Source organism: Ischnura elegans, chromosome 12 (genome assembly GCF_921293095.1).
Source record: "Ischnura elegans chromosome 12, ioIscEleg1.1, whole genome shotgun sequence".
Taxonomy (NCBI): Eukaryota; Metazoa; Arthropoda; class Insecta; order Odonata; family Coenagrionidae; genus Ischnura; species Ischnura elegans.
This window is the reverse complement of record NC_060257.1, coordinates 30688693-30810588: the sequence shown is the minus strand read 5'-3', so window position 1 is coordinate 30810588 and position 121896 is coordinate 30688693. Positions and strand designations below refer to the sequence as shown.

The 121896-nt window shown below is 36.5% G+C and overlaps 3 protein-coding genes across 8 annotated transcripts; 1 reads left to right on the top strand and 2 right to left on the bottom strand.

Annotated features, from left to right (window-relative positions):
- Nucleotides 1–753: 753 nt before the first annotated feature.
- Nucleotides 754–18229, bottom strand: LOC124168771 (WW domain-binding protein 2). Its single transcript, XM_046547062.1, has 7 exons — nt 18113–18229; nt 17586–17760; nt 15183–15342; nt 12191–12343; nt 8958–9092; nt 3470–3555; nt 754–1906 (listed from the first exon to the last, which is right to left on the bottom strand). The coding sequence occupies exons 1-7, from the start codon at nt 18166–18168 to the stop codon at nt 1862–1864; spliced, it is 810 nt and encodes a 269-aa protein (XP_046403018.1). The 5' UTR covers nt 18169–18229; the 3' UTR covers nt 754–1861.
- A 61-nt stretch (nt 18230–18290) lies between these two features.
- LOC124168770 (equilibrative nucleoside transporter 4) lies at nt 18291–92841 on the top strand. Of its 4 annotated transcripts, XR_006866981.1 has the most exons (13): nt 18291–18998; nt 23961–24115; nt 26338–26466; nt 29400–29474; nt 29770–29900; nt 32027–32227; nt 35960–36254; nt 36791–36978; nt 39300–39540; nt 52280–52484; nt 61599–61689; nt 73969–74117; nt 92756–92841. XR_006866981.1 is itself a non-coding variant. In XM_046547060.1 (11 exons), the coding sequence occupies exons 2-11, from the start codon at nt 18829–18831 to the stop codon at nt 40575–40577; spliced, it is 1998 nt and encodes a 665-aa protein (XP_046403016.1). In that variant the 5' UTR covers nt 18291–18579; nt 18803–18828; the 3' UTR covers nt 40578–42005. The 4 variants fall into 4 exon arrangements, 2 of the variants coding, with proteins under 2 accessions (XP_046403016.1, XP_046403017.1); XR_006866980.1 differs by lacking the exons at nt 73969–74117; nt 92756–92841 and having other exon boundaries at nt 61599–63322; XM_046547060.1 differs by lacking the exons at nt 52280–52484; nt 61599–61689; nt 73969–74117; nt 92756–92841 and adding an exon at nt 40165–42005 and having other exon boundaries at nt 18291–18579; nt 18803–18998.
- LOC124168769 (ecto-NOX disulfide-thiol exchanger 2) lies at nt 62417–102118 on the bottom strand. 3 transcript variants are annotated; one of them, XM_046547056.1, is made up of 13 exons: nt 101777–102118; nt 101615–101677; nt 97838–98146; nt 94978–95429; nt 92737–93016; nt 91003–91128; nt 89666–89935; nt 87985–88197; nt 78865–78971; nt 70312–70467; nt 69076–69216; nt 67946–68159; nt 62417–65574 (listed from the first exon to the last, which is right to left on the bottom strand). In XM_046547056.1, the coding sequence occupies exons 1-13, from the start codon at nt 101862–101864 to the stop codon at nt 65288–65290; spliced, it is 2706 nt and encodes a 901-aa protein (XP_046403012.1). In that variant the 5' UTR covers nt 101865–102118; the 3' UTR covers nt 62417–65287. The 3 variants fall into 3 exon arrangements, with proteins under 3 accessions (XP_046403012.1, XP_046403013.1, XP_046403014.1); XM_046547057.1 differs by lacking the exon at nt 101615–101677; XM_046547058.1 differs by lacking the exons at nt 101615–101677; nt 101777–102118 and adding an exon at nt 101211–101557.
- Between the last annotated feature and the right edge of the window lie 19778 nt (nt 102119–121896).

Genomic DNA, 121896 nt, shown 5'->3' with positions numbered 1-121896 from the left:
CAAAAGAAGATTTTTCGATTATGATAAGTGTTAACATTAGTTTCGAACCCTCTACTTAGTACCCTGTTTTCAAAAAATTTCCCCCCTGGTGTTGGATCCCCCCTCCGCCCCCAAACGCCACTGGAGATGGCATTGTTCGATCTACATCTTCGTGCAAAACTGGATGTTTACTACTGTATCACCATGTGCACAAAGTCAACTTGGATTAATGAATGCAAATTATAGGGTATATACAATATTGTATAAAATATATTAGAGATTGATGCTTGACCAATTCAAAGAGTAGAAAATAAAATACTTAATTTGAAATGTGCACTCATAAGAATTCTCATCACTCAGAAAAATAGGTCTACCAAGTGGGAAGAAGGAAAATATTTCAGTTTTGGGCATGATGCTAAATTTTCTGCAGCCTGTTTTGGGTGGGTTACAATGGGAAGGATCCCTTTTATTGTAATGAGAAACTTAACCATCTGTCATAAAAATTGGTTTCCTCATGAAATGGAGAAAATCTAACGAATAAAATGTGAATAGTGCAAACATCAATGACTGAAAACATTCCACAGCAAGAACAACAAAGAAATGATGGGCATATTATTAAGAATCTGATGTAGGTGATTTTCAAATGGGATTGCCTCAAGAAGCAGCCAATTTGTTCTCCACCTCTTAATTATCCACTTAAAAAAAAAACTTGAAGGCCACCATCATAATTCAGTACATTAATCACAACTGATACATTTCATTAAAATCAGCAAGGAAGTTGAGAACATATGTATTATAATCAATTTCTACAGTAAAAGAGATAACAATTGATATCATAAATCCTATGGCAAGCACATTTCATAAGTCACTTAAAAACCCACCAATAAATGTTGAACAATCAGCAAGGCTCAAAAGGCTAAAAAAATATACATGCATTTGTTTTATGTGACAATAATTAGGAAACAGAAATGCACAGGTTCAATTGGAATCATTAAATGATTGGTCCATGAGAAAAATATGAAAATACTACAGTAAAGACAGTTATTTTATGCGAAAAAAATGCATAGGCTTCACATGAAAATAAAACAACATTTATGAATTAAACATTGACATAAATTTAGCTGCACAAAATCTAAATATTCATAATCAAATGTAGCCTTAATGCCTGATGATACACTTCAGTTGTTAAGCCACATGATTAAGCCTACAATAATAGCATACTGTAGTTATTAATTAATCAGTTAAAATTTCATTGAGGTACAAGATGAATAACAAAGTCTAAAAAAATCTATATCTTTCCAAAATTCTCAACAACCACGGGCCAGTTTTTATTACAGAATAACGTTACATGTACACTTTACATTTACAGGCATCTTGAACATTATTAAAACCTTTGACTAAAACAAGCAATAAATTTAATACAACCAATTTTTTTAACTTCCAACCACCACAATGTACAATTCAAATGGAAAATAATGCAAAATATTTTAGATTTCTTTTTAAAAATACAGTATTATTACAATATGATAAAATATAATTCTATTATCTTATCATACAAAATTGATTGCAATATGCAAAACACTCTCATTATCTCCATGATAGGTGCAACATAATCCTTTCAGACTATTAATTGTACACACATGCTGTTGCAACAGGTACGAAGGCCAAGTAATAGAGTTCCGTACATAAATTTTGATAACACAGTGCAAAAATGACAACATCAGAGAGGTTATTTCATCAGTAGCTGATAAATATTTTTAAAACATAGAAGGCTGTACTTCAATCTCAAGCAGAGTTGCTGCTGTATTATAAATCTTCCAGGTAATGACGAAGGAAGCAATGGTTATAGGTGAGAAATATATGTGGTAACACTGCCAACTTCTCATTGCTGCTTTTTAGTGGCGTCTTCGTAAGTAGGTGGGGCTTCCTTCAATAGAAAAAAAATGCACTCATTAATATTTTAAGTTACTGCAGCTGGTGATTAATAACAATTTCTTTAACATGTTGTGTACGGATGGCGAGAATTCTCGTCATTTTTTTCCCGAACCATCCGGACGGATGACGAAGATTCCAGTCATTTAGGCGCGTCATCCTAAACAATTTTAAAGCGTACAATACGTATTCATTCGTATGTTTTCAGTTGTTTTCTTTATTCATAACGAATTGATGCATCATAACGTTTGATTGGGTAAAGTTATATTCTAAACATTAGCTTTTTAACTAAGTTTAAACCAAAGGCATTACGCCCTAATAGGCACATATTTCTAATTTCAACTCCTCCACCCAGAATCAGCGTTCCTAGGAATTTAAATACCCCAGTACGCAACGTATTAATAGAGAAATGGATGCCTGGGCCACTTTTAAATCAATCCGGCATTTGCTTTGCCGTGGAAGGCATGGTCAACTTGAAGTGGCTTGGAGCTTATTTACTTTTTTTTTATAGAGCAAACAGTACAGTACCATACCAAATGAAAATGAGTGCCATGATTTCCATGGCACGGTTCAAAGCATCAAAAATAACCCATACGAGCACATTATTTTTTCAAGTCAAAATACCATGCCATCAATGGTAGATGATGTACTTTCAAAACCCCCTCTCCCTAATATGTAGAAAATCTTTTTGAGGGCCTAACTATGGAATACCTTAGTAGAGTCACAAAAAATAGCATACACTGTGCATGAATTCTACAGAAAAAAATTACTCACACGATATTGTAGAATTATTTCATTACAAAGCATCATTAGGTCACAACAGCAGTTTAAAAAATTTTAAATGTATGCTGAAAAACCATGAACCTCTAGAGCAGGGGTGTCAAACTCATTCACCTTGGCGGGCCACATTACCCAACTCATATAGCTCGAGGGCCGCATATGTATTTCAGGACCAATAACAAGAGAATTATATAAAATACTACCACAACTATATTATAATTATTATTATTTAAAAAGGCAACTGAAAGAGAAGAAAGAGTTTATTTACTTTAATCCCTGGTACTAATACTCCCAGATACTTGACACCTCTTTGCCTGTACAAGTGCATGAAGAAATGCATGTGGGTAATATGGATGAAGTGCCAGTAAGTTTCGATCATCCAACTGCAAGAGCTGTAAATCTTAAAGGAGCAAAGGAATTCCCGTTTGCGATTGAAGAAGTCATGGTGCCGCGGGCCGCAGATTGTAAGGGAGCGGACCACATGCGGCCTGCGTGTTTGAACCCCTGCTCTAGAGGTTACTTCATATGTAAGAGAGAAGATTATTTCTCGACACAGTCATTGACAAAAACACAAAGTTATCGATACCCTTCACAAACACTACTATGTCACTTGAAAACATATTACTCCAGAAAAAAGCAAAACTGATCAATTAATGAGAGTTATTAAAATTAACAGAAAATAAAAAAATTAAAATAATTTTTTAAGTGGATTATTTAAGATAAGTGAAAGGGCGTTGAGTATGGTAATATTAAAGAGCTAGTGGGTTATAACACTTACATAATATGCAGGAGGTGGCACATAGGCACACTGAGGTCGACTGGGGTCAAAGTATGCACTCTGAGCTGCCTCCGCTGCTTTGGCATCTGAAGAATTAATCACCAAAATCACGAAAATAAGACAATGCATAACATAAATTCAAATGTCTATCAGTGGAGACATTAATTCTGAAACACATTGCAAATTGCTGATGTGGGTAAAGGCCAGTTTATAATAAAATTACTTTAAATGAGCATTTAATGAAAAATATGGATTCGCATTTAAAGAAAAAAATTAGTGAGGCTAGGATGCCACCTGTCATTCTTTTGAAGAACTAACTGTAAACTGCTGCACACACAACAGGAGTTTCATCTACATAATACCCTGCGAGCCACCTCTAGGGTGTTTGGCAGGGGGTGAAAAATCACCAACATCCAGCATGCAAGAGGACCACCACATGCACACCACACGGTCATAGAAATATTACGCACAAAAGGAGTTTCAGGAGGAATCTGCAATACTTCAGGAGGTGGTAAGGGAGACAATTTTAAGTATTTTTTGTTCATAAACATGGGGTCGCAACTCCTTAGGGCCGTATGCTCAGTCGACCCTGAAGGGCCAACCGACCCTTGATATGCCATCAGCCCCTACATAAACAGATCTTGCCCAACATATGCCACATCAAGCCCTACATATGGCCGTTTTTGTAACTAAACGGACCATACTCAAAGGTACCTGAACCAGCCCTACACCCTACAAAAACATGGCGCCCAAATTTCCTCCACTGATCACTTCAATTAAAGAATCTACATTGTAAAAGATATTAAGGGAGAAGAGCTCACACGAACCATTTTAAAATGTACAAAGACACAGCAGAAAGGTAATAATACTACCACATTATACCAATCAAGCAAAATAAATAATACAATTGGCTGAAGTATAATACATATAATATAGTTGTATACATACACCTTGTTTTTGAGAACATGTATTAATATTTTTCACGTTTGGCACTTGGTAGGCTTATGAGAAACTAATACTTCGTTTACGTGAAACCATAAAAAACATATTTTCATGCCACTATTTGCCACATAATAAACTTAACTATGGAACGTAAAAGCAAATGACGAACCTTGATGGTGCAACGTAAGTTCCCACATCAATGACCATATTTGCCCGTACATATCACTATCTTGTACAGACCACTGTTGAAGTAATTTAAAGACAATATGGTTCTACTTTTGGCTCGATATGAGAGTATTTCTAGTGATAATTTATGTACCAACACGACCTGGCAGATGACGCTGATTGTTTATTTACCTGAGCCGTTGCCCTAGCAATACGCCCGACAATTATTGGACGTCTTTACTTAGTTTCATAGTTAGGTCCCATTACACAACTAGAGTGAAAAATCGGCACTGCGCCATCGTTTACATCATGACATATGTCATCCGAGAGAACTTGACGATGGAATTACCCCCCACCACTTATGTAAGACCGACGGGGAATAAGGCCCTTAGTTACTGAGCTATTGCAACGCAAACATTCTTTTGGATGCGATTTGTAGTTACCATGACAAAGGTTCTTTTTGGGTATCAAGAATTTTCAAAATTTTATTTAATATTCTCAATTTATAAGGACATTAAATAATTAAAGTGGACAAAAATGCTTGATTATAATTGCCTGAAATAATTTATCTTTGAGCTTCATTAAACGAGAGCTTTGAGCGAGTACCAATAATATGATTAATGAAACACTGACTTGCAATTTTCCACAAAAATAAAATTTAATTCGACTCGAGTTAAATTTTATTTTTGTGGAAAATTGCAAGTCAGTGTTTCATTATGAATCAATTCCACTCCATCTCGCTTGATTCCTCGAATTTTATACAATAATATGATTGTGCAATCTCACCCATTTTGAGATTAATTTTTTCAGACAATTAGAATTGCACTCTTTTGTCCAACCTTAATTACTTAATGTCTTTAAAATTCCAGGGTATTAGATAAATGTAGATCTTGCGCAGTTTGCAGTTGTTTATACACTTGTAAGATATTCCTTTCTTCAATGATCGATTCTTCCTGAACAAGTAAACAAAACTGGATATCTAATATCATCACTAACTAATGAGAAGTGGGTAGTAACATTTAAGCAAGTATTTTGTATTTTGAAGTGTTGAGAGAATGGGTCATGGCTGAATGCAGGCACATATCCAGGGGGAGGGCTTTGGAGGCATAACTCCTCCCCCCCCCAAACTTTTTTCCAAGTGGCAACTAACCACTATACAGGCGGTCCCCGACTTTCGTACACAATGCGTTCCCGAAAACTTGTACGAAAGTCGAACCATTGACTTCCATACTAATTAGGGGTTACGCTCCAAAAGAGCGGAATATACGCACTAAAACCTTTTTTTCGTGGATTTTATTTCAATTGACTTACTTTTGATGATATGTCAATAAAACTCCTCAAATCGTCTAATCTCATTCGAAAATACGCTGAAAATGCTAATAAAAGTTTAAAAAACAAGAACTCCGATGGCTATCGAGTGAAACTTCCCCTTGGCGTTTAAGTTGACATTCCACTTATTACGTCCACTATAAACAAAAAGACGTATCAAGAAGCATAACAAAAGTAGTTGTTGAACCCGCACTCTGGATACCTTTTAATTTTTGCACCTTTTAATGACATTCGGCAGGTGACATTCGTGATCACGTATATTTCAAATGATATTCAAAAAAGACAAACGGAATTTGGGTGATATTTCGCTCGATATTGTTGCTGAAGGTGCACATGAATTAAACAGCACTCAAACGAAAAAACACAATTAGAAAGAAGATCTTACTAGTTTTATTCAAAGCTATTTGCGATGATGTCTAGTCAACTTCTTTTGAAAAATATCTTCAATGAAGGCTTTCTTCTTCTCTTGATAAAGGAGCCTATAGCAGGCAGTCTCTCTCCCAAATATATCAACTAGATTAGAGTCAACTACCAACAATTCCCTTCATTATATACGTTCGTGTTGTTCGCATATACTGCCATTTGAAACAACTGAATGTTGGGATGCGCAATAAACATCGCGGGAATTTTAAAAAAAATTGCAGACCAACGTCCGAATTTAGCGTACGAAAGTCAAGTAAAAGGTGTCAATTTTGAACGTACGAAAGTGCGAATTGTGCGAAAGTCGAGTGTACGAAAGTCGAGGACCGCCTGTATACCAGCTGAGAAGACCTATCCTATGGGTACCTTCTTACCTCTGACAATTCATGTTTTGATATAAAGGCGGTCCTCGACTTTTGTACACTCAATTTTCGTACTATTCACACTTTCGTATATTCCAAATTCACACCTGTAACTTGACTTTCGTACGCTAAATTCAGACTTTCGAACATTTGTCTGTAATTTTTTTAAATTCCCATGAAATTTACTGCGCATCCCAACATTAAACTGTTTCATATAGCAGCGCATGCGGACCATACGAACGTATACGATTGTAGTGTTGACTTTAATCAAGGTGATTTTTTGAGAGAGACACAGCTTGCTATAGGCTCCTTTATCAAAAGAAGAGGAAAGCTGTATTTCAGCCTTCATTGGAGAGATTTTTCAAAAAAGTTGACTAGACGTCATCATACAGCTTTCAATGAAATTAACAAATAAAAGTGCTTCTTTCTAATACTGTTTTTCCTTTTGAGTGCTGTTTAATTCATGTATGACATTTAAACGATATTGCACGAAATACCCCAATCCCATATGTCTTTTGTCTTTTTTTGAATAACTTGCGAAATATGCGCGACCACAAGATATAGGCTGTGACGATCGATGTCACCCGCCGAGGAAAACGAGGTGTAAAAATTTAAAGGTATCAGGAGTGAGGATTCAAAAATTGCATTTTGGAATGCTTCTTGATATTTCTTTTTATTTATAATGGATATTATAAGTGGAATGTCAACTAAAATACCGAGAGGAAGTTTCACTTGGTACCTGTAATAAATTAAAATTTTTAAAACTTTTATTTACATTTTCTGCATATTTTCGAATATGTTATGAAGAATGATGTTATATAATGAGAGGAATTTTATTATTATATTAAACTTTAGTTTATTAAAATAAAATCTGTGCAGAAAATAAGGTTTTAATATGTACGTATATTTTGATCTTTTGGAACGTAACCCCTAAATAGTATGGAACTCAATGGTTCGACTTTCGTACATTCAACTTTCGTACACGTTTCCAGGAACGCATTGAACGCGATGAAAAATGAAAGTCGGGGACCGCCTGTAGTTACATTTCATAATTTCTGCCAATAACAAACCATGTATTTAACATATAGCATTATGCAGACAAAATATATGGCTGACTCATTAAATGTATGGCTTTTCTATGGACGTAAATTGAACGCAAACTATTAGTATAGGCAACCTGCATACCTGCCGTGTGCTCCCCAAGCTAATTTCTGAATAAGCACCAGGCTGAACAAGGAATATTTTGATTTAGTAGTCACTTACCTTTCCCATCCAACAACTGATTTGTTTTAATGAAATAAGAATGCAGTTCCGAATGAAAAACCCCACTCTGAAACTAACCATAGTTTTTTTTGTCTTACCCCTTATAGTTATGAACAACAGACTTAACATTGTTTTCCTAAATACATACAAAGCATTTTTTATTTCCTTTGCTATCAGACGATACTAAACTTCCTACTTGTGGCTTTTGCAGTGCTGGATTGCAGTTCTCTTCACTGTTTTCGGGTTACCTGCTTCGAAGTTGATCTCAGATGACATTTCATAGCCTATGATGGCCACATCTTCATATCAGGTCTGAGTGATCTATTCTGATCCGACTCAGACCTGATCTGAAAATGTGGACCACAAAATGTCATCTCGAGAAAAAATTCCATGCTACAAACCAGACAACCATGGAGAGAAATATTACACTTCCATCACAAAATATTTGTGAATAGAGAGTACAAAAAGTGAACTGAGTAAGATAAAAGCATTTTTGTATCTGATGTGAACACAAACTCAAGTAAAGAAAATAAGTTTCTTAAAAAATTCCAATACATTGTTGTAAAGAAAAATAAAGCTTTTTTGTGCTTATTAAATTTACTGAATCTAAGCATTCATTGAGACTGTACATGAACAACACCAAAAGTAAAATATTCAGAGATAAAATTGCCAAAAAACCAACAGGATCACATTGTAATTTAAAGTAAATTTGTTGTTAAACAGAGTTAACTTCATTGACATCTTAAATACTAATTTTTATCAGACATTTACAATCATTACTACCACAAGTAATTTTATACTCAACATGAATATGTTCTTTAAGCTTGAAAAAAGATCAGCTAATTTCCATAAAATAAAATATGGCAATTTCTGGAGGTGGAAATTTTTCTAAGTGTGGCATCAGTGACATTAACCTTCCAAGGTAAGAAAATATGGGCATGCAATAGATTTTTGGTAGAGCAATTGATGCTTCACATCTTCTTTCATCTAACTTTCTCTTTATTTACCATTTGCGGCCATTGGTGCCTGTGTAAAGCCCATGGCTCCAGGAGGTGCACTAGGTGCAGTTGCATTGGCGTATCCGGTGTAGCCATTGATGCCTGGGTAGGGTGGCGGCATATCAGTCATGTACACACTGTTGGCTGCGGGATGAAAAGTGAAAGTATTCTCATTAATCAAAAGAGATGTTACACAAGTAAAACTTAATTCTGGGTTAAGCTTGATGGACAAGGTTCCATTGTTACAAAAAGCGTGAGATAATGAATTGTAAGCGCGGTTTCATTAAGATTATTAAAAAAACGGAAAGTGTGTCATAAAAAAATGGAAAGTGTTTCAGAAATGCTCAGAGTTCTAAGGTGGGAGAGCTTACAAGAGAGGAGGAAAAGAAGCAGGCTATGTGGCATGTTTAGAATAATGAGTGGGGAAAAAGGATGGAAAGAATTTGAGAAGGACATATTAAAACCCAGCTTTGTTGGAAAAAATGATCACCAGTTCAAGATAAAGTGCCGATCACAAAGGACAAATGCGAAGCAGTTCTCCTTCTTGAATAGGACCATATGGGACTGGAACGATCTACCAGCAAAACTATTTGAGTCCTTCCCGAAAAATTTACATAGTTTTAAAAAGCGGTTGAAGAAGTAGCGACCAAGGGCTTTTCATAATGTTTTCTATTGTTTTTTCAAATGTTTTCTATTGTTTTTACAATGTTTTCTATGGTTTTCTTTCATCATATGTACATGTTACCACCAGGCCAATGGCCTACTTGTAACAATTTTAATAATAATAATAATAATAAAAGCTGCGAGATGACGGGGAGCCGCCTCGAACGGACTTCATTTGAAACCCAGCCATTAAGCACGTTCCTGCTGTCATCGGAAGAGTTGCTTGAGAAACGATCTCTCTCGGTGACTCCAGGGACGTGGGCTGACGGCGGCTAGGGGAGGCAGCTGTGGTTGGGCAGTGGGATAGAGTGTAAGGCTTGGGCTGAATAAAGTGAAGTTGCTTTGTGTGAGAATTTGGACTTGTTCCCTGCTTTGTTTCCCCCGAACCCCTTTCCTGTCGGCGAAGACGACTTACAGAATGAACATTTATTTATGCTCTGGGTTTCCTCATAAGAGCAAAAACAAAATAATTGCAACAATTTTTGCACAAAAAAAACAAAAATAATTAAATTTATATCATAAAAATATAACTGACACTATAAAACTAAATTCACCCAGCACATTCCCATCTGCAACATAAAGCAAAAAAATAACCTCAGGTAAACAACGAGAAAAAACAGAATCGAACAAGAGGAAGAGAAAAATCAGAAAAAAAACTTTAGATCACTTATGATTGCACACTATAGAAATAAATATAAATTATTGATATAGAATATAATTTACACCCTACGAATATAATTGACGCCATAAAAAAATACATATAACTTACCAAAGTAGGTTCTCTCTGAGGTAATAAATAAAAAGCTTTTCTACAAAAATGGATAGAGAAGAGGCTTACTATATATCTACGAGGGAGGTGGACCTATGAGGTTGATCTATGATAACCTTATTCAAATTTTGTCTAGTTTTTAAGCATCTGGGGGGGGGGGCTGCCCCTCCTCAAAATCCGACTATGAATGCATTGACGAAATTTGAACAGGTTCAATTTTCTGTCCATGCCTTCACACAAGTTGGGTGAATACACGGTGCATTTTCGTGTTCATAAATTAAGACATTAACTCGCACGGGTTAATGTACTATGTAAACAGGCCTTTAGATGACACCATTTGCAGGGACATTTAATGATCTTGCACCTAAAAACTACTCTTTTAGAATTCATTCTATTTCTTCTTGCCTGGAATTCTTCACATATATTCTCATTTTTGATAAATTTCCGCACTGTTTCGCATGTTTTACAATGGCATCGCGATTTTTTACCACGGTATTGAATGTTGAGACTGGCAATCCAATCCAATGCGATTGGATTGCCAGTCTCAACATTCAAGTTGCTTTGCCAGCGTTTGAATCGATGCGGGTTCTGGTGTGGGTATCAACTAGCTCTAAAATTTTCATTTTCTCATCAATTAAAGATGTCCATTTTTCACCTCGAATTTCCATTTTCAAGCAGGATAAATTCTATTTCCCGTACTAATTGAGGGTAACTTGGCAATATACGAGTATCTGAACTACTCCTCGGCGATCAAGTAGTACAAACTGTCGTGCGACTTCATAATTTATGAAAGTTACAATAGTTTGCGATACACTGAGACTTGAATGGGATAATTCAAGTTTAAATAAGTTTTTTAAAGCATTTAATTAACCCATAATTGCTACGCAACTGCTGAATGAAGTCAGCGCAAATGATCCCAGTTGTCGGTCAAGTTTTATAGTTCCGGCATTTATCACGTTTCATCACGTATGGTTTCCTTTCAAACTCTTGTATCAATTTAAAGACTACATGATTATTTCCAAAATTCCTTCAGGAGTTCTTACATTATAATTATTAAATAGCTCGATTGCTCAAAACAACTACTTTCATATCGTGAATCTTTTTGCTGACAGAAAACGAGATGACGTAGTTCAACTTTCCGACGCTAGTGGCGTCGTGTCCCGCGACATTCAAATTCTTCCCGAAAATACTTCTCATTACGTCTCTCTCTCTTGAATTTTTAAATACAAATGTGCAAAAGGAAGAAAAAAGGACAGTTTTTATGGGCTGATATGCACGATTTATTGTTTTAATAGGCAAATAATTTTTTTTAGTCGGCACGTCGTGATGCACTTGGCGGGAAAACGAAAAAAACACGGCGTAAATACAGGGTTCTGTTTACATTGGAGAGATAGGAAATATGACGGGACCCAGAAAAAAAACTTGCAATTTGCGGGAAAACGTAAATTCGGATAACACAAATATGGGGTTCTACTGTATTAATAATGGAGTTATTCAGATATCTTAGCCTAAAAAGTCTATGTGCAGTTATATTCAAGAAGTAAGACCCAGAGAAAAACAGCATAAAAGAAGAAGAGATGATCGGAAGAAAGATATTTAGAAATATGTACATGGTTCTACCAACAATGAGTTCTCTGACGTTTCACTGATTTTCAGCCAATTTACACAATTTTCAGAAGGATAAAATAGTGTCAAATGATATTAAAAATTTTCTTTTACGTAATTGCTTTAATATATTATAAATACAAAACCAACACTTTAACTACAACACCAACCTGATCCCTGATAGAATAAAAAAATGGATTCTTACCAGGTGGGTGTTCAGGAAAAGCGTGAACTGGAGGAGACCATCCGTAGTAACCAGTTGGTGGTGGTGCATAGGCTGGGGGTGGTGCAGCATACCAAGTGCCTGCTGGTGGAGAATATGGAGGTGGTGCATCCCTCGGAGGCCCATTTCTGGATGCTGTAGGTGAAACAAAAGAATAAATGACTTTCAAGCACATTCAGCCAAAGGTTTATCTTATCTTCACACAACCATGCACATAGGGCATTTTCAAAAGTGCCAATAATAATTGTTACTTTGAATTTGAGTTAACTTAATGACAAAAGACAACAGTCTCATATGACAGCAATGAACTTCCTCCTAAGGCTGCATTAATGACTGCGGTATGATGGGTACTCAGAAATTCAATGCTCATTTTTTTAAGGTGTTGACCGCTAGATGCCTCCTCTGTTGGAGGCAGTTTGTAAGCGGTCATATCAGATTGTTTTCTCTCATCATCAAGTGAATATGAACACAGGTAAGCTTGATTTTTTCTGCTTCCTAACATAGCCTCAGCAATGAAAAACTACAGTGGAACCTCGTTAAAGCGAGTACGGGCTATTGCGAGACCCCCACCATTACAAGAGATAGCCAAACCACCGTCAATGGACCCTATGATTAACATGAAAAAAAATTTGTTTTTACGAGGCCCTATTGTTGTTGACACTCGCTATAATGAGAGTCTCCATCACCGGAAAACCTTCACCATGAGTCCCTAATCTCCGCAATTGCTGGCGATATGTTAGAAATGAAGTTAACATGGAGTTCTTAGTCTAAAATTCATGTGGTAAACTGTTGTTCGATATGTAAGCAGTTCATTTTGGTGCAAATATTGTGGCATTAACATTCTCGAAAGCTCGATTTTCTTTTGTTCCTTGGGTGGCAGAAAGCAGTCGATAGAATACCAGCACGTCCGTGAGTTGCGTAAACAAAAGAGCATTTGAAGGTAGACACCATAGCCAAAAATGCAAAACATGTCAAAGCGAGAAAATGAAAATAATAGAACAATACGAGAGTGGCGTTATTAATTTATCTACCTATTCGCTCTTCACAATTTAAGAAATCAATGAGAAGATTAGGTCTGCCGTGGTTTGGGAGGGCAAACCTTCACAGCAACAGCACTTAAGGAAAGCAGAAAATTAAAAATTAAAACCATACGATTAGCGTAGCTTTGTCCGTGTGGTTTTGCCAACTTCAGTCTGTGGGAACTATATGTATGCTGAGAAAGAGGCTATAGTGGAGTATTTCAGTGATAGATTGAGAATCAAGAACTTAAAGTATTTGAAAGGTTGGTTATACTAATTAAAAGCACATAAGCGTTATCTCCCTTCATAATAGCTGGTGATTCCTGCAGTGTAAATCCGAAGCCGTGGAAGAAAGGTCTCGAATTTTAGTGGAATATCTTAAGAAGTATTCCCCACGCGATACAACGCATACAAAATGGAACTCTTTTAAAACCTACTCCCCGACTAAACCTTTGCAGTACAGGGTGTTTCTTACAATGATGCTTCTAGAGGCAGGTAAGGCGCTGTTAGAGATGACATACGTGAGAAACTGATGCTGCGCTTTTCGTTTATTTATACCCTTTTTCTGAACTGTTGGCGGCTGGGGGGTAGAGAGCTAGTAGCCAATTAGAAGCCCTACCTCTTCCACCTCACCATTCCCCTTCATCTGGCCGACCAGCATTGCCAGTTCGTGGAAATAACTGAACGTGAGGCAGTACAAGCACGATCTCCACAGATTAAGTTTGGCAACACTGCGAGCTGGAGAGCGATGTTCACAGCACGGTAGTCGGAGAGACTATGGCCCTGCGGCCTACTACACACTTTCACCTGCCACTCTTCTGTGGTTGGCTAGAAGAGTGGGTGGGCCTTGAGCGCTCAAGGTCAGCCGCCACCAGTTTGCAAAAAGGGTGTTTAAAAAATTGTGAATTCTTTTCCATGTTTTGCAGTCATTACTGAGAATATTAAATCAATAAATTCATACTTTTAAGTTTTGTTGGCCTTAGGGTCCATCAGATGGGTATGCTTTTTCATTTCTCTGTTGCATACATTACCCGTGCGTGTTAAATTATTCAGTTTCTTGCAGCTTGCTTTTGTTTTACTTACATGAAATCAGCATAATATTTTCAATCAGTTCAGTGCTTATTTATTGAATGGATAGTTTTTTATTAAGGTAAGGAAATTTATTGATGCAAAAAATATCACCTTCCGCCTGGATTAATGCTAAAGTTTACCAGATAGAAATGTCTCTGTCACCACACCAATCCTGTTCCAATATAAGTGTTGACGAAAGATTTATTGGCTATTATTTGCTCCACCTCCAGTAAATTGAAAATTCGCTATAGCAAGTGTTTATTTGAGCACCATGGGGTCTCATTTAATCAAGGTTGTACTGTAATACAGGACATAAGACACAAACCAACAACCTAGACTTCACACTTGGGCTTAAACAAGACCACCACTGTTATAATTTAAGTCTTTGATGAATGTTAAGAAACAAAGTTACATAAAAATATTGTTTGAAATCAGTTTATGAGTAATATTTAATTGGGTGTAGACTTTAATGTACCATGTTTGTAAATTATTTTTTAAGTAGCAATTTATTGTTCAGTGATAGAATGACCCATTTGCCTGAAACTTTTGCATGAATATTATTAAAAGAAAATAAAAAATGGGAGTTATTCATTATTTTTAAGGATTAAGGTAAAGGAGAACTTTAAAAATATACATCTCCAAGGTAACTCTAACAGTAATAAAGAATTTCTAAGTAATAATTTTAAAAAAACTGACCACGATATAGAAGATTCATAGTTTGTGGGTTATTTCATCTATCTCTCAGGCCATGACAGGTTATTTTGAGCTGTAGCCATGCCAAATAATATGCACTCAACAGTATATTTCAACACAAAATAAGCCTCCCAGGCAGTGGATTCAAACCTGTTATGGATTTCCCGACACAACTGAAATTCACAACTTACCCATCTGAGCTAGCTTCAGCATAGCCTGACCAAAATCAATGGCTCCACCTGCCTTGAATAACAGTTTGAACTTGGCTTCACCAACCCAATTCCCATTAGGCTGAGCTCTCACTTTTCCCTTGATAAAATTTGCTCCAAATACTGGTTGCTCCAATTCCACCTGGATATAAAGACAAGAGGAAAAGGTGACATATGGTAGAGATAGGTTAGTTTGGTTCCTTGTTTCACAGGCTCTTGAACTTAGAACTAGAATTGGAACTGAAGCCAAAAAGAATCCACTCCAAAAAAATTTGCTCAAAAGTCAATTTGAAAACTTTGCATTAACTGAAAATGAAGACATTGGATTCAAACCTGGAAAATATGCTATTTATTCCATGTATACAAAATATTATATTCTTCTATTGACCTCTATCCTATGAATTCATATCGAAATAATGAGTATAGGTCAGTATATTCATAAATTATCCTTCGCCAATGTTCTGGATTTTAACCCTTTTGAGGCGGTTGAGTTCTCTCTTTAGCATGACTGCTGTACTAAGCCCAGAGAAACTCTTCCGTCCCCTCTGTATGGAGCATTTTTGCAGGGCATTCGTTAAGAAGGGTCTCACGGATAATCACACACTCTCAACCAAGGGCGGATCCACGATTTTTTTCTGAGTGGGTACCAGGGTCTGACAAGCAAACGGTCTTTTCATATTTGGGGTTAAAACACAATATGCAACAGTTACTCTATGAAATATACTCTTAACTTTAATATAACAGTTATTAATAAGTATGTACTTATAACCTTTAGATTAAAATGTAAAATTATTTAATATTTGTATTAAAAATCTTGTCTAGCTTTTGAGCGTCTGGGGGGGGGACACACACGTGCCCCCCCCCCGGCCTATGCTCTCAACACCAACCTATTTCGACCCTTCCTCGCGGAGACTCCGTATTATCTCGGACTCCGAGGGCAGTTGGGCTCCCTTCTTTCGGGGTTTATAACCCTACCAGCGGCATTGGTTCGCAGTCATGCTGCGTTTATACTAATTAGCTACACGGATAATTGTTGCTTGCACGTAAATTACAGACTTTGAATTGAATTCTTCGTTTTATTCTGAGAATCGTCAATTTTGAATGAAGCTCCACCATCAATATTAATGCAGCAACAATTTCCATGTTGATGCTTATACTGAAATCGAGATATAAGTTAATATTTATCGTAGAATTTCGCTTAAAAATTGTAAACGCTGCTCAAAAGACAAAGAATTCAATTCTTAGTTTATATTTTTTGAGATAGGAACAAATATTTATTTCAAAAAGTATCTGAATGAACAATTGAATGACTGCAGTCCCTAAATGCAGGCTCTGGGTACCTGCTCCCAGATTTCGTGAATCATCTAAGTTATCAAGACCCATGGCAGACAAATTCTATATCATACCCAGCTAACAGAGTGCTTGGACATGGATACCTTTCCATATATATCAAATGCCTAATATAACTGTTATATGGCTAGTTATATCCATATTTTCACATTATAAAGATATCAGGAGAAATTACATTTTAACTCACTCAGCTGATTTCATATATGTCACCCTAAAGTATAAAAAAATTCACAATAAATGAGGACCACAAATTTTACACAGCAAAACAATGGATGAGGACCATAGATAAGACTCAGGACTGAAAATGTTGGGCAATTAGGAATCACAGAAAACAACTACGTTAAACTGACACATTCTTAATAGCAAGTAAACTTCTCACTCCGTGCACAAAATAAAATCTAAACTCAATAAAAGAAACATTAGTACTCGGCAGGGAAGTTCTCATATAAAGCAAGGTGAAAGGAATTTGTAGTAACTAAAATTTGCACACCTTTGGTAGATAAAGAAAAGTCTACACAAAATCTTAGGTGTCAGAAAGAGGAGTATTCTTAAGAGCAGGTCATTAATGACTATAAAAGTAATTATTTTTCTTTTATATCAACAAATTTTTTTCAATTTTCACATTTTGAATTTATTTTAATTGAAAATAAATAACCAAACCATTAAAAATATCACAATCACACTGTTATTGGCAAAGAGTATCAGGCCATCTATCCTAGGTGTACCTAAACATTGTATCCTCTACTGCAAACAGCTCATGATTACGACATTCATTCCACTGATCATTGAAATAAAAACGAATACTAATAATAGGTACGATTACGACTTACATACTTCAAATTAATAGGATTTGTATATTTCATTAACAAAGGAAACAGTTTCTTATAAATGACTTATTGAAGGAATACAGTATGGCAAAGCAAAACCTTAATCGTTCTATATGTCAAAGTTACATGGATCATTTTCACTTCAGAACATCTTTGACTGTCAAATTATTTACTATTTTAGGAAATAATACAATTATTTGACACTAACCTCACTAATAGTTACAAATGGAAAACTAAATGACTGAAGTTGATCCCGGGAGTCTTTATGATTGAAAATCATCCTGTGGGTTGTGAGGTACATACGCCCTTGTTTAGTACCCTTGAAAGCCGGATGCTCATTTCCGTGGAACTCAACCGATACATTGTTGCTGAAAAGGACGATCCTGAAAGAGGAAGTCAATATGGAAGAGATAAAACGGTGATAGAGAGCAATGACGCACTTGAATTAAAGGTGCTCCTCAATATTACCAAAATGACGTTTTTGATCAACTAAGGACTTAACTGTCCGATTGAACATTAAATGACAAACGGTATTATGTAAAATATTGATTATAATTCATTTAAAATGACTTAATAGAGCAACAAGGCCAATTAATAGGCAGTTCTAGATCATTCGCTACATGAACCAGATGATTGAGACGAGAGGGCCTCCAAGACAAAACAGGAGCACAATTATTAAACCAACAAATAAAATGAATTGAAACTATTTTAATCACTCTAAAAAATCCAAATTACCCTTCTCCTGCGTGAATTAAAACGCCTCCATTTGCATGCGCAGTATTTAAGGACATTTTCGTTGATAAACACCGACAACTCTCTCACCACTTGTTTTCGACACTCAATTGTCAGTCATGAGAAAATGAGAAACAGGAGAAACTTGCGTAATTATTACGTCATCACGTCCTACTTTCGTCAAGAAAATGGTAAAATATCTTTATTATTGCATATTTATTTACTGAAGTGCAAATTCAATGCGTAAATTATTTAAATAGGTTTCATTAGTTAATGGTAACACTCAGTGCGCTCTAGGTAATTAGTTCCCTTTAACCTGCTCTACCTGTGATTATGTTCATGGCGGAAAAATCAATGCTGACTTTCGGTCAAGACATGCGCACGGAGGGAAATAAAATACCTCTCCAATCTTCAACTGTCGTATAGGATTTCCGAAAGGAGCCGGTTAATTATTTAGGATGTTATTACAGGTGTGAATTGTTATTGCGATTTGTAAATAGTGTTTTGTGTGGGATCTGCGTATGAGGTTATACATGCGACGAAGTAGCTATTGATCACTGTACTTCGCCATCAAAATATGCCTCAAAATGATATATTTACGATCATCATTGAATTTAAGTAGTGCGAATGACGAGGTAAGGCCATTCTATCGGTAAAATTCCACTTCTGCGTGGACATAACATTTGTTATCAGGCAGACACCCCATAAATAGAACAAAGATGGATGAAAATTTAAGCAGAGGCTACATACAACTGGGTAAATCTCGACCATCAGCTGCTAGGTTTACTCATGGCAACCACCAGCACATCTCGCCTCCTGTTGACAAGTGCAACTGCATATATTTGGCCCTAGTTCTTGCTGGAGTTGGATTTCTTCTACCTTATAACAGGTAATTTTAAGTTTCTTTTTCAATTAATGGGAGTGGCTCTTTGCATTTTTCCTTTGACGCTCGCTTGTTCTTATGTCCTTCATGTAAATAAATGGTATATCACTTTATATTCTCTGTACAAATGCTCTTTCAGTATTTATAGCTCATGTAAATTAATATTTTGGTTCTTTTAAGCTTACTAAGGATTAATATTTCATTTTCATAATTATTAGTCTTCATTTTGGATTTTTATTGTAATTGTTTTGAAAATTTGTAATTTATTTGCCTGTGAATCAGTATTATTTCATCCACCCAGTCAGCACAATTGTGGTAATACATTTGTAGTACAATCGTATTACTAAGGTTTTTCAAAACTGAGTACCTATATGTTGTATCACAATTGTATTATATTGGTAATACATTGTCAGCTGTCCTCGAAAAAATATATTATTATTTTTGTACAAAGTTGAATTACAAATGTATTAAAAATTGTATTTCTTTATTTGTAATATAATTGTATTACAGTTGCAAATACAAGTCTCATCAGGTGTTACCTCCAGTGCCATAGTGAACAGTCACCCATTAAATGGGCAATTGCTTACTATATGGTCCTGGAATTAACATTGCCAAGGTATTAATTTTTCCATTCAATGCCGCGAAGTAATTTGCAGAGTAATTGCCTCTCGATTCGTATCTTGGCTTGGTATGAAACATATGTGCACGCAGAGGTATCAATGAAACTTTATAATGAAGTTACTTCACCATTTCCTTTTGGTTTAGAGTGGCTGCAGAGCTACCAATCGCACTTCTTATTTGTCTCGAGTCAGATCTCAGAAGAACTTAAAAATCTTTGAACTAAAGTATGTAATTTCTACCTAACTTCTACTTACGCGTGCATTAGAACTTGATGATCTAACTCATGGCAAAAGTGGTGCAGTGCTAATTGTTAAAAACATAATTACGATCATATTTCTCTTGTTTTACAAAGGAAAGAGATGGGAAATACACTGGGTTTAAAAATTGCATTTTGCTCCTATTTTTGTTCTATATTACAATCGTATTACAATTGATTTGTTTGGAGGTTTTGGAATACAGCAGTAATACAATGGTTTTATAAACATTAATACAATTTTAACTGAGATTTACATTTTGTATACAAGCAATTGTGCTGTCTGGGCAGAGTATAATTATTTTATTTGGTTTATTAACTGATTTCAATGATTTGGAACATTTTTCGTCATTGTCTGTGATTCATTGTGAAGATTGGTTCGGGCAAGTAGCTCAACCCAGGGTCTCCTGGAGATGTATAAATTTCACCAATTCGCAGAAGGGGTCAGCTCCTATCTCTCGCCCACGTAATTCTTTGAGTTGGGGTGTTCCTAAGAACACCTAAGCCTAATTAGGCTTCACCCAGGATTTGAACTCAGAACCCTCTTGTCAGTATACTTGGCGGGTGGGTATTACGCTTACACTTACTACACTTACACCTGGTGGGTATTACACTTGGGTATAGCAGCGGTCTTTACAGCCACTTGCCTGAGCACTCATTGCTGATTGGGGAGCTCAAATATTTATTTATTAACTTACAGATGAGTTACACCATTTCAAAAATACTTTATATTGATTGCTGAGCGAACATGATCAAGATGACTAAAGCAAATTGACAAGTCAGTGCAGGCTATTACTATAATTGAGAAAAATTTGCAACAAAACAGGCATTGGAGATAGTGATGATAATATATTTCAACTAATTATAATTTAACGACCCAAAATATGACTTTTGTCTCAATGTTAGCATAATTATTAATACATGAGGGGTATGTACACAGTAAGGAATGTTTTTGAATTAAAAAAATTAAGTTCAGAGAAAATTTTTTATAATAAGTATACATCTGAAATGGTTACTAAAATACTTATTTTCTACAAAGTCAATAAACAAATTGAGAATGTAGCTTCGAAATTCCTTCATCATAGAATTTTGCTGCCTGCAATCTCAGCCATTCAGTTATGCTCACCCAGAGCTTGTCGTTGATGTCAAAGTGCTGTTGACATTCTTGGAAACATGTAAAAGTCACTTGGTTTATAGAGTGGAAGAGGGAAAACCTCCCATTTGAATAAATGAAGGAGTTCTTGGGTGTGGTTTGCCTTCTGAGGTCGGGCATTGTAACTGACCATACCTCACAACTGGCAGGATTTTCAACTGTGGGGCACATTTTCAATTTTAATTGTATAAAAAAATGGGCAGTATGGAGATGTTCCCTTTGCCATGGCTGAACACCACCTGAGGTGCCAAGCTCACGGACACCAAGATATACACGACTGGCACTCGCCAAGTGGCAGCAGTCAGAAGCATTTCTTACATTGTGAATAGCCTTTGCATAAACCAAACTAAGATAGGTAGCAACAACATAACAAAACGATGAATGTTAGAACGCAGGTTTCCGTGGCGATGGTCTGACGCGGAAGGAAACCCGGAAGAAATGCAGAGATCAAAACGATGAATATTAGCTCTTGCTGGCAAGTGGTGTGTTGCTAGATGATTCAAAAGCCTTAGTGCTCTTTTAACTGTTCCATCCAAAGAGAATGAGAATATGCTACATAGTGGTCCACTCCTATGCTCAGTGAAAGCTCTGAGCCCTCACCATCCTGAATGTCCCCAATGAAGTAACTGAACAGAATGCTGCTCTCAATTTTTTAATTACCGAACATTATTGATGTATTATATTTAATTATCTATATAGAAATAAAAGAGAATGTCTGTTTGTATGTCTGCCATGTGTTTCCATATGGCTGCATAGACTGTGACTAAAGTTAGTGCATAGTGCATCTCATGCTCCCAAACCCTGTAGTGCTACTTTCAGTTGTGTCCGACGTGTCCTTAGTGTTGTTTCCTCAATATCGTTACGTCAATATTACTTCGGCAGTTGGACATCCTGCCGGTTAGGCACACCTCTTGACACCCTCTAAGGGAAAACATATCTCAAAAGATACTTCACTTAACTATTAATCCTCTTGGTGCTAACCGGGGATCGGGTTGGTGTGGTGGCTAGAGTGTTGGCTTCCCACTCGGTGGGCTCGGGTTCAAATCCCGGCGGTGGCAGAGAATTTTCAGAGATTGCCCGATCCCTGCTTGAATGTTGTGTGGAGGACATTTCAAGCGCAACAATCCATCCGTCGGATGGGACGTTAAGCCGTGGTCCCCTTGGTGCCTTTCGCTAAGAGCAGGCTAATGCAGACGCCGGGTTTCTCTCCACCCTACCAAACCCTTCCCTCATGGCTCAAATGACCTCAGCTGTCGGTCGCCTCCTCCAAAAACCATAACCAACCTTCTTGGTGCTAACCCTTTTGCTAGATTATACATTCACATGATGTTTGTGGTCTAAGCACATACGGACATACACAATGGTTAATGTTTACTAGCAGATAGGTCAACCGCAGGCTATGGATATTGTTTTTTCCATTGTTTCCTGTTCAGCGCCTTCCGCTCACTGTCTTATTTCAATTTTGAGCCAACCGTGAGGATACATTAGGGGGGGGCCATCACCATACCTCCTTTGTTCCTTTACCTAAAAATCCTGCCATGTGACCATGAATTTCAAGTTTCCCACTCTCATGTGTACTATCCTTCCCAAGCAACACCGGGTAACCAGCTAGTTTCATATATATGTTGTATTTGTCCAGGATAAATAAACCCTCAGCAAAGGGTTTTTTATCCTAATCTATTACTAAATCGAAGAGTTAATCAGGTAATTGATATTGGGAGAAGCAGTTCACGACTGTGTTTTAGCTTTCCCTGATCAGTTTGAATGACATGAGCATAAAATTGTTAAAATGCTAAAGAAAACTTGTTTGAGTATAGGGGAAAGGGTGGCATTGTGAAAAATGAAATTAAGTGCATTCTGAGAGGTGAATTTTTTTTTATCATAAGTCTGCCGACCCAAATGTACAGAATATCAATGCCAAGAAGGGGCATTTTTTGGGAGTGGCCGAGTGCTTAATTTGATTTTCTCACAGTAGCTTCTGATAAAATATACCTTGTATGAAGAGAAAAACTAATTATTGGAAAATATCTGTGAGGTGACCTGTAGGCTATGATAGTTAAAGGCTACCTGTTAATGAAGCAAACATCCCAAGCAGCAATAAATATCCCAGCAACATCCAAATAACATTGTCGGCATTAACTAATAATATCCGTGCAATATCCATGTTATCCAACAGTGGACATAGATGTCCATATTATAACATCTCTCAGATAACTTCACAACATCTAGCTAATGAGTAGATTATGGGTGTGCTTATTATGGTTTTTAGTAATCCCCAGACGTACAAACAAAACATTTGTGCTCTTCAATTCTATGCTGAACATATGCTACCTACAGATACTGTTTGGAATTGCAATTTTTTAATATTACAGATATTACATCTTAGATATCTATTTAACTTTATTTTAACAACCCTGTCGTGGATGTTACAAACAGGATATCTATGTAATGTTGTCAAAATATTCATCGTGTAATAACAGCGTGTTAAGGATATATCAGCCTCATTTAGATATCCAATGGTATCGTCCGCTGCATGGAATGTTAAGGGAGATACTACAGGCTAGGCAACATGCTTTACGCAAAACTGATCGTTTAGCATGTTTTAAACCTCTGGTTTTATTTTCTATGAGATCATTATTTTGTACTGGTACTCCTTCATTGGGTCCAACTTTAGATATAATTTTAGCCCTTTGTTGAACTTTATCTAACTTGGTTTATCATATGAATGTTATCTGGTGACTGTGTTTTAAGGGAAATACTTGTTTCATCCGAGAATAAATATGATCTGGGAGGGTATATATAAATGATAAAATAGATGAGTTGTAAATGGTTAAGAGCTGATGACATATGTTACGGCTTAGCTAAGTACAATGCATATCAGATAAAGCGAATGTTTTTTAATTGTCTGGGTAAAGTAATTTGGGTTTTTACTGTTTTGCAGTTTCATCATAGCAGTAGATTATTTTCAAGCAAGGTTTCCAGCTTCAACCATCGTGTTTGATCTCTCTCTCGTCTATGTGCTAGTAGCCTTCATAGCTGTCCTTGGCAACAACCTGTTGGTTGAAACTCTCTCTCTGAACACAAGGATCACCTTCGGTACGTATTCCACAATATCCAGTTGCTAATTCTAACAAAGTTTTGTGCTCACCTTGAATTAGAGCATTTACTAATGGACTCAATAGCAATAGAATGATGGTATTACTTCTCCTAGGAGAGGCAAGAAATGGGGTCTAACACCAATTTTTTAAAAATTTTCATTCTAATGGAGATTAAATGATTAAGAGATATGTATGTATTTTATGTATCTTATGTATTTTTCCAAATTCTTGATCTGTCACACTGGCACTATTGGCTCTAGGGGATGCTTGGATGATATGCAGGTTGCCTATACTGGTATTTTGTTGTCAATTTGCACACATCAGAAAACCAATTGTATTATTTGGTTTGCGTAATGCTGAACATTTAATTCCTCTCTAGTTGTTGGCAGTGGTGGATCCAGAGAAGGGCTATCCAACTTGCGCTAGATAAAATGGTAATTTTGTTCAGACCCCTACTACTGCTGGGAGATTATCCCTCAGGCCCACCACCTATCCCCTACTTGTCCCTATTTGGGTTTTGGTGCTGTATGTTGGCAAGCATCATTAAATGTAACTGTTTCGAAAATTGGAGAGTCAGAGTATAGAAACTGCTATGGTCAGCATCTCCTCAGCAGATGTATTGCGGGTAGTCTCCTCAAAGGATAATATTTTGGGGATGGTGGAAGCCTCCAAAACCCCTCCCTGGCTTCATGCCTGCTGTCACATATTTCTCAAGCTATTTGGAGTAAAATATTAAAAGCTGTAACTAGGGATGGACGGATCCAGGATTTTTTTTCGGATCCTGATTCAGATCGGATCCGGATTGAATTTCGGAGCCGGATCTTTCGGATCGGATATTTTCAGATCCCAATGCATTTTCAAATTCCTGCTATTAAACGAAGTAATTATTCAAGTTTATTCTGGGTACATACAATCAAAGGAATGCTTTTTAGATTTTCATACACATTTTAATACCGTGAAACCTCGATTTTACATTCCCCCATTATACATTTTGCCTGATTTTGCACAGTTTTTATCAGGTCCCAAACAATACCGCCTTTAAACAATGATACTCTATTTTACAATTTCCTCAATTTTGCACTTTTTGTAAGTGGTCCATTCAAAAGTGTAAAATAGAGGTTTCACTGTATTTTTAAAAATTAAAAATAATTTTTATAGGCTTTCAAGTTGTTTTTAAAAACATGTTTATATGCTCAGGACCTAAAATGTTACGCTTGGGTTTGGAAATGAAAATAGGAAAAATCTTCAGATAAACCACTGACCAGTGGCGTAGCGAGAGGGGGAAGTCGGGGGGGTCCGGACCCCCCAAAATATAAAAAACTCAATTACTTTCCTTCATAAAAGGAAACATAATATTGAAAAATCATGAATTTACAATAGATTTATTTGAAATATAAAGTTTTTTTTTTTAATATGAAGGGTGTTAAAATTAGTTTGAAACCCTCTACTTGGTACCCTGTTGTTTAAAATTTTTTCCCCATGGTTTTGGACCCCCCCCCAACAAAATTCCTTGCTACCCCACTGCCATCGACTGAATTAAAAACTACAGTTTTGAAATCAGCATGCCCATTCTACGCTAAAGCAGCTTAAAAAATTGAAGTCAACAGAGAAAAAGGTTAAAAGTGGTCCCTAGCCCTTTTGCTGCCAGCCCATTTCAGGTGGGATGTACGAAGACTGCCAAGGCTATTTTTGAAAAGGCCTCAATCACGAAAACAAGTGAAATAAGTCTGGCTGATAAAACAGCCCCTGGCAGTTTTCGCTCAACCAGTGAGGGCCGATATATCAGCCCGGTGGCAGTTAAAGGGTTAATATTATTGAAAATCATGAATGATAATTATTTTAAAAAACACCGCTTATGCTATAAGTTGACCATGGACTTGAAGGATTGAGTTCAGTCGCCGGGGTAATGGCCGGGTGCCCTATTGAGTTGGGTTGCAAATCGGACAGACATGAATAACTGGGCAACTCCTACCCAAAAATGAGCTCCTTAAAGAAAGGTTTAAAAGAATCTCTGCTACTCATAACACGGAAAACATTTTCCTATTGTTGGTGCCAGCAGGAAAGAGTTTAAGTACAAGGGGTCGGTTTGGAAGTCCAGGACTGGCTTCAGCATGACTTCCTCTGATAGCACATGTGGTGTGAAGCAGCCAGCATTCAATCGTTTTGAGTTCATTGGTGTAGGCAGTGCAAGTAAATGTATTTTTTTTTCTTTTTCTTCAGGATATGTGGTGTCGTTCATCACCCTCCTAATTGTTGCTTGTGGTGAGGTATGGTGGGAAGCATTTGGCCAAGCAACATCATACACCATCAATTTGGTCGCTGTTGCTGTTGTTTCTCTGGGATGCACTGGTAAGAAAAGTTTAAAACTCTTTTCCCTTCATTTCATGCAACACTGATGGTCTATATGTGCTTTCACATATCTCAATGCAGTTCCAGAATTATGGATGGATTTTTACCAAGCTTCATAAACTTCTACTAATTCTTGCAGTACACTTTCTCATTCAGGGTGTTCAGTGACCAGGATAGTCAGGTTGTCAGTAGTGAATTTTTAGTCCCATGAATTATTCATGAATTTGTGGTCCAATCTGGAATTTCAAAGTCTTTTATTTAAAATTCATTTCACATAAAATTTTGCCAGTTCAGCACCCATTTTCTGGCGTAAAATTTATTTGTCGTAATTTTGAGGGCAGTAGATTAGTAGAATTGTTACAGCCGCATCGAAACGTGTATTGTCAGACAAGACAACAGAATCGATATTCCTAGCACTCTTGACTTATAAGATTAAAAAAATATGAAGAATAGATTTTTTTACTAAGGGCAATTTTATGTAAATGTCCTCATCATCATCACTGGTCAACAATCCTAGGATTGGTTTGACGCAGCTCTCCTCTCAATTCTCCTATCTGCTAATCTTTTCACACCTACGTAATTCTTCTCTTTCACATCTTTCTTTACTTGTTCCGTATATTTTGTTCGAGGTCTTCCTTTTCCGTTCTTGCCTTCCGCTTGTCCTTCGACGATTGTCTTCATCAGGCCATCATGTCTCAAGATGTGGCCTATAAGGTTTTTCCATCTTCCGTATGTACATGTATGATTTACAATGCATTGGTTACAATTTAAATTGTGCTGTATAAAACATATGTGTATTATTCTATATAACTCTTTAAATAATGACTCGTATCTTGAGGTGCTGAGTAAGACATCCATGAATTAACTGTAAGATTTCTAATACTATGTATAGATATTTAATTTAGGAACGTAAAATAATACATAAATGTAATACTATTTCAAAGTATTGAAGTAATTTTGGGTGTCTTAAAATTCTTATTTATCGCAGGATTAACGTGAGATCAACCCGTGCAATGTTTTAAATTTTCCTTGGAAAACCTGGAATTATGCATGAATTTTTCTGCTTTGGCTGGCTGGCCACCCAGTTACTGATTCCACCCAAAGGTTGCTTTGGTTAGGTGGGGGCAGAACTCCCTCAGACGAAACAGCAGAATTTCACATATTTTGGGTAGGAGGACCTGATATTTCCCCTGGGCCATCTCACTCTTCAAGGATTTTGGTTTGGGGGTGTTCAAAGATGTTTTACCTGATGCTCCATTAACTAATTGGAGATCCATTACTCTGAAACCAAATACCCTTTTAACCTATTTGCAATGAATTTAATTGTGCCTAGAAAATGATGACTGCCATGAAAGTTTAGCAATACAGAAGTGATGTGTGGGTTGCATTGTTGTAGGATCATAGGTATAATTTGATCTTCATCAAATTTCAGCATATAAGTCAGATATTTAACTGAAATCACGTGTTTTCAACGGGCTAAATTGAGTGAAAACACAGCAGCGACAGTATCACTGAAAATTTAACAGTAGTTAAATTAAGATGAAAACCTCTCATATGTAGTACATTTTGTATGATTTGATCTTTTCACATTCTGAAAGTATTTGATTTCATATCAGTAATGCTTACTTTTATATTATTCAAGTTGCTTAGGCATTCATCAGAAGAAAGTATTTGCCTTTTTATGTAATTACAGCAGACTCCCGATTATCTGGCTGCGGTTTATCCAGGTTGCGGATGATCTGTGCATGATTTTCACTCTCTCTCAATTTTTTCTGCGATCTTTATAAAAAATAGAATCAGACGCAAAATCATCGGAATTACTGCATTAATGCCAGGATACACCGGACTTATTATTTCCGTAAGAATCGCCTTCGTAAAACTGAAGCAATGATGTGCTAGCTGCATTCAGGGGAGCATCGTGTTCCTGTTTTCCAAGCCTTGCAGTGCGCTACTGCGCTCCTTGATCACGGATATACGTCGCGCAGCAGTTGCAACCGGGGCAACTTGTGCGAGACACGACTACTTGGCATGGTGACTGACAGTGTAGTTTACGATGTCGAGCAGTGGTTTTGAAGCATTTGTGCAAACCACTTTCCTGTATCCGGGATCATTTAGCCATGGATGTGTGGTTTACGATACGAGGCCTTACATGGAGCATTAATAATTATATTATATTATATTATAATTATATAAATTATGTTATAATACGAGTACAACCATGTTATCGCCGCTATAAAGATCGCGAACTGGCAAAGAGAGCCCTCAATGAGTCCGGGAAGCACTCTTAAACAGAACAACTGCATCAATAATAATAAATTGTTTGTTTTATGTAAATCATGAATATTACAAGACATTTAAGTGAAAGTTTGGATTATTTGTGTTTCGCGATTATTGTCTCTCCCCATCATTAGCCCGGATAATCGGGAGTGTACTTTATATATGTATATTTATTTTCATCTTCATTAAGTTTTCAAAATACTTAAAATAGGTACATACTTGGAGACTCGGAGGCTGCACGCTAGGCTTAGATTGCTTGAACAATTGAGAATGGATATCTTTAAGAGCGACACACAGAACATAATATTAGAGCCACACTATATTTCCAGGTCCGATAGAAGCGATAAATTAAGAGAGATGTTTTGCCAAACGGATAGATATGGGAATTCGTTTTTCCCCCGAACCATAAAGGACTTTAATAAACGCTAGTACCAACCTCGTTAGAGCACTTTATTTTTTTTTTAGCTGTAAACGGCTGGTGTCCTAACACCCCCTGCCACACGCCTTTTAGGCAGCTTGCGGGGTATTATATAGATGTAGATGTAGATACTTGTATTGGTGTGACAATGTCTAGAATTTTCATGTACAATTATTGGTTTTTCAACAATTTCCATTACTTAATCAGCAATAAAAATGTTCTCTTTTCCCCACCATAGTTCAGCAATCAAGCTTCTATGGATACACAAGTATGCTACCAAGTCGATACACACAAGCAGTCATGACTGGTGAAAGTGAGTATTCCATTTTGTTTTTAATTACTTTATTCCTATTATGTAGTTTGATTTTTCCCATGCATTTGCATAGGTGAATATTGTGGGTATGAAAGTATTACCTTTGATTATGGGAGATGAAGTGCTGATGTCTATGCTTAGTTGAGTTTGATAGGAGAAAAAAGAACTTTATTTAAGAGGATGATAAGAAAAACAGTCATGTAACAGACAGCAGAATTTCAGTTCCCCATTTTCTATGCCCTTTGCAGATTTGTATATTTTTATTAAATGTTTTTATATGGTGTTTGTTTCACAGGTGCAGCAGGATTGCTTGTGTCATCCAACAGAGTTCTGACAAAGCTCCTTCTTCGAGATGAAAGAGCAAGCACCGCCATATTCTTTGGTACTTCGGTTGCATTTCTTGGTGCTTGTGCTATACTCCATCAGGTACTCATTAGCTTTGTTATTTTGCTACCTCTAAATTTATTGTATGGCACCAATATTTTTTCACCATGTTTCAGCTCCAACCATTCATAAAAACTGAAATGATCCATTAATAGAGATGCAAAAAAGTTAGCTTTATTTACATGACCAAAATGGTGTTGATTTTTGCATTAATGTGTTATTTTGACGACTACATAATGGATACTAATTCAGTGCTATGCTTTTAGTTTATCTGCCTATTAGATATTTCCACTACGGTAAATTTGAGAAAAAGAATTTGAATGAGGGGTAAGTCCCTACTTATACGCACCACGTTTAGTTAAAAATTTGAAAATAATACTCTTCCTCATTTTAACAAAAAACATCACTTACATATGCTTTCATAAAACTTATTAACAACAGCATGAACTAAAAAGTGATAAATAATGAAAAATGCTCATAAACTGTTCAAATTCGAGAGAAAAATGAATTAGTATATTTGCAGAAACTGCTGAATTCACATTAAAATTTGCATTACTGCATTTTTTAATTTTGCATTTCCCTATCTGTTAAAATTTTTATACTTCCTCCCGGCTTAAGTATTAACCGATAATCCCTTAATTGCCTCAGCACACTCTTCCCCCCGTCCCCCTTTGGACCCTACCTCCCCACTATTTCCCCTTCCCTCAGCTATTTTTCATCCTTTACCTACAGTCTCCTACCTAACTCTGAGGAAGGTGGTAATGTGCCACCGAAAATTTAGTACTGTGAGTGTTTTTTTATCTTTTTTTGTGTCCTGTGATTCTGCCCAACCTGGGGTATTTTTATGCAATTTATATACTTTTACATATTGGGCAAGTTTAGTGCAGGAGTTGGATACAATTAGTTCATGCTCTCCCTGCTGATGTGATTGACGATGAATGGAATTCATTGCAAAGATCCATGTTCCCTGCCCATTATGTAGGGCAACCAAGTGATTTCATTGGTTGATGTGGGAAGGGGGTACATTTTTGGGGTGTTCACTGGGATGGGGAATGCTTCAGTCAATATCTGCCAAGAATTTCTGCTCCCCCACATGCTGCTGACTTGCCTTGGATAGATTTGAAATATTTCATATCCGATGTTGCTATTTCTCTCCAGTCCTTACTTTTGTGCCTGTTGTGCCTGGAGACCTTGTGATCTTTACTACAACTAAAGGCAATCCTGATGACTGAGAATGTTTTTTTGATGCTAATTTATCCTATAATTATTCTATGGTTCATTCTGTTGTTGTGTGCTTGACTTTGTGATGCTGAAATAATTAGAATAACTTAGTTTTTCCTCACGTATTTCCAAAATTTCAACGCCTCCTTGGTTTTGAAGATGTTCATCGCCATCCAGATTCTGAAGATCTGGGTTGATGATGAAGATCTTCATCAAAGCCTAGATCACATTGAAATTTTGTAATAAATATAGATGGAAAAACTTTATTTAAAAGTTATTCTTAACTAATCAATGGTTTGCTAGTTAACTTAGTGTAATGGTGTCATGATAGATTTAATCATAAACATTTGTAATATATATAGTATTTGATTGTTTGAGGCATAACTTGGTGAAAGCGATTCATTATTAAAATTAAAACGAAGAACTTTATGCTTTCACATTAATTTTATTCACAAATTTACGACCATGGTTTCAACGCTAGACGTCATCATCAGGTGAACTCTTCAGAGGTCCATCACATCCTTTTAAACCAGGCTAGGAGGGGGAGGGAGGAAAGTAACTAGACCAATCCGTTCAACCTAGTTACTTTCCTCCCTCCCCCTCCTAGCCTGGAATAAAAGGATGTGATGGACCTCTGAAGAGTTCACCTGATGATGACGTCTAACGTTGAAACCATGGTCGTAAATTTGTGAATAAATATTAATGTGAAAGCACAAAGTTCTTCTTTTTAATTTTAATGCATAGTATTTGTTAAAAACTCTTCCGTTTTCAACTTTTCTGGACATATTAGGAGATAAAAGAAAGCTTTATTTTACCACTTGATAATGACCTGAAAAGGTCAAAACCGGTAAGAGTTTTTTTTCTAATAAATACTGTGTGGAATATAACGAAGTTTAATTTCGAATCTAAGTTATTGTCACTATTTCAAACTATGACTTACATTACAGGCTGTGAGACGGACTCACTTTGTGCGATTCTACTTGACTCTCTGCTCTGGGCAAGGTGAAGAGGGCAATCAGTCAACCACCGGAGGTGCGGATGGCACAATGGGGACGGAGCTGGGTGGAGTCAACGTTGACAGTGGAGGAGGAGGAGGGCTTACGCAAGGGAACAAGCTGGTTCTGGAACCAACGGAAGATGTAGGATTGGTAGGATTATGGATTAGGTTGCTTGTTAAACTTTCCCATCACTATGCATGCAAGGGAAGTTTTTTGCACTCTCAAACTACATTGAATTTCTCACAAAATGTAGGAACATGAATGAATACTTATTTTATCATTCACCTCTTTTCATCAATCTTAAATTTGCATCTTAAATACTTGAATTACCTTTTTAAGTCATGTATTCCTTTAATACTTCAGCCATTGAGCAAAGAATGCAAGGAGTGACTGATTGATTCTGGTACAATTCTTCTCTTAGATAAAATTAGATATTTCTGTTCCCTTATCCAACTAAGTCTGGTTAAAATTCCTCATGATACAGTAGACTCGTTATTAAGTTCACGGGACTGAAAGACCGACCGAAAACTGGAGATTCATTATAACTAACTTTGTGAGGATGTTTCTTTCAGGAATCATTGCAAAAAAACATGCCTTGCCAAAGTTTCTTGTCTCTTCAATCTCCCATACTTATAGTCATACAGTGGAATAGCTTCAGAGTCATTTGTATCATATACGCAATAAAATGATGTGCAAATATATGAAAACAAACAAATTCATTCGATTTTGTCATCAGAAAAATGCAGCAAATTTCATTAATTCCAGCACATCCTCATTCATAACATATTGTTGGTAAAAAAATAAATCATATTTTACTGTTATTGATCTGTAGAACAATGGCATCTACCAGGGATGGCTCAATGGAAATGAAATTGACAAAAGATGAATCTAAAATGACAAAAGCTTCTTATCGTTTAAATGAAATAATGTATTTATGGCACTCTCTAAATTTTTGGTGACTTTTTTATCTCCTGAATTTGTTTATTTTCTGATAAATTATTTCTTAAAATTTCGGGCACGTGATTCCACTGGAATGAAGTGAACTATATGATTTTGCGTGCGTACTGAAGTATCTCCTACTGAAGAAAAAAGCATGATTGACACCCTTGGGTACAGTGTATGAGGAGAACTTAAACGTAGCATAATAATAACAACATAGCGTAATGTATATCCACCTAAATGCCATTGCTATTCGTGGAACTTCGTTATGAAGTTCTTTTTGTAACTGCTGCGACTGAGACTGAGGTTCTTAATTTCGTAGTAATGAAAATTTCAAATGTTTACCAGAATCTAATTTAATTAAAAATTTTCAGAGTTGATGTATATATTGGTTTCTTTCTTTCATTACATCCTTATTGGCCCTTTGAATTTAATTTTTAGCTATTTTGTGTAGCTGAGATTTATTTTCTGTCGCTAAAGTTAATAATTTTAGCTGGATACAGTAGAATAAACACTGATGAAAAAAATATGATTAAGGTCAGTATGTGTGATGGTCATCCTTCTGATTTTTAATCCATATTTGGATAAATAATGTTCCATATGCTAGTTAGTATTAGCCTTCATGCATTCTTTGCTCTTTATTTCTTCTAAACATTGCAAATAATACTTCTCATTTAAATATCGACACAAATTACACTTTTAGTGACCAATATAGATTTTTAAAAAATCGAATTTCTTTAATCGAATTCAATTACTATTTTATTTATTTAGCTCAGTTGCAGATCTCCACAATTTAATGTTCACTTGCTAGCAATGTCAGTCCCTCTGAAGGAAGTTAGATGAAATCCTTACACAGCAGTGAAAAAAATGTCCATGCTCTGAGCTATTATGCATTCTCACGTGCTGCTTGGGAGCAAAGTATAGGCCAGGAGTGCTGAAATAAACTTAAAGTGACTCAATCCAGTAATTTGCTCCAGTTATCAAGTCTCTGGAAGGCATTGAAGGAGGTACCTACTTAATTTTATGACTAAAATCGAAGCAACTAACCCCTAGTTTCAATAAGAATAGCAGTAACCTAATCTCATCTTAATCAATTATTAAGTCATTATTTTAAATAATTTTAAATCAAATAAAGATCTTTGTAATACATTCCAATAACTATGTATTAGTCTATTACCTAATGTACCTCTAAAAACTATAGCCGATGTAGACGAGTAGCTTATCATTATTATGTAGAACAGTTTTAAATATGAAACTATGTATTTGAGTGATAACCTGTTTGTTTACGGTTAGTTTTAGATGTTTAAATTGTTTGAAATAAGTATTTTATCAAGGAAATATTCACTTATTGTGAATGTGGCACATGAATATATGTATAGTGTGTGATGGAATTCTTATTCTTTATTTTGTGCATCTATTGAAGTACCAATTTAATTTCTGTGACAGATGACTCATAAAATTGAATAGGTACTCATTTATTATTTCCTCCTGAGGCATCACAAGTTTAATTCAATTTGAAGTCTCAGCTATATAAATTTAGTTATGACTAAAATTTCATTGAATTATTGGAAACTTTGATTAAATGCATAAGTCTATGCTACGAGAATGGTGTTGGTGATGAGTTTGTGGCATGGGCAGTGCAGAATGAAGACTTGTAGAATGTGTTGAGGATGATATAAAAATTAAGTAATCTGTACACAGTCCTGTTAACCTTAGGCCACCAGATTTAAGTGCCCAGCAGTCCAACATCACTGCTGGATTATATAGTATTCACATGCCCATATGGGTTGTCTTTGGAATAATGTTTTGCTCATTGGATGGTAAAGTGATTGAAATTGATGTTATCATAGACAAAATCAACATTCATGCAAAAAAATTGTCTTAAGCAACTGTTAATGCAAAGTGTTATAGTGCTTAAATTTCTTTCTTCTGTGTGAAGAAGAGACAACTATTGGAAACTTTTGATTGTTGTTTACAAGTAACTGGCTGGATGAGGAGAATGATTCATCCATTGAAAAGATATTTTTGTATACATCTTTACATGTACGACAAAAATTGCTATTTTAACAGCTGTGAAATTTGGTATTTGTCATAGAAACATCCAAAAGGCCATGTTAAAATGTGATAGAACTGCCAAAAATAGCTCTTAAAATATATTTTAAAGTTTTAGGCTCCATTTTCACAACTTCAGATGAGCAGAGTAAAATTTAAACTTCACTATTATCACCTCTGCTCTTGTTTTGTTAAAAAATGAAACTGTGCACCATTCTAGGGTGAAAATGGGATTTTTATGAAGTAATTTTCCATAATTTTTTCACCATCCTTTCTCTCCCCCATACATTCCCTGTGGGTTGGGGATGCCTCGGGCTAAATAGTATAGGTTTGTGCAAGGCACAACTGTACCAAATTTCATGCTTTCTGAATGAAATTAGACGTTCTTAGTAGTCTTGCTATGATTAGTTGAGTATTGACGATTGATGAGTGCCAACTGTGCCATCTAGCTGTGGCATTTGTCCACGACGACATCAAAGGCTGACAAAATTTACCTATTCAGTTTCCAGTCCTTGGCTCTAAGTCTATGGCTGTGGCATAGGTACTCTGAATATAACCCAACAAGCATGTAGTGTTGCTTATTTACAGGAGAAAAAAGGTGAAAATAGTGTTTAACTTCTAAATATTTGCCGTTACTTGTGAGGTACTTTAATTCTTGTTTTTTTTTCGTATGTACCATCTCTTTTTTTCCTTTTTCTGCTGTTTTTGCTTACTTAATTCTTTCCTTCAAATTTATTAAATTTAATTAAAATTTATACCTATGTATTTGATTTGATGAATGATGCAATGTGATTTTGTTTGTGTGCCTCTGCTGTTGTGTATTTTGGACCTGAAAATTATTGTAATTACTCTAGTGATTTGAACAAAATACTCCCTTGTTCTTGCAATCAGATGGACCCTCTGGAAGGGGATGGAGGCAATGGCAAGGGGGAATATGGAGTACTCAAACTCCACCAAAGTCCTCCCATGATGGACACAGACAGCGGCAATGCCTCCTCATCAGCTTTCAGCTTTGCAAATCCTGTGTATGAGCCAAGGGGTCCCAGCACGGGCTCTACAGGAACAACGTATAAAGTGGAGGAGGTGGTGGTCAGAATGAGACCTCTTTATGGAACAGGAGGTACTTCAGGGTCTGGGTCATCAAGCAGCAGCTACAGGAACGTTAAGGCTTGGGGTGGAATCAAAAGTAAGTCTCTAAGTCATCTCCAACTCTTTTACATCTTTTGACCCGACTTTTCTCCCTCTGACAGATTTTTTTTATTCGGGCATTCCACTTCACTGTTGTTTTTCCTAACCAACAAAATATTGATCTTCCAAAATAAAAAGCCCAATATAGGGTGTGTCATGAAATTTAATATTTAATTATTTATTGATTATGATGGAGGCTCTGGGTGGGCCCCATCTGCTGGCATCAGACAGCATCTGCCGAAGGATGGGAACCAAATACCATGAACATGGGAAACAAGTACCAAAGGAGTGCCAACAATCATTTTGTGATATTTAATATGTAAAATTACATGCAAACTGCTGCTACAGGTTGCATTTTTTGATATTATTCCAATGTGAAATACATAATACTATGTATTACAAAAGTTAAGTGGCTAGTAAAAGTGAATGTGGGAATTGTGGGGATGTATCCTTCATCTTAATAAATATTTTATGTATGAGAAATTGTTGTGATGTGTCATGTGGGATAATGAGTGAAAACTTGACTTCTTTCAGAGGGGCTGAAAGCCAGATGGCAAGTGAGCCGCCAAATTTGGCCTTACATGGTGTCCATAGCCCTCGCGTACTTTGTCACCTTATGTTTGTATCCTGGAATCATCTCAGAAGTCACAAGTTGCCGGTTTGGATCATGGATGCCTGTCCTCCTAATGGCAATATTCAATGCTGCAGATTTGATTGGCAAGGTGAGTTGCCAACTTATGGGCTTCAACAATTTTCTATTATTTTTGACAGTGAGGGGCTGTCCGTTAATTAAGTGAGGTGATTTTGGAGATTTTTGGAGCTCCCTCGTTAGCGAGATATTGTGAGATTTTGCTCAACCCTATACCCCTCCCTCTAATCTCACGTGAGATTGTTCAAAATGCATATTTTTAGTGTAAATATGTGAATCTATGCTTCATTGCTTTGGATATATGTATGATAAAAAACAATTTGTTTAATTATTTTCATTTAATATTAGTGTAGACTAGTATGTAAGATTTTTTTCACTGTTTCTTTAATAGGGTAGTTTCCTTCATCAAAGAAAACGAAAGGCATTGATTACGATTCGTTGCCTACCATTAGTGTATTCATAATATACATATTATTTGGTTTTAGAAATCCTAGTTAAGACGAATGTTAATGGTCAATTTTAACCTCATTTGAAAAAGGCGGGGATCGGTTTGGTGTGGTGGCTAGAGTGTTGGCTTCCCACCCCGTGGGCCCGGGTTCAAATCCCGGTGGCGGCAAAGAATTTTCGGAGACTCACCGATCCCTGCTTGAATGTTGTGTGGAGAACATTTCAAGTGCAACACTTTGTCCGTCGGATAGGACGTTAAGCCGTGGTCCCCTTGGTGCCTTTCGCTAAGAGCAGGCTAATGCCGACGCCGGGTTTCTCTTCACCCTTAGCCTCTTACCTACCCTTGCCTCATGGTGCAAATGACGTAAGCTGTCGGTCGCCTCCTCCAAATACCATACTAGTTGAAAAAGGCCAGCTTGGGGGCCATGCGATGCCACTCCACGTGACGTCACAGGGACCTAGTTTCTATACGAGTAGTCAGGAGTTTTACATCGTCTGAGATTACCAATGCATGAGGCACAGAGCTCAGAGAAACATCTCTTAATAATCACCTATTAAAATTGCATATGGCAGGAAAGTTTCCTTCATTTGATAGGGTATTAATAATCCTTATTTAAGCCAAGCTAGCAGCTTGCATAATAGCGGCGCTCATAGCCTCACACCAAGGTGGCCTTAAACGGCGGCAGCCAGAACCAGAATGACGTCATGTGGGCTTTTCCCAGCATTCATACTTAGCCGTCACGTTTTCGTGTGCTTGAAAATTTTCACTTTTCATTTAATTGCAAAAAATAGATATCGTCATTTAAAAATCTGAAAGCGTGAAATACGTACTCCAGGAGTAATAATCTTTCGATTTAGGCAATAAAAAGAAAATAGGAAACCACCCTATTATGTGATACTTGCCAGGACCCCCCTCTCCCATACGTTAGATTGGAAGAGAATAGGCTTGACCCCCTCACCCCTAAACGCCTCACATAATTAATGGATGCTTGCTGATGGAGTTTTAAAGGTTTTTAACACCCATATTTATACATATTTGTCCTATTTTGAAACCATAGCCGACTTCTTGAGTCATGTTGTCTTTACGAAAGATCTGGTACATTAAGGTTATCCTAGTTTTGCACTGGAAGAAGTCTCAGTCTGTGTCATAGACTGATTGGCACCATGCTAGGTTAATCGACGCTGTTGCAGTGCTGGGCAGAAATTTCGATGCTAACTGTGTTCTCTAGAAATATGGTTAGTCAGCTAGAAGTTTGGAAAGGAGTACCAATGATCATTTTGCAATATTTCATGTGCAAAATTACATGCAAACTGCAACTGCAAGTTGTAATTGCAGATTTTATTCCAATATGAAATAGTACTGTTACAAAAGTTGAGCAGCAAATGTAGGTGAATGTGGGAATCGTTGGGATTTATCCTTCATCTTCAGATATAACAGCACTTGATGTAGTGAGCATTTTCCCGGGGATTATCAGCTCTTCCGCTGTATTTCAAGACATTTATGGAGGAGATGAACTGAACTGAAACGATTACCTCAAGAACATTAAACTTTTTTAGTGACTTTGCACACTATTATGAATTTGAATAATTCAAACTTGATAAAACATTTTAGCAACTTTTAGTGCAATTATAAAAAAATGTCATTTATGGCCGAATGTAGATTTTTGCAAAGAAATTAACATTTAGAGTGATAATCAATTATGTACCACCAAATTTTCAAAGCTATATATTCGTGGCAACATTTTTATATCTTCCTTGATCATAGAATATCATAAACACTTCATTATTCAGCATATTCAAGTATTCAACTATTTAAGTTGCCCATCCCTATTATGTACTTGGTTACTAATTCTTTTTGACTTGGGTTGCGATTCCAGTTCTTTGCCCAACCACAGTTATATTCAAGAACAAAATTATCCCTAACTTGTTCCAATAATCCACCGTTAGGTCCTCGCGTCAGCTCCTGGTGAGTGGACAAGAGGTCAATTGGTGTGGCTGTCTGTTTCCCGATTGGCATTGGTGCCGTGTCTGCTTGCCTGTACGGCTCCTAGAGCAAATCCTCTGCTGCCTGGAGATGCACCACCCCTCTTAATATCAGCTGCTCTTGGACTCTCAAATGGATTGCTAGGCAGTCTTCCCATAATCTTAGCTCCTCAGAGAGTTCCAGCCGAAAGGAGAGAGCTCACTGGTAAGTTTATGCGATTTGGTTGGTGTTATGTGGTAGTAGACTGTCACTATGATGCCTTCTGTTATTATTCTCCTTGGTACTTATTTAAAAGTGCTCTAATTTCATGAGCAAAATTTTATATGATCCAATATAATTTTTAAATAATAGTGAAATCTTCTTGGGCTGTCCACCGGGTAAGTTGTTTGTAGGCCGACATTTTGATGGCTGCCTTTGCCATTGTCTTTAGGGCATGGAAACATCGGCCTACAAGCAACTCACTGTGAAACTCGAGAAGATTTCAACACTTTTGAATTTTTCAGTTGAGCATTAATGTTCGTATCTCTGAAAGTTTGGAAGTTGAGGACCTACTGTATTAACTGCCAATTATATCCATTTTAATTTTGAAATTCTTTTATAACTAATAAAATACACGTTTAAAGGCTAATTGGATGATATTTTAACCATTTTCTTAAATAAATTACCAGCCCTGAGGAAGACAAAGTTCTCAAAACATTGGGGAGGATTAAAATGTATATTATAACTGAGTAACTCTCAAGAAACATAAAATAAAATTGGAGTGGTTAGGGGTGAAGAGATGATTAGTTAATTAATCATTGTTTCTGCTTCTCCATTTATTAAATGAAGGTAACATAATGACTCTATCGTACAACATTGGACTCACGACGGGCTCATCGGTGGCATATCTGCTTGATGCAATGCTGGGGAAACCCATTCCAGACCCTTGTAGTCCAAACTACAGTTTCCCCCTGATGCCATTCACAATCCCACCCGTGATATCACCGGCTACATCCACCATTGGCCCAATGTTAATGTCTTCCGTCCCCACTGTCAACTCGACAACACCATCGTTGGCCTCTGAGCTGACCACTGCAGCCGTCTCCTCCGCCATCTCTCTACTCTTCAACACTACCACTACTGCCGCAGGTACACTATCTAAAGTCTTGTCGACAGTTGCGCAACCAGACGTAAGGCTTGGACTCTTGGGAAATGCAACGGTGGAAGCAACTGCTAACTCAACAGTCCCATACTTCTTGTAACTCTTTGTCGTTCTAAGTTATGGTTGCTTATAATCGGACCTGGTTCTTGCATGAAAAGGCACACCCAAATAATTAATGAATCACCCGCTTTGGATTCTAAAGTTTTTTTTTTGCAATCAAAGTGTAGAAAAGAGGGGTAGTTTGATGAATAAAATGGGTATTGATGATAATGAGAAACTAAACTGACTGATTTGTTGAGGGATTTATGAAATGAGAGTTCCGTTAATGGTGGAATGTGAGGAATATGTGTAGCATCATTCAATTCATTATTATGAGGAGTAATTGTTGGTCAGTCTATTTGTTGTGTTTATAGATGAATTTTATAAAACTCTTCCTTGAAGGTTTTTTTATGCAAAAAAATGCTTGTTTTATAATTTAAAAGTCTTGTTGGCTTCACCACAGCAATTTCAATAGTTTGGCAATTTAGGTATGCAAAGTGTATCAGTTATTGGCATTTCCACTTTTCTCTTTGTTAAATATTCTGTGATAACTCCCACAGCCATTCTGAAAGAGACTTTTTAATAACTTATTATTTATCCTTCACTATGATGGAATACATTTTATAGTTGCTCTCTGACAAAGTAATTGGGGTGCAAAAGAAAATTTCAACAATATTCCCTTAGGTAACTTAATGTAAAGTCAAATTTTGTGCCGATGTGATTACGAAAAATGCATAGTAATTAAATTAAGTGCATTTCTTCTCCTCATTAAAAGAAGTGTTGCATATTTTGCTGAAGCATATGCCTCAACTATCAATTAAATAGTGAAGGAAATATGATAATTTATAAATATTATGTGTGTATATTTTTAAGTGAGTGTCTTTCTTGATATTGTTTCTTTATGCAATTTTTTAATGTTCAGCAATGTCTCACCAAATGTTTACAATGAATACATGCATACATATACATTTTATTTCACTCAGGATTTATTATATTGTATCATGGAAACTGCAGTGCAACTCAGAATGTTTTGTTAATTTTTATATAATCAGGCTGTGTAGATAATTGTTACTAATTTAATTGTTGATATGGTTGTTAGAGGATGGAAAAATATAGTTATTTAGGGGTGGGTTCTTAATCTTGATTTGAATAAGGTGATTGGGCAATGTGTATGTGAATTACTGTTGACACAGTTATTTGGCCCAGAAATTGCTTGTTGATATTGTTGGTAAATATTTGATTCTATTCCTCGGAGAAAGAGTTGTTTCATCCATTTGAGAAAGGATGGGAGTTGATTATTGGCTGCTTCTTCTAAGTCATGGCTTGACAGCTATATATATTGAGATACTGATAAATTGACTGATCCTAAAGATAAATTATCCAGTATTGTACAGAGTAGTGGAGTAAATGTTTGTTAGTAAAATTATAAGAAAAATGCTTATCTTTTGTGATTTGTAATTTAAAAAGGTAATTACATTGTGAAAGTCTATTTTGTCAGAAATATGTCCCAAATGATAACTTATAGGTGCTGATGTTCATGCATATTTAATTGGTTGTCGATAGTGAATGGGCAAATTGATATTGCTCTGTGTGTACTTCATACGCCATTTGAACTACATACCTGCATATTTAGACCTCCAAAATTTGTTGAAATGGTTACAAACACATAATTTATCCCTTTGAGATCTTTTACAGGTAGTATTTCAATGGGGAGGAATGAGGAGATAGAATTCAGTTTTTTATGTACAAGTGTTATTTTATTATGAGCTACTTTTTCAGCTATCATTCATAATTGATTGATATAGAAAAGCAAGGCTGAATAGATGATTTACAAATGGGGTGCTATGGTCTGAATGTGGCTAATTATTTTTTTATTTGAATTCAAATTAGAAAACTTACCTTACAGTATTTCTAAGAGATTTTCGATTTTTATCAAGTTCCTTAACGAGTTTCGAGTATTCGTTTCGCCATTCAAATTTAAGATGATTTGAGAAAAAAATTAAGAAGGTATTTCATGCAGAATTTATGGCTAGATGTACTGTATTTAATTTATATTGCTCACATATTTATGATCATGGTTAACTTATAAGTGTACCTGTATCTGTACTGTAATAACGGCAGGTAATCCAAAGAAAATTCTGATTGTCCTTTTCAGCTCTTTAACAATGATGGTGCTCATCCTTTTGAATCTTTTTACAAAATACAATAATAATCCCTTTTTCAGATGAATTCTTGTCTTGGCTTCTCAAGCCTGCTATAGCTAACGTCAAATGCGAACGCTTTGTAGCAATTAGGTAATTTTTTCAATTTCTGAGGAGATTGAGATTATAAGTACTGAATGGATTTTATGTCTACCCCACCAACTTGCTTACATCAGAAAAACATTGGTATAGTGTTATTTTGGCTAATAGAGGTTACTTTCCTTTTAATTTCCAACCACCCTAACGGGAATGTTAGAAATCCGCATCTATTGGTTTTAGAGAGAAACAGAAAAGTCACATTTCCTACTAATGATTTAAGGTTTTCACATTAAATTAAATGTAAAAATGTCTTCAAAGCGCTGCATTGAACAAAATACTTTGCATGTAGTCGCGCGCGTGGGTGGAAAGTTATAACCTACTCTGAGGTTTGCCTCGGAAGAAGATGGCTTGGAGTTGTAACTGGTATTATACCTGATTGGCAGTAAGGATTTCTGGGTTTGAATCCTGGCTAAGCCAAATTATTCTTTAATGGTGAATTTCCTCCCCGGTGTTTATATAAAAACGTCACTTGAATTTCATGCTATGTAATAGCATCGATGTTTCGAAAAATGATTTTTTTTAGCGGTAGAGCTTTCTCGGCTCTTGCACCAGGCCTTTTCCTCCATATCTCCTTCCAACATTTCAACAAGCAACTCACCCAATGTCCTCTGGGATTCTGGAATTCAATGCCATTTTGTCCATGCCTTGGGGTATTTATACGAATATCCGTGGTTGAGAGCGGTTGCATTCTCAGTGGCTCCTGATTGGCTGCCAGTCCCCTTGAATTTTAAGGTGGTCCCATAAATAGCCAATATTGTCGCTGCAGGCCCCAAGGCAAGGATGAAATGGCATTGGATTCCTGAATCCCTGAAGATGATGGGCGAGATGCTTGTGGAAACGTTGGAAGGAGATATGGAGGACATTACCCAGTGCTAGACCCAAGAAATCTTTGCTGTTATTTTTTGCCAGGCAAGAACCAGGAATTACATGACTTTTTTCATCATTAATGAAAAGTGTTTGCCTCAATTTCTATGTCAGGATTGACAATGACCCTGAGTAAAGATTTGTAATTCTATTTCAAAGCATTACCCCATACGAATCCTAAGAAAATTTTTTATCCCCAAAGCTTTGAGAACTCATGGGGAGGATCATTTGAGGCTTCGTTTTTAAGAGATGTGGTTATAATGCAAAATTGGAAAATCAAGTCTGATCCTACTGAATCCATTAATTTGATTTTCAAATTAGTTGAGTGGGCTCTATTAACTTCTGTCAGAGAAATTACTACTTAATTTAAGATATGGTAGACTCTTGCTTTATGATGGGTTTGACTTGCACGCAAGTGAATTTAGCACTATCTGAGCTGACATTGCAAGCTCTTTTTAAAATGTCAAATTTTGGTGATATTTTTTCCATTTCACAATTTGTCATAATTTATGTAATATTGCATATTTTTTTTGCAAAAAATTTTTTGATATGGCTACATTTACATGAGTTGATGCCAGTCAAGCTGATTCCTTGTCCGAAAATTATCCAAATTCAACATGTGATGGCATTTGCTTAATGATTGGTTTTCCGCAACAGATAAATATCGCTAAGCTAGGGTCTACTCTATATGGCTGAGTAACAAGTGACTGAAATAGGGAAATCATGAAGAAAGATGTACTGTTTAAAACTTTACTAATGAAGGGAGTTTTAGATTTCATGAAAGTGAATATTAGAGTATGGCAAATGGAATCAATGTAAAAAAGGAACAAGAATCTGCATTTGATCAAGTTTTGAATTTGATTCATCACTTGTTTCTCATGAATTTAGTGGAGATGATCAAACTTAATTTTGTTCTTTCATTTTGCGGATATTCCCTCTACTATAAATGTGAAAATTCTGCTCATGTGAGTTCAAATGATATCAGCTGAGGAGAACTGGAAGAAATCACTTATAAAACCAGAGTTAGATCAAGAAAGAATGTAAAAGTCAAGGATTTTGTATTTGGAATTGATGAAAAGAGAATCAGGAATTATTGAATTTTGAAATTGTTTAATTTTAACTCTTCACCAGAATATGAGATCATCTTTGGTTAGAGTTAGCCACTCACAGCTTCTGGGGCACTGTATACGATCAAAAAGAGAAAAGCATTCCTATTAAGGGTTATCTGCTGGCACGTTTGCAAGCACAAAGATTTACTTTAGTGACTTTCATGATGTTTTATGTGGAGTAGGTGAAGTCATTTTTATTTCAAAGTGATCATATCATTATTTCCTGTCAGTTCAGTTATTCTAATTCAAAATGCTGATGTGACAATTGCAGTTTACATTTAGTTTGTTATGTGATTAATTTCTATGATAATGTGCGATTAGGAAAAATATTCCTTAACAAGGGTCAAATTATTTTTTTGAATGCAATTGTAGTGCATCGATTAATTGGCCTTGTCGCTGATTAACCCCTTTGGAGGTAATGAAGGTTTTATTTTTAACCGAGGTGTTTATTCAGCATGAAGACCTATTCTATTTCATTCAATGGTTCAATTTTGATAGAAGCCTTAATTGTATTTTAACCAATCCTTAGGTCAGTTATCTTTCATTTGTCTCTAAAATTGACATTATTTATATTTTTCATCCTGCTTTTACTAACCATGGTTCTTTCATCTCATACGCATATATTTAGTAAAGATGGCTGAGTTATTCCCAAACCAAATAATGTGGTGGGATTAAAATACTGTACCTGTTAAATAGTTTACATTTTTGTCGAGGGCATAATTTCAATGCAATCCTTCAGTTTATTTGATCCAAATGTAAAAATAAAATTAGCCTGAGGGACATTCAAATTTGTTTTAATCTATTTTATTTGGAAGTTATTCTCTCGTTTCTCTGACATTAGTGTGGTGGTGGAGTACCTATAGTTAAAAATTGTTTGTGGTCCTGTTAATCAACATCAAATTAATTAGGTACTTTAATTCAGCAGTTCATAGTCTTTCGCTCAATAAGTGCAATGCACATGCTCACTGCATCTTTATGTAAGTAATTATACTTCATCTTGCAATTTTTTAAATATCAATTAGGACTTAAATTTGAATATTTAGAATTCGTATTTCATCATCATAGTGTGGAATCTTATGCAAATATTTAAGTTGTGATTTATAGAAAAAGCTACTCAACGGCTTACTATCGTATTTTGTGGTACAAATCAATCGGCGCTCAAAATGTGGTCCATTTTTTTTTAGGTTTTTTTTGCGAATTTTTCCTACAGCAGTTTTTGCAATGGGACTCATGACATATGCATGATATGTTTTATATATTGCAAGAGGCTATCTTTAAAAAAGTTATCCTTTGAGACTATGGAAATGGTTTGTGAGAAGGTGAAATTAAAGGAAATCTTGGTGCCAGACACGAAGCCATGGACTATAGGGACTGCAGCCCCATCAAATTTTTTTCTGTAGCAGTGACTGCCTACTATACATCCTCTTAGGAACAACCAGCCCAGGGAAACCTATCCTGTACTTTGTCTTAGCAGTTAAAAGTCTGAACTAAGATGAGGTTCTCTGATTTGAAATTTTCTTAAAACCTGATAATATTATTATAACTATTACTGTAAGTAGTGCGATAGTTATAACTACTACTGCCAGTGCTCTTAAAGTTTGAAATTTATTAGAAAAATCAGGTGAATTTAGCTAACAAATGTCTATGGAGACCACGTCATAATAACTATGGCCACGTCAGTAAAAATCAACAATGACTTTGGATATCTGCATAACCTTGACAAAACTTATATGTTATTTAATGAAATTATGATTTTCAGTTGCATGGACATTCAAAATAGTGACCGGTACAGGCCCATATACCACCCAAGCAGCCCTTTCTGGCTGCATGCCTACTAGGTGCCTTTGTGTTTTCTCATGTTAACACTGTACTGTATTTACGTTAACCATTTCGAAAAGAAATTGACTTGATGGAATTTGATCACCTCTTTTCTCTAAAAATTTTTAATTGAACATGCTTGAAAAGGCATTCATTATGTTAAGTAACTATAGAGCTCATTGAATTTTAGTTTCATTCACTGCAGAAGTGACGTAAATAAGGTTTGTCTGCATAAACCAGGAAAAATCTATGGAACTAATTGTAATTTAGACATGAACTGATGTGGATTAAAGCCTGCAATACCTACGTTCCTTCATTACATCTTACTTCATTCGCAATACCTTCATTAATTGTAAGTGTTGATACAATGACTCTTAATGGTACCTTTTATAATCTTGTCCTCAGACCTTATCAAGAAAGCTGTAATGTGTATCACATCATGTATTTATCATGGCTATTACTCAAAGAATTTTATGTGATGCTTTGAATCTGAAGGCAAATTGTTAAAATAAAATTATCATTTTGACTTCTGTATAAGTATTATCTTGGAGTATTTTAGCGCACTCCATGTGAACTACCTTAATTGTTAGATTACTTGAAATATTCATAATAATGATTGAGTGATACATATAATTTTCATATTCATCCATATACATACTTGGAATTAATACATCTTTGTGTATTTTCAGTACATTTTTTGTCTCTTGGTCATATGTTTCATGTAATATTTTGCAAAGACCCCATTTCCTATTTCCTTAGACTCATTCTCTACCATATAGGCAGGTAAATTGTAGGTGTAAAGTCACTAAGATTGAAGTAATTCATATCAATATTTGGCTATAGTATCATAAGGTAAGAATTTGGATAATGAGAGAAGAATTTTTGCTGTTTGCTATGCCGTTATTAATGCATAAAGTGTGGGTGAATATTTTTTTAGTATGCCTTTGTGAACATCATAAGAATGAATATCAGCATTAATGTATAAAAAATTGTTTTCTCAATGACAGTATTCATATTCACTATACTAGTCATTTATGAGAAAGAGGTTAAGTTTTGTGTAATTAACATTTTTCCTGTTCACATTGAGTTTGCAGCAGTTATTTATCTTAGCATTTAAGGCATGGAAAGTACATGTTAGCATAGGAGAAGTTAAGAAATGTGGTAATCCATTGGGAAAATCCAAAGGGGAATCTAAGGTTGACATATTGAAGTGGTTGATTTATTATCACAATTTTCTCATAATAATTATTTTATGTACTTCTTATTTTTTTCACAGAATTATTCTCTCTAAAAGTCATATACCAATTTGCAAATTCAAAATTGATCACTATTTACTTGATGATGCTAACTACACATGTGCATAATTCTATATCCCAGTGAGAAATGGATCATCGAATCTACGTCGAATCTTCGTCAATTCGACGACTATAGATCGATTTGTGGTTGATGTCGATTTTATTTGTTCAATCGACGATTTTTCGACGTGTTATTCTCATTGGTCAGCGGGGTCAGCGTGTTGATTGGCTGAGGGGGGACAAAGTGATGTTGTGACAAAGTCTTAAAATTAACGGTGAGACTATTAAAATATAGGTGACACAAATAATAAAGCTAAAATTAAATAATTATTTTATTAATTCATACACATTACTCTTAATCTCGGAGAACAATCTTTGATTCCTTTGCATTCTGTAACTTTACCGGAAGTGCATGACGTTGAAGCTTGAAGGCAGTCTCCAACAGTCTCTACTAATTTTTGGACTCTGTCGATCTGATAAGCCGGTTGAACCGTGGGAAACCTGTGTCGGTTGCTGTCGTTGTTTCGTGTCGTGTCATTTCGATACCTTTAGCCTCGCATCATAGATATCAACATCTCACGTTTTTTCTCAAGGGTTTATGATTATTATTGAAGATAAATACGAAGGACTTGAGATTACAATTCACCATAATAAATTTGAAACAGTCTAATTATTTCAGCCTTCATTTGTTTAGACAATGCGTGCTCGAGTGAAATCCATTGTTGGGGCAGCAATAGATGCTCTTTATTAGCCGAAAAGATGCATATTTCCGTAATTATTATTAGGAATCGCAGGTAAGCAGACGGTATCACGTCGACATAGAAAACACGTCGATGACATCGACATCGAAAACACGTTGATGACGTCGACGTCGAAAACACGTCGATTTTCGGACCATATAGATATCGATCGATGTGTTGCCATCGACGTTTTATCGATGACTACTTCGGCGTCGAATCGACGGCGATTCGATAACTCATTTCTCACTGGGTAGTATGACTTATGCAAAGACACTCAGCACATGTAACCTTATTACTTTACACATCTTTGCATTGATTTTGCATTATTTTTAAGGAGCAAATGGGCCAAAATACATTCTTAGAGATCTTCCATGTCACCACTAATTCTGTGCATCCTAGATTGTCATTGTATCGATTTCATGTGTATTTGGAACTGACTCAATATTGATATTGTGACAGCACTTAAGTACAAAGTAATGGTTTTTTAGGTCTTTTTAATCAGGTGAGATGAGTGTTGTAAAGGTGAAACAAAATTGATGGCTGCATTTTGAGATTTAAGTATTTGTTTACATTTTCACTAATATTTCATCATACTGAGCAATTTAAATTGAGAAAATTTATGTTTTCCCGCTCAATATCCTGTTTTATCGAGGAAAGCCAGCAGAATGAAGACTCCAGGCTGTGAATGTTAGATTCTGTCCATCATTTTACGTATTTAGCTGTAATGAATTCTTGGTTTCCAGTTCTTGTGGAGTTTATGACTTTCATTGGAGTGCTAAAATAATATTGTCTCATAAGCAGAGATGGAAAGACATAATGAGTCCAGTGATCTATAATAATGCATCTCAAGTATTATTAAAAATAGGACATTGATAGAGAAGACTGCAACAGAAAAATGGAAAGATGTAGAGCTGAAAGTTTTTCATCATTTTATTAATTTTCACTTAATATTAAGGAAGTCAACAATGGTCCGTGTATTTAGTGTAGGTTAGGGAAAAGGCTAATTATTGATTACATTTTATAAGAACCATGGCCATTCAAATAAAAAATGTGCTAATAATGATTTTTAATAAATCCCTGCCTTGAGCAAGAAACAGACTGTTCTATTATCCTTGTGTAAAATTTGTGTCCGTTGGTGTTCAAGCTTCAGTGTTTTTATTGATTATTTTTTCTTCACAGTGTTATGTTTAGATGAAATTTAATGAAATAAGGTTTATTTCTTTTATGAACAACGTACATGTGAAATAAATTTCATTGAAAAGTTCTTGGTAATCTATTATTCAATTGTCCTTCTCCATTTTGTGACTTTTTTATGTTTTTACATTATATCCTTAGTTTAAGTATGTATTTATCTTTTTATGGTCACTTATGGCAAACTATTAAATTTCGTAACTTTTTCGTGGTGGATGTAAGTACTCCCCTTCCTACTGTCGGCATCAAAATGATTTGCCGCTGTACTTTCCAAATTTTTATCTGGGCTTAGGTGCATGCTAAAGTAATGAATAATATGTGATTTTAAAGCAATTTCATTTTTAATTCAACTTTTTAAAACAATTTCATGCTCACAACTTATTGTAAAAGATGAATGCTGTCGGCTTTGTAGTTTTCCCGAGATTGAGTTACTAATTGTAAGTTCATGAAGTTGACAATGGCTAATATTATGGTGTGGGCAGTCATTTATTGCTCTGTTGTGACTACATTTTTGACTTTTTCATAAAGCAAAACATATATATATGTTGTTGAAGTTATTTCGGGTTTCCCACCGGATAAGGTTCTCCATCTCTGCCGACATTTTGATGGTCGTGTTGTCCATCATCATCAGGGCTTGATGGAATAGGGCAGGGTTTCGATGGACGACACGACCATCGAAACGTCGGCAGAGATGGAGAACCTTATCCGGTGGGAAACCCGAAATAACTTCAACAACATCATACGCCGGGAAAACCTCAGATCTTTCTTCATATACAGTGGAACTTGGTTAGTACGTTTCTGAAGGGACCACGAAAAATGAACGTACTAACCAGGAAAACGTACTAACGAGGAAAGTAAATAATAGCACCCGGGGTTATTGCAATCAGTGAAAAAGTCGTCATCATTACAATTACTATCGGTAGTTCTCATAGGATCGCCTTCCTGAACTCTTTTCACATTTAAAATCAAGAAAATGAGCGCTACCATGAAAAACAATACCATGTGAATAAAAATCGCAATTTTTCATGGACATCCCGGAGACGATTTCATGATTACGGCGTCTATCTCCCGTGATTTATCCTATATACATTTACAGAACGAGGACGAGTGAAGCTCAGACAAGCGATTTTCTTTCTCACAGCGTACTCGGAGAATATAACAACAACCCGGAGTAAGTCAACTGGTTTTTTAAACATCATAAAAATTGGGCAAAATTATATTGACTTTCAAATTACGGCAACAGCCGTAGACATTCGCTTCTGGAATGATACTCTTTCGATTGTAAAATCGATCGATATATCGACTGATGACACGCAAGATTATTAGATTACGACGTAATTACAAGAAAATTTTATATTAAACAGTTAAAATTTACTTTCAAAATTTGTCTAATGTCGTCTGCTTTCGTTCCGAGATCAAGTATTTTTAAGCTAAGCTTCGCGTGGAGATCCAGAGGATCGTCTGCTCCCGCAACAGTAGTCAAGTAAATACGCACGACGTCGAGTTTATGGAGCAGTACTGCTTTAGATAATGTGGGAATTGTCTAATACCGTTAAGACTCATTTCTTCATCATGATAACTCGTTCAATAGCAACAATTGCCCACTCACGAACTTTGTGCGCAGCAGTGGGCACTCCCAAGCGCTCCAAAGGCAACAGAAGGTGAGGAGCTCGCGGTGGGGAAAATTGGGGCTTCTTATTGGCTGCAGTTTTTCATAGAAACATTCCCGAAAAACGGCCGCATTTTATTTTTCATCACGTCACAAGAATTCAGAAATGCATTTGGATAAATTACGGTAGAAGAAAGAGATGTGGAATGAATGGAAGAATGTTAATGGCTAATAATAATCAATTAAATCATGAATTCAGACGTTTGCGACCCTTAAGAAGACACTAGAGAACGAATTGCGGGTTGCGTCACGGCAAGCAATTGAGCGTACTAACCAGGAAAGCGCAATTTTTTCAAACGTACTAACCAAATTCTTTTACCTGTATTTTGTTCGGATGGTACCGGGACCGAGGGAAATCGCCGTACTAAGGAGGAAAACGTACTAAGGAGGAACGTACTAACCAAGTTCCACTGTATATATATATGTATCAGAATTTAAAACAAAATTTGCTTTAAAATGACATATTTTTCATGCACCTAAGCGCAGATATAAATTTGCAAGGTATAGCAGCACATAATTTTGATACCGACCTTAGCCCTTGTAAAGCAGATTGGCGAGTGCCATAATGTATTTCCTTAAAATATGTAAATTTAATGTCAGCCAAGTTAATTCTCACCCAAGGAAAATAAAAGTTTATAAGATGCAATAAACCCATTAAATACTAGATAAATGTTCATTCTAAAGTGAACTTTCATAAATATCTTAAACCCTCTTGAATTTAATTCTCATATACTTAATATGTTTACATTTTTTATCCTTCATGCCCTAATAAACAAGATGGTTTGAAAATGAAGATTATTTCTTAAATTCCACGGAATAAAAAAATTATTCATCATGTGTTGGGCTTGAATCACCATCCACCAGAATTATGGAGTACATACTTCATAACCAATCAAGTTACTGAGGCTACCATGTGGATTTATGGTGACTACAGAGGACCATTCTATGTTCTGCTGCCTAGTGAATTAGCCTATTCACCCAGGTATTTATAACTAGTATAATTACCATAAGTCATTTATGTGCGTTCACAAATTCATGAATCCGTGTTCCTGACTCATACAAGTATCAAAACCCATTGCACTAACAATAAGTGGCATAAATATCGATCTTAATTTTTGGCAGGCTGGGCAGTTGTGGATCTATAGTGGGCTAAGGGGTCTATATTATTGGCCCCGTATAGGCTATAAGGGGGCTATCCCAGATAACACGGCATTTGTATTACATCAATAATACACAAAAAATACGTGCCCAAATACATATGTATAAGATGGAATACGATCGTATTACATCGGTATATTTCACGTAGAAGTGGTTCAAAAGTCCCTATAGATGTATGTATTCGTGCGTATTACAAATTGGAAATCTGAATACCCATACATGATTTATACATATGTATACAAAGGAATACAATCGTATTACGTCTGTATATTTCACGTAAAAGTGGCTCAAAAGTCCCTCAGGATGTATGTATACATGCGTATTACAAATTGGAAATCTGAATATCCTTACATGTAATATACATATGTATCTGCAGGCCCTCGTACACGAATTATACATATTGATTTTCTGACCCACATCCACTTAATATCAATATGGATCAAACGGATGAATAAATATAAGGAAACCAGAACATACAGATAATAAAACATTTATTCAAAGAGAAAAATAAAATAATACACACAAATAACAAGTGTGGCCATGAATATTGCTAACAAGCATTAAGGGCCAGCAAACAGTAGGTGAAACTTAGTTTAAAAAAATGGCACAAAGATAAATCAAGTACAAACAATGGTTTGAGTTGGAAAATAGAAAAAAATGTTAGCATGGAACAAGCGTTGTAACCCATTGCACAAGAAGAAACCTGAATTCAGGAAACCAACTCTGCACAATTAACCACTTTCTGAAAGGAGAAAAGAAGAAGTCAAGTTTAAAAGTCATGCAAAAATATATCTTTTTGTAAGATCTGAATAGGAGCTCAAGGCCTTTCAATTTGAATTCTGTGAAGTCTGTAATTTTAGTACTAATTCTGTATTCTGAATGCAAATGAAAGTTTGGCTTCTCTGCTAGGTTCCAGACATAAGTTTTAAATCTTTTCATTTACCAATTATGTCGAGGTCCCAGCTAGCACAGATTTGACATTGTCCTTTGAGAAATCATATATTTTGGGGATATGCTTTCATTTTACAAAATTAATAGCCTTTCTCTTAAGAAGAATGAGAAATATGAGAAAAGATCATATGACTACTTTTAAATATAAATTAACTAGGGAAAACGTGAATCCATTGGTATGCTTATTTAGTACATTATACTAATTTATTAGTACCATGATTTAGTATCGGATGATTCACACTGAAAAAATATAAACTTGTGATATCAAATTTTCAAACAAATAAATTTCATACATAACCGATAATTTCAGGCTTAACTTTAAGAAACCTCTCCATCATGGATAAAAAAAATTTTTTCCCTCAAACCTTACCTCGGTATTAACAATTCCACCTGGTCTTCTGGCTTTGCTTCGTCGTCTTTTCCGTAATCCATTCTCCTCTTGTCCAGGCCAAGCTATTTACATCGTCGCCTGCTGGGTAAGCGCGAAAGAGCATGAAAAGAAAATTACAATTACCTAATTAATTTGGCCCGTACGCACCTTTTTCTTACATATAATGACAAACTTTCGCATGAAAATTACGTATTTATCTTGTGTTAATAATAATGACGAAATGCACCTTGATTGACTGCATTTCAAGATGAAAGAAATATTACATTTTGCTTTAAGGGAACCGATATTACACGACCAATACTTCTTGCTCGTTAAATAATTAGAAGTAGAGGGCAAAACCGCTCGGAACCTCGAGGAATCTATTAGTGACAAGGCTACGCTGATAAGTCTAAGGTCAAAGATGTTATGACTAAAGCATAGGATAACTAGGAATGCAAGAACTACAATACAGTAGGTTGTGGTAATAAACAGCGATAAAACAACTTACACGTGAACGAAAACATTCCTTTAAACAATTTTTTCTGCTCTTAATTAAGAGAAGAAAAAATGTAACTTCAGCCGCGAAGCACGGAATTACTATACGACGCATAATCTATTAATTTATACGTACAAGATTGACATTACTATGTTTTACCATATAACTTCAATGGACACCAGTCTCCTCGATACATAACTCAACAAAAAAGGAAAACAATAGCCAAACATAAACAAAATAATTACCTCTATTGGCGCAATGTGGTCAATGTGGTAGTTGTATCCAAATATACTCAAATAACATAATTAATGTAGTCTATTTATGCGTACAATATAATAAAAGATAAATCATACCTTACCTTAATTATCCAGTGACAGGAAACTGTTGGAGCTGGCTTGCACGAATCGCAATAACGTGCGGGATTGAAGCACATTTCCAGCAAAACATAGCTTCGGTTTGAGCGCACCATCCACACGCACCGGTTATCGAGGATTAAAACACTATGTCAATTCTTCCAATACGTATAATAATACAAACAAATATAAAATTAACTATACATCAGTAGCCGGAGTTCCTCCTACAGCACGTTCTTGACGTTCTCGTAGTCTCGAACGAAATGCCGAGCTAACTGTTAACGAGATTATCACTCCCACTCACTTCCCTAGCTTGTTGCGACAGAATTGAGAATTTAATTTTTTTGTTTAAACAGTTAATTTAAAATATTGTTTAAAAAATTAAACTTCGCTTTTACTTTTGCGCTGTGCAAGAACTATTTTTTGTATTTTTCATGTATTGTGAACCATTTTCCATGTGTATATTTCGCGGATGGAAACTGAATTTTACATATGTAATACGTCTGTATTTCGCGTGCATTTACAAATTAACATAAATATGGTCGCCATACTACCCTTGCTCACATCGATCAGTATATGATTTATTTTTAAGCTTCCTGGGTATAAATTCGAATGGATGAATGATCATTGAAATGAGGAAATCTGGCGTTTGCAGTGAACATATTATTTCTGCAGAAATGTTTCTGAACATTTTACTAGACGCCACGAAAATCCACCTCTCAAAAATTACAGGAAATATACATAATGTATATTTTGTGTATTTTTGACCACATTTACATATGTATTTCCTCTGTATTCATACATATGTAAAAGTAGCAAGTGTTACACGATATTTACATTTGTATTTTTGACCACATTTACATAAGTATTCAAATTTCAAAAATACAAATGTATTTATCGTGTAACACGTACCACTTTTACATATGTATGAATACAAAGGAAATACATCCAATAATACATATGTATTACACATGTTATACATAACAAAAATAAATATGTATGTGACCCATGAAAATACAATATAAATACATTATGTATATCCAAATGTGTGCTGTTGGGGATATTGGGTTGAAACACACATCAGATCAAAATCGAAATTTTTGGAGGCCACTTCGTACGATTTAGTTACATTTTCTGATGTATTTAACTACTTTAACAAATTAAAATACAAATTAGTTCTGAACTTGGAGGCTATTTTATATGCTTTTGGTGCATTATAATCCAGTGTCAGATCCAGAGAGGGGTGATGGGAGGTTACCCCCTACTTGGTCCCCTGGGCTGGGCACCCTACCTTGAATTCATTCCAGAGGGGACCATTAATCCCTACACTGAACGTAATGTGAGTTATTAGAGGGGATTGAATTTGTTGACCAAAATCACTCAATATTAGCAGAGGATTATTGCTGAAGTACCCGGATAGGCACTTCCTCACCTCTCATCAACGAGATTAGTAATGGAGCCAAACTAGCGTTAAGAGTTGCTAATGGTAGTCCCCTCAGAAGCAAATATGAAGGCTGAATCAAACGATTATTTTTTCCATCCCTTACAAGGGACAGCTCCAGTAATGGTGGAAAAAATGACCGTTTCTGGCGATCATTTTCCGCGATGGCTTGAGGAATGGAAATACCATCCCTTTTTCTATCAATCGGTACGTATCTTTTTCCATAGCTGAAAAAGTAGCTGGCACCATCCTTCAGACAATAAGAATGTAAGGTTGCTAACAGCGATTGTGGCCCCAAGCTTAAGTTTTAATTGAATGATGGTTGTAATCACGGAAAGTGACAGAAAAGGGATGGTGGGAATAACCGCGTGATTCAGAAAATAATGGGTCGAGTAACCTCACTTTTGGTCGCTGAAAACCTATTGCTTGAGCTATCATCTATCATTCTTAGGGACAGAAAACATGATCCTGTGATTCAGGTTTAAAGGTGGAGGTCTACCTAATTTCCTCTCTCCTTATTTGATAAAGTTTTTGCTGGTTATCTAACCGTTTCTTATCCTCAGAGTCTGGCCGGGTTGACCATTTGAGCTTGAGTTTTTTTTTAAGATCCATTTTACTCAAACTCAAAACTTGTGGAAAGGAGAAGTACCGTATTTCTCCGAATATAGTCTCCCTCTGAATATAGTCCCCCCCCTAATTTTGAGGCTTCAGTTTCGGAAAAGTTAAAAAAATGTGTTTGAATATAGTCCCCCCCCTTTACTTTTACCACAGGCATTTTTGGAAACAAAGGGGGGACTATATTCAGACACATAGGGTATTACCTGTACATAAAATGCTCCTTATCAAGGGCTAAAATAATTTTTTTAAACCTGTGGATGGTGAAAGCAAAGGAAGACTGCAAAAAATGAATATGTAATTTAAAGAGCTTTACAAATATTTTCAATTAAACTTGTGAGCAGGCCCGTCGCGAGGGCGGGGCAACCAGGGCACTTTGCCCTGGGCGCAGCAAGTTCGGGGCGCACCGTGTTCGCCGACGAAAAAAATTTTTTAAATATCCTTGTATGTTTTACTTTCATAATCGATAAAATATCTTTATTACGAAAAAATGTTTTCAATTATATTTTCAACTCTCCCGATTGCAGATATATCAATGTTATGGGGCAGGGGGGGGGGCGCACGATCCCAGTTCGCCCCGGGCGCCAGATCAGCTAGCGACGGGCCTGCTTGTGGGAAACATGAAGTGAACTGAACTTCTTCATTTCCGGTTACTACTGAGTTGATTGCTGTGGCGATGACAAAAGTTTTGCTTTGCATCATCTTCAAGCGGAAGAAACTGTTGTCATTGCCACAGCGACCAACGTTGTAGTAAACGGAAATGAAGTTCAATGCACACAGCAAAAATTTCCGTTCTCATAGGAAGTAAGCTATTGAATTTGATACATTTCACCACAAGGTACTCAAAGTGTATGCTTCATGCAGCTAATTCCTCAAATCCAATTTCACTGACGGCAGCATTTCAAATGCTGAAGAAATAAGGGGGTCACTGAAGGGTACGAAAATGAATATGATATTTATTAAAATGTAGCCTTGACATCGGTAAGCAATCACACTAAGGTATCTTTTGGTTATCTTTATGTGAAGACTTTATTTCCAATTTGGATAATTTGTTTATACAATATATATGACAATTTTGTCTTGTTACAAATGTAAAATCTTTTAAACTCCTTCGTTTCTCAGGAGATAAGAATTTAATAATCACCTTTTTTTAAATGTTTGTAATAAATGAATTTGAATTTCTGTTATAATTTTTCTCAAAAAAAATTTTAAAATAGAGAAAGATGAATATTTATATCATATTGATACAATACTTAGTAATCATACCACACTCCATCCTTGAATCGATGTTATATGGATGCTTTCTCCTCATACCTTTCATTAATAGAGATATAAGTTTTTATTTTATTTTATAGGATTTAAATAGAGATGGTTTTTTCATTTCTTTTTAGGGTGACCTAGCTTTAACTTGAGTGGTACTCATGAAATGAGAATATAAATAAATATGAAAGAAAAGAAATTGCTCATGATGGAGCTTATCACATATTTAAATACAAGTTTCCTCTTTCTTGTCTTTTTCTAATGGCAACAAAACATACATATACCCAGAAACATTTAAAATATTTACAATATAGCAAAAATCATTCTCATTTTACAAAACTGATATTTTTTGTTAGCAATTGATTCCCACTAAGAAATTTAATGAGAAAGACAAATGACAAACACACACTAAATATTGATGTTTACTTAAGAGATGATAAATGCTACTTGAAGGCAACCTTTGAAATCATAAAAAATAAAGGCAATGGGAACATGTGTTGAGAAATGCATTGAAGATCTGACCAAAACTGTAGCAATTTCTCTTTAACATTTAAAAACAATCTGCTATGTAATTATCTCTTATAATGATAGCAAGAAAAGACCTGAATACATTCAACGATGACAATCTCATGCAGTGGAACATAATTGAGCAAAGGGTGATTTACACCAACTAATGACTGAGCTACCCTAGAATGAATCTTCAATAAATCCTAAAGGAAGAACACAGTGAGACTCTTGTTAAAGCTAAAATTAGACTAACAACAAGAGAGACAATGAAAAATGAAGACTAAGGATTACACGATGATTTCATCCAGGAGAACAACCAGATAAGAGTTCATTGGTGTGGAGTGTTTTTTAAGAGTAATCATACCTTAGTGAGGAGTAAATCTCATTTGAGTAATCACATCATGGACATCTGGTTTTTCAGCCATTACCCAGATCAATCAAAATATGAAAACTTCAACAAAAAAATAAAACTTTTTAGAAGTTATTCGCAAAATTGTATTTGCAAAGCAAAGTGCACCATGATTAAACTACTGTCTGGAATGGAAAATCCTTTGAAATTCCAAAATGCTTATTTGTTAAAAATTAATTGAGTATAGTGCAGCCAAAATAATCAGATGATGAAATGTAGTAAATATGTGCAGGTATAAATATCTTATATATAAACTATTATATATGAATGACAATCAGTATAATTACAGCACTGGGATAGTAATTGGATTACTAGGGGACTGGAAAATGTCCAAGGAGAATTAAATTCCAAAAGTCCTGAAGCCAAAAGCATAATTTACATTCAGTCATGGTGATCAAAGCCAACTGTAGTTATTTTAAGTTGAAAACTCAGAAGAAGCAAAATTAAAATGGAAAATAATTCTAGAAATTAGATTCTTTAATTTATAGAAAGGGGAAAATACATGGATATTAATAATATTGCCATAAATAATTAACGCGTTGCGTACGAATGACGAAGATTCTCGTCAATTAGGCGCGTCAACCTAAACAATTTTAAAGCGTACAATATGTATTCGTTAGTACGTTTTCAGTTGTTGTTCGTTATTCATAATGAATTGATGCATCATAACGATTGATTGGGTAAAGTTATATTCTAAACATTAGCTTTTTAACCATGTTTAAACCAAAGGCATTATGCTCTCATAGGCACATATTTCCAAATCAGCACTCCTAGGAATTAAAATAGCTTCGCAACGTGTTAAAAGAAAGTTAACATGGCCCCATTGTAGATCCATGGAACCTAATAAAGTTACGCATTAGCCAATATATCCAACTAGTCCATTCATTTGTCAAGGAAATTTCCAGGTATGAGGTTTGATTACTGAGCAAGAAACTCCATCCCAATTATTGTATGAGAGGAACATACACCCAGATTATAAACAGATTACGACCCTGACATGTAATACCATATGTGACAGTAAGAGAACATGCACAGCAAGAGAATGACCAAGAGTTCTTTGGCAGTCCCAAGAATTCCTTAAGTCACATGAATTCATAACCACAAAAAAATGTATGCATACAAATAAACATCAGCAAGTGGATGAGGAAGGTAGAGAAGAAACACCCGTAATGAACACTAACAATGAAACACATGGTATGCCATGGGTGATTTATGATTTTTGATGCACCAAAACCTTTTATATTTTCTGTGATGTCGTTGAGAAAGAAAATACGAGCACATGTTCAATGAGAATTAAAAGACTGTTACTTATAAAAAATTTGATGTACATCAATTCCTCATTAATCAGCCGGACTCATTATAACTGAAATTTAGTTGAAATAGACCAGTAATATCTAACTAAATGTCCACAATTGCCATCATGCTGTTTTTCTCTAATTACATACTAAAGAAAACCAATGCCTCACACAAAATTGCAGAGGATATCTATCCCCAATTGTAGATGTTCACAATGCATTTGTGGATACACTTGCACTGAATGTGGTAGGATTTTGTAGGTGAATCCTTATACATATCAAATAATGCAAGCTGTGGATATCCATACTTTTCTGGATGATTGGGCATTTGCACAACTAAAAATAATGGATGTCCACAATTAATGGTTAACCGTATAAAATGAAGAGGATCTTGTCATGGTAATACCGAACCAAGCACCAAATGTGGATATTCACATTAATTTCATTATGCCAATATTTGTGGACTTTCACCCTTGGGCAGCCCATAATTGTATGCGCAGGCATAGCCTTAAAAACCATAATTGCGTGTAGTATTAATATTATGCTGTACGTGTTATGAAATAATCAAGTCTCATAAAATTTATGGATAGTGATTTAAACAACGTGGTCTTTGGAATAAAATAAATCAATGATTATTTAGAAGCTATCAATCAGCAAATTAATAAATAAAACAGATTCACAAGATATAGTCACAGTACTTCTTACAAAAATATTCATCTGTAGATATGAAGGCAATCAATACAAAAATGTGTATAATCAATGACCATGGGCTAAAAGAGCTTGTTATGTGAAAGAAAATTCACCCAAGTAGATACCATCCATTAGAGTTTCTCTATTTTCGTTAAAAAAGTCGTACAGAATATGGCTTGCTTAGATACATGTATTTACCAATCATGACAGTGAAGTTAAAAAGCACAGCAGTCAATGAAGTCATCTAAGGAAAAGTACTCATATTATTACTAGAAGAATATAGTTAAACTCCAGTCTGAGGAGACACTGAGGTAAAAACAGCTAATAGCCAGAAAATTCCAATTAACCTATTTTACAATTGCATGCAGATCATTAAGTAGTTTTAGCCTTAAAAGACAGGGCAAAAATCGTTAAATTAATTTCATCCAATTCAATCAAACTTTTCCCAAAATACCAAACAATGCCCTCCTTGCCATTTGTACAATGCTTTGCACGTTTAACCAAGATTTTTTTAATGACCTAAGATCATACATGATTTTCATCTTTTGCAGCACCTCTGGCTGACCATAATCACATTTCCCAGACCATGATCTCATTTCCCCGACTTCCATGGCCCACATGCACCTTGACTATATTGGAAATGTAAAAATTGAAGTGCAATTTATTCCGACTAGAGTTTCAATGAATCTGTGTCTTTCAAGGTAAGGAGTCACGTAGGGTTAGCTGGAGGGTAGAAGGCAGAGGTGGACAGGGTTATGGGTAACCAAAGGAGAGCATTGGTGTTCAAACATTGCCATTGAGGCGGGAAATATTTTTCACCCTCTTATACTGTATTATTTTAATTATATATTTAACTAGTTTCTTGACTCTCAGGAACAAAATTAGGTCATACGTAAATGCATGGTGGCAGATGGGCATTTGCATTGGTGGTTTTTGGTTATTTGGTAGTTTAATGGCAGCCAGACTACCAAGCATTAAAAACAATTCAATGCAACTTGCTCTATGGAAATTTAAATGAAATTTTGTTTTGAATCCTCATCAATTTAAATGTTGCTTTTGTTGCAAATAAAAATGCATGATTACGGCTGATATACACAGCTGATGTTTAACTGAAATCGTTTAGGTATTTCAGATTACATCTCCTCTCTCACCATTGGATTTCATTTGATATAGAAGTCATGTTTATACACAAATTTAATTCATAAAGGAGAGGAATTCATTATTTTGACTTGACAGAAAATGTATAGGGCAATTTCTATCCTCACCGATAAAACCACACTCCAAGATGAAACGATGAAGTTAGAGAATTTTAATTGACCCCAGCTATATAGGAAAGGAAAATCACCAAAAAATTGAGAAAATCAAAAACTGACTAGAAAAATTTGTATTCACGTAAAATTCAGGCTAGATTACACAACGATGTTTCAGAGCCTTCAATGAATTAACATTCTTCTACTGATCACTGGCTGTTTTAATCCCATTTCGGTATCTTAAAATACATATAAAGATTTATTTTCCTCGTCTCTTCCAAAAGGTAACCACAACATTACAATAATATCATTGCAAGAGATTTTTGTCTCTCATGAGGAATCTATCCATTGATTTGGATAGTAAACCAGAAAACCTGTTCACAGAAATAATTGAAATGCACAGCTAACAGAAAACATTCACAGTATTACAGCAACTTGTGAGTAACAGCCAATTATGTAGCAAGATTCAATAATCAAAAGCAAAATGGATTGAAAAGGCATGAGAAATTAATCACCTGTCTCCATATTCTTTCTTTAGTTAATGGAACTCTTCATAGACTATTTTGTAACCAAGTTAATCGACTATATCAACACATATTTACTTCAAAATAAAGTTTATGTCTTAGTCTAAGATGAAAGACAAGCTTATTCACCAATATTGACTATAAATAATGCGAACATGAAATTTATGCATAGTAACAGCATGCATACATAAAATTTTTAATACATAAACCATTCAAAGAGTACAAAACTATAGGGAATTGCTATGACATAAGAAGTCCCTGTAACCTGAATTTAATTGTGAGTACTGCAGATCCAGGTCTCATTACTCTCAATGAAATGCCTGTAACTGTGAATGGCTTTATGCTAGTGCCACTGGGTACCAATATTCACAAAGTCGCATGGACTATTGGTAAGAGAAGAATAGAAATATGCTTTCTCGACACTGGGGAGATCTCCATTAAACACGATTCATGTACATGGGTTTAAATTTATACAAAGAGGATAAAAAATTACATTAGGAATTACAGTCAAAAAATTGTCATACATTTATCCAAACATGCTTTCAAATGCTTTGTGCAAAATATACAGCTCATGAGGAGCCATGTCTACCATTCTCATGAATGATAATAATCTGAGTAATGCCATAGGATGGTGCTAAAGAGCCATGATTTTATGGTGATCATGTTGAACAAAACAAAATTCTCTTGGGTGAGCCAAATATGCTAAAAAATTCTATCAACAAGTATTTAGTGTCAACAAGCAATTTGTTTGCAAATGGTATTTCATAGCCTTAATAGCCTAAAAAATGCTAACGGCTAAGAAATCACGCTGGAAAAACACTAAGGGAAAACGATTAAGCCTTTGCAGATGTTACTTCAGTTTAGGAAATTCCTGTATGATAGAGTACTTAATACATTGAAATATACTTCAATACAGAAAAGACAGGCATAAGCGCATTTAAAACAGTAAGGATTGTTTGCTATCAAGCTTTTCATCATCTTAGTGGCTAGCTCAATACTAAAAGAATGACTTGCAATATGACCAACTCTTTTGAGTACTACAATTGCAAGTTGTTTAGTGAGCATGGGTGATTATTCCACACCTTTTATTATTTTTCCATTATTTGTAGCTATTAAGTAAAATCTGAATACACCACCATACGCTAAATTAGTAGATTATAGGTATATCCTTTTTATTGCTGTGGGAAATGCAAATTCATCAATATTTTCATTGCTTCCGCATCAAATTTAGAATACAGCAGGGATTTCATTAGAAATAAAGCACATAAGCCAATTTATCGAATAATAAGGTGTGGATGCCATTGTCTGTAAAAGAAAATTCCATGCCAATACTCTTGAGTCACACATCATCAAAACTTTATCACCAAACTAGGTAGAGCATGAGTATTCACAAATAATCTTTCATAGCCTTGTACCTTTATACGGAAAATACATAAAAAGTCCAAAAGAAACAGCATAATTAGAAAATAAAATTAATATATTTAGTCACCACAGAAAAAAACAACCAAAATAATGATCATTTGCTAGAAACTGAGGTGTTACAGACTCCTCATCATCTAAAATAACTAAAGAGGTACATAGTTTTTCCCAGTATTTGAAAGAAAAATAAACCCAAAATTGAGACAAAAATGAAGAAAATCAACTAAAATAAGAAGGCTAACATTTTCTAACATTATCAAACCAAAGGCAGGCAAAGTGTAACTTCAATTTTTAAACAAATCACCATTGATCAGATTACTTCACAATGCAGAATCTTACTTTCACATTAAAATAAATACTTTAGCTTTTAATAATTAAGGAGTAGATAGAGTTTTCTTTTAGGAATTATCACATTCTAAATTATGAGATTACTCTTCTGACCAGATAAGACCTCTAAAAATTACATTACTCCACTTATGTCATCATCCCCTGGTCAACTAATGCTTATTCTCTGGCTTCTTTGCATGAACAATGTTTTCATCATTCCCATCTTTTAAAAAAGAATTCCATAGTTATTTTATCCTTAAATCGACTACTTGCTATCTGATCACTGAATTTCGGTACTTCTCCTGCATCTTATTCATGGTAAAACTAAACTCAAAGTACTTAAATAGGAGGTGGCACAATTTACCCATACATTTTTCCATAGCATTTCGATTGCAACACAACTTCAGTACACCTTGACATATTTTTTCCCGGGCTAAAATGTATTTGAGCTGAATTATGATTGAGGGTAACAACACCATAAAATCATGGCCCTCCCACCAAACCACAAGACCAAGTGGGATATTTCCGAGCATGTTCCACCCAAGACGATATATGGATACCACTGTCGATGGGCCTCAGCAATAACATACTCTTTGACTAGTTTCACTGGATAGGAGTGCCAGCATTGACTGGGACCATAGGAAAACTTGACCGCAGTACCAGTTTCACGAAGATGCTGGCTAGTAACTTTATAGTGATTAGACCATGTTGTTTGCATGACTAGCTTCCGCTGCTGGGCACCACACCTGAGGAAGACGTTGAAACGGCGATGGTTGACGAAGACGGGGCATGCAAGCTGGAGGGCCTTGAGAACCCTGCAAATAACCACTTCCTCTCCATGTTCGCTCCTATTCCAGACAACTCCTGCCGGAACAGGGATGGGAAACGGGAAAGGAGAGCTTCCACATCAGACGGCCGAAGTGAGGGCTCTATCTTCTGGAGGTATGACCATACATAGTCCACTCCCGCTCCAAAAGGGTGAACATGTAAAAATGTGGATACTAGGCCTGTAGGGAAAAAAGTTGGACAGTAAAATAATTTATGAGTTACCGTGTTTGACGGCATGATAAGCATATAAGACACATTGTGTGCGAGTCCTAGAAAATTCGAGATGAGTGGTTGGTACTCGACTCGAGTGCCTTGAGTAGCATAACGAATTTCAAGTCGAGTAGTTTCGGCTACAGAGCTGTTAATGCCAGCAAGTTTAGTAACCTGCCAACAGGTATCATGACAGTCATGTAATAATATCATTTTTAAAGTCGATAATTTGTTCTTATACCCCGGCTTGGGAGTTCTATCTTGCTGTATACATAGCAGTCAATGTGGGCGCCGGCTTAAAAAAATATTATTTTTCCTGCATGAGAATTTGAAAGGATCAAATATTAAATGATTCATGAACGCATACAATATTAATTACAATTATGGAAATGCATTCATTTAGGTCTCTTCCTTTGGTTTGGAGTAGTTCCAATAGATATACATATTAATTAAATTATGGACATATTGCTAGAGGTTATTCATTTCTATTGTGTTTCTGAAACTGTTTACGACCCATTAATTTTCATTCAGCTCCTAATTCTGACACAATTGCCATCAACATCTCTGATAATTTTTCCTTTTTACATGAGGTCAAGCATTCAGAATAGAAAATTCACATGGGGATTGCAACAATGAGAAAATGTCGGAGCATGCTAAGGGACGTATTGCCAGATCCACAAATTACCATACTCAGCTCGAGATCAAAAAGTACTACTTGCACATCCCTAAAGACTGTCAAGAAAAAGCATCAATTATGGTTCTTTCTTCAGTGTACATGGTCACCCACTCATAACCGCTCGTAAATTGGACGTACAGTTGGTCCTCTTCCCACATACATTCGATTTACGAACTTTCAGAGGTACGAGCATTAAAAAATTTCAAATTTTGAATCTGGCATCTTTCGATTCGGCCAATGCTACGCAATGTGGCGTGGAGGAACTCTTACTTTGGGCGCAATCTGAACAAAGTATCATTGAATTCGGTGTGAATTTAGGAACTGTTCAGTGTTACGCTTGTTCTTCCTTACCGTGGAGAGCTATTTTTTTCGGTTCCGCATGTGTCGCATGCCCAGCTAGATCAGTTCGTCACAATCGTGAGTTAGCGCACGATTGTGATGCAATGTTGCATTCTACAGGATAACCGTACTCCTTGATTCCTTGCATACAGTCCAGCCAGCGAGAGTTCTCTGATGACAGCACAAAAGAAGGGGTGGAAACCCTGTGCCAGCACGGTTTGCAGCCAATCGCTGTCCCCCAAATGCACCTCACACCTTCGCCTAGTCATACAACATTGTCAAATGCATATGGAACACCGAAATAAGCCTGATCCACCAAAACAAGCCCTTTCTTCGAATCACTAAAACAAGTGATTCTTCATTCACGCTCGTCGTCCCTTCCAGCTCCTTTCCTCATGGAACCCTTTTGTTACAAGTGAATCGGGGTTTCCCTTTCTTACCTGGCAACCTTGCCCCCTTCCCCGACCTAAACCATTTTGTCTGTCATCGAACAACTCTCGGCGGCCGGACTGTAGGTTTATCAACTTACAAACAAGGTCTCGGAACACATCTAGTTCGTATATCGAGACTTACTGTACACGGGAAGATATCAACCCTCGATTGCGTCATGCCGCATTCTTCTATTGAGAAACTGAAATGAATTTTCCCTTTTTTATATATTTGTGCGCAATTTAATCACGTTTGTAATATTGTTTTTTTTTTCGACAATTCCTGAAAGAAACGTTCATACATACTTCGTTATTACGAACCTCCAGTTTTTCGGTCCCGTGAACTTTGTAATAACGAGAGACTACAGTAATCCCTAAATTAAGAAACAGAATGTAATTCTGCATAAATAAATCTGCCTGATAGGGAGGTATTCAATGTTTTTAGTTTGTAAACGGTAGCCATGGAGACACTTTGCATTCATAGAAATTACATTAGTTCTATACCATTACATAAGGTATGGTTTTCCGATAAATTTTGAAATTGAAATTTTTTGGATTGAGGCAGATCTGATAAGTGATACTGGCTTTCAGCCAATCAATATTTGGAAACCGGTTATCAATTACATAAAAAACATAAGGAAAATACATCAAGAACTTCACAAGACCATCAGCCAATCGGATGACACCCGAGCCTTATTGTTGTACTCGCCAAATGTTCATTTCGGTTCAGAGTGAATTTGGGCAATCAGATAGTAACATGCCTGGAGAATGGAAGACAAGTATTTTACTGAAACATTGGCCAATACGACCAAATTAACCTGGTGCAGAGCCCAAGAAGAGTTCAAGAATATTATTCACCACCAAAAATTAAAATCATTTTAACTTCTTTTTGCTTACCAATGAGTCTTGCATCTCTCTCCGTCAATGGATCAGCGACCCTGAGGCCATCATCTGCCCCACAGCCTGAGCCACTTGGCCCATCAGTGGAGGAAGAAGCGGCAGATGACGACAGCGGAGATCCTCCAGATGACGTTGCCTTCGCCAATCTTGCTTCCAAGTCTTTTAATGCTCTCTCATCCTCTGCTTGCTTCCTCTTTGCCTCCAGCAGTTGCTGCAATCAATACAAAAGGTAACTTATAGAAAAAGGGAAAATACTAGCAGACATGAGGATACAACCAAAATAAATACAGAAGAATACTTAACCAGCCTTTTTAAGATCACGATAAGAATAATGGAAAGGCTGAATTTCTACTTTTAAAAAATCAACTTCCTATGCAAAACACCATAAACTACACATATGAAGTATTCAAATAGCATTCAGAGAATGTATTGCATGAAAAATATCAATGGTGCTGCATTTTGTAATGGAGAGGGAAGAAAAACATTGAAAATCTAGGAAAATTTTAGAATGGTGGAATTTATGTTGAGGACACGAACCAAACCAAATTAGACTATATGATAAGGTTCCTATTATTTAACAACAATATACTCATGCATACAGTTGAGAGAAAGAAGAAGTACGCACTTATTCCAAACAAAATTCATGCAATAACCAAAATACATTCTCAAAATTTTTATGCATATGCAAATGTATTAAAATAATACAGTTGAGGACCTCAAATCCGGAATCCAGAAACCCGGAATCTAGAACATTTGAAAACTCCTCTGCGTAGTGTTTTGACTTGCCACCTCGTGGCACCACTCTCCAAGCCTTGTTCTGGGATGAGTAGGAATTTAGCAAAGGAATGAGTAGGAACATACTATGGACATACGCTAAGAACCTTGTCAGGGACACATAAGGATATCAAATATCAAGTACAAGAGCCTAAGCACATGTATAAATTAATTAGGTAATTTACTAAATATACTATGAAGACCAGAAATCCAGAAAAACCAGAAATCCAGAAGCCCTTCGGTCCCAAGCTTTCTGGATTTGAGGTCCTCAACTGTAATAGGAACCCAGAAAAGTTTCTCCACTTACTTCTGCAGAAAAACTTCGATAATTGTAAAAGAAATGACCATCTTACCTGCTGCATTCCTTGCAAAGTTTGCTTCAACAGCTGAGTCTGCTGATCTCTCAAAGCCACTTCTGCCATAGAGTCAGAGCGCACCAAATCTACTTCATTTTTATACGCTTCCAGCTGGCAGCGCAGGCTATCATTTTCTTCCTGTAAATTCACAAGTAAAGATTAATAGATATTAGAGATGGGTCGAAAAGCATTTTTTTTTAATTCAAATACCTAATTTTTTCCAAATGACTCACCCGAATATCGAATGTTATATACTAATGTGCATTTTTCCATCAACTTAAAACACAAATGACTATAAAAATAAAAAATGCAGAACACTTTACTAGTCTTTCTCCTACAACACAGTTCCTACATCCTGACATGACTGTCACCCATGATTACATCAAATTTGCGTGCATGGAGCACCTAATTACTTTGTTTTTTTTATTACATGCCTGTTGAAGGTTATACTATTAGTGTTTTACTGCATTTATTGCAATCTTTTAATGTACTCACAATTAATAAAAAAATTGAATATGTACAACATAACATTCATTATGCAACGGGGAGTGAGAAAATGAACAGTCAATCTTGCGTGTATTTGAAAATATATGTACAAGCATTTTTATTAGTGCTGTTCTCGTGGAGTCAGCATTACACATATTTTTATGCTTGATTTCAATAAGTTTTCATAAAAATATTATTAAAAAATGAATCAACTAAATGAGCAAACCTTCATTTAAGACCCAACCACGTCAATTAATTTTGAAGAGTATCACGGATGATCTATGCTGTGAATTTGAAGTTCAAATAATTGATTACTTAGTGCCATCGAATATCGAAGCCCCCCCCACCCTGTTTCTCTTCTAGACCCTAAAAAAAGACCCTTCCCTCCCACAGCCTTCAATATCCTCACTTCTCGTCACCCAAACCCCATCCTCCATCTTATCCCCTCCCTTCAAGCACCAAGATATACAAGGAGGAACTCTTTAAGACTTTCACACTTTACAATGTTGTTTGTAATGACGAAATGCGTTGTGTAATAATAAAACTCAGTGGAAATATTGCAATGTCTTACTTTAATAACTTATGAATTTAGAGTGTTTGATTTTTGTCATTTAGGTTACACAAGGAGAACTGGCCTAATCCCGGCGTTTTGGATATGTTTTGCATATTAACGATCTAGACACCCAGAAAACTTATCCCTGGAAAGCAATCAGCATGCACAATAACCTTCATAAAAATCTTGCTAACCTTCAGGCTCTCAATGGCCTTAGCATCTTCATCCATTCGAGGGAACTTCCGCCTAGTCGGACCGCTGCTATCAGCTTCCATATCCGAGTCAGATACTTCCATTTCCTCATCAGCACGCTCGTTCAAAACTTCTTCCAATTGCATACTCTTAATCTCCTGCATATCAGACCAAAAAAAATGCAAAAACAAAACAGTGAGTAGGTTGGAAAACAGCAAAAAAAATTGCATGCCACTTTGGCAGAACTAAGGCATGTTCGTCAACCTCAAAAGAACAAATCTTGTACAAGGCAAAAAAAAATAAAACAAAACATTCAGCTAAATGTGTAAGGAACTTGTCAACATAGGAAAACAGTGTTACGTATGTAATATGAACACATGTCTATATCCAAAATAAAAGTAGATAAGAAACTAAAAAAATTTAAGTATGCAGACACAGAGCAATCCAAAAACAAGCACATGAAAAAATAATCACTTCAAAAGCAAAATAGGTAAAAACGAAAACAGAAAAACGATATAAAACATATTTAAGATAAAATATATGACCATCTTCACTTAAACAGAGTTATTACAAGTAACATAAGAGCATGCTTACCAAAAGGTCAATTATCAATTGCGTTTGTGTTCCTCCGTAATAGATAAACCTAGTCTGAAGGCATATCAATTCAAATCCAATGCTGAGTGACACATTAACATTGGGAAAGTTTTGATAAACAAATTTGAGCAAAATTATAAAATAAAATATTTTCACCAAGGAGAGAGAGATGAAGTAAGTAGAAGTGAGTGTAAATAACTATAACATTGCATATAATTTCTGGGATTATAAAATTTTGTACGAAACGCCTAAAATACTAGGTTAGCTTGCCACTCAAGTAATTGCATTATTACACTTTGGTTGATCTAAACTCAAAAAAAAGGACAGTGAACAAAAGAGAGCATGTCAATCAGAATAAACCTATTGCCCATAGTAGAAGCACCAATGCATGTAATGCAAATGAATGTTTCATTTTAATTTGTCCTACTTACACAGCAATCATACTGAAAGGCCAACAGGGCTATAAAATATGGCTTTCAAAAAAATGTTATCGCTCACAAATTTTCATCCCTCGCATCAAATGGAGGACCTGAAGTATATTCTAAGACATTAACTTCCAATTCATATACATATCTCTAACTTAACTGCTTGGTGCTGTTTACAACGACTGCTCACAAAGAAAGCAGTGATTAAGTGAAATAAAAAATTCTGTGGAGAAATAAGTAAGCATTTTACATGAATTTGGCAAAACGAAGTCACATTGGAAATATACAATTCTCACCAAATATAGGTAGATCAAAGATTGCAAATAATTCTTCTTCCGGGCCTATGAAATGATTTTCTTTTAATTACTTAAGGGCAAAAAATTATTTTGCATATACTTTTTTTTCATTCAATCTGCCATCTGCCATTGCAGCTGAAAGGAGATAGGGTAATAGAAAAGAACCAATAACAAACCAACCTCCAATGTGTGGTCTTCCCCACAGAGCCAATATCGTCCTCTCTGCACTTCTCTTACCTTCCTTTCGAGCCAAACAGGCCTTCCAGCTTTCCCCTACTGCTTCCCCGTCATACCTGCAACAACTCCATGAAAGGCACACTCACCCATACCCAACCCCCCTCTCGTTTCATATGCTCCGAGTAAACTCAGGAGGAAAGTCTCACTAAACCGTGGAGGGGAGGAAGGGTGATATACAGTCCAGTCTGATACCCTCTCATGTACTGCACTGCCAGAATATAATTAGGCCATTCGACTCTAATAGACAACAATTGGAAAAGTAACTTTGCGCTTGATGAGACTGATGTGTAGATTTGTATAAGGCTTTGAAAAATTTCTCATATATATATATAATGTTGGAGAACCAGTTTCATTACAAATTATTTTTTAGTAGAATTTTTCTTTTAAAATTAAGCAATTTTACCAAGTGATGCCTCAAACTATTGATTACTATTTAAGGTTTCATGAATATAAAATGTTGAAGGACCTTAATAGATGTGGAGGAACTTATTCATTACCTAAAAATTTAAGAAATAATAATTTTTTATTTTTCAAGCTTTTTATTAATGATGTCTAGTTTTGATGTACTCTAACATTGCTAGGTCTGAAAAACTCATGTTTTATGAACGATGTAAAAGCAATACAGTAGTTACAAGGAATCCTAACTCATGTATCAAAACTTATCTTCACAAACAAATAATTTAAAAGGGAGAAAATCTCGGCACACTTTACTTGTATATACTTATCAGAAATTCTAAATGGTAAAGAATTATCTGACATAAATAATTAGCGTGAATCACTTTAAAAAATACTGACATGGAGTTACATGGGCAGGAAACTGTCTTCAGATGTATGAAGATAGGTAATCTTTTTATTACTTGAAAATGAAACTAAATATGAAGCCCCTTCATTTTGAATAAAACCACGACTTAGGTATCTCCCATTCTAAACACCTCGGTAACTGGTACTACCATAAATAGCTCCAGAAAAGTAATTTTGACAGAAAAGCTTTTAGTTTTGAGAAAGTAAATCAGCAAGTGCCATATTTACTCATTCTTTACAATGATTAGAGATGACAACAGCAATTACCTCTCACATTACATACATTCATCAAAATACAGTCGCTACATCTGATACAATATTTAATGGAAGAACTCCAATTGGAAACATTATCACGTGGGTTCTATTTGAGGAACAACGACTGACCTTATATTAGGGCAAGTGCAGTACATGGCAAGAGCTGATACCTTGTAAGTGCATTTTTCAGCCTTCGAAATGACAGGGATTCGTCACCTCATCTTGAAAGGAGACCACAAGAGTGAAGAGTGAGCTAAGAAGTAGGTCAACAACATTAAAGTGAACCCTTTGGCAATTACCTACTTCAATAATGATGATGATCATTTCTCTAATATACTTAATTAATTTAAATTTTGAGTCATACCTGAAAACACACCAAAAGGTACACACACATAATTTGAAGGGATGAATGTTTCTGACTAGAGCATCACGATGCATTTCATGAAAAGAACTCCAAACTGTAATGTCCAATCAATGATTCAATGCTCAAAGCATCTCAGCCAAAAAGAATTATCATCACCAAAAATGGCAAAATTATGTTGAAACAGAAAGATTCAGGCCTACTCCCATTGAAATCATAGCCATGGTAAGAGTTATATGTAAATTTTAAGTTTGAGGGGCATTCTTTGTAGTGGATACAGGTGTTTCAGAGAAGATTTTATAAAACTTATCACATAAATATTTCACTTTTAATAATTTTAAGTAATATTTAACTCCATTTTTATAATTTTGCCTTTCTATGTAAATAAATGTTTATTAGAGGTAGATAAAAAAAAGTAGACAACGGAAGCCAGCCGTATTAAGTCTCACAATAACTTAACCGATGTTAACTTTTTTTTCCTTAAATGCAAACCTGTACTTGATGAAAATTCTTTTTCGCTGGAAAGCATGATACATTAAATCACCAATACACAGTACACCATACTTTCATCAACGCCATATTTGTGCAAAAATGAATGTATCAATTCTTTCGAGCATGTCACCTACAGCTTTTCACAAATACAAACATTGAAAACAATGTCCTACCTCTTCCCTCACTTCATCATTGCAGTGGTTTACAGATGGGGTCACCAATCCCTGCTATGGAGGCATCGTCAGGTGGACTGTTACATACACGAGGAGCTGATGATCATCCCTTGACTAGACCATACCCACTTCCGCCATTTGCGACCCAGAAAAGAACTCGCCATTCCAGTCACCGTAAGTTCTATGCAACCCAAAACTGTTGCATTTATTTTTATTGCAAAAAAAAGCCTACCCATTTTTAACCAATTATCCCACAATGGAGGAGACTCCAAAACGGAAAACTTGTGACTGATGCGAAGACAAAAAAAAACTTTTTTTGGCAAAATATCTCCAGAGAATAATTCCTAATTCTCAAATTTTGTGTAGGTAGCGTGGAATGACGCATTCTCTCCGTCCACAAATAAAATTCTCAATGGACAATTCTTCCAGAATAGCAAAAGCCAGTGAGCGAATTCCAAGGATGGTAATAAGAAAATGTCTCATCAGTTACCATATGAACTGATTTTTTTTAAACCAATCTACTAACTAGCCTGAAATAAGGTGGTGAAAATTACAACATCATTCCCCTCATCATGAAAGAGGCTCACAACTTAAAATAAATCTCAATATTTTTACCTAATTTATGGTACTCAGAACTCAAGTCCGGAGTAAGAATGTGTTTTTGTTCATGGTTTCCGTGGGCTCAATCAAGGAAAAAACCAAGTTTTCCATATAATATTATTTTTTTAAATAGTTCTGAAACCATTTCCATTTTTTGTTTAATCATTTTGTAAATTAGCCACTGTGAAGCTGCATTTTCATGGTTCAATTCTTTCCAAATCTCCATGAGGATGCTAACAAAAAATAGGAATGAAAAGAGTGTAACATATATTCTATGTTGTTAACTGCTCTCCAAATACCCTGAATGATAGTTCAATGGCAATGATTTGGAAAGATGCAGCATTATTTAACATATAACAATAGATAGACCTTCTGTATCAACTGACATGAATGGTAATGCACACCAATCTTTCAACGGATAGCATCATCACTACTGTGAATTTAGTGCGAGAAATGTTCACTGTGCAATGAAAGTTTTCACATTCATAATCCTATAATGAGCCTTCAATTAACACTCCCATTTAACCACTGAAAAGTTAAAAAAATCATAGTTTCAGGATCAATCACCACCTTGTCCAGTCTCTTTAGTATTTGGAGTCAAATGACAAAATTAAAAGCAGGTCTTACTGGCTTTTGCCCACAGAATGCTGATTTAAAGGACTTGACAAGTGACCAGAGTTTGAGAGGGATAGAACAAAAGAAAGGAGTAGCCCATATTTGCTCATTTTGATTCCTTACCTTAGACCAATGAAATCATTTCCTCACAACAAATCTATCCCTCTCTCAAACCCTAGCACGGACAACTGCTCATACAGGTCCCAAGTCCCTCATGCATTTATACCCTTCAACCAACTGTAAACCAGCAAAGCAAGCCACTAGCCATAGAGATGAAGGGACAACATGAAAGGTGATCTGTGGCAAGTGAATTCCTGAGGCTGTGGTGTTCAGCATCTATGTATTTAAACCCTTTGATTTAATGGTACAAGCTTACAAAAGGAAAGGTAGAAAAGATATAATGCCCCTTAACATTTATTTCTGAACAATTCATTGTGATGAATCTTAATCTGACCATAGTATTGAGCTCATTGCAGTGATACTTTAACTGAGGCACAAAAATAAACATTTTTTGGGAGCTTTTACCAGAGGATAATATGTAGGAATTCCACTTTGCACCATGTTATTAACTTAATTTCCACCAAGGTTTTGGAAAGTACCTACATATCTTCCCATTTTAAAAGAATGTTAATCTGGCCGTGTCAGACACTGAATTAAATTGATTGTTGGTTAGGGTCAACAAGTTTAGGTATTATCTGATTGGCTGATAAGTGTAATTTTCCTTTGAATCTTTTTTCTGTTCTTTACATGTACGTTTTATGCGATTTAACTTAGACGCCAACTACGTATTACTCAAACGAAGGTCAGCATCACAATTAAGATTTATTTGATTAAGAGAATTTTGATGATCTTTCCGTAAATGATTGGGAAAGATAAATTATTACAAAAAAAAGTTTTCCAAATTCAGCCATTTCTCATATCTTGAAAAAGAAAAAATTGCAAAAGTTGCCCCACACTTCTCATGAGTTAGTGACGCTATTATAGTTCTGAACAACCACCCCTCAGGACGAATCAACTTCCACAGATCATAGAGGCTCATCTAAGGGTTCCTCTGTCTTGCTGTACAGGGTCTTTCTGCTCCTCAATGAGAAACTGCCAGCTCTAAATCAGGATAAGGAATTAACAAGGGCCAATTGAGAATCACTCTCTTTGCTCTGAAGAAATGAACACATATCCCAAAAGTCATCTACCTAATTTTCAGCCAACTACCAAAGCTATGGATATAGCTAAAATGTTATCTTGAAAGCACACAAAAAGGACAAGACTTGGACACACACCAACTAAGCATTTCTAATGGCTGGGTTATGTGCTACCAAATGTTGCGTACTGATTCGCAACATCTGCCTCGAAGACCACACATCATGCAAGCATACAAGTTAAATGGTTCAAACAGGGATGAATATGGAAAGTTATACTTGACTGAGAGAAGGCACATGAAAAGATACAGAAGTAAACATCGAAGTCAATTTTTATCCAAAAAGCTGGCCACAGAGACAATAATAAATGAAGAATCAATTGAATTTGAAAGTTGTTAGTTCACAAGGAAATACGTAAATCATTGAAGCAAATTCTGATGTCAACTAACAGAATTTCAAATTGAATAGTCATCTAGCATGTGAACAAATGAATAAAATTTGAATGGGGAAAAAATTGAGCCCTGAAAAGTGACCTCTATCAAATGGAGTCACCCATTTACCTCAACCTCTTTATTTTAGAGTAATTTTCAATATGCATAGATAAGATAATAGTTTAGAGCATGGCGGCCTAATTGGTGGACCACTGGTCTACTATTAAAACAGTCCCGCAGTCAAATCTCACGGGAAGACTTAGGTCGATTCAAAAGTAAAATATCATTATGGCAGGAGTAGGGCCACGGATAGGAACCCTAAATGAATGCTAATTAAAGGTGAAAATAGAGGAAGATTTGCTAGGCCAAGTTTGCATAGGTTTCCAGACAATAAAACAGATAAGATGGCAATACATAATCATCTTATAAGAATTTCAAAATACTTTACCATAATCATACAACACAAGAGCTAGATCCTTCTCCAGGGTTAATTTTTTTATTACAACACCACCGAGTGTCTCCTAAAACATCTTGTCTTATTAGGAGATTTGGAAATATATCACTAAGTCATATTACAGTACAAATTATCATCGAGGCCCTTTCTTCTACCCAAATTTTAAGCTTGGTCTTGATTAAATCTGCATGGTCTTCTTTTCTGTACATAATTTAACTAATCTAAGCATGGGATTTTTCATGAAGCCAATGGAAAATTTAGTCTTATTTTTATCAAAGACAACTCAAAATAAACTTAATAATGATACCTTGCAACAACTATTTCACAAGATTAACACTACCACGAGCCTTAGGCTGCTTTCAGACGCTATGACTTTTTGCCGGTTGCCGTTCACGGCATGGCACCGTGAAATGCAGATAGTCGTCTTGTCTGAAGCAGTCTCAATTTCACCACCCGTGCCGAGAGCGGCGGTCAGCGAATAGTCGTATCGTCTGAGAGTGGCCTCATGGTAGCATTGTGTGTATTTCATGCCGTAGACAGTGCAGCGCTGTACTGGATTGAAATGAGTGCCGTAGAGACCATGGTGGCAGTCCACAGCATGATTCGACTTGTTTGAAGGCATCCTTAGAGACCTATGGATATTTGAAAGCTCGGTGCCATGCCATGGAAGGTGGCCGGCGAAAAGTTGTCCTGTCTGAAAGCAGCCTTAATAAGATGAAGTTCACACCCAAAAATCATGTAGCGAGACATCTGCACCTGCACAAGAATTAGGACTCGGCCCATGGCAGGTGGTGTGAGGATCAGATGAAACAAAATGGCTAAATGAACATCCTGCTATTATGATGAGTTTTTAAGCAGAGTACGAAAAAGTGACTTTGTATGCAGTCACATTCACGGGTGCAAAGTTATGTACACCAAAGATGAATTTCCCCATGAAAAAACATGCCATGCATTTTTTCATGGCGAATGTCCTATGCATGCATACAACTTAGCACCCAATGCATAACTGCATATAAAGTCACTTCTTTCATGCAGTGCTTTAAACTTCGTCATTGCAAAGTAAGGCTTTGTGACAAAGTAAGGCTTATTTCTCCAACAGTGGCTTAGTAAGCAAAACCTCCATCCCATGTGGCCACAGTGTGGACTTGTGATGTCAACACCTTGTTCAGTAAAATGCATCCTGAAGTTTTTTCTAAGAAGATGGCTTGGTTGTGTAAAATGAGCAACATGCTGACTGCCAATCGGGAGATCTGTATTTGTATCCAGGCTAAGCCAAATATTTTTTCACGGCAAACTTCATCCTCATCTTTCACAGCACCCATGGAGGTTAGAGATAAACTCACTGGGGACATGCTGGCCTTTAGCAAGAATATTGTTCTCTACAGGTTGAGCGGTGGCTGGCACAATGTACCCTTAGGTCTAAGTGCCTAGGTAGCACAATTACCCCACCTAATTCTTAATCGATCTATCTATACCCACATGGGCCCTATCTCCAGTCTTGTTTCACTTTCCATGACTTCCCTCCAGAATGAAATCAAAGAAGACTACAATTACTACGTGTGAGGATTAAATGGGGAAGAATTAAAGAAAGTTGGATGAAATAAAAAAACTTAAAGAGAAAACAAAAAATAACTGCTTTTCCTCTTTATATTTTTTTTTAAAGACTGGCCATGCAAATTACGTACCGCCGCTTGCTTCCTCCACATGTCAATGTTCTTTCGCTGAGCCTTGGTGAAATGGTCCCACACCTTCTGGTGACTGGCAGCGACAAACACCCTCTCTATCTGACCGACTGAAGGGGTAACAGGGGGTTAGGGACGGCCAAAGAGAGAGAGAAGTAAGGGAAAAGAGGAGCAGACAAAGGGACGATGAGAGAGATTAAAAGAGGGAGCGGGAGATGAAGGGAGAGGGGAACGAAAGGTGGCAACAAGAGCCAAGAGTGAATGAGGAGCATTCAAGTTCACCGCAGATTGCGTCAACGTTCATAGCATCGACGCTGAGGATACTAACCATGTGTATGCTGCATTCGTGAGCATTTCTTAGATTTTTAAAGTACTAACTTCTTAATCATCAGTCAAACTGGAAACAAAAATACCTTTCAAGAATTTTACTGGTTTAATTTTTGCTGCAAAACAGTTTATGACACTTTACTTGTCATACAGGTCACAAAAATAATGTGCACAGATACTAAGTAGTTCTACATAGGAAACTTTATTACATGACCTAGGTTTCATCAAGGATTAACATCTTCAAGTTCATTTAATAGTCTCTCCATTAAATTGTACTGCATGATGCCAATCCTAGATGAACCTCAGATCGTGTAGTTCTTTTATATGGAACTATCAAGTATTAATGCATACTTACTACTTTTATACACTTATTTTACTTTAGACAAGCTAAAATTGGAAATTTTCCTAGCGAATCTATTAAGGAGCCCCCAGATAATATATTAGGCAGAAAAATACCACATTTTTAGTTGCAGACACCACATTTGTCTTTAAAATGAAGTTTCAGAACAGTTAGTTATCTTGTAATTTAAAAAAACAATGGTGGCAACCTTTCTCATAATTGGCTACTTGGTTTCATGGATTTTCCTGCATTTAGCCTAACAGAACAAGACACTTTTAAACCTTTAACCAGGATGCCAGAGAGAAAAATTGAAGGGGCCTAGAATTACAAGCTCATGAGGAAAAAATTGAACAGGCAACCAATGAAAATCTTGGGACAGGTTCAGCCAAGTTCTTTTTAATTTCAGCATTTCCATACTAGATTCCTTTGCATTATTCATAAAAGATTCATGCCTTTTGATTTTAATGGGGAGATCCTCCTTGACCACCACAGCGCTAAGAGGTACCTATATTTTGTACCATCTCGCCCTAGGCATCCCAATGAGTAGGATACCAACCCACTAAAAAAACTGTTTTTAATCCAACTAAGAGGTATACCAAATAATAGGTATATTAACAATGTATAAGCATTAATATCACTATCCTTTATCTGTGTTACCTAACAAAAACAGGGCTCAAAACAACGATATTAAAGAGTTTCATTCTGACCAGAATCTCTAACAACTTTCCTGATCTTTGACCATGGAATACAAGACGATGAAATGAATCACCTGGTTTACTTTAATATCCAAGATGCTAACAACTTGGAGATTTTGTTTCTCAAGAGGTTCAAAACTGCTCAAAAATGCAGCAAAACATGATAGCTCCATCTGCGAGGACATTTGTTCACCACCAAGCAAGAATAAAAAGTGGATACCGTTGGAGGGGATAGGTAGTTGACCTTTGTATAGGGCAAGATAGGCATTGTTTGATCTAGTACCAACAGACAACACAAACCCTTGTTTCCTTAAGGAGTTGGAAGTAGCACATGGTTTAATAGCCACTATTTTCACTGTACACCAGGCGGTACACATCTTCTTGTGGAATAGGAAAGTCTATCACATTTCCAAAAATACCTCAAGATAAAATTATGATGAAATTTTTTCTAGATTCTCACCTTGACTCATTCATTGCAGAATTTTATAGAACAACAAATCCATCTCCCGGAGTAATGAAAATTTAGAGGAACATAGTATTCTAAAATTTTAAACATTTCCTGGCCATATTTGTGTGTTGTTTTCACCAGGTGCGATTTAATTCAGTTACCTGAAGATGTTGGTTTTGGGTTCTCATCTACATACATTATAGATGTGGTGTTGATCTCAAGTTTGTGAAGAGCTGTTAATTAACATAAGGAAAGACTTGCACAGATTTTTGAATGATCAGTTTATGGTATACACAGCTAATGGAGAAAGAAATTTGCAACTCCTGTAATATTTTAAAATAGCATATTATTCCAAGACTATTTCCAGAACTTTACACACAATATTAGATACAAAATAAAAGAGTGTACTAGTGGTGAAAAATTTGGCTGCAATTCAGGAGGCAGTTTTAAAACAGATTCACCAATCTAGACACTTAGATCTCCATATCTATATTGAATATGTGTTTAGAAGCCATGAGCAATCGTAAAATGCCAGTGTTTTTTTTAAATAAATTAAAAAATAATTTCAGAGCTTGAGCTGTTGCTCTATTTTACATGGAGGGTTAGTAGGTGGAATACTGAGCAACAGACTAGTGCCTGAATAAGTTACGTTCAGGTACACCAATATCGCAGCTAATAAACAACAGTTGAGTACTATTTCTGACTGAGGTATGTATGTGCTTTGATTTCCTGATACAATTTTCATGATTTATTTTATTTCCTAAGGACTTCCAAAGGACTAATTTGTCTCAAGACCAGGGAATTCAATGTTGATACCACAACACATTCTCCCTCGAAACATAAATGTAAAACAAAACAGCAAAAAGGTACATTAAAAATTTCTGAGGACCTAAGCTACTATGTATATATTTAGTGATAGATTGTTGTATTGAGATTTTAAACAAAACTGCACATTAGCCAAGATGAGAACCCAAAATCTATATGGGGTAATGTAGTGATATTCACTCCAGGGATGCATCTTTTGTAATTCATACAATGACTGAACCGAAGTGAATTACCATATTTCTCCACACTATTAAGTGTTAACTTGCTCATGGAAATTCATACGCTGGTATGAAATGAGTCATAAATGATCAAATCTTACCAAAAAAAACAACTACGGCTTGAAAGAAAGGGTGACTTTTAATGAACTAAAAACACAATTTTATGGCAATTTCTACAATCAGTCAAACAAAGGTTCATAAATTCAACGAGTGTCATTCACTACCTAGACCACTCAGTACCAAGACAAACAAGCAACATAAACTCTATAGCCCACAGATGTTATCCTGCTTTAAGAGAAAAATGCAATTTACCCCTTGACGAATGCTCTATGAAAAAAGATGGAAAATGTCATACATCAAAGACTTATGCCTAAAGATAAAATTTCATGCTCATAAAAATATACTTTATAATTTCCTATGAACTGCACATACCCTGTGAGAACCCTCACTACTCATAGTGGACATAACAAGGTTAAGGCTGCCTATCCAGAAATATATATCAGTAGAAAACCAGTTAAAAACTAGCCACGTTTCTTAAATGGCAAGGCATATTAAAGCCGGCAAAGCTTCTTTAAAATGGATTTTTTGACAACACAGAGACAAGAATATATTTCACAAACTGCTGCAAGTTCAACAAAATTCATTGCACAAATTCAACTGAAAACATTCAAGTAAAATAATGCAGTTGATTGAATTAGTTAAACGGATAATAAGTATTCCCCTATGATCATCGAGGATATGAATTCCAAAAAAAAAGAACATCCACTAATAGGCATTGAAATACGTACATATTTACATCCAAGTTATATATATACACATTTATAGTTACTGGATAAAAATGAAACTAAGAAATGGCAAACAGAGTGAAAGCCTAGCTTGTAGGTGTGTTTGTAATGATCAACGTAAAAAATTACACGAGAACTGCAGAAGTACCTTGAAAGTAAATAGAAAGGAGAGATATACAAAAAGATGTAATTAAATTTATAGCAATTGTATTAAAAAGAGACAAATTGGAGAAACACGTAGTTCTATCTTTTTATTAGAAAGGGGAATTTATTTATATAAAAACGAGAAAAAATTAAGCAAATTAAAAAAAAGCTTTTACAAAAGGAAAGTTGGAAATAAATACTTGAGATCTTGCCCTAAGTTGCATTTAAAAATTGAAGAAGAGTAGCTGATTAATGACAGAGAAGGCAGTGATACATATCAGGTGAAGCGATGAACCACAATCAGGCAAACAAAAAAATTACTCCGTAAAGGAGTACATACATATTTCCTGACTAACATTAAGAACAAACTAGACATCAAAATACTTGGGACAGACTACATGCTGCAGTCCTCCCAAAGAAGCAATAATTACACAAAAAATGGCAAATCAGAACATGCTTTTTTATGCGTTTAAAATATATGATTTCTTTTACATGAGGAAGTTACACTCATTAATGTGGAGACATATTTACCCATCCAAAAATAGAAAAATTGTGCCACTATAGAGTAGGTGGGTGGTATACTGTTTCCCAAAGGAATTGCTAAGAAAAAATTGAAGTAAAATGCTTGACACATTCATCTCATCAAGACAGCATCTCAATAGGGAACCTCATATATACAATAGTTATAAACCATGCAAAGAGAGTTCAGTAACCTATATCCAAAGCGGACAACAGACCAATACTTTGGTGTCATCAACAAACAGATTAAGTGAACTTCGAGTAAATATATTCTTTCAATTCCATACAACAGCATGTACAGCACAGGACCCCAATCCAGAGTACTCAAATCCAGAAACCATCAGTTTTATGTAGCGGTGAAAAATTCTAAATCTAATAAAAAAATTCAATTTAAACAGAGATTAAAAATATGTACTATGATGTCCAGGTTAATGTCATGTATTATTTACACATGTAAAATTGTTTATCTTTTTAGGAAAACTGAAAATCTTATTTTACAGAAAAATCTTGCAAGCTACTATAGCCAAAATTCTGATTTATCAATTGTTTTTCTCTTATGCCTTTAGACCTTTCCATAGAAATAATAATGGGTTCGTGGGAAAAAAGCATGAATACCCTGCTCGTCTCTCTCATTTATCTAACAAAATCAACCAATATTGATAAAATTATCTACAATTAGAAGAGAAGGTTAGCATGTATTTTACGAAATGTATCCTTTATGAGAGCTTCCCGATGAGCTATTTTTTGGCCATTCTTGTCAATTTCGTTCATTTTTAACTAATGAAAGAAAGGGCGAATGAGGGAAGATACTTTTTGTTCATAACTTCTCATTCCCTTTCATCAAAGGAATTATTTTACGGAGTTGCAATTAAGTAAATGATTCCCTAATATTTCCTACGGGTATGATCGTATAAACTGCATTTATGCCAAATTATTTCACCTTACGTGGACCCAAGCTTAAGGATATTTTAAAATCCCGAAGTCATTTGGTCCTGAGCTCTTAAGAACTAAGGTCCTGTTCTGCATGTGAGCATTACCAGTCTGACACATAATTACAACAATTTAAACAGAAAAATAATTAATAATTCTGTAACTGAGGCACCAATTCAGAAAGAATTTTATGGAAAGGGAGAAAATCCCATTTGGGAATATCCAAATTCAGGATATATCACAGAAAATACATCTAAATGCATGATTATTAAAAGATAATATTCAGGGTTAATATTGAGAAGAGAAGCCACTTTGTGCTCAAAAAGCAAGCAGAAGAAAGTCTTCATGCTTGAAAAGACAGGCACAAGAGCATTTATGTAAATATTCAGAACAACCCTGATCAAAATAAAATTAGCTTTTTCCTCATTACAGCCTCTCTCATAAGAATAAGAGCAGAGAACTTGGTAGAATTGGACAAAGAAAGAGACCCATGGTTAAACCTAGAGATAAATTCTTCCAAGTATCATTCTAGTCAACATCAAAGTAATCAATTTCCTACGGCTAAAGGGCTAAAGATTCTCAATGATTATGAGTTAAGTTACTGCATATCTTGGGAGTCCACCTGAATGAATTCTGGGGTAAAATGTCTAGTCTAGTTATCATTAGGTGAGATAAAACAAAGTGACTGTGCTACCACATTAGCAAGGGTCTGCATCCATTATGTACAATCTCAAGGAACATCAAGATGTGACAGTATCAAATAATTAAAACGGTACGCTATCAAGATTCACAGTTAAATGTACTATGCTGTAGCTAGCCACATGCCAGACGGATTGATGAGATGAGTAAAAGATGTTATAACCCCATAGTACAGACAACATTCTGAGTCAGAAGCATTGATGGTACTTTTTCCAAGAATACAACATCCACAGAAAGTATTATCAAGAATAATTTAACATTCAAAGGAAAATGTAGACTATACCAGGTGCAATGCATCAATGCACCATAGATGGATAAAATAAAGAGCAATGTATACTTTCTCCCTAACATAATAGTGATGAGTCAACTGAATATTTTATTTTTCGAATCCACGCCAAGGAATGTTCCAAATTTCTCTGAACAGGAGTAGTGTACTTCAAAGGGTGAATCTAAAACAGCTGAAAACTATGAGCTTATGTGGAAATCTTAATCCCATAATGCTTAGGCTATAGTGCCATTTACTATGGAAAAACATTAGAATAAGGATAGTTTATACATAATTACATTTCATTTACTAAGGAAACTCAAGCATAAGTTTTTCATTCTTTGACTACAAGTCAAATAATTTTCCAACTAGCACAAGGGACAACACATATCTATCACTTTCGTGGAAATTTAAGGCCTGGGATTTGGAAAATTTTTCATGCTCATTTTAAACGCGATCGAGTAAAATCAGGCCTCTGCTCACAGCTCTTCAATGACTATATGATAGCTGGAGTTCTGAGTTCCCCAGGCCAAATTTCATATAAATGATCCCAATACATGTCTTCACATGTGTTTTTTGCTGGAAGCCTAGTGTAATTCCAAGTGGCTGCAGAAGCAATACAGGCTAGCTAGCCCAGGGTAGACTTATTTAGTGAGCATGGCTTATTGATTTAATTAGACTTTAATTATTCTTTTACATCCATAACTTTAGAATCGATAGAATTTACAGAACCAAAACTAGACTAAGTAAAATATGAAAGCTGACCCATCACTGATTAAAGCTTTTTTTGGTAAAATATTTGCACATGGCTGGCATTTTCAAAAGCAAAAAAATGTCTTGGAGAAAAAATTCTGATCCCCTAAGCACAAAAGGAAGTCGAAAAGTAACTGAGCAATTTGAGACTATGGAAAATTTAGGTACATTGAAAAAAATACAGGAGAAATAAAAATATGGAGATAAAAATTTAGCTTCCATTATTCACGTGAACTTATCTTGATCCCAGCTCACACAGCATCTTAAAATACCACCACCACCACCAAAAAATTCCTCACCTATGGATATCCGTAAGGCCATTTCTGAGTCCAATTTGAACTGTCCAGTTGAGTTACCTTTGCCTAAGTATAAATGTCCTGGGTAATAAGGCTTACCGAATTAGCACTGCATTTAATAGGGCCAAATTGACACTGCAAATTTGGATGACTGAGATACTTTCACATACTGCAGGACTGCAGAATGCTTTACAAATTCAAACCGTGCTTCCACCATATAATTCATACCTACAGGAGTTCGGGTAAACCCAAAGACTCTTGTCTGACATACTTTATGTAAAATGATGAATGCCCGACTGAGATGACCATCAGAATTACAATTAAGCACCAGTATCTTACCATTGTGAATAAAATTAAGGCCAGCCTGATAAACATAACCTTAATTGATTGACAGCTTGGAACATATAGCATATTACTAAAAACTAAGAAGAGAGTTTATAGTAGATATTTCGATAAAATTTAAATATATTGAAAACCATTGGCTCAAAGTCTCACAGAAATAAACTTTTTCCTCCTCTTTCATAAGCCAATCCAACATAAAGGTTTGAATACAATCACTTCTACAATTTTTAATGATTTTTCCTTTTTAATTGGTTAAACTAGAACTTTAAAGAATCATTGCATTAACTTTAAATTCTCATCCAAAAAGGATTTTTTCAATTTAACAACTTGAATGGCAATAGAGAGGGTTGGTTTCACACATTAACTACACGCATAGATGGTGACTTGTACATAAAAAAGGGTACAATTAAGGTAAAAGAATGGAAGTAGGAAGAATATGCATTTCCGAAGAGGACATATTATTCAGTTTTAGGATAAATAATTTCATTTCGATGATAAGATCCTAATGAATGCATTATGGAAGACACAGAATTCATTAAATAAGTGTATTGAATCCTGATTCTACTAACATGAAGACTCAAGAAGCAGACTTCATTATATTTAGCAGAAAATATATCATTACACTGAAAACATCAGGATTGCATAAAATAAGATACAAAAATACTTGTCATAAACAAGGCCAAGAATTAAACAGTTGAAATTGATGGGGACACAATTGACAAGCAATAAATTTGCTGCTCAAATACTGACAAAATCATAACAAGTAAATTCTTGTTGAAATATTTTTGTAACACCTAACATAAGGCAAGATTATTTTCTGGCATTAGAGTCAAATCAATCAAAGGATAAAATTTCTAGATATAAGCTATACTAAGCATCACAGAATAAAAAATAGGGTTTTTTTGAACTTAAATATGATTTTTGAATTGAAATGGGATGATGCATTTTCATGAAATATCTATCACAATTCTTATGAACCTTATGCCCATGTCAAAACAAGTAAAATAATTAATATTCCCTTTGATACCCACTGAAACCTCATGAAAAGGATTACATGAAAATCTGGTGGAATATAAATTTTGCCTTTCCTTCAAGAAATACACCTAGTCTCTCAGAAGCAATCCAGACTTCACCAGCCCCAGAAAAATAAAAAACACCTTGAGGATGAAAACTGTTAAATGAAATCTGAAAATTTTTGAAAAATGACTAGCCTGGAAATATGTTTTACATCATTTTGGAACTTAAAATTTAACTTTAAGCACAAGTAGTTATTATCTGTTAAAACTAGACAACATTTTTATATAATTTTTTTATTTCTCTGCGGCTTTAGGGGGGTCTATCCCCTCATCCCCCCCGTAGTTACGCCACTGGCTGAAATAATTAAATACTTCCAAAAAGTTCACATTCCATCTGGAGAACAAGGTTGTTCGAAGCAAGAGATGTATATACCATGATCGAGCTAAAAGTTTCACTCCACCGAAGTAATTAAATATTGGCCAATCCTACAATGTCAATGAGAAGGGTAAAGTTGACTTACATTGCATGAGGATCCCTTGCATTCTCTGCTTCATGAGATCCTTGGCTGCAGCCAGCTCTTCCTCATATGATGCCTTCTCCGACATTAGTCTCCTCACGTGAGAATTCGTCGACTGAATCATCGAGTAGAAATGGTTGGCATTCCTCTTACTGCAATCTCCTCTCTCCAACCATGTCACAACTGTCTGCACACCTTTCATGAATGACTCGTCCACTGACAATGACAAGAATAATTTTTGTCACATTCGAAAAACTAAATAATTTACCTCACTTAGGTTTGCAGTTAGTACTTGATTTCTAATAACATAATTATACTATTAGTTTCACTTCTAATAACATTCACTATGTTTACTAATGGAACTGAGATTTATCTGACTGACACTGCTTAATATGGTAAACAGAATGGCCTAGCCACATCGACCTGATAAATGAGCCAAGTCAGCCTGCTTTCCTGGCAGATCTAGAGGTACCAGATCAATACGAAGAGGAACAATTCGAACCCTCACCAATCTTCTTGTGGTCGTCAATACCAACAAACATTAATCAATATCGTCCACAATGGTCATGCGAGGCTGATTTTGGAGGTTTTGACAATTTTTTTGGCATCCTTGGCAGAGAAGCTATACATTCTGGAAAGAGTCTACAGATTCTCAGCCCCCATAGGTGAACTTGGTGAACTGAGTTGGCTTGCTCATGAGCTTGCAGACCAATCTAAATTCAGATAAATCTCAGTTCAATTGGTAGTCATTAAATCCATTGTGAACAATAGGCACATACATTACAATAGCCTAACATCAACTAAATAATAAAATAATTTGGAATGTTTCGTGATTTAATCATTAGATCATGCCATGTTGATTGAGTTACATGTAATTACGAGGGAAATAACTGATCAATCTTTTGCTTGTATGAATGCATCATTTGAAACAAGCTTTGCCCTTTTGTATGCACAACTCTCAAGATGAGATAGATATACCCAGTTCCATCCCAACATAAGAGTCTATCATGACAATACGGTAGTTTTATTCATCAAAGAATACGAAAGGCATTGATTGCGATTCGTTACCCACCATTACTGTAGTCATAATATACAAATTATTTGGTTTTACAAATCCCAGTTTAGACGAATGGCAATGGTCAATTTTAACCGCATTTGAAAAAGGCCAGATTGTTGCCCATGCGATGCCACTCCACGTGACGTCAAAGGGATCTTGTTTCTATACGAGTAAATAGGAGTTTTACATTGTCTGAGATTACCAATGCATGCATGAGGCACAGAACTCAGGGAAAATCTCTTAATAATCACCTACTTAAACTGCCTAAAGTCGGAAAGTTTCCTTCGTTTGATAAGGTATTAATAATCCTTATTTAAGCCAAACACTACCTGCTAACAGGGTAATCTGCTACCTGCTAGCAGCCTGCATCGCAGCGGCACACATATCCTCGCCCCAAGGTCACCACACTCGGTGCAGGGGGAATGAGAATGACGTCACACGGGCTTATCCCGGCATTCATACTTAGCCGTCGCGTTTTTGCGCGCTTGTAAATATTCACTTTTCATTTAATCACGAAAAATAGATATCGTCATTTAAAAATCTAAAAGCGTGAAATATGTGCCCCAGGAGTAATAATCTTTCGATTTAGGCAATAAAAAAATAATAGGAAACCACCCTATTCTTTACCTTTGATCCTTTCTGCCACTGCTTGTGCCTCATGATCTGTGTAGTGGACAACAGGAGGGGGCGATGGTGGCCTCAGCCTCTCCTGTTCTAGCCTCTGTCGATGGCGTGCCTCTCTCTGCACTTGCCTCTGTCGACACTCCCACTCATACAGATCGTCCCTGGCTTGGGCATAATCAACGTGAAGCCGGCCAGTGGCCGGACTGGTAGCTGCACCAACTGCATTTACATTGCTCACCTCTGGACCAGCATTATTCATACGAATCCGATACCCTAAGGAGAATATATTACAATGAAGTAGTTTCAAATTAATAAAGTAATGCTTCATTGTGTTCAAAGAATAGAGAGGGTGCATTGATAGGATAGCAAACATAGATGTTACAGCAGACCCCGGCTTTACGAAGAGTTCGACTTGCAATGGATTCATGCATACTGCCCGAGCTGATTTTGCATAAGCTTTTAAGTTAAGCCTGAATCACACAATCATTTTTTTTCGTCGCGAAAGTAATCACTATCGCGATCACTTTTCCCGTCGCGAAAAGCGATCCCTCTAGTGTTCATTTTTCTGAATCACACGGTCACACCCGCCGTCGCTTTTCGCATCATTTCCGATATCACAGATCGTTGTCATAGGACCCACATCACGAAAATATATAGCGTGTTTGTTTATTCATGTCGTTCCCACAATTGTCAAGCGTTGCGCTGCAATCGCTCCATACGGAAATGCATTCCGATTGGCTGAGTTTTAGTGACGGTTTTAGCGACGGAAAAAGCGACCGGACTCGTGATGAAAAATAGCGATGGGAATCCTCATCGCGACCGCAAACGCGAAAAACAATTACCGGCGACTATCATTTCGCCTAGCAATCGCGATAGTGATCACTTTTGCGGCGAAAAAAAATGATCGTGTGATTAAGGCTTTACTAAGTTTTCCACCACTTTTTCCACTTGCACAACATGTCATTACTACTATGCTTCATTTGGTAACGAAACATTTTTTTAACATAGCAACAATGGCATGTGCTGATGTTTTTTTTACTGGTTCCTCTTCTGAAAATAATGTGAACATACGATGGAGTTTGCTAAATGATCGATGATCTGCAACTGATTGCTATTGTAAAGAAAGGGTCAACTGTACTTTCAAAGTTATAATGCATTTCCTGATGCTTTTTACTTCAATAAGGATAGCATGAACATTTGAAACCAATTGCACTCTATTCAACCCTACCACCAATTGCAGTTTTCATTTTGCTAATCCATACAAAAAGCAGAGAGAATATCAGCAGAAAGAATACTAATTAATTTACACAATTTCAAATTTTCAGCATGCAAAGCCTTACCTGAAAGATAGATGGCCATTTCCACATACTGCTCTGCTTGAAATCTTATGTGACAGAAGTTCTTCTTGCTCATTCTGATGGTAGTAATTTCTCCACATCTCTCAAAAACTTCTTGAATCAACTCCTCTGCAATATTGAACATTGAAAAAATGAGAATAATTTTCATCTCACAAGGAATCCAATTCATATATAAATAACACTTCAATGAAGAAAATCGATATTGATAGGAGACATTGCGAGAGTGATGTCTGGGTTCTGAATGTCGATTTCTGAAACTATACAGGAAAAGTAGAAAAAGAGTCTTAGCTTTCTTCCCAAAGGCTGGGTTCAAGAGACAAATGCATGTAAATATTTGGCAGAGCATTACTCCCCTTGAAAAAGCGTACATCATCAACAATTGGCACAGCAAACTGCATTGAGGAGTGCAGCCTGTGACTTTTGCCTCAGGCACCCTAGGTTCGAGTCCTCATGAAGTCAAGTTTTCTCTTTCTTATAATTTAAGGAATCACTGTTACAACTCAACCTCATTACTTCATTCAGTTAAATTATTATGTTTTATCTTTTCATCTTATTTTCAGGAGTTTCAACAAACCTCCAAATGAGGACTTGAGGTGCTAATTAGGGGAATTTATTTTCCCAATACAGGCTCACATTCCTCACAATGCATTGCTTGGATTTTGAAGATCCGTATGTACTTCCATGAAAACCAAATCATGAAAATCACTCACAAGAAGAGAATATTTTAACAACAGCAAAAAGAAAAATATTAAACAAACTTAAATGCAATATAATATTCAAATAGAAATATAATATTCCTTATAGCGATGATACCTACGGTTGGCAATGAATAGATTATCTCTTGTTGAGAATTCCATAATTTGAACACATTAATTTGGGAGGAGTAGAAATAAAAGTTGGCAAAGGCTTTAGAATTCGAAGGTCAGGATTAAACTTGGTGGACATCAAGGTAACTTGTGAGGGATGAAAAGTTGAACTGAAAAAAAGATTGAAAAGACAGGTATGTGAGACCAGGAATGATATGGTATTTGGAGGAGGCGACCGACAGCTGAAGTCATTTGCACCATGTGGGATGGATATGGAAGGAAGGGTGGAGATGTCCTCCACACAATATTCAAGCAGGGAATAATAATATAATAATAATTAATTCATTTATTGTTCTAGGAGTGAACTCCTTTGGAACAAAGAAATTATTACAGTGGTGCACAAGACAATTAATATGGTAATAAAGCAATCAGAAAAAAATAAGGGAAGTGGTCATATGCATTGCTAACAATAGACATTTAAAATGTTATCATTTAACAATGAACTGGAAAAGAACTTAATTTCTTTTTTTGACAGACAAACAAACATTAAACATGCCAATAAACAAATAACACAACTTTTGAAAAGGAAATTTAGCTTAACAAATGAAAAAAAATTAAATTGCTACTTCTCAAACAACAATGGGCATTAATCACATTAATGAGCAGATAAATTAATTACATGGTCAGTATTCATGGATCCCCAGAAAGTAAGTGGGTGACAATCCTTTATGAAAATTCACCGCTAAGGCCGGAATTTGAACCCAAGCCTACAGGGTGGGAAGCCATGTGAGAAAAGTTTAGGAATATGCAGACAAGAAATGATCTTAGGGTGACATGCAAAGATATAAACACAAAATTAATATATTTGCTGAGAAAATATACTTTCAAATGAAGGCAACCTAAAACTAACCAGTGGCGTTCTCCGGCAGACCACCTACAAACACAGTTCGGCACCCAGGAGGCCTTTCTCTGGTTCGAGGCGGAGGAGCTCCAGGATTAGGAGGGAAGAGAGTGCAGGACTTGCAGTGGATCACCTCCTTCTCCATTCCGACGGTGGCTGGGGGCACTCCAGTGGCTGCGGCTGTCCCTTCCACCAGGGGAGGGCCTCCGACTCCAAGGGGTCCAGTTGCACCAGCAGGAGGTCCAGGGGCCATGGCATTCTCCGGAAGCAGTCCTCCCATCATACCAAACTAAAGGAGACAGTACGATACAGTAATATTTTTCATTCAAGTAACCACCTTTACAAATTTAACTTCATGTGCCAATCATGTCAATGGACAGAATGGTGAGACAACTCCATAACTGTTTTTCATGTCAATTGATGAAATTCTCTTTTTAACAATATTTAAATGAATTACTCCCTCACTGGATGTAATATATGTGTCTCTGTTAACACCTTCGTATAGTTAGTTCCATTTGAAGCCAATAGATAGCATAAGCATGCAGAAATATATTATTTTCAATTATTATGAGTCAAGTGGGTATTTTGTAATGGATTTGTGAAAATAAGCAAAAACAATTAGCATACAGGGGAAGACCAGTGGTTTTTGGGCCGGCATGCTAAGTGTTAAGATATAGTACCCTATAGTCTCCAGTAAAATATGCTTGTTATACATGAGGTGAATGAGTGTGCATTTTGTTTAAGGAAAGACACCAATTTCTTCATCTTCCGGTAACTACTTCATCGGTTGCCATGAGATGACAAGAGTATCACTGCCAGTAGGCAGATGAGAATCTTTGATCAGATGATGCTGGCAGCAGTGGCAATGAAACTGTCGTCATCTTATACCAACTGACAATAACTGGAGGGAGGAGAAATTGAAATCTCAACACTGCAGAAATCTTCACAGTTACTTATTCAGTACTTTATAAAAAAAACATCTCTGAGAATTTGAAAAATAAATCAGAGAAATGATGATATTGCTCGAGAATTTCAATGGTTTAGAATGGGCATTTCAGTAGTCAAGGTTCTGCAGGTGTCGTGTGTGTAATATATGAGTGTACTTTATACTTGAAATTAACTATATACAGTGGAACCTCGTTAAAGCGAGTACGGGCTATAGCGACACCCCCGCTATAACGAGAGATAGCCGATGCACCGTCAATTGACCCTATAATAAGCGTGTTAAAAAATTCGTTTTTACGAGACCCTTTCGGCGTTGGCTCTCGCCATAGCGAGGGTTTCACCGCCGGAAGACTTTCATCAAGACTCCTTAACCTCTGTAATTGCTAGCGATCCGTTAGAAATGAAGTTAATGGAGTGCTCAGTCTTAAATTTATGTGGTGAACTGTCGTTCGATAAATATAATGATTGACGAAACAATGCTTTGCACGATTTTTATTCAGTGCGGAGCTTATAAATTGTTTGAATAGTCAGTCGTTATTTGAGTAAGGAAATTTAATGTTGCAAAAAAACATCGCCTTTCGTCTGGATTTATGCTTACGTTTATCGGATAGATGTTTATCTGTCGCCGCACCACTCCTGTTCCTGTATATCTGTTCGCAACAGGTATATTGGCTATTATTTGCTCCACCTCCGGTAAAGCGACAATTCGCTATAGCGAGTGTTTATTAGTGTACCGTGGGGTGTCGTTATATCGAGGTTGCACTGTATATGGATAATAGTCCACTTTCTATAGTCTTAATACAACTAATTTTTTTTTACAACAATGGGTAACGAGAATGATGTGTGATGCACCTGAGGGTCTCTGGTTGAATTAGCAGCGGTGAAAAAATGGTCATTGTCTCATAGTGAGTTATGTACTATCAACAAAAATCTCAAGCAGTTATCAGGCAGTCAAAAATTTCACACTAGGATTGGAACAGGGACCTACAGGTTGGGAGGCCAACAATTGAGCCACCCCAGTAACCTAAATCCCTTTAGTTTTAAACTACATGGTTAAACCAGGGTCATTCAAGAATAGTTTTTGCCGGCCTCGGCGGTGGCGGGGTAAAGTCCTCGCCTGCCAAACATGAGGTCGCGGGTTCGAGTCCCACCTGTGTAAGTTCCCCTTATCCAGGGCATGGTTGTTCGTATACGTTTCATTGTTGAATTTGTTGAATACCCCAATTTAAAATGGCCTATGAGAGCTGTATTCGGAGGTTTGGGAATAAAATAAAATAAGACTATATTTTCTTGTGCTAGACTCACCTGCCCCATGCCCATCAAGGAAGGATCAGCCATCACAGCGCCAGGGATTACGCCCATAACGTATCCCATGCCCATCATCCCACCAGGGCCACCTGGGAACATTGGCCCTGGGGCCATGCCAGCAGCCACTGCCCCCTGCATTGCCGTCGAAGGGGGTGGAGGGGGAGGGGGCTGTGGATTGGCCTGCTGTTGGATGGGAGACGACTTGGATGAAGGCGTCGACGCTCCAGAGACGGGAGGGTTGTTGGGTCTACTCTCCTCACTCCGAGAGGGGTTCCGACCAAATCGACCCCTGTCCCTGTTGCGCTCGCTCCCCATCCCACGCTCCCCTTCTCCCCCACGCCTCCGACTCCCCTTTTCTCGTGGCTGTTCCCCTCCGCTTCGTCTCTCCTCACTGTTGCTACGACTTCCGCCACCACTTCGGCCATTGCCTTCCTCGGGACGGTCTCCACCTGGGAGGAGGAGATACAAATCAAATAATCACCAACAGTCATCAGTTGAATGACATGATGTAACAAACGGTCATGAGACAACGAAAAGGATGCGTCAAACACAACCAGAAGTAACACTTGAGGCTTTGAGAGCATGAGATGCACACTCATATGCATTAACACGTAGCATACGGATGGCGAGAATTCTCATAATTTTTTTCCCGAACGTTCTGGACGGATGACGAAGATTATCGTCATTTAGGCGCGTCAACCTAAACAATTTTAAAGCGTACAATACATATTTGTTAGTACGTTTTCAGTTGTTGTTCGTAATTCATAATGAATTGGTGCATCATAACGTTTGATTGGGTAAAGTTATATTCTAAACATTGGCTTTTTAACCATGCTTAAACCATAGGCATTATGCCCTAATAGGCACATATTCCCAATCTCAACACATCCACCCAGAATCGGCGTTCCTAGGAATTTAAATACCCCGGTACGTAACGTGTTAACTTGGTTGAGATCTGTGCATCCGTATGAAAATGCATAGCAGACACATAAACAGCCATCCTCTTTCATACTTACACATTTTGTGAGGATGTAGTTATGCTCGTTTTCATTTTGCGCTGAGAGGAGAATTGAGTGGAGAGCTATGTGCAACCACTCTTAAGCTCCTAGCACACACACACTGATTTTGGGCAGCCGGTAAACAAAAATGGCTGATATTTCATCGGCGTTAGTGCTGCTTGCACATACGCCATATTATAACCAAAGGATCACTTGCTTGGTTGTCATGATACACAGTGACAATGGCCAGCGGCTGACTTTTTAATGGTACCAGTGTGTGGTCGCTCAAAGTGCAAGCTCCAAAGCCCTCCAATTGTTCACTATTGGAATGTGGAAGGCTGTTATTTTACCGGCCCTCCAAAATCAGTGAGTGTGCAACGAGTCTAAGAGTGGTTAGAAGTAGCTCTCCACTCAATTCTCATAGCTGCTCAAATGTAAATAATGATTACTTTATCCTCAAAAAATATTTTAATAATAAGGCACCTTGATAATGGCATGATATGGAGAAATCATGGTTGTTTGATAAACTATTTACAGATTTTGTAAAGAGAGTTACCATATTACGTACCATATATACCACAAGACTTAGCTTCACATGATCATCTTTCAAGCAATTAAAAGATCACTCCATTGAAAAAAAAAACTAACCACTGTTGTTGGGTGAAAAGTCATTCTAGTATACCAGCTAGTATGAAAAGAGCCCAAGGCACTACACTAGTAGTTTACATTTGATCAATCTCCCACTCAATAATAATAGACTCACATGCATACAAGTTCATTTTCATTTTTCTGGAAGCGTTAGTTCCTCAATCTTATACCCTACACAAAATGGACTTATACCCTACACAAAATGGACTACTGATAATTTGACATTTCATTGCAGTGATGTGGAATTTATTTATGTATTCATGAAAATAACAATTGCAAACTGATTGAGATATCTCACTTGCTGGTAACAAAAATCAAGATATTCAGAGATTCTTTGGCTATGCCAAATAAATAAAATACTGTGTCCATAGGTTCTTCAGCAAACCAGAAACACAAGAAATCACTGAGAGAGCCTTAAGTCAGGCGCATTGTGGGAAGATTTTCGGATGAGAAAGTAAAAAAAAAGGTGCTATTTCGCTCTCGTCCCACCGCACCTTGAATATGCAGCGAGTGCATGGGATCTGGTGCAGAAAGACTTAATCCGCAAACTCAATAAAATACAAAGGAAGGCTGTGCGTTTCGTCAAAAACTGCTACGGGCGTACAGACAGTGTTACCCAGATGTTAAGCGAATAAGGCTGGGAGCCGTTGGAGACTCGGAGGCTGCGCGCTAGGCTTAGATTGCTTGAACAATTGAGAATGGATACCTTTAAGAGCGACACAGAGAACATAATATTAGAGCCACACTATATTTCCAGGTCCGATAGAAGCGATAAATTAAGAGAGATGTTTTGCCGAACAGATAGATATGGGAATTCGTTTTTCCTCTGAACCATAAAGGACTTTAATAAACCCTAGTCCCAACCTCGTTGGAGCACTTAATTTTTTTTTAGCTGTAAACGGCTGGTGTCCTAACACCCCCTGCCATACGCCTTTTAGGTGGCTTGCAGGGTATTATGTAGATGTAGAAGTCTGAAGTAAATGCCTTCAGATTGTTAGCATACTTGTACTTGCAATGTGAGATCACTTATAACTAGTCAGCAGCCTATTTGTAGTAGTACTGCACCAACATGCTTGAGGCACCTAAAGTGACACTAAATAATGGATAACTTGAAGATGCTCTCGTGAACCCATCTTTATGCCATCAATACATCATCCCACAAAACCTTTTTCCCTTATTTCTTCACCAGATTTTCCCAACTATGGACTCACATGTTCCTGTGCCACCAGATGTGTTAGATGAATTGGGTTCACTGCTATTCCTGCTGACAGAGCCATTGCCATTGCCGGAAGTGGGGAGTACCACAGGCATTGGGGGCTTGTTCTTGTTGACATTAAACTCGAGAGGTGCATCGTTAGTGGCAGGATTCGGAGGCTGCTGAGCCTGGGGGATGTTGGCAACTGGCTGGGAGACGATGCATTGCTGTCCCTGGGCTGTGCCAGGCGGAGGTGGCTGCGGTTGCTGTCCCCCTCCCACCAACATGTGACCCCCACCAAGCAATGCCGGAGGACCACCCAAATCTGAGAGATTCAAGCAGGCACATCAAAGAGAGGAAAGGTAAATGAAATTTTTCATTACATACTATAAAATGAGACCCATAATAAAGCACAAATAAAAAATGCATTTCAATAAAGAACATCAATCATTGCAACATAATGAAGCATGATAGGTAGAGTCTAATAAATTAAAAAAAATAGAAGTAAAGTTTTTTGTCTTGAAATTTTCAATTCCTTGCATTAATTTTTAACTATCAATCAACTACTTTTAATAATTAATGCAATTCCGTTGCCATGTAAATTTAGGCATTAATAAAGTAATTATCCTCTTGCTAATGTAACAAAATTTATTGTCCATTCTTTGTGGCTAGAGGATTTTTAGCTATTAAAACATAAATCCAACTCATTGAACACTTAAGTGAAACTGAAATTGTAAAAATGAATTACGTAGAATGTAATTTCAGTTGCAGTTTAAAATATGCAGACATTTTATATTGAATTTTTACTGTGAAGTTTTACGCAGCAAATATATTAAGCACTTCAATTTTCTATTATTATATTTAAGAATTAATTGCGAAAGAAAATGTGAACGACAATAAATGCCTATTTCAAAAGTAAAGTTACTCAATTTATCCCAGTCTGATAAAATTCAACGTTGCGTAGACACAATAGTAACACAAAACATGAGGGTCCAGGATGTTTATTCAAGCTGCTTCATTGCTGAGGTTCAGCTAAAGTTGGGGCATTACCTAACCATCAGAAGATGACATGACAATTATACTGCAAGGGTTTTTCGTTTTGCCAAAACCCAGATCAAGTTTACATTCTGCCCCCTCCTCATCCTTTTTACACCTAATATGCTATATACCTCACCAATCCTAATTGTGTCACCAGGCTAACCTGCTCACTCACTCAGCAACACAACCCTAAGGTTGTTTTGGACATGAGAGGGTAGAGCTCACACTGGACTAAGCCACAGGTGTGTCAATTTTTTCACAATCAAGATATTGGTTTCAGTTGCTTTCTCTGTGCCACCTCACACCTCGAGGTTTTCTTTGGGAGTGTCCTCGCACTAATCTGGCACAATGTGCAAAATTACAATATGAACAAATCCATGCACAGCATAATATTGACATCATTCAAGATTTTAACCATGCCCTGATAAATTTTTATTAGCATGCCTTATAAAACTTAAGCCAGGCTAGGAGAAATTCATCAGGTTTTTATTCATTCTTGTCTAAATTTCGCAAGGATTATTTAAGTTGCAATCCTATGGAGATTAAACATTAATGGCTGAATTCATAATCATTTCAGCCATGGGCAACATACGATTCATAAGTCCACTTCCACAAAATTGAATGAGTCACTTAAGCACCCAGTCTTCCCTCCAAGGTTTTCAATTGAACAATGGCAAGGTTTTGTGTCTGCTCTTCCGTTGGGGTACTATGGAGAAAACTCCATAGTACCCCAAGTCAGGAGAATCATTCTTTTGTACGGGCATAACTAGAGCGCTTGATTTGACAATACTGAGGAAGCATGAATTTAGTCAGAAAAGTGAAAATCTGGTGCTTGGTGAAACCCAATACGTCAATAAAACTAGGCAACTTCAAAATAACTATGGGGATTGACTAGCCTGTTGCCCTCAGAGTTAAGTCAAGCGACCAGTCATTCAATTCTTGTTCTGCAATCCTGTACTACCATAGGGAAATTTCTCCAGGGCTCATGTTTACTTTTGAAAAAAATTCTACTGCAAATGTGAACACAACCTTTGTTATATGCCAGTGGCGCTGACTCCATGGGGCTTGAGGGGGCCCGAGCCTCCTCAAAAATTCGTTATGGGTGTGAGGAAAAAATGTGCCAGGCTTGTCGATTTTCCCCGGAGTGTTCAGATCTCGATATTCGAGTTAACAAGGTTCTAATTTTGATCATGTGACTCTTCTAAAATGCTTAAAAAACTTAAAATTCACTACTTATAAAATTTCCCGTGGCAAGATCCCCAGTTTGCCCCCCCCCCCCCCAATATTTTTTTGTAAGTCGGCGTCCCTGTTATATGGCTGTGGAGTTAATTGAGGTACCACTGAGTAATTGGAGTGAGCCCACAGGTTTCGTGAGAGCTTGGAGAAACCACGATAATGAATAAAAAGTCTAGACAGATAGGATTCATGAGGATGCTTACTTGCTAATGCTACTTTTTCAAGTCAAGTGAGTCGAATTCTGAAGCCCGGTCATATTTTGAGATTAATGAGCAAGCAAATCAAATTTGAAAGGTGCTTAACAATTTAAAAGCCCGAATAACTGCTTGAAATATTAGTCATTGTTTGGCTAAAATTCATCATTAAATTGTAACATTTAACCCTGTAAATTAAAAACATCTTCATATTCCGAAAACTTTAACTACTTGCAACACTAACATGTCACTCTTAAGGAAAATACTTAAAAGAATACAAGGGATTCTCATTTCCACAAAGTTAGCTTGTGAACTTACTATTATTAAAGTACGTACTATATCAGTTATGGAAGGCTTTGCTATTGAAATAAGTAATTTCTAATCACAGATATGTTAATGGGAAGGAATGGAAAAAAGTCAATAGATTATCGTAACATAAATAGATAAGTTTCAATAGACAGCTCCAAAGCAGAACATCAATCCATGTCATGACATCATCACACAGCAAAATGAGGGCTGCAGAAGAAAATTGTACCTACAAATAAGTATTACTTGAGGATATTTGTGTTGTATTCACTTTCTGTTTACGAGCTAGAGAGCATAAACAATACATGAAACCCATATTATAATGGAACAAATGGAAATGTAAAATTTAATCTAGAAATATGAATGAAGCGAGGTATCAACAAGCCAGATTTTATTTACCTGCAATGCATTTCATGGCATATTTAGGCTATGATTAGGTGCATCTAATCAAAGCAGAATGGAAATGTTAAAATACAAGCACCTGAAAAAAGTCTTGACTACTGAGATCCACTACACTACACCTGTTTTTTTGAGAATTAAATAAGTAGACCAACAAACCAACACTAACAGCCACTAAAAAAACAGCTACACAAGAGAGATAATGATCCTCGATACCTTCACCACTGAGTCCGATGTTTCCTTCCCGTTCAATGCCTGCACTCCTCTTAATTACGTAGTTCACTTTGATAGCGGCATTGATACCATAATAGATGCGTTATAAAAAAAGGGGGCTACACTGAATAACTTATATTTGAATTACATCAGAATCTATTTTCTAACGTAACACAAGTTCTAACAGTCAACACAGATAAGGTTAAAAATAGACATGCATAGATAGCTATTTGCTGACTGTACGCTCTAATTATGTCTATAACATACCAGGCTTCTACTTATCGTCTATGCTATATGAAAATAACATTGCAGAAAAGGAGTTGAAAGCCAAGAGGAAAACACTGAAAAAGAGATAGCTATAACCCTGGATGAGTAACTACAAGAAATCAAATACGGAAGTTATTTACTTGGCTGCGGCCTGAGAACTCCAATTGGGACTGGAGTCATCACTGGCGGGGGAAGACCAGCGTCTGCGAAAGAGGTAACAAAGGGAAATTGGACAAAAGCCAGGGAGAAGCAAGGACACTACTTGTGTGCAATTCATTTTGAGAGAAACAGATTTCACTCACTCATGGCACCAGCAGGGATTCCGGCCAAAAGATCTTGTCCGCGGACGCCGGCAAAACCGACTCCGACAGGGGGAAACGCATATGCCATTTAGTGATAGTTAACCGATGAAATCGATGACTTCGTTCACAAATGGCGACTCCGGTATTGTCACAAATTCACCGATATTCAACGAAGCGGGGTCATGACTTGAGCAAAATCTTACGGTACAATATTGAGATAAGTAAATGTGAGGGAAAAGATTCACAAAGGCATAGGTCGACAAATTTTTCAATGTCGAGCCATTTGGCCCGAAAGTAGAAGATGTAAACAGACGGTGCGACAGCTTCTGAAGCCAGAAACGAAATGCGCTGAGGAGAAGAAATCGAATCGGAAGACAGCGCCACTCCCAGCGGATATTAATTGAAACAAATACAGGGAGCCAAGTTCAAATATCTATTTCGGTGAAGCATTACGAATACGTAATTTAAGCTCTGAAAGAAAAAGGAAAAATACCTAATCTGCAAATTGAACTTTAAAATGAAATGCATAACTTATTTTTATTTTTAAATTGGTATTGTTTACTGATTTTTAAGCATATTTAACCTTTGCATTGTAATATTAAAAAATTTCAAAATTAAAAATCTATTTTCTAGCATGTCATTTGAAGATGGAGGGGGATAAAATGTATTCTAGCTTACTTTTTCGCTCGAAATTTATGAACGCACACACAAATCAGAAGGAATTGAATACTATAACGAGCTATCAGCAGCAAAAAAAAACATGTAAGCCGATCGGTAACTTTTAGGCTACAATATATAATCACACTTTAATAATTAGCTCCTCAATTTCCTAACCTGCTCCTTTTCCATCTGCTAGTTTATTTCTCTGCAAAATATTTTCCAATTCATCCAACATTCTTCCCTAGTCCACCCTCTTAAAATTCAAAACAAAATCAATTCACGACTGCGGCCTCTTTATTAAATAGATCACTTTCTTTGTTTCGAGATTACCTGTGAAATTTACTTCACTGTCCATCTCATCTTATCCTCTCTCTAGAGAAAAAAATCTCAAGGAGATAAAATCTCTTTCCTCGACCTAGCGCAAGCTTCATATATATATATTATCCACTCAAATATTTGTTTTCTCCTTTCATGTATGGGTGACTCCATATAAATTTACTCTTCATCTCTTGAAAATATTGTAGTATTATTAAACTATTTTTGAGGAGATAAACTCGTGCTTATTTCATACAATTATTATTCGCGAAGATAATACGATAAAATGGGTAGAATTTGGAAGACTGACCGGGCGGGCGGAGAATCAGCATGGAGGGAAAGAATACTTGGAGGATTTAAGGCTTTAAAGGACGCTTTCTCAACAGGCCATATGCTTTTTGGATGAACTACAAGATAAAAACATTTTGCTCCGTCTATCTCACCTTCTCCATTTCAAGTTTAAAAATCTTAAGGGGAAATGTCTATTTCCTCAACCAGGCGGTGTTTATTACTGGTTATTTTTTCCTGAGATGAGCTTAAAAAAAGCTATTTTCTAATGGAGTCGTCTGAAACGGTTCATCTGAGAAAGTATTTTAAGGACTAAATTTGTAAATTTTTTCTAAATTTCTAAAAAGACATTTTATGTGCTTTAATTTTTAAAGGAATATATTTTGTGCTTTTCTTTTCATTGTGATCTATTTTGCTTAATTTCAACGTTAAAATTAAAAAAAATTAACGTTTGTCATATTACATATCGATGGCTAAGTTGTAACAACACGTATCTCAAAATTTGGCCGGTCTGAGTAAATACTGCTAATACTGTTAATAAAAAATAAAATCCAAGAAAAGCAAAAAAACAACTCTTTGCTTGCAATTGTATGATTCTTTTTCAGTTTTATGTATTTTTGGTTTTTAATTGCAATTAAAATTATATTCAATTAAAAAATTAATCGTTTTTTTGCTCCCCTGAAAAGTTGCTATGTTCGAGATACGTGTTGTTAAAACTTAACCATCGATATGGTTTTATCTTTTAGCTGTTGTTGCTAACCGTGATGAAGTTGAAAAAATTCACCGATACGTTAGATAAAAAATATCTCCGACCTACACACTCCAAAAAGAACAAAGTGAAAGAATTTCTGGAGAAATTTAAAATATAGTTATCTTCAAGGTTGCTCTCCAATAAAAGTTTTTTTACGAACTTATAAAACGTAAAATAAATAATCGATGGGTGTCTAATTGGCACTTGTCCATCAGACCTGGGATGCATATTCGCAGAGGGTCGTTGCATGCCACCAACGCCGGAAAGTGATGTTTCCCTCTTTACCCCAAAACAACAGTGTCTTTAACCCGGTAACGCCTGAACTACAAATTTCATCTCAACTTTTTCGTAATATTCTATTTTAAAATCTGATTGATTAGATGCAAATTTAATACTTTTAGCAGTAATAGTCTTGAAGATACAGCCTGGTACAATGTGGCACCGCTAGGCCCTTAAGGGGTCAAAAATCGAAATTAAATAGGCGTTAGTAATTTCACATTTTAATGCCAGAAACGTTTAAAACATTTCTGTTTTGCACAACAAATTATCAAAATTACTCAAAAATGTCAAATCTTGCTTAAAAAAGCAAACTTTTCTGAAAAACGTAATTATAAATATGCTTATTAGTTTAAAACTCTCAAAATCCCTACAAATTACAATAAATAACAAAAGAGTTCGTTCAGTATTTCACTACCAGCTGGTACCATATGGTACCGCCAGGCGTTAACGGGTTAATCCACCTCCGATAGAGGTCAAGATAGTTGTAAAAATGCTTGATAAATACGATGCGATAAATATGTCATGGAAATAATGCAAGCCTTCCTTCCAGGGGTCGTTTTCTGGCAACGCTACACCACCGTGAAAGGCTAGGCAGTGTATAGATGTGGTTCTAGTTTTTCTTTCGGTGAGGAGTCGACATCCGTCCCTGGCATAAGCAGATGTAGGGGAAGAGCACAGGGGCTCGTACCCCTCCCCCTATGTGCTTAAAAAACTGATAAGATTTTTAATACGGGCATAATTAAGGTCGTTTTGTTTTTTTATTACGGAGTCTCAATAATTTCAGCCGTGAGCTGAAGTAAAGAAGACATATTTGCTGGTCGTTGGTCATTCGCTAGTGAGCGCTCGAAAAAAAGCAACTCCCAAGTCGGAAAGCGGCACGAAAACCGCCGTTTATTAATATGCAACTTATTAATATTTTCACACTAAAATAAAGAGAATGTTTCGTACAGTAATTGTTGTGTGTTGTTTTTAATCTCAAATATGAGAAGACCATTTGCCTTTCAGACTCTTTTGCCTCCCCCCAGAAAAAATCCTGGGCCCCCCCCTTGGACCCTGGAAACCCTTTCAGGTTCTTCTCGTGCTAAAAAAGTCTCCAGTCAGGATGGGATGTGGGTGTACCTCAAACTGTGAGGCACAAGCCCGCGAGCTATTCAACAACCACACGCTATCGCTCCCAGAACTTTCTGCGAATCTCCCTTTCTATCTGCGTCGGATTCATGCGAAAGTTTATGCGGAGGGAGTTTAATCGTCCTCGTCGGAAGTTTCTTTGACCGGATGGATGCAAGAAAGGTGTGCTGGAAGTAGATTGAGATGGAGATTAAATGGCGCCCTCGTTTATTGGAAACTTGGGTCGTGTAAGGAGTGGATGCGTTGTCGGCATCATTAGTCAGTTATCCGGGAATTGGTTTGACACAACTCTCCTCTCAATTCCTTCATCAGGGAGTCTTTTTACTGACGATGGGTCGGTTCCACTCAGTATTCAGTTCCGATTCCGGTCCGGTTTCTCATACGGTTTACGGTCCCGGTTCATAAGTAACTGGTTCATTTTTTTTATTAACGATGGATCGGTTCCTTACTTTCTTCGGTTCCGATTCCGGTCCGGTCTCTCACACGGTTCATGCCCCGGTTCTGAATTAACTGTTTCAATTTTTTACTTAATTTTCTAAAACTATCAATTGTTTTCGTTACGATAATACGAAATCTGCCATTAATAATGCATTGAGTGATCTCATAAGCAATCAGTTCTATTGAATCACTCTATTTTGAGTATGTTACATATAATAAATTGCGCCTTAGTTTACTGGAAACTTCTGTCGTGTACGGAGTGGAAGCGCTGTCGGCATCATTAATCAGTAATCCGGAAATGGGTTTGACACAACTCTCCTCTCAATTCCTTCATCAGCGAGTCTTTTTACTGACGATGGGTCGGTTCCTCTCTTTCTTCGGTTCCGATTCCGGTCCGGTTTCTTATACGGTTTACGGTCCCGGTTCTTAATTGTTACATTTTTATTGCTTAATATTCTGAAACTATGAATAGTTTTCGTTGAGATAATATGAAAACTGCCTATTATACTGCAATAAGTAATTTCACAAGTAATATACATTTGGAAAATCACTTCTATCAATTACTCCTGTTGACTGGAAAAAAGTTGAAAATGTAGGATATGACCTGGTTTTTCCGATAGTCTAGTAACCTAACCCTCGTCTCTTTGACCGTTGTCTGCCAGATTGGATTGCTCTAAGTTACGCTTCCACGTGAGTGGTTGCGGGTGTAGCCTCGCACTTGTTTGGAATGAAATCGAGACTCTCCAATTTCGTCGCATTTCTCATGGGGATATCACAGAAAGCCCCCACTCATCTAGCCGCGAATGGATTTCACACCTCCAAGCCGAGGAAATGTATTAGCGTGAAACACCTAGAAGTTGAGAGCCCTGTGTTCTACGCTATATAAAGGAGAGGAAAAAAACGCAAAGTTTAGGACTCATTTGAAACGAAAAGAGGTTCACGTGTAAAGAGTGGTGAGACAATTCGAGATTGCCTCCCAAGTCTGCCTGCGTGACAAAGAAATGAAAAATTATAATGGGTACTTAAAAAAATCCCGTTGGCCTTGGCCTACAGGCGCTCGCCTGCGGAAATGGTATTTTTTGTATTATAAAGGAGATCTTATTCTTTATATCGTATGTAAAAGTTTTTAAAGTCTATTTTGATTTTTGACAAAATGCTACCTTCAGCATAGAGGTTTATTCGGAACAGGCCGACTTAAATTGTCGTAACTTTGAGGTTTTAAATCTTGAGAAAACAAATTTCAGGTTCACAACCATTTATAGGGGCGTAATTCGTGTGCGTATTGTCACGAGCTGAAAAAATCTCCAATTTCCCTGGAATATCGTCAGTATCAAGGAAGGTACTTTGCCTACTGCCAACCCTATGTACTATCAAAAGTTTTAAACGATTTTAATATATCCTGGTGAATACTTCTGACGAATATTTCTCGGGCTCTCAGCCAGGTTAATGCTTTTAGTGTGAAATTGGACTTCCATAAAGTAACACAGCCTTGAGGATGGGAGGGAGATAAGTCGTCTCCCGAAACGTCGGCTTATATAAAAGCATTAACCTGGCTGTATTAAAAGTTTTTTAAATCGATTTTACGATGAACCACAGCTTCAACTGTAATTGGCTGATAATTTCACTTGTAGGTATGGGTGATATTTTGTCAAGTTACGCCAATTTTAGTTATTTTGATTAGGTCTTTAATCACGTAAAAGCTTTTATACTCTCTCTGTTCGCTCTTTGCAGTTTTTGATGAATGGTGCCCGTTTCCCTCTGTGCGTGTGTATTTGAGTATAGGTACCGTATTTCCCATTACAGCAGGTACTCAAATACCATGTGGCTGCTCCAGTTGCGTAACTACAGGTATGCTTTGGAGAAGGGGGGGGGGATGAGAGGGATTAGTGGGGGCAACCCCCCCTACTTCAGAAAATGTTTGAAAAGTAACATGCTTGAAAATGTATCTTACATAATTTTGGCACTTATAGTTTACCTTTAAGCAGAAGCAGTTATTATGTATCAAATCCAGACAAGATTTTAAAATAATTTTTTGATTTCTCTGAGGTTTTGTGGGGGAAACATCCCCTCATACCCCCATAGTTACGCCACTGGGCTGCTCGTATACTTGAGTCCTCGCGTACAATTGGCCCACACGTACTCCTCTTGCCAAAATTACTTTTCTATCCACCACATATAACAGGCATGCCTTAAGGCTGCTTTACACAGCGAATGATCATGCGAATGAAATCATTCGCCGTGTATAGCGGAAAAATTCGCGAATGAGCCGTCATGCACATGATCATTCAGTAAAAATTAGAAAATGTTCTTTTTTGCTCGCTTGAATCCGTGAATGATGGCATGATCATTCAGCATGATCATTCGCATGATCCTTCACCGTGTATAGGGGCCTTTAGGCTATAGAAATGTGTAACTTTGGATAAAGAATTATCTCAAAACCCACACACGTTTCATTGTTCACTGAGCTGTGAAATTGATCAGCGAGAGAGAACGTTAGAGTTTAATTAATCGGTTCGAGACACTTATCACGTTATTGTTGGCTTTGAAATGATTCTCCAGTAGGCAAACTGACAAGGCCACTCTTGGTGAGAAAGCATTATATCCAACGCGTGTGGATGAGTGCGTTAACTATTCATTCGGGCATAATCGATCTAAATGGATTCCTGTCACATACATCATGCTAATTTGACCAATTCCTTTTACTAGGGGCGTTTTATGTGATATCCGTCGACAATTTAACCCATTTTAAAGGTTTATTTACGAGATTGATTTCTCGTCCAGACTTTGTTATAGGAGTCAGAATTTTTCAATGTATTTATGTTTACTTAATACGTACATCAGTTTAATTTTTTGTCTATTTCTTCGTCAGATGGACTAGAAAGTAAAATAAAATGTTTATATGGAAGCTGATTTTGACTTAATTTGGCAAATTACTTTAGTTTTGAAGCAGGGTTATTTATGATAGAAATTGAAAATAAAAATTGTCGACACTTTGAAATTTTCAAAGCGATTATTTTTAAAAATATTACGGAATTCTTAATTGTATTATTTTCAAATCTAACTATTTCATTTCCTATTTATCGTCCTGAAATACCCAATTAATAAAACAACCACATTATATTGTGAAATCTGCATTTAGCTTTCACTGGATCGCATGCATTTTACCATCCATCGAGGAAAATGCGTGGTTGACTTATTAGGGAACTTAGGAATATTTTAGCTGCATTTCTTTATCAATTGCTTTCTAGTTGAAGTTTGAATATTTAAATTTTCAAGGTTGCATTACACTGTATGATGCTTTGATTACTTCGGCAATGATTTTATATTAATTATTTAACCATTTTAAATAATTCATAACGTTTCTATGCTCTTTTATTAATATAAAGGTATACGTTTTCACACTGTTGAATTCATCATTATCATTAGTCATCAACATGAAAATTCATTTGATGCATCTCTCTCTTAAGATTTACTCTCACAATAACTTGCCAGATAACTTTTTTACTCATTGATAATTCTTTTGTTTTGTATCCTTCATCCGTATAAACTAAATTAAAGGCTGTAGCGACCGTGGGTCTAGAGTTTTAGACCCCACCAAAGATTTTTTGGGACTAAGTTCAATCTTAAATGCGCGCAATATATAATTAAATACGTAGATTCGATTACTAAGATACTACCCCACATAGCAACGAACCTCTCAGAGACGTCTCACTATGGTCTCGAATGACTCGAATATCACGTATGTCTCACAGATGTCTCGGAGATGTAATCGTGAGACGTTCAGGAATTAAAAAAAAAAAAAACGTATTTAAACGCTACAATGCCTTCCATATATATTTTTCGGTGCAAATCTGCACTTTTGATTATTAAAATCACGACATTTAATATGGGTTTCTTATTTTCAAAAGGTGATCCATCACAAATTTGTCGCTAAAAATGATCGAGAAAAGTAGGCCATAACTGTATAATTTTAATTTAATTAATTTTTTGCCTAAATTTAAAGCATACCATAGTACAAAGTCTAATGAGACAGTTCAGAGACTTATGTGAGACGTCTCAAGAGATGTCACATAGACCATTTTTTTGGACATAGTGACATCTCAGAGAAGCCTCTGAAGCTCTCAGAATGTCTCTGAGACGTAACATGTGATATTTGAGACGTCTCAGAGACGTATCCGAGACGTATTTCTGCTATGTGGGACGTAAGTAACCGATTAGTTCGTCAGTTAACAATGTAAATAATCGAATATGTATGCCTTCGATTGGGCATAGCCATCGCGAAAGCTTACGTCATCTTAATGCGCAGAATAAGAAAGATATATTGTAGAACAGATAGATTTAGAATGTCGTCTTTTTTCCGCCATCTCATTCGCTCCTACGTTCCTCTTGCTTTGTCCTTCATTATCAAATGTAGGTATTCCACTCGGACTCTGGCCTTGCAGGGAGAAATCTACCTAATTTTCACATTCATCACGATTTTCACCGCTGGGCTATCTCCTCAAATCGCGTGACCAAACCCCCTCAATCTTTCACGTTTTGCTTCCCACCTCTTCTAAGATTTCTTTAGCTCCTGGTTCTTATTATGAATCGAAAAAATTCCTCACTTTTGTCGGCCCATATTCTAATTTAACTACCTGCATGCATTATTTTCAAATTTTATTTGCTACTGTTCTAGATTTTCACCAATAACGCATGTTATGAAATTCATTACTCTGAAATATATAACATACGTTATTAGTATCTATCAGTAAACGATTTACTTCATTTTCACATTATTATAGCAACGCTTACACATCATAAATTTGCTCCAACTTAATACAAAGGTAGTTTCTAGAAATTTAGATGGTAAATAGCGATAAGGTTTTCCTGAAAGGCATGGTAACATATTAATGGGTTTACTTGAGGAAGAAACAATTAGAAAACCTCATAGTTGGAATTGGAAATATCATAGGTTCCTTTCGTATGTTTTCCAGAAAACGGAAAAATTCATGTCTCGTTGTTTTACAATTTCTATCACGATCGAAATTTCAAAAAAATGGTGAATGAGTCCATTTTGCATGATGAACTCCAGCGGTAGATACGGCGAGCCGATCTCATCGGATTAACAATCAAATGGATTTGGTTATTTTATGATGTAAAAATCTAGATGTAACTAGATGACAGTTTTTTATAATCCAGCGTCAACCAAAATACGACGGAAATCAATGTCATTAATGTTGTTTCAATTGTGCAACGAATACATCAACTAGTTCATTATCCGGGAGCGGAATGAAGAGGGTGGACACAGGGGTGAAGACCCCCTCATTTTATCAAAAGTTTTAAAGATATTAGTGTAATAGTTTTATATCCTTAAATGTCTAAAATTTTTAATGTTAATTTTATTTTTAAATTTTGGTTCCAAAATTCGTAAAAAATTGGTACCTATTTTAAAAAGTATGCTGGAGGAAAAGTTTTACGCCCTTCTCTCCCGGAGGGAAATACAGTGGATTAGGATCAGACTCACGATATCATAAAAAAATAAAATTCAATTGGAGAGTGAACATTGTAGAGTAGAAAAAAATCATTTAAAAAAATAAATAACTCTGGGATCAAAATCCCAAAAAATTGTTCCATTGACCCAATGCACCAGGTTGTACAAAATTCGAGTACCGTGTAATGGACAAAATGCTACAATAAACGATTTACTATAGACAGTGGTTAGATGCCAGGGGAAAATATATGCCGTTAAAGTCAATTAGGGAGTGGGCATTGTAGAGTAGAAAAATGAATTAAAAAAATAAATAACTCGGGGGTCACAGTCCCAAAAGTTTGTTCATGGACCAATACAGCTGTTTGTAAAAACATTCGAATACAGTGTAATGGACAAGATGTTACAATAAATGATTTACTATAAACAGTGGCTCAATGCCCGGTAAAATACAATAGATTAGCATCAGACCTGACCAAATCAGTTAAAATAATTAATTTCAATTTGAATGTGGAAATTGTAGAGTGGATAAAATCAGTTAAAAAATAAATATCTCTGGGATCAAAATCCAAAAAAATGTCACATTGACCCATACAGCTGAAAAAAATACGAGTTGTAAGAGAGTGGATGCTACAAGAAATAATTTACAATTAAAATTGGTGCAATGCTCGAGGAAATGCAGTAGATTAGGATCAGACCTGATAATTATCAGTTTAAGCTTATTTGAAATAATAAAAATCAATTAGTGTGTGGGCATTGTTAAGTAGAAAAAACGGTTAAAAATTTAATATCTCTGGCATCAAAATCCCAAAAATTGTTTCATTTACCCATGCAGCTGTTTGTGCAAAAAATCTAATGCAGGGTCAAAAAAAAAGGTTACCGCCCGCGAACAATTCCGCGAAACGAATTCCATCATCATGGATATCTACCGCTCGGTTTAAGCGTTGCGTGATGTAATTCGTCCCGGGTCGTATACAAGCGAATGCATAAATGTGAATGACTGTGGAACTGCGTCATCCCGAAAGGCCTTGATCGAACAATGTGGATTTTACTCCCCTCCCGCGCAATACATTTCCAGATTTCAACCAAAAACTCCCCCCCCCTCACAAAACCCCTCTCAAAATTCCCTCCCCACCCCTAGGGGTGGTATCCAACACTGCTCAAACCCTCAGTTATTTTCTCGCTCACACCCCAACGGTATACTTTATCCCTTTCTGCTCTCTCTTCCATATTTCTCACAGTCCGTCTCCCAGCGCCCACGCTCTGAGTTCTGCGGACCAACCCCGTTTGAACCCACGGGAAAGTGACGCCCACCGAACGCTGACGTCAGAGTGTACGGCTAACCCTTCCCTCTCCACTTTTCCGACGTCAACCCCGTTTCCTCTTTTCTACCCTTCCCCTTCCACTCAATGCTCATCCATTCTTTCCATCCACCTTGCATCCTTCCACGAAGGTTCTGGGAAACCCCATACCTCGATGTACCAAAACAAGGCATCCTTGCCGGGGGAAGTTTCCCGAGGGGAGGGAGGGTTGGTGCGGGAAACGAAGAATATGAAAATTTCGTAAAAGTTCCAAAATATGCTCTTCTAATGGTGTTCGATTGACAAGCGGTCACAAACCGATGGCATTAAGGCCGTTTTACACGCTACACGGAATTTCGCAATCAGACGTACGTGCGAAGGCGCAATCAAAATTGCGTCGTGTAAAGCGGCGAATTGCTAGAACACAAGCGAGAATGCGTGGATGCGAGACGGCAAAATAGCCCCTGTTCTAATTTCGTTCATGCATTCGCGCAATCCACGCCATTTTAGAAATTAATGCAGCTCTAACCTGCGCAATTCCGTGCCCCGTGTAAAGGCTCGCATCCACGCATTCTCGCACGTGCTCTAGCAATTCACCGCTTTACACGATGCAATTTTGATTGCGCCTTCGCACGTTCGTCAGCTTGCGCAATTCCGTGTACCGTGTAAAACGGCCTTTATGGTCGGCATGCAACTACTTGAGGAGTTACTAGGTAATAAAGAGAATATGGAACTGTAACTTAAGGCCGTTTTACACGGGGAACGGAATTGCGCAGGTTAGAACTGCATTAATCCACGCAGGTTAGAACTGCATTAGTCCACGCATTCTCGCATGCGTTCTAGCAATTCACCGCTTTAAACGACGCAATTTAGACTGCGGCTTCGTACACACGTCAGATTGTGCAAGTACGTGCCCCGTGTAAAACGGCCTTCACAATTGTAGCAAATGTATCTTACAGCTTTGCTTTTACGTCATATTACCGATTACAAATTTATCCATCACCAATGATAGCATCAATATGATTGTTGTAGACTTGAAGCGACCCACTCTTTCTAAATCGTGTATTTCATCAGAGGTACCAAATCAGAGATCAGTCAGTGTTCCCAAAATGGAGATACTGTCCAATGAGGCACCTATATTCCAGACAAATCTTTATGTCAATAATAATAATAGTATTTATCTAATCTGGAATAAAAATCATCATCATCATCATCATCATTATATTATTACGAGCGTGCTGCGCCCGCTCCCAGCGGGCTTCCCCCGTTCTTTTCAATGCAGGTCCACGGAGGGATAGGCGCGTTTCTAATTTTAAAATGTAGAAAAAAGGCAGGGACTTTAGTACAAATTTAATTGGAATGTTCATGAACAAATTGAGGTCAGAGGACATCTTTAAACACAGCATTGGAAGTAATTACACTATCCTCTGTTAAACGTACTATCGTTTTCAAAAGTATGTAGACACCCACGAGCCCCACCTAACTGATGTGGTAGGGTCGGTAAAAACTTGGAAGGTTGGCACATGAGGTAGCCTGCATCCCTCACCGGTACGCCAGCAATAGCCGACGAGGAAGGACGCGGGGGCGACCGGGCTAGCGAGACAGGAATCAAACTACAGGCTCAAATGCCCTAGCGAATAGAATGCTCTGAGGAAACTCACGTCCACGCACAGGTTGGGAGTGTTTCCTTGCGAGCTCCGTGGCGAGGATTTCCTCTCTTCAGATTCATATTTGGACTCACCGTGAACACGGAATGTGTATGTGGCCCTGTAGCTGAGTAGGATTACTTTACGCGCATTTGATGCATTGAAGTTATTGGGGGGATTCGTATCTGAGCCAATTGAATTTTTTATTTTGTGAAAGGTCAATTGATAACATCAACATAATAGATATAGTTTACTCAATAATAAAATTAACACCGAATTTTTTACCGACTAATTTTGTAACATAAATGACTCAATCTGCCTTAACACATTTATTTCAAGGCAAGTTTATTCAAAGAGTGGAAATAAGCGGGGAAAGTGGCAGAGGTTGTATTTCATCCTTGCTGCTGTCAAATTTCCGTTGAAGAAATGGATGATATCAATTCGGTCATAAATTTATAATTATTTATTGTTGTCCGATCGGTGCGGTCTGGTCAGGTTGGTTGGTTGGCTATCTACGAGGCCCCCGAGGCTATAGGGCCCCCACAACGCTTGCGTCTATCTCGAAGTGTTTATGAAAGGTGTAATAAAAAACTCAGATTACTTGAACCAAATTATTTTTAAAAATTATAAAATTCTAAGCTCTGATTATTTGCTTTATTTACAGCTTAATCAGCATACAAAGTTTGTAAAAAAAATTAATGAAATAAAGGTTTTAGAAGATAAACGAGAACCTTATGCTTTTTGAAAGGGTTATTCGGAAGTTATTTTGGAGGGTTTTTAGATTTCAGTGCGGTTTTAAGGTACAAATATACTAAATAGGTAACAGAACCATCGCACCTATCTAAATTTTAAGTTATGTAATTTTCATTTTTCTTAGTATTTTTATTTACGAAATTGCTACCTCTTATTAACTTTAGTCTACATTTTTAGAGCGTCAAAATCCATTTCTGGGCATGCGATTTCCCAAAATTTTCCAAGGGCCCCAGCCGAGGTCACACAATCACCCCAGGCCGCCCCTTCGTCTGTTTTTAAGGGTGAAAGATTTCATGTACCAATTTACTTCCACTTAATCCTTGGAGATATTTGTATTTCGCACTCCTATTGGAAGCAAACAGTTGGAGCTTTTACTTACACAACTTCCCACACTGGTGAACTAAGATTTTGTCCTGGAGACGTCGTTGGATGATCTTAGACGTATTTTTTGCTGATTCGGAATCTGGGCTTAGATTATTTCCATCACGCCTAGTTTCATTGGGACAGCTGAATGTATGTTTTTTTTCTTTTACAAAAGTAGTAATTTATTTCATTTATATATCATAATAGCATGAACAGGTAAAAATAATAATTTCCTCTCATAACATGTTGTCCAACGATGGCATGCCTTCCTATCCCAACAAAATATATAAGTAAACTTGCAGTAACCTATCGTTTTTTTTCAATGCACTGCATTATCAGCTTCCACTCCAAATAAGTATGTGACTGTAGGCGCGTAAAGACGTGAGTTTTTCATCTGCAGACGGTTTGAGAATTTTGTTGCTAGCAGGAAATGTCAGCTTATTACATTGTAATCGTTGTGAAGTGTCTTAGCTTTCATCGTGGGGTCAATCCATTTCAAATCACGGAGGTAATGTTACTCAGCATTTTTAATTATCCTGAATTTTTTATCATTGGTTCCCTTCAAGTAGACAAACACAAAACACCATTTGAAAAAAATTTACAAGACATACTTTTTCTGGCAGACATTTTTAAAAGGACGAATGGGCCTAAACAGAGTGTGAACTACCACGGTGACTTTTGTTACGTGTGCGATGAAATTACTTTCAAGGCTAAGAGGAGGAACATGGCTTAAAGATGGAGATAGTGTTTTAGACTTTATTTTGACTGTCCGTTGGGTGACCACTTACAGGATACAGGATTGGAGCCTTCTGTGATATGTAGCAGGTGTGAAAGGCTTCTCACTGGTTGGACTGATGGAAAACGTCATATGAATTTTACCGTCCTCATGATTCAGCGGGAAGCTAAGGATCATATTTCTGACTACTATGTTTGTGAAACAGTAATTAAAGGAATAACAGCGAAGTCAAAATACACAGTAAAAGATCCAAACAACCTAGAATCAGCCCCACACTTGAAAATTTTAGCAGTGGTGGAATCACACTAAACGTTAATTTTAGCGAATATTCAGAAAGTGTGTGAGAATGATGGATTCGAAAGACACAATTTTCGGACCAAACATATCTGATAGACCTCATTTTATGACGCAAGAGGATTTAAGTGATCTATTGCGCAATTTAAATTTGTCTAAAAAGTCGAGTGAAATCTTAAAATCACAGTTGAAGGGTTGGATTTTGTTAAATCGAAATACAAAATAATCACAGCTATACATTCTCATGAAAACAATCTTAATTTTTGAAATTATGTTCTCTATGCTATGGAGACTCTTAGTTTTTAATACAACACAGATGATTAGGTTCATTGATTCCTTTAACGTCAGTTTAAAGGCTGTTTTCTAACATAATGGAATTGAACTCCCCTCGAAATCATTAGCTCATGGAACTGACATGAAAGAATCTTTCCAGAATGTGCAGTAAATTTTTCTCTACGCAAAATCTGTGGAAAATTAAAAGTAGCTGCATTTTTACTAGGCATACAGTTGGCCAACACGAAATATTATTGCTTCTTCTGCGATTGGGATAGTAGGGACAGAAAAAATCATTGCTTGAAAAAAGATTGGCTATAACGTAAGCATTCGTTCCTGGATTCCAAATTTCCCTTTTAAATTTTTTACGATCCTAAAAATATTATTTTGCCAACTCTAAGTATTAAATTAGGGCTTTTTAAAAATTTCGTAAAAGATATGTGCAAAAATGGTGCAGGTTTTACTTATTTGAAACAAATGCCCTAAAAATCAGTGAAAACAGATAATAGAAGGATTTTTTATTGGGCCACAGAATTTTTTTAGGAAGCGCTGAAGAATTCGGAATTTTGACAGCAATAGTTCAACAAAAAAAGCGCGTGGAAGGCATTCAAAAATGGATTTGAAGGTTTTCTAGGAAAGAGAATAGCTAAATATCATCACGATCTGGTGGTTAATGTAATCAAATTGCACAAAAATGGTCTGCTCTACCTATTCATAACAAATCACTTCATCGGCTCAAACCTGGACTTTTTTCCTACAAACCATGGCGCCGTTAGTGATCAACACGATAGGTTTTTTCCACCATCATATTTTACTAATGCACGAATGGCACCAAGAAAAGTTCAGCAACATTTTATCAGATTAGTGGTAGACACTGAAAAGGGATTCGTCAGAAGCTAAATATACGTGAAAATTCCGAGTAAGTACCCATTTTTCACATTATTTTAACTCACAGTTTATTTACTTAAACTCCATTGAATCCCCGTTGAATCTGATTGTCCTAAAAAACTTAACGTGATAGAAAACATCTGGGCCCAGAATCGGAATCAGCCCAAAAATACCAGAGGATCACTCAAAAGCATGGCTAGAACAGAAAATATAATTTTTTGGTTGATCAGTGTTATCGATTGACTTGCAAACATCATGCTCTAGGGATATCATTCTGATTTCAACAACGAGTGTATCTGGCTATTTATTGAGTATTGTCCATAATATGAGTAGAGATTTTTATCAACGGAAATTTGACAGTAGCAAGGATGAAATACAACCTCTGCCACTTTCCCCGCTTATTTCCACTCTTTGAATAAACTTGCTTTGGAATAAATGTGTTAAGGCAGATTGAGTCATTTATGTTACAAAATTAGTCGGTAAAAATTCGGTGTTAATTTTATTATTGAGTAAACTATATCTATAATGTTGATGTTATCAATTAACCTTTCACAAAATAAAAAAATTCAATTGACTCAGATTCGAATCCCCCCAATAACTTCAATGCATCAAATGCGCGTAAAATAATCCTACTCAGCTACGGGGCCACATACACATTACGTGTTCACGGTGAGTCCAAATATGAGTCTGAAGAGAGGAAATCCTCGCCACGGAGCTCGCAAGAAAACACTCCCAACCTGTGCGTGGACGTGAGTTTCCTCAGAGCATTCTATTCGCTAGGGCATTTGAGCCTGTAGTTTGATTTCTGTCTTGCTAGCCCGGTCGCCCCCGCGTCCTTCCTCGTCGGCTATTGCTGGCGTACCGGTGATGGATGCAGGCTACCTCATGTGCCAACCTTCCAAATTTTTACCGACCCTGCCACATCAGTTAGGTGGGGCTCGTGGGTGTCTACATACTTTTGAAAACGATAGTACATGATGACTCATACTTACGTATCAACAGGAAACTTGAATGTGGAATCAGCCGCATTTTGATAAAAGTTATTTAAAGAATGCGAGATATTGTTGCAAATGGACCAATGTATCAGTTTGTGCGCCGTTAACGTCAGGAATATTTACCGTTTTTTTTTAATAATTTAAAAACCAAATTTAGGAAACAATGGCAATACTTAGGAATAAGATATGCCGTAGCATGCTCTCTGATAAATTCTGTGCATTTTGATACCTCATTTGTAGAGTTTGGTTGCGTATAAGTTGAGAAAAAGGGATCTATACAGTAGAAATAATATAGAGGATTATTATCATTTGGAGGAGGCTACCGACAGCTTTGGTCATTTGCGTCGTTAGAGTTAGGGAAGGAAGGGAGGAGAGAAACCCGGCGCCGGCATTAGCATGCTCTTAACCGATGGCGCAAAGGACTTAAAACAATTATCCATCCGACAGATAGAGTGTTGAGCTTATAACGCCCTCCACAAAGCACTCAAGAAGGAATCAGGCGTTCTGAGAACAATTTCCTTCACCGCTGAGATTTAAGCGGAGAAAATCTCATAATTAGAATTGGAAATGCCATAAGTTCCTATCGTATGTTTTTGCTGGCTATTTATTGCGATCGCTCATACGCTCATTAAATGTTTTAACGAGAGGCGCCCAAGTACATTTAGACTTCATTCCACGGGCATCATCGTTAACCTCATAGTTGGAATTGGAAATATCATAAGTTCCCTTCGTGTGTTTTCGCTGGCTATTTATTGCAAACGACTGTGATAAACCGAAAAAAATTATTATGATGTGATCTGTTCCTATGATTTAATAATAAATGAAAGTGATTGTCGCGGCCGATACTTTCTGGAACTCCATTATAACAAAAAGTTAATAAGTACACTTGCAAAAATCCACTCAATATATTCAAAATGTATTTTAGTCAACATTTATAGCATGCCTAGAAGTCAACACTCTAGCCACCGCACCATCCCGAGCCCAATTATTAAAAGAATAGAATGTTGTATACATTAATTATGTCTATTGGAATCACCCTTTGGACCAATTTCATTAAAAAAATGCAGCAATGAAAGCCAAAAGATGAACGTTTAAGGCTAGTGCTATCAGCGGCTCTACTAATGGAAAAAGATTTTAGTTTCAAACCATATTATTCGAAGCTTCCGGAGGTTGAGTATTTTTGTTTTTAAATCGCATTATCTAGTATATAAAAGCATTTTTCATAAATAATGCAAAAAATGCGAAAAATGACTTTTTATGAACTGTTATGTTTTTCATCTTACGCACAAATAATATAAAAGGAGGTTTTAAATAGCGAATTGCATCTCAAGAAGTGTCAATACTCTCGGAAACAACCGCGATTGTGCTTAATAAAAACATATATTAAGGCTCATCATCATGCTTAACCTCATTATACCACACGTTTTTTTAAACATCTTTTTACACTTGGTAAATACTTCTTTGTTCAATTTTGCATTTTTAAAAGCATACTTCTGTCTCTTTTTTTTAAATAATTTTACTTCATTTAATTTGAAGAGTAACTTGACAACGTATTCCTATGCAAATATATAATGTCTGATGAGGGGTTGGATGGAAGATGGGACTTCGTAGTCCCAATATCACTAATGAAGACGTATTTTTATTCTTATAAATGATTTACACACAAACGATGCATAAAAAGTAAGGCTACTTACGTAAAATCTGTAAAAACCCGGGTGAAGGAGGATAAATTTGCTGGTGACGTAATGAACTAGGTATATTTTAAGTTGTAACTTTTCAGCCATTATCCTTTCCATGACACTAGCTATCCAAATTTCCCTGCTCAGTAGTCTTACCACAGTATGAAAGTCTTCAAACATTAATCATCTCCCGACCTCTCCCCTCCCAAAGATTCGCTTGTTACGCACTCAGCGTACGCTCATAACAGGTTTTAACGAGAGGCGCTCTTGTGCATTCAGACTTTATTCCACGGGCTTCATCATTAATGGAACCAATTATGAATGCCCGACGTCATTATCATCATTCTAGATCCCCTTTGGAGGCGTCGGGAGGATTAAAGATGAAATAGTATACCTTTCAGAAACACAAATACTGACCTCCGACACGAAGGCATGGGCCTTTTCCTCAATTAAAATGGAAATCTTGTCCTGGGATACCAAAAGGACCTTTCCACTTTCTTTTTTCACGATCTCTTTCTGTCTATTCTGCCATCTACTTTCTTTAACCTCACTAACCTCCTGGAATATTCAAAGGCAGTTAGTCCCTCCCATATTCGCACGAATTTATACATTTACAAGCATTATACTGTGCGCTCATAGAGACTCCGAGAATACGTGCTAGTCTACATCCCTTGACCAATTAAGAATATATACCTTTCAAAGCGACCGAGAGAACATCATGTTAGTGCCTCACTTATATTTCGTCAAACGGATAAGTATAGGGATACGTGTACCCCCGAAAAATAAAGGTCTTGAATAAATATTAGGTGGAACTCAGTAAGTGCATCTCCTTTTCTCTTATTTTTTTTTGTAAACGGCTGAAGTCTTTCAATGAACTTTTTCCTTCTAGGCAGATTACCTTCATAATTAGGGTATGTATTATTCCCGAGGCTTAAGTTTCAAATTTTGTGTGGTTCATGTTTGTGGTATTTAATTTTAATCCTGTAGTACGTGTTGGGATGGTTCACCCTCTGCCAAACACTTACAGGTGGCTTGCAGGGTAATATGTAGATGTAGATGGAGTCCTAACATCTCCCACAACACGTCTATTTAGGCAGCTTGAGGGGTAGTATACGAGGTGTGTTTAGAAAATAACAGGGATTCAGCTTATTAAAACAACTTGTCTGTTTCCACTCTCTTTTATTTTCACCGACCATGGTTTCGGCAACATGTGCCATTATCAAGGTACATAGCCTTGGGTGACAGCCTTTTGTATTTAGCTTTTTAGATTCCCAAGGCTATGTACCTTGATAATGGCACAAGTTGCCGAAACCATGGTCGGTGAAAATAAAAGAGTGAGGAAACAGACAAGTTGTTTTAATAAGCTGAATATCAAAGATTTCCACCGTATCACGCCGGACAGTGTATCTTTTTAAAATAATATGAACTTTAGTTTTTGAAAAAAAATTACTTGTCTAGATTAATGTTGTCGCTTTCAAAATAGTCCCCGTTAGATTTTAATTAGATTAAATGTCCATAGGCATTTTTTCACTCTTTCCACGTTTTCATCGGTTGTTGATGTGCTGGGGCGTCCGGGGTTCGTCAACTTCAACGTCACGGGGACTGCATAGAGGAGGCCCAATTCTATCCCACAAGGCTAATTTCTGTTGCCACTTCTGTCGCATTTTAATCGGCTTTCAAAACTGTCCGCGGCGCGGTGATGAGAGTAATGCGATCCACTTTTTCACAATATTTTTCAGTATTGTCTTTGCAAATGCGAGGAATAACATTAAAGAGATATGAATTTGATAAGTGACATCATCATCAATGTAAATTTCGGTTGACACCCCTAATTATACTTTATTTTCCCGCGAAAATCGGATCAAT

Excerpts from the sequence above, each read along its gene's own strand:
- LOC124168771 (XM_046547062.1), bottom strand. The coding sequence starts at position 18,168 with ATGTCCTTAAATACTGCGCATGCAAATGGAGGCGTTTTAATTCACGCA. Across the intron at positions 3,556-8,957 it reads GGCACCAATGGCCGCAAATG|ATGCCAAAGCAGCGGAGGCA; the intron begins GTAAATAAAGAG and ends TTAATTCTTCAG. Across the intron at positions 1,907-3,469 it reads TGCCACCTCCTGCATATTAT|GAAGCCCCACCTACTTACGA; the intron begins GTAAGTGTTATA and ends TTTCTATTGAAG.
- LOC124168770 (XM_046547060.1), top strand. The coding sequence starts at position 18,829 with ATGGATGAAAATTTAAGCAGAGGCTACATACAACTGGGTAAATCTCGA. Across the intron at positions 24,116-26,337 it reads GAACACAAGGATCACCTTCG|GATATGTGGTGTCGTTCATC; the intron begins GTACGTATTCCA and ends CTTTTTCTTCAG. Across the intron at positions 36,255-36,790 it reads GGCTTGGGGTGGAATCAAAA|AGGGGCTGAAAGCCAGATGG; the intron begins GTAAGTCTCTAA and ends GACTTCTTTCAG.
- LOC124168769 (XM_046547056.1), bottom strand. The coding sequence starts at position 101,864 with ATGGCATATGCGTTTCCCCCTGTCGGAGTCGGTTTTGCCGGCGTCCGC. Across the intron at positions 78,972-87,984 it reads GCAAGGGATCCTCATGCAAT|TCGGTCAGATAGAGAGGGTG; the intron begins GTAAGTCAACTT and ends TTACCCCTTCAG. Across the intron at positions 68,160-69,075 it reads CTTTGCAAGGAATGCAGCAG|CAACTGCTGGAGGCAAAGAG; the intron begins GTAAGATGGTCA and ends TATTGATTGCAG.